Source organism: Podarcis erhardii (genome assembly GCF_964252035.2).
Source record: "Podarcis erhardii genome assembly, chromosome: 3".
NCBI lineage: Eukaryota > Metazoa > Chordata > Lepidosauria > Squamata > Lacertidae > Podarcis > Podarcis erhardii.
Genome location: NC_138507.1, coordinates 582569 through 705545, shown reverse-complemented (window position 1 = coordinate 705545; position 122977 = coordinate 582569). Strand labels below are relative to the sequence as shown.

At 43.8% G+C, this 122977-nt stretch overlaps 4 protein-coding genes, 1 long non-coding RNA gene and 1 pseudogene across 14 annotated transcripts in view; 4 read left to right on the top strand and 2 right to left on the bottom strand.

Moving 5' to 3' along the window:
* The first annotated feature begins 2776 nt into the window (after positions 1-2776).
* Positions 2777-48989, top strand: RCBTB1 (RCC1 and BTB domain containing protein 1). 3 transcript variants are annotated; one of them, XM_081855583.1, is made up of 12 exons: positions 2779-2962; positions 5653-5855; positions 6513-6663; positions 10137-10303; positions 10859-11017; positions 11981-12088; positions 12731-12873; positions 27094-27284; positions 32700-32826; positions 33320-33471; positions 34576-34706; positions 48142-48989. In XM_081855583.1, exons 2-12 carry the CDS (start codon positions 5730-5732, stop codon positions 48280-48282), a joined length of 1596 nt encoding a protein of 531 aa, XP_081711709.1. In that variant the 5' UTR covers positions 2779-2962; positions 5653-5729; the 3' UTR covers positions 48283-48989. The 3 variants fall into 3 exon arrangements, with proteins under 3 accessions (XP_081711711.1, XP_081711710.1, XP_081711709.1); XM_081855584.1 differs by lacking the exon at positions 34576-34706 and having other exon boundaries at positions 2778-2962; XM_081855585.1 differs by lacking the exons at positions 33320-33471; positions 34576-34706; positions 48142-48989 and having other exon boundaries at positions 2777-2962; positions 30810-32920.
* A 3619-nt stretch (positions 48990-52608) lies between these two features.
* Positions 52609-77281, bottom strand: PHF11 (PHD finger protein 11). 3 transcript variants are annotated; one of them, XM_081855705.1, is made up of 10 exons: positions 77163-77281; positions 73959-74092; positions 71234-71341; positions 69334-69467; positions 62462-62508; positions 61044-61108; positions 60529-60598; positions 55617-55739; positions 54227-54298; positions 52609-53588 (listed from the first exon to the last, which is right to left on the bottom strand). In XM_081855705.1, the coding sequence occupies exons 2-10, from the start codon at positions 74064-74066 to the stop codon at positions 53425-53427; spliced, it is 891 nt and encodes a 296-aa protein (XP_081711831.1). In that variant the 5' UTR covers positions 74067-74092; positions 77163-77281; the 3' UTR covers positions 52609-53424. The 3 variants fall into 3 exon arrangements, with proteins under 3 accessions (XP_081711831.1, XP_081711832.1, XP_081711830.1); XM_081855706.1 differs by lacking the exon at positions 77163-77281 and adding an exon at positions 76536-76668; XM_081855704.1 differs by lacking the exon at positions 77163-77281 and adding an exon at positions 74204-74334.
* On the top strand, positions 62515-73947 carry LOC309338497. Its single transcript, XR_014154939.1, has 3 exons — positions 62515-63644; positions 71572-71735; positions 72811-73947. It is a non-coding gene; the product is annotated as an uncharacterized lncRNA (long non-coding RNA).
* LOC309338438 (glutamine amidotransferase-like class 1 domain-containing protein 1 pseudogene) lies at positions 74629-76278 on the top strand (annotated as a pseudogene). The gene has a single exon. The product of its transcript is annotated as a glutamine amidotransferase-like class 1 domain-containing protein 1 pseudogene (transcript).
* Positions 77282-81553: 4272 nt separating the features above from the next.
* On the bottom strand, positions 81554-104021 carry SETDB2 (SET domain bifurcated histone lysine methyltransferase 2). Of its 5 annotated transcripts, none has more exons than XM_081855547.1 (13): positions 103931-104021; positions 101245-101367; positions 101006-101071; positions 98384-98486; positions 96874-97431; positions 95427-95546; positions 93657-93826; positions 89926-90136; positions 89011-89116; positions 88138-88234; positions 87162-87481; positions 86019-86107; positions 81554-82481 (listed from the first exon to the last, which is right to left on the bottom strand). In XM_081855547.1, the coding sequence occupies exons 1-13, from the start codon at positions 103941-103943 to the stop codon at positions 82364-82366; spliced, it is 2094 nt and encodes a 697-aa protein (XP_081711673.1). In that variant the 5' UTR covers positions 103944-104021; the 3' UTR covers positions 81554-82363. The 5 variants fall into 5 exon arrangements, with proteins under 5 accessions (XP_081711673.1, XP_081711674.1, XP_081711677.1 ...); XM_081855548.1 differs by having other exon boundaries at positions 96874-97428; XM_081855551.1 differs by lacking the exon at positions 95427-95546.
* An 18195-nt stretch (positions 104022-122216) lies between these two features.
* The window catches only part of RAB20 (RAB20, member RAS oncogene family), an 11894-nt gene continuing 11133 nt past the window's right edge, over positions 122217-122977 (top strand). The window contains exon 1 of the mRNA XM_081855728.1: positions 122217-122457. Coding sequence (XP_081711854.1) covers positions 122289-122457 — 169 coding nt within the window. The 5' untranslated portion in view covers positions 122217-122288. The remainder of the gene's footprint in view (positions 122458-122977) is intronic.

Genomic DNA, 122977 nt, shown 5'->3' with positions numbered 1-122977 from the left:
GTCATTGTCAAATTAATCAAGCCTCAGTTTGATTGTAAAATGACAATGGCAGTACAGTAATGCTTTTTTTAAAAAGATATAGTACAGTTCTGAGTGTTGTCCTATTCTGTATGTGATAGGAAACTAATCTCAGGGAATATACTTGCAGTGTTCCACATATGCAGTAATCCAACACTAGTGTAACAGCATGACATATACACCTGCAACAGGGGTAAAAGACTATCAGAAGCCACTGGGGGTGGAAATAAGGGGATATATATGTAGCCACCGTATCTGACTAGACTGAAACTGCTTCTCAACCAATCTGGTAAATTTCACAATTCTGGTGGCTGAAATGGAGCCCAGATAAGCTGTTGAAGTCAGATACGGGGTAGAGGTTTCCTGCACAGCAAGCCCCCCAACATTACGTTTGCAACAATTATTAAGCTAATAACATTACTTGTATTTTGTCATGACATTTTTGAAACGTAAGTCCCCCTGAATCCCAGCGTAGATTAAATAAGATACATTAAATAAAATACTGATAAAATGATCCCAATGCTCAATGATAGACCATCTCCAGTTAGGAGTCAGGTAAGAAGGTGACAGAGAGATGCTGATACTCTGGAGTGCTATTGCTAGTCAGATGATGCTTCCTCACTATTTTTGTATATTCATTAAAAGGTTTACATCCCACTTTTCACATAAGTATCAAAGCAATGTGCAATAATAAACAGGATGTTTAATGTGGAATTGTCTTGCTTTGTTCATTCACTTTTTATAGCGCATTGTCAAATTGTCCTGTGTTTTTGCTAGGCTTCTTCTGTCTTTCTTGGGGTGCTTCCAGACAAAGCTTTAAATGTACCATCATCTTGCCTCCTTCACACAATTGTACGGCAGTCCAACGAACATAGTAGGCAAATTGTGATCTCTTGTGTGTGTTCTTATCTTTTTATCTTGCCACAGAAAATCCATTAAGGAAAAAAGAACGGAATAGTTGCACAATCTCTTGGCAGCTGTGAATAGGAAAATGTGCAAGTGAGGCACAGCAGGAGAAGTTATTCCTAGGGATGGTGGATAACCACTCCTTTCTATTGACTCTCATTTATTTCTGGTTTCACAGCCATCTCATGCTTTGCATGTCCTTTCCCATGAACTATCATCACTTAGCCTTAATTGTTTCCTGGAATGAGGGTTACTCAGTGTACACACCATTTAACTAGTGGCTTTCAATGAAAACAGCAGTGGTTACTTCCAAATACAGATGTGTAGAATGAACACTGCAGTCGTTAAGCCCTGTGCTACAGACACTGTTTCGTAATCTGCATTTCCCTTCTGTTACAGTAGAATTGTGTAACTAACAAGTAGGGGAAACTAAGGCTGCAAGTTTCCTGTCTGGGTTGTGAAACTGATCAAATCAGGTGGTTCCACCAGAAGAAACCAGAAGCCTTTTTGTTAGGAATTACAGGAGGAGAAATTAATAGAAGTGATTATAAACTTTTTCAATATGCAGTGACTGCGGCAAGAATTTTCATGGCCCAAAAATGGAAACAAGAGGAACTACCGACACTGGAAGAATGGAGGCGGAAACTGATGGACTTTGCTGAACTAGATAAATTGACAGGGAAAATTAGGTATCAGAAAGATCACAAGTTCACTCAGGACTGGAGAAAGTTTACGATTTATCTGGAAAATATTTGTGATGAGCAGACAACGCTAGTTGGATTTAAAGAGGCTTTGTGAATGAGAAAGGGTATTGTAAAAGGGAAAAGAGCTGTAAAGATTTATAAACTGGCAATATAATTATAAAGGAAATGCGGAATAAATACAAAAGTATGAGGATTGCGGGGGGAGCGGGGGGAAGTCAAAAATTTGTAATATATGGAATATGATTGTGTTCAAATAATTTGTAAAAGAAAAACTTTCTTAAAAATTAATAATAATAAAAAAAGATCCACATGACAGATTCTCAGGTGAAATGAATAGTGCTTGTAGCTCAACTTGCAACCATGTTTACTTAGAAGTATATTTACCTGCAACACTTTAGGCCTCTGATGCAGAAACTTAAAAACAAGCAAACCCTGTAAACAAGTGTTTGGCAGTTGTGAAGGCAGAAGCACCTGCTTTAAAACATCAGCAGGGTATATAGAATCAGAATTCTAGAGTTGGAAGGGGTCTCAAGATGCGGCTCGCAGAAGGGGGGGGGCAAGGGTGCCCACGCAAGCAGCATTTCTGCCCTGGTGTGGGGTGCCAGAAACACAATGAACCGCGTGTGGCCCGTTGGTAATTGTGCTTGTTGCTTCCCTCAGGAGAGCAGTGCTTGGAGCTCCGCCTCCTCCGAGGGAAGGCAGGGCCGGGAGCGCGTCCCTCTTGCTTCCCCGCTTACTAGCTCTACGGCGATCCAAGGGGCGTCGGGAGGCCGCCTTTCCCGCGCCCTTGATTGGCTGTGGCCCCACGGAGCAGGCGCGGGACAGGGAGCGGACGGCGCTCTCTCGCGGAGCGGCGCCTGGCCGCGCGGGTCCTTGCGCCGGCCCGTCTCCTCCGCCCCCCGCGCAGCGCCGCCCGCCCGCCCGGCGCGCCTCTCCGGAGATCCCCAGGCCGGGCCTCGCCGTCGCCCCGCCGGACGAGACTGCCGAGCTGCCGGCGTCGCTCTGTGAGGGGGCCTCCCCTGGCCTGGCCAGCCCCTTCCGGAGTCCAGGCTTCCGCCCCAGGAGCGCTCTTCTCTCCAGAGCGGAGCCCGGCCCGGCTGCCTTCCTGGCAAGAAAGCCCCGTCCGGGGCTGCCGCAGAAAAGACTCGAAGCCGGAAGGGGCGGTTTGGATTTCAGCCAAGCTAACAGGCAGGAGCGTTTGGGGGGCTGGTGAGAGAAGTTACAGATGCCTACAAATTATAAACGCCGTGCTGGCCTAACTTGACAGTTTCACTATTCAAGCTCTTGCAGGATACGTCCATATGTTCAAGTGACATGGCAACCATTTCTCTCCCGTATGTCCATTTGTGAACCCCTTTTCTCTCCTAAAACAATCATTTAAACTTGTTAAAAGAACCAAAATATATTTTATTGATCCTTAAGCTATGTCTGAAAGAAATTAGAAATGTCACATTTTTAGATGGGCAGCTAAGACAGGAATGTACTCAAATCTGTTTTGCAGTGTGTAATTAGCACTCTATATCTTCCTTAATGGTTCAAACGATGTAACATATTCCGATTTAAAATGGAACCCCAAACCAGTAGTGTATGATGGGGACTGGGGCTGTGGTTGTGTTTAGCTTGGGGAGGAGAAGATTAAGGGGGACATGATGATAATGCTTTTTAAATATCTGAAAATCTGCTCTAGAAGGCAAATCCAGAGCCAGTAGGTGGGAACTACAGGGAAGCAGATTTTGGCTAGCAGAACAGACAGCAGTGGGAGACAGTGGGCTCTGCTTCCCTAGAGGTTTGCCTGTGTAGTGGCATCCTGCCCTGAGCAAAAGGGCTGTCAGACTATGGGACTTGGACTACCATACTTTCCAACACCATGGTTTGCATTCAGCAATGTCCTGTTCAGGGTAACCCCATGGAAATGAATGAACCTAAGTGGGTCATGTCCATGGTTCTACTCTGAGGAGGAATAGTGTTGAGCCCCATCCTTTGAGTCTAGTGAGATGCTTGAATCACTTCAAATTTGTGTAAACAAATGCTTTGATTTCCTGGGGAAATGTCGTGCTCTGAGTTTTTTTATGTCAAAACTTTTTTATGCCGGGAGTGGGGGGGGGGCAGAGGAAAAGTGGTCAGAACCACAAGTGTGACATTTTCCTTTGTACAGTAGGGTACTCAGATACCCCACACACTTGGACATCCCTCAGTGTAGGGCGGGCATGTCCAAAGCCTGTTTCCGGGGCCTAATCTGGCCCATCTGTTGATTTAATCTGGCCCCCGTGGCAGTATATGTCCTGGGGTAAAATCCTTAAAAAAACTTTGGGGTAAAATTGTAAAAAAATTCAACAACTGCAATCCTAAATATATAAAAAAATAAAAAACACTTCTTCAGATACACTGAAACAGAAGTCACCAGACCCTTATATATAGTGGGATGGTGGGGTGGGGTGGGGTTTTTCTCAGGCGGGTAGTAGGAGATGGGTGATAGACTCAATGGTTATGGTAAATCACTCATCTCTTTGTGTGCATGCACACAAAAGCTTATACAGTACCAAGAACAAACTTAGTTGGTCTCTAAGGTGCTACTAGACAGTTTTTAAATTTTTTTTAAATATATTTCGACTGTGTCAGACCAATACAGCTACCTACCTGAATTTTCAATCCTAAAAGCAGCTCAACAACTTTGGGGTCAACTTCAATCCTAAAAACAAAAAGCTCAACAATTTTGGTCGGCCCTCATGCGTGTTCACTTCATCAAATCTGGCCCTCTTTGAAAAAAGTTTGGACACCCCTGGTGCAGGGGAACAAAAAGCATGAGCAGAATTCAAGGCCTGGCAAAAACACAGACCCTACTTAGTACCCTCTTTGAGCAAAGAATGTGGCTGTGAATGGGGTGTGGTCTGGAGAGAATCCTAAGGGCCAAATAGAGAGGTCTGGAGTGCTGCATTTGGTCTCTGCGCTTGACATTCCTCATCCCTGAAATAAACCGAAGCCCATTTTGGGCCAGTGGATAGAGCCTGGGTTTGGGAGGCTGAGGATGCCTCTTTGCCACATGCAGGTGGTGACCCAGTTACCAGTCTTTTCCAGTTAGCCTCCTTTTTTGTTACAGCATCACTTGCCTTGGTCCACATGTTTCTAGCCTAGTGTCTGGAGCCACACAGATGTGTTGGCTACTTGTTTCCTGAATTTTAGTGTCTTTCATATGTTGCAATTCCCAGCAGCCCTTGCAGGGAATTACAGAGTGTACAGAACATGCTTCATGTAACATTATCTCAAAGGTTTGTGCTGCACACTGGTTTTATCAGCTCAGCTCCTTCTGTATGCAACAAGGTAAGATTTTTAAAAAACAATACTGAGATATGGAAACAACTTTTGTCACTCCTGGTATTACAGAGAGTTAAAGCTTTAGGTTTGAAACATCCTTGACAGCCTACCTTTTGTTTCATGTAAACATGGTTGTCTCTGTTTAACTTTCAATACCACTAAACTTGCAGGATTTCTTGTTTTGACCTGGTTTGTATGCTAGCATTGTTGGGTCATTTCAGAGATGTCATCTGAGCAATGGCAACAAAGCTCGCTTTTGATGTTTGTGCTGCTGCTTTGCAACAGTGGAATGCCATTTCTCAAGCCTTTTCATGTTCTGTTCAGCACCAGATTTAGTAAGTCTCTATAGCAATGTTGTGAAGGCTGCCCGCACAGGCTTAGCTGACGTTTTTGTTAAAAATGAAATGGCAGCCGCAACTCTGGCAACTCCTTGTAGATATGGGAAGGCGAAGAGTAGTGGACAGTCTGTATGGGATAGTAACTCCCTCTGCTTTGGGAATGGGCTGGTGGGTTAACAAGTGCAACAGGAGATGTGCGACTGCTACCTCTGATTATTTGCAGGGCTGCCTAGGAATACATCCCTGCAGCTGTACTACATGCATGTGTAAATCTGTGTAACCCAGAGTTAGGCATCTCTGTGTCTGCACCACAATATAGAAATAGGTTTTCCATATCTGAAAATCCAGTCTTTCTATCCTTTCTTCTCTTCCAGGTGACTCCATGATTTTGTTTTAATTGGAGGCAAAATGCCAGCATAATTATAAGTCTGGTATAAAGAACTGTGAAGTCATGATGGATGTTGGAAAGTGGCCAATATTTACTTTGCTTTCGCCACAAGAAATATCAACCATCCGAAAAGCATGTGTGTTTGGAACATCTGCCAATGAAGCGATATACATCACCCACAGTGATGAGGTAAATATTGGGTTGTCTAGGTTAAATGGCTTAACTTAAAAAAAAAGTTTGTATATCTGGTGCATAAGCCAAAAACAACACAAGTGATTTGCAAATGTTCATTCTTAGAACCTTACATTTGTCCCTATTGAAACTGACTTTGTTAGTTTTGTCCCAGTTCTCCAAAGGTTGGTAAAGATTCATGGCTTCCTATATCAATGTTATAAACATGTAAGAATAAGAAAAATAAAACATTTCTAAGTACAAACGCTGTATATGTGGAGTAATTTCAAAGAAAGAAAATTGAACATACAGGTGATAGTTAAGTAAATTATACAGTGGCTTTCATGGGTATAATTCCAACCAAAATGTGTTTTGACCTTGGATGTTTAAAATCAGAGTGTTCCTTTCATATTATAAAAGAAATCCAATTTCATAAAATAATCATAGCTCCAGCATTTCTTATCCATAGCATACTGTGTTGAGTTTGCCAGATTTTGGCCATTTAGAGTTCATTGCAAAACCATGCTATCGTTATAAAGACACTATAGCTGAAATGGATATAGTAAGAATCCTATTAAATATAAATTGTATATTTACCCTGATTCACTTTCATCTTGATGACTGTTGCTATAAATATAAGCATTAAAATATAGTGTTATTGGTCTCTCTTTCCAGGTATTTGTATTTGGATTAAACTGTAGTAATTGTTTGGGAACTGGAGATAACCAGAGTACCATTGTACCAAAGAAACTTGAAACTTTATGCGGAAAGAGGATTCGCAGCCTCAGTTATGGAAGTGGACCACATGTAATACTTAGTACAGAAGGTAGTTTTGCTCTTGAGCAATACTAATTGCATGCTCCCTAAATTTAAGCAAAGGTCGTTAGAAATGGATTCCAAGAAAATGTGGTTGTGGCCTTGCGGTGTTGGCAAGTCCATTCCAACAACAGGTTGTTCCAGCTTAACCTCCCTGTGTGGCTGCATCTTCCCCTCAACTCCTGCACACATATATTGATACTCTTTCCAATCTAGTCTCCCATGTCAAAGAATGGATATCTTCTCTTCTCATCTGATTTTAAGTAAACCGATTCATGGAATAGCTGTAATTGGATGAATGAGTGAAAGTGTATATTGTTCCTTCTCTTTGGCCATGACAGTTGATTACTTTGTTGGGCAAGACACTAAATTACTTTACTATGTTGCTTCCAATGGGATGTGGACATGGTTTTAAAAATATTTGCCCATCTTAAATATTTGTGGTAAGCTTGGGCTGCAGAATTTTATTAGGCACTTCCCTCTCGCCAAGGGTGCAAACTGGTGGCTCTCACAACGTTGTTGGATTGCAACCCCCATGGATCTTTTCCTGCCTTCACGCAATGTTGTCTCCAACGTCAACCCTAAGAATGAGAATAGTCTTTTGACATCTTCCTTTGATGCATGTGTGCAGCTTGTGCTAAAGGCGGAGCCTGTGGCTGCAATTGCCAGTGTTTTCCTTTGTGCAGCAGCATTCACCAGACCAGGGAGGAGTAAAGTTATGTAGATGCTGCAGCGCTTCCTAGGAAAAATAAAATCTAAAGAAGGCTTAAGTGTCTCACTCCATGTGTGTGCACACCCCATTCCCTCAAACCTTTCAGAACGATTGGGTTCTAATTCAGGTACTTATCTTAAGACTTAGGGATATTTTCCACACTGTACAAGCAGAATTCTGCTTGTGAAATAGGACATCCACTTCTTATGCTCTCCCCTACATGCCCCCAAATTCTGCTTTGGAGCAGATTTTGAGGCCACATTGTGGTCTGGAGGGGGCAGAAGAGGAAGTTGCATTGTGGGCGTGGAAGTCTGTTGCATGAGTGGAGCTGTGGCTCTGGATGCAGTCTCTTATATTTTTTCTGACCCGCTTTTGTCTGGTGCTGTTTTTTTTTTTTTTTAAGATATTTATTTTGATTTTATATAATAAAACAAATATCACAATCAAACAAAACAAAAAAGAAATACAATAAAAGACAACATGATCCAACAGAACTAAAAAACACAGTAAAGAACATATGACAAAAAAGATAAGAAAATACAGAAAATAAAGTAAATTAGTTTTTTGATTCTTATCTTTATAACCCTCTTTCCTGATTTCCTCACGTCTCCCTTTCCTGTGTTCCCCTTTACACAATCAGATTCAGCAGATCCTTACCCTCTTTCAAATCTTAATCAATATTATACATTTCAACCTATTATGTCTTCGATTTTCCCTTTCTTTTTAAATCCATTTTTATATGTTCTTTATAACTTAATCCCTTATATCATTTTGTTTAATTTCGACATAATATTACTATGGCCTTTACACCCTTTTCTTTTAAAACAATTTTGCAATTTTCTTTTTACCATGTCACTAATGCCATATTATCTTTATATCCAACATCATCTTAACATTCAAACATTTTACAATGTTTTTGTAGGTATTCTTTGAACTTCTTCCAGTCCTCTTCCACCGACTCTTCTCCCAGGTCTCGGATTCTGCCAGTCATTTCTGCCAATTCCATATAGTCTATCACTTGCATCTGTCATTCTTCCAGAGTGGGCAAATCTTGTATCTTCCAATACTTTGTGATGAGTATTCTTGCTGCGGTTGTTGCATACAAAAAGAATGTTCTATCTTTCTTTGGCACCAATTGGCCGACAATGCCCAGAAGGAAGGCCTCTGGTTTCTTCGGAACAGTATATTTAAATACCTTCTTTAGTTCGTTATAGATCATTTCCCAGAAGGCCTTAACCTTTGGGCATGTCCACCAAAGGTGAAAGAATGTTCCCTCAGTTTCTTTACATTTCCAGCATTTATTGTCAGGCAGGTGATAAATTTTTGCAAGCTTGACTGGGGTCATGTACCATCTATAGATCATTTTCATAATATTTTCTCTTAAGGCATTACATGCCGTAAACTTCATATCAGTGGTCCACAACTTTTCCCAGTCAGCAAACATAATGTTATGACCAATGTTCTGTGCCCATTTAATCATAGCTGATTTAACTGTTTCATCCTGAGTATTCCATTTTAGCAGCAAGTTGTACATTCTCGAAAGTATCTTAGTTTTAGGTTCTAACGATTATGTTTCTAATTTTGATTTTTCCACCTGGAAGCCTATTTTTTTATCCAAATTAAAGGCCTCTCTAATTTGATGGTAATGTGACCAATCTCGCACTTTATCTTTTAGTTTCTCAAAACTCTGCAATCTCAATGTGTCTTGATCTTGTTTTAGTATCTCCCAATATTTCGGCCACTTGGCCTCCATATTGAGTTTTTTCAAAGCCTTAGCCTCCATAGGTGATAGCCACCTTGGGGTCTTGTTTTCCAATAGGCCTTTATATCTTGTCTAGACATTAAACACAGCTTTCCTGACAATATGGTTTTTGAATGCTCTATTAGCTTTTACCTTGTCGTACCACAAATATGCATGCCACCCAAAAGCATTATTGAACCCTTCCAAGTCCAAAATGTCAGTGTTCTCAAGAAGTAGCCAATCTTTCAACCAGCAGAATGCTGCTGATTCATAGTACAACTTCATGTCTGGCAGGGCAAACCCCCCTCTTTCTTTAGCATCAGTCAATATTTTAAATATTATTCTGGGCTTTTTGCCCTGCCAGACAAGTTTAGAAATATCTCTTTGCCACCTCTTGAAACAATCCATCTTGTCCACAATCTGTAAAGTTTGAAACAAAAACAACATTTTTGGCAATACATTCATCTTTATAGCAGCAATCCGACCCAACAAGGAAAGCTTCAATTTTGACCAAATTTCTAGATCTTTCTTAACTTCTATCCAGCATTTCTCATAGTTATCTTTAAATAAATTCAAATTTTTAGCCGTCATGTTAATCCCTAGGTATTTCACTTTCTTAACCACAGTTAAGTCTGTCTCCTTCTGAAACCTTTCTTTTTCCATTATTGTCAAATTTTTCTCTAAACCCTTAGTTTTTTGTTTGTTCAATTTAAATCCTGCCACATGACCAAATTCTTGAATCAATTCTAACACCCTTTTTGTACTAGATTCTGGCTCCTGTAACGTCAACACCAAGTCATCTGCAAAGGCCTTAAGTTTATATTGTTTAGCTCCGACCTTAATTCCTTGGATCAGCTGGTCCCTTCTAATCATGTTCAAAAGCACCTCCAGGACCGAAATAAATAGCAATGGAGAGATAGGGCATCCCTGTCGTGTTCCTTTTTCTGTCTGGTGCTGTTTGGAATTGGGAATCATCTTCTAGGGTTAGATAAATAAATCATGGACATTTGTGCTTTTGTGCCTTTCATAGATGGTGAAGTTTATGCCTGGGGACATAATGGATACAGTCAACTTGGAAATGGGACCACCAATCAAGGTGTTACACCCATTCAAATCTGTACCAATTTGCTAATTAAGAAAGTAATTGAAGTAGCTTGTGGCTCCCATCATTCTATAGCACTATCATCTGATGGAGATGTAAGTCTTTTATATATGTATATTATTACTTGCTAAACTTTTGCTTTTGAGAACCCACTGTTATGCAAATGTGTTCCTGTATTTATTTATTTAAAAGCATTGATATCCCACTTAATATTTCAAAAATCTCTAAACTGTCTTAAATTTTGGGAAGCCCTCAGAGAAAAGTGAATCTGATGTTGCTATCAATCATTGTATTGTGTTTTCCTAGTGAAATATTTTGGACTGAAATCTTACCTTAACAGACAGATAAGATGTAACATGATGTTTCATGATGTAAAGTTACATGATGTAACTTCGCATCACGATGCATGTTTGCAGAAGGAACGGACTACCTGTGGACACAGGCCAGTGTCTGCTGTTTGGCAAGGCTTTTGATGTGTCACCTGCAGATCTGCAGCAGTGGAGTTAAAATTGGAAGAGTTCTAGGGTAAAAATTTTAAAAAAGGTAAAAGGAGAAAATCAACTCAAAGCTGTTCATGCATTATTTTTGTTCTGAAGGAAGTGTGGAGTGTGTGCCCATGATGTCTTTTCATCTTCTTTCCTTGTGGCAAGGTGTATGCCTGGGGCTATAACAACTGTGGACAAGTTGGGTCAGGCTCCACGGCAAACCAGCCCACTCCCCGCAAGGTTTCCAACTGTCTGCAGACGAAGGTGGTGGTTGGCGTTGCATGTGGCCAAACCTCTTCCATAGCTGTAGTGGACAATGGTGAGGTAAGCATTCCAAGGTCATTGCACACATGGCTCTGCTTCTGCGTAAGAAAATGCTAAAGTGCAGAACAAAGGGCTAATAGAAGATGCCCCAGAAACTTTTGTGAAGCTGATGAGCTGCAGTGGCTTTAAACTAGACACCTGCTGGCTGTTCATTGCCATTAGGACTTGTTCTGGCACCTGTATGTTCACTTCATCATCTAAAATTCATTTCTGAAGGTGATGCTGGATCACCTGAGGAAGCAAATCTTGTGGTTAAAGGGAAAAGTAGGATTTGTGACTCATTTGATAATTATTGAAACCTCAGATGCAGTTAGTAAACAATTATTCAAGGCTTAAGTCAAAGGAAGTTTATCCTCAGGAAACGGGGAAACTTGAGCTATAAATAGTGTTGACATTGCTGCTTCCTTGCTCTTAAACGCTGGGAAGTTAAACTTTTTTTTACTTACGCTATGAATCCAGTACATCCAGAACTGTCCTGTAACATTTAGGGGAAGGGCAGAGTAACCAAGTAACTCTGCAAGCAGATTAAACTAAAAGTCATAAAACCCTTCATTTTATAATTTAGGAGTCAATATGCAGTGTTCATATGCACAAAAGAAAAATGAGTCGGCAACAGATAGCTGAAGTGTATGTAGATTAGGATTAGGTGCATTTTAAATCTGCCTTTCTCAGCATCTTTCCCTGAACTAGAGCTATTTTAAATTCATTTTTATTGTTACATTTATATCCCACCTTCAAGGAGTTCCATCTTTCTCCCTCCTCGCCATTTTACCCTCACACCAACCCTAAGAGGTAGGCTAGAGGGAGAGACTGGCCCAGGGTTACCCACTGAGCTTTGCGACCGAGTAGGGCTTTGAACCCTGGTCTACCAGATCATAGTCTAATGCTCTCACCAGCACACTGCACTGGCCACCTCTTTCCCTGGAGTGCATCCAGATTAACTGTTCTTCCTCCTTCGTGAAGGTATATGGCTGGGGTTACAATGGCAATGGTCAACTAGGTCTGGGAAACAATGGCAACCAGCTAACCCCATGCCGAGTGGCTGCGCTACAAGGTCTCTGTGTAATGCAGGTGAGTACAAAATAGTGTAAGTTGTGTTGCTTAATTGTCCCCTGGTTTATTGTGAGCTTCTGTTTAGTGCTTATAACCAAAGCCTAGCCTGCAAACAGTTGGTGTTGAAGAGGCCTGGTAACTATGAGCCTGTAGATGGCTGCCATCTTCACTGCAGCTGGGGCAGCCTACAGTTGGCAGTTTTTGCCAAGGGCAGGAAAAGGGAATAACCAAGACGCAGTTGCCTCTTCCAGACCTGAGATTGTGTTTAGGAAGTGTCAACATTTTACTGGTGATCTTTTGGAGACAAGATGACTTGGGTTATTTCTCAGTTGTTCTGCAAGTATTTTACCAAACCATCAATAATCAGTGAAACCTTTTCATACCTGGGCCAGGGAACCTACAGTTCTCGTGATGTTTGTTGGGCTCTCTCCACCCCCAGCCTCAGTCAGTAGTCAGAAATAACAGGAGTTGCAGTCCAACAGTATCTGGAGAACTGTAGGACACCCCCCTCCACATTTCATAACCTGTGTGCAGACTCCCTTGGCGTTTAAAACTAACCCAGGTTGTGCAACTGATACTTAAGTGTCCAGCAGTGATTTCTCATTCTTCGTGGCCATCTTAGAGTGATGCTAGCATTGATTTCCATTTTCTTTCTTGCAGGTTGCCTGTGGCTATGCACACACAATGGTGTTAACGGATGAGGGCTTGCTCTACGCCTGGGGAGCAAACACTTATGGGCAGCTGGGAACTGGCAGTAAAAGCAACCAGCTAAGCCCAGTGCAGATCATGATGGAAAAGGAGAGGTAAATGTTGCTGCAACTAATCCTTGGAACTGGGAGGCAGGGCTGTTTGAGGTGTCTGTTCATGGCACCCTGAGAAAGAGGTGACTGAATGCCTTTGTCTGTCCGTCTTTGTGTAAAGGGCAACTTCTCGCAGGCTTTGTGGGCAGGGCTTCATCTGTCTTCCTTTCTTCTCTGATCCCTTCTCCGTTTCCACCCTCCCTTCAGACCATGAAGTCTGTGACCCAAGATTTGTTATTTTAAGGCGTCTAAGTTACGGCAAGTCCTGCCAGTACTTTCCACTCTGCAAAAAATGTGTGTCTTGTCTTGTCTCAAACGGAGCTTTGGAATACACTTCACTTTTAGATAAAGTTAGGCAACTAAAATGAATGAGAACCACCTTAAGTTCAGGATAATCTGTTTTTGTTTTCTACTCTAGTGATGTAGGGAGGAAAAGACTGGTATCACTTGCTATACCTGCCTAGGGACTGGATTCTTTTGACTGGGGTGCTTGATCCAATAGCCCTCAGCTGGTGTGATTCTGTGATGCACAGAATAAGCTTCTTTCAAGTCTCCATCCAGAATTTCGTGCTCCTTTCCTGCTTCAAGTGCCCCTAGTAAACTGTATGCCGTTTCATAGTCAAGGGACACAAAAGTTTAATTGTGTCATGTTTTGGAAGGGAAAAAAAAGATTTTATTAATTTTCCAAAAAGTTTTTTAAACAAACAAACAAACAAAGATAAATCTCGGGCGTATTTAAACCAATCTTAGTAACATTGTTAAGTGACTTCCTCGTATCCCCCTGGTTGAATTTCAAAACCAATATTCTTATAGGATTAACTTAATCACTTAACATCTTTCTTTCTTTCAAATTTGGCATTAAACATATTAATTCATCACATTACATATTTAAATCCTAACCCTATCTGATATTTGCAAGCTTTTCCAATTAAGTTAACTTAACATATTTAACTAAATAGTCTTTAAATTTCGTCGCCCATTCCTCCTGGTGGTCCTCCTCCTTCTGGTCATGGACTCTTCCAGTCAGGTCGGCTAGCTCCGAAAAATCCATCATCTTCATCTGCCAATCTTCCACTGTTGGTACTTCTTGTGTTTTATAGTTCTTTACTAACAAAATTCTTGCTGCAGTTGTGGCATACAAAAATAATTTAACATCTTTTTGGGGCAATTCCAAACCTGTTATTCCAAGAAGAAAGGCCTCTGGTTTCTTAATAAATGTATATTTTAACATTTTTTTCAATTTGTTATAAATCTTCTCCCAGAAGCCTTTCACCTTGGGGCAGGCCCACCACATATGATAGAAGGTACCCTCTTTTTCTTTACATTTACAACATAGATTATCACTGTTGTGGTATATCTTTGCTAACTTTACAGGAGTCAAATACCATCTATACATCATTTTCATTATATTTTCCTTTAACACTGTACATGCAGTGAATTTGACCCCTTTCCACAATCTTTCCCAGTCTTCAAACATTATATTATGTCCCACATCTCTTGCCCAGTCTATCATCACTGACTTAACTTGTTCATCCTTTGTATGCCATTCCAACAATAAGTTATACATTTTAGACAAATTTTTAACTTTAGAGTCTAACAACTCCGTTTCCAACTTAGATTTTTCTGAAGCAAAACCATTTTTCTTATCTAATTTGTACAATTCATTAATCTGGTGATAATGTAACCAATTTAACTTATCTTTAATCAAATGGTTTTAATTTATAACCTTCTTTGTCCTCCAATAACAAGTCTGAATATCTCAACCACTTGATATCCATATTTAACTTTTCCTGGGCCTTCACCTCCATTGGCGAAAGCCATCTGGGTGTCTTCCTTTCTAAGAGATCTTTATATTTTATCCATACATTGTACAGAGATTTCCTAATTACATGGTCTATAATTACATTACATTATCTATAATTGTGAGGGCTTGAAACAGAAATAACGTCTTTGGCAATACATTCATCTTAACCACTGAAATCCGGCCCATTAGTGACAATTTTAAATTTGATCATATCTCTAGATCTCTCTTAATTTCATTCCATAGTTTCTCATAGTTATCTTTGTATAAATTCAGATTTTTCCTGAACAAATTCACTCCCAGATACTTAACTTTTTTCACAAAATCTAGGCCCGTCTTTTCTTGTAATAACTTTCTTTCATCATTATCCAGATTTTTCTCTAATACTTTGGTTTTGCTCTTATTTAACTTAAATCCTGCTACCTGTCCGAATTCCTGTATCAGCTCCAGTGCTTTTACTGCACTGGTGTCTGGATCCTATAATGTCAGTACTAAATCATCAGCAAAGGCTTTTAATTTATATTGTTTGGATCCTACTGTAATACCTTTAATTTGATCATCTTTTCTTATCATACTTAGAAATGAACAACAGAGGGGAAAGTGGGCACCCTTGCCTGGTTCCCTTCTCGATTCTATTTTCCTCCAATACCACATTATTTACAGTAATTTTAGCTTTTTGTTCATGATACCATTTAAAAAATCTTGACCAACCCCCATACTTTCTAAATTGTGAACATAAAACTCCAAGATACATTGTCAAAGGCTTTCTCAGCATCAGTAAACATTAACATTGTTTTACAGTTCTTTCTTGCTTCCAGCTTTTCCAAAATATCTACAACATTCCTGATATTATCTTTCATGTGTCTTCCAGGCAGGAAACCTGCCTGATCTTTATGTTTATGTTCAGACAGAACCTTCTTTAGCCTGTTAGCCAGTATATTCGCAAAAAAATTATAATCCACATTAAGTAGGGAGATTGGTCTGTAATTCTTGACATTGGCTCTATCTTGATCTTGTTTAGGAATCAGAGTAATATAAGCTTCCTTCCAGGTTTCAGATGCTTTGCCCCCTCCTAGAATCAAATTGCATACTTCTACCAAAGGTTGGATAAGCCAATCTTTCTTTCTTTTTTAATACAATTTTTAATGAATGATTTTATGTTACAAAAAACAATACAGCCATACCACCACTAAATATAATTAAGAAATAAAAATTACATACATTGATTTTTGGTTTGTTATTTGTTATTTACTGTCTTATTTCCTCCCAAACATTGCATACAACAACACACATATGTGCAGACACCCACACACCCACACCTGCACACAAAATGATAATAATGAAAATAAATATTTTTTCCCCTTTTATCTTCCAAAATATTTTCTTCAACTTTGACTTCCTGTCAAGTCCCTTTGCATATATTTTATCTTACATTTGAATGTACACAAAACAATAAACCTTTCTATATAATTTTTCTAATACATTCTGAAAACATAATAAATCCTTAATTGTTGTCCACCTCCTTTTAGTTCCTTTATCACTCGAATGCTAGCACGGAGTCAAAACTATTATTGTATTTTTGAAAATATCTTCTATAACCATCCCATTTTTCCGCAAATTTTTGCTTAGAGTTTCCTCTGAGTTTACTAGTCAGTTGAGCTGTCTCCACCAATTCCTGTAATTTGATTTGCCAATCTGTTATTTTTGGAGCCTCGGGATCTTTCCATCCCTTGGCCACAAGTATATGAACCGCTGCGGTTGCTTACAAAAATACCTCTCTTAGATTTTTTGGGATCTCTTTATCTAAAATACTTTTTTAGTAAAAGTTATCCCCATCATCTTTTTTAATTCATCGTATATTTCCCCCCCAAAAATCTTAATCTTTTCACACGTCCACCACATGTGGATCATGTCCACCGTTATTTCCTCCACATCTCCAACAAGCATTCGCCAAATTTTTATACATTCTTGATAATCTGGAAAGAGTGAGGTACCACCTATGAGCCATTTTCATCATGTTCTCTCTTATATTATGTTGTTTAGTCGTTTAGTCGTGTCCGACTCTTCGTGATAGCTGGCTGTAAATTTCAAATTTACCTTCCATAAGTTTTCCCAATCTTTTAGCATAATTGGACGGCCCACTTCTTGGGCCCACTTTATCATTGAAGCCTTAACCTCCTCATCCGTTACTTCGTAGTCTAAAAGAAGTCTATACGGTTCTGCGATTATTTTAGTTCTCCTATTCAGTAATTCTCTTTCAAATTTTGAAGGCTCCTTTTCAAAACCTATCTGCTTATCCTGTCTGAACAATTCATTCACCTGGGAGTAATCTAGCCAACTAGAAAAGTGATCTTTTATTTTCTCATAACTTATCAATATTAGTTGACCCTCCTCCTCCCTTAATATTGTGTTATACGTTATCCAGTTCGCTTTGATGATGTTGTTTTTTTAACAGCGATTGCTTCTAATGGAGAGTTCCATCTTGGGGTTTTCTGTTCCAAATATATTTTGTATTTTTCCCACACCTTATATATAGCATTTCTTATTATATGATTTGAAAAACTCCAGTGCACCTTTATTTTTCCATAATTAAGATAGCCATGCCATCCAAAACGGGTGTCATGACCTTCTAGATCTAAAATATCCCAATTTTTTAATAAACACCAATCTTTCAACCAGAGAAGACATGAGACTTCGTAATATAGCTTCAAATCTGGTAACCCGAAGCCACCTCTTTCTACAGTATCTATTAATATCTTATGCTTTACTCTTGGTCTTTTACCCTTCCACAAAAATCTAGAAATTTCTTTTTGCCACTTGTCAATACTGCTGGTCTTTCCAATAATTGGAATCGTTTGGAATAAAAAAAGTAGCTTCGGTAAGACTATACTCTTTTTATTTGATAAGCCAATGTCTTATAGTATTTTGCTGATAGACCATCTGGTCTTGCCAAGTTGCATTGAGTTTATTGCATATTCCACTTCCTGTCTTGAAATCAGTCCCTTTAGTAGGATCTTTTTATCTTCTGGAATCTTCTGCAAACCATTGGCTTTAATAAATTGCTCAGTCTTGGCCTGGTCCTCTTTCTCCTTTTTATACAGTTGTTTGTAGTACTTGTGAAAACATTTTCTTATGTCCACAGGGTTCTCCACAGACTTTCCTTCTGTTACAATATTTGTGATAGTACTTTGCTTTTGCCTCTTTTTTAATTGCCAAGCTAAAAGTTTCCCACATTTATTTGCAGATTCAAAATTCCTTTGTTCCATCCTCCTTAGTTTCCATTCTATTTCTTGATTTATAATCTGTGAATATTGAATCTGTAGGGCTTTAATTTTCTTTTGTATCTGCAAATTCTTTGGGTTCCCTCTAAGACCCTTCTCTTTATTTTTTAGTTGTTCCAAAATTTTATCTTTTTTCTCATTCTGTATCTTTATCCTAATTGAATTTTGTTGAATGAGAAATCCTCTCATTACTGCTTTGCTGGCATAGAATCATAGAATCATAGAGTTGGAAGAGACCACAAGGGCCATTGAGTCCAACCCCCTGCCAAGCAGGAAACACCATCAGAGCACTCCTGACATATGGTTGTCAAGCCTCTGCTTAAAGACCTCCAAAGAAGGAGACTCCACCACACTCCTTAGCAGCAAATTCCACTGTCGAACAGCTCTTACTGTCAGGAAGTTCTTCCTAATGTTTAGGTGGAATCTTCTTTCTTGTAGTTTGGAACCATTGCTCCGTGTCCGCTTCTCTGGAGCAGCAGAAAACAACCTTTCTCCCTCCTCTATGTGACATCCTTTTATATATTTGAACATGGCTATCATATCACCCCTTAACCTCCTCTTCTCCAGGCTAAACATGCCCAGCTTCCTTAGCCGTTCCTCATAAGGCAGCGTTTCCAGGCCATTTTGGTTGCCCTCCTCTGGACACGTTCCAGTTTGTCAGTATCCTTCTTGAACTGTGGTGCCCAGAGCAGAATACAGTGGCACTATTACTTCCCTTGATCTAGATGCTATACTCCTATTGATGCAGCCCAGAATTGCATTGGCTTTTTTAGCTGCCGCGTCACACTGTTGGCTCATGTCAAGTTTGTGGTCAACCAAGACTCCTAGATCCTTTTCACATGTACTGCTCTCAAGCCAGGTGTCACCCATCTTGTATTTGTGCCTCTCGTTTTTTTTTGCCCAAGTGCAATACTTTACATTTCTCCCTGTTAAAATTCATCTTGTTTGTTTTGGCCCAGTTCTCTAATCGGTCAAGGTCATTTTGAAGTGTGATCCTGTCCTCTGGGGTGTTAGCCACCCCTTCCAGTTTGGTGTCATCTGCAAATTTGATCAGGATGCCCCTGAGTCCATCATCCAAGTCGTTGATAAAGATGTTGAATAAGACCGGGCCCAAGACAGAACCCTGTGGCACCCCACTAGTCACTCTTCTCCAGGATGAAGAGGAACCATTGATGAGCACCCTTTGTGTTCGGTCAGTCAGCCAGTTACAAATCCACTGAGTGGTAGCATAGTCAAGTCCGCATTTTATCAGCTTCTTTACAAGAATATCATGGGGCACCTTGTCAAATGCCTTGCTGAAATCTAGGTAGGCTACATCCACTGCGTTCCCTTCATCTACCAGGCTTGTAATTCTGTCAAAAAATGAGATCAGGTTAGTCTGACATGACTTATTTTTCAGAAATCCATGCTGACTATTGGTGATCACAGCATTCCTTTCTAGGTGCTCACAGACTGTTTGCTTAATGATCTGCTCCAGAATCTTCCCTGGTATTGATGTCAGACTGACTGGGCGGTAATTATTTGGGTCCTCTCTTTTCCCCTTTTTGAAAATAGGGACAACATTTGCCCTCCTCCAGTCTGCCGGGACTTCGCCTGTTCTCCAGGAATTCTCAAAGATGATCTGCCAGTTCTTTTAATACTCTTGGATGCAGTTCATCTGGCCCTGGAGACTTGAATACATCTAAACTAGCCAAGTATTCTTGTACTATCTCCTTAGTTATTCTGGGCTGTGTTTCCTCTGCTGAATCATTTGCTCCAAATTCTTCAGGTCGGGCATTGTTTTCTTTATCGGAGAAGACTGAGGCAAAGAAGGCATTGAGGAGTTCAGCCCTTTCTGTGTCCCCTGTTTGCATTTCACCATCTTCTCCTCTGAGTGACCCCACTGTTTCTTTGTTCTTCCTTTTGTTACGAACATACCCATAAAAGCCTTTTTTGTTGCTTTTAACCTCTCTAGCAAGCCTGAGTTCATTCTGTGCTTTAGCTTTTCTGACTTTGTGTCTACACGTGCTGGCTATTTGTTTGAATTCCTCTTTGGTGGTTTCCCCCCTTTTCCATTTTTTGTACACATCCTTTTTTAATCTTAACTCAGTTAAAAGTTCTTTAGATAGCCACCCTGGCTTCTTTAGGCAACTTCCATGTTTCCGTCTCATTGGTATTGCCTGAAGTTGTGCTTTTACTATCTCCCTCTTAACAAACTCCCAGCCATCATGAACTCCCCTTCCTTTTAGTATTACTGTCCATGGGATCTCACCCAGCACTTCCCTAAGTTTTATGAAGTTGGCTTTCTTAAAGTCAAGAAATTGAGTCCTAGTATGCTTGGCTGCTCCTTTCCGCTGCATAGTAAACTTCAGAAGAGCATGATCACTCGCGCCTAATGATCCTTCCACTTCTACCCCACTAACCAGGTCATCAACATTGGTTAGGACCATATCTAAAATGGCTGTTCCGCTTGTTGCTTCTCCCACTTTCTGGACAACGAAGTTGTCTGCAAGGCCAGTGAGGAATCTGTTTGACCTTATGCTCTTGGCTGAGTTTGACATCCAACAAATATCCGGGTAATTGAAGTCCCCCATTACTACTATCTCCCTTCCTTTTGCATGCTTGGCCATCTGTTCCAGGAAGGCATCATCTATGTCCTCCGTTTGGCTTGGGGATCTATAGTAAACTCCCACAATGAGGTCACTGTTATTCTTCTCTCCCTTAATTTTGACCCAGATTTTCTCACATGGCTTTGAGGTTCTAAATCTTGTTGTTTTTTTAAAAATGATATTTATTCAAAATTTCAAAAATACATAGACATATAAAAAAAGATGAAAAAAGAAAAAAAACAGGAAAATACAACAGCAAAAGAGAAAAAAGAAAAATAACATAAATAAAAAAGAAAAATACAAATCTAGATTACATCCTTTCATTTACTTGTTTCTTGGACTTCCTCACCCCTCCCTTTTTGTATTCAAACTTAATTCATTATTTCAGCAAATTCTTCCCATGTTTCTCAATTTTTATTTAAATAATTTATCTTAACAGTATTCTATTATTCGATTTACCGTTAATTCCTTTAACCTTATCTTACCTTAAAAACCATAAAATTTCAAAGTTTAAACCATATTTATACATAACTCCTTCAAACCTTTCTACTAATGCCAGTTAGTTCCTTTCCAGCATATTCCCTGGTGTTTCATTAGTATTACACTAATTCCAAAAATAGAAAGAAGTTCTCTTTTTTATAAACTTTTTTTCCTCTGATTTTATCCAACGTCCCTTCTTCCTGGTCTCGGGTTATGTCAGTCCTTTCTAACCATTACTTCCAGTCCATCAATCTGGTGTTCTAATGTCCGAGGCTCTTAGGTCTCTTCTATGCCCCCTCTGCGGATTTTCTTGTTCCTGTTTATACTTGCACCCTTCCCTGTCCCTTGCTGGTTTCTTTCGTAGTTTCTTCCCTTTCTCCTTGAGGAGTGGGTCTCCGGGGAATTCCAACCGGTAGTAATCTCCATTTTCTTTCATCAAGCTAGTCCATTCCCCCCAGTCCCACTCCCCTAGATTAATTTTGTAATCCAGAAAATAGTTATTCCAAAAATAATTGTCAGCCTGTTTCACAATCCCACCAGAGCTAAGAGCTTCCTTGACTCCAAACACTTCCAGACACACTCCAAGTTCAATCTTCCAATACTGCGGCTTTTGGTCATGCAGGACTTTGGATCTCTCCATTTGTATCGTTTGAGGTGCAATCGCAACCTGATCCATCTTCATCTGCCCTTGGACTTGCCCTGTCAAGCCAGTTTCCTGAGTTGGTTGCTGTAAGATTTCTTTATCTTTGTTTCCTGTTAGTTCATATTCACTGGCTACAGCAGTCATACAGTCCAACTTTTCATTCATCAAGTTCATTTTCTCGTGCAACTGCTTCAGCATAGCATTTGTTTTGCCACGGGCAGACACCAAAGCTTCCTCCCAGCGCATTTCTGTTCAAGGTTGAATAACTAGTCCCACGGTCTGATTCTCGCAGCTGTAAAGTCTCCCTGTAAACTGCAGCAACAAACTGACAAGCTAGGGGACACAATTTCTATTTACGTCCATCTTTAAAATGTATCCAACAAAGGGAAATTTACTTTCGATTTTCAAATACTTTGTTTCCTTAAAGTACAAAAATGCAGAAAGCAGCGTTGAAGTTAATTTATTTCTCTTTTCTTTTAACTATCTGTCAAAGTGTTCCGCTTTCAATCAATGGACATCTCCAACGATTTCTGTCCTGACACCCCGTCCCCAGGTTTGGGACGATGAAAACTTATATTCCTTTACTCTCTCTCTGCAGGCTTAGACGATCAAGATTCCCCCCCCCCTTTTCTCCTGCTGCCAAGGGGGTTTTATTGGTTATAAATGCAGGAAATTTCAATCTTTAAATCAATTTTCCAGGCTATTTAGCTTGCAAAATCTTTGCTTCAGTCTATTTACAAAAACCGGAAGGCGGACTTCCTGTTTAGACCTTTCCACTTCGTTGCCTAATTCATGAATTTCATAGATTTCTTGATCAAATCTTCCGTTTTTACTCACGGGTACTTGTTTAGAGTCCAATTGTCATCAGGAAAAAGTCAAGCGCTCTCCGGCGATGGCTGTGCGGCTTCCCTCCGTGAAAGTAGCAATCGGTTTGCAGCACCGCGCTGCTCACCCCACTCCGCTCCGGAGCCCCAAAGAGGGGTTTCCCCGCGAGTAGGGGAGACGCTCTTGGTGCTCTGCCGAACCCCACGTTCCCAGGCTTCTCCGCCTGGGATTTCTAGCGGGTCCCCGCCTTTGCCGCGGTGGGAAGACCCAATTTTCACGGAGCCCGTTCCTCCGGTTGGAGGAACTCCGCCATTCGCCGATGGCGCTGACCCGGAAGTCCTGAGGTTCTAAATCTTGGATCTTTTCACAGGTATACACATCCCTGACATATAACGCCACTCCTCCTCCTTTCTTGTCTGGTCTTTTTCTCTGAAATAGATTGTATCCCTCCATTATTACATTCCAATCGTGGGACTTATCCCACCAGGTTTCAGTGATGCCTATTATGTCATATTTAGTTTGCTGACCAAGAGCTCAAGCTCATCTTCTTTATTTCTCATGCTTTGCGCATTAGTGTACAGACATTGAAGTCCATTAACCATTCCCCCGTGTCTCTTATTTAAGGATTTTTTCCTAAGGATTTTTTCTGCCGCTTTATACTGAAATGCTACTGTTTGGGCTTCTGTAGGTGAGGGGGAAAAGAGATAACAGGTTTTAGATAAAACACCCATAAAAAAAGCAGAAGCTTGAGTTTTATGGACATCATACTTCATATTCAGATATGTAGCACTTTACAAAATTGTCAATTTCCAAATTATTATCTACAGTAAAGTGTCCAGTTCCAGGCTGCCATCTGTTCCATTGTGGAAGTGATGGGCACTTACAGCAACCACTGCATGGAAAGTCTGCCCCTGTGGTTTTGAATCATGCTGCATCAACAAAGGAAATGGGTTCTGTAGCTTCCAGCAATCACATCGTGTGGGCAAAGGAAGCATAAAGGGAAACACTTCCTTTGTCTGCTCTGTTTGAAATCTAGGCGGCTTGAAGGCCAAGACAAATCTGCTTCCTGTTTGCAGAGGCAACGGGGGGGGAGGGGAGGGGAGGAGGACTCGTCTCTTCCTGCCATTTGCAGATGTTGGTGTTTTTGGCAGGTTCGCAGCTGGATTATTTAATTGCTTAGATCTTGTGGAACAGGCACACTCTCCCCACCTGTGGCCTTGCAGGTGATAGTGGGCTGCAGGTTTCCTCACCCCTCACAGCTGGGGCCTCCTCTGTGGCTCCTGCAAGAGGCAATCTGAGGCAGCTGGCCTTCATTGCCCATTGCCAGTTATATATGGCAATTGTTCAGTGATGCACATCACCTCTTAGACTGGGAATGATGTAATAAATGTGTTAATTAATTTTATTAAAGGGTAAATATTCCTTCTTGTGCAATTGAGCATAAATACTGTGATAAATGCCCTGAGGTGCATGTACTTTTAGAAGAAGAGGGTGTGCCTCCTAAAGAGAGAGACATTCATGAATCTCCCTTTTTCAGCACTAAAGCTACTAATAATGGAGTCTTGTGATAAACAAATTCAATTATGTCTTGCATAGTCTGTTATGACACTTCCTGTAATCTCCATGTATACCTTCATGACATATTATGCAATTCTTTGTGTATTGTAAATGTCTGGTGTCAGCAGCTGACTAACCTGTAGCTTACAGATAGGTAGCCGTGTTGGTCTGCCATGGTCAAAACAAAATAAAAAAATTCCTTCCAGTAGCACCTTAAAGACCAACTGAGTTAGTTCTAGGTATGAGCTTTCGTGTGCATGCACACTTCTTCAGATACACTGAAACAGAAGTCACCGGACCTTTCTATATAGTGAGAAGGTGGGGAGGGGTATTACTCAGAAGGGTGGTGGGAATGGGTGATTGGCAGATAGCTGCGATGAGCCTGTTGACGACTCTTAACGACTGCAATAGGTCTAACAGGAAAAAGCAAGGGGTGAGAAGGTGAAAAATGGCTTTGTCATGTATAATGAGATAAGAATCCAATGTCTTTGTTCAAACCAGGTCTCTCCATAGTTTTAAGTTTGGTGATAAGTTGCAATTCAGCAGCTTCTCTTTCCAGTCTATTTCTGAAATTCCTTTGTAATAGAACAGTTACTTTGAGATCTTGTATAGAATGTCCTGGGAGATTGAAGTGTTCTCCTACTGGTTTTTCTGTCTTGTGGTTCCTGATGTCGGATTTATGTCCGTTTATTCTTTGGCGTAAGGTCTGGCCTGTTTGTCCAATATAGAGAGCTGAAGGACACTGTTGGCATTTTATGGCATACACAATGTTAGACGATGAGCAATTAAATAGTCCCGAGATGGTATGTGTGATGTTGTTGGGGCCAGTAATGGTGTTGTCCGGGTGTATGTGGCAGCAAAGTTGGCATCTGGGTTTATTGCAGGCTCTGGTGCCAGTGTCCGTGTTAGGTCTGGTTGTAGTATTATTGTGGGTTAGGAGTTGTTTAAGACTGGGTGGCTGTCTGTAGGCAATGAAAGGTCTTCCTCCCAGAGCTTGAGAAAGAGAACTGTCATTGTCCAGGAGAGGTTGTAGATCTCTGATGATGCGTTGTACTGTTTTAACTTGGGAGCTGTATGTGATGACTAGAGGTGTTCTGTTATTTTCTTTTTTGGGTCTGTCTTGCAGCAAGTTCTCTCTGGGTATCAGTCTGGCTCTGTTGATCTGTTGTCTAACTTCATCTGCTGGGTATTTTAGTTCTAAAAAGGTTTGCTGTAGATCTCTTAGGTGAGAGTCTCTGTCTGTAGAATTGGAGCAGATGCGGCTGTAACGTAGTGCCTGGCTATATACAATGGACTGTTTGGTATGTTTGGGATGGTAGCTAGAGGCATGTAGATATGTTTGTCGGTCAGTTGGTTTACGGTATAAGGTGGTGTCGGTCAGTTGGTTTACGGTATAAGGTGGTGTCTATGCGCCCATCCTGTATTTTTATAGTAGTGTCCAAAAAATGTATTTCTTGCATAGATTGATTCATTGTTAGGTTGATGGTGGGGTGAAAATCATTGAATTTCTGGTGGAAGGTGTCCAGGGTCTGTTGACCATGTGTCCAGATGATAAAAATATCATCAATGTATCGCAGGTACAGTTTCCTAAACTCCTACCCACTCAAACCTCTCTTGTACCTGCGATACATTGATGATATTTTTATCATCTGGACACATGGTCAACAGACCCTGGACACCTTCCACCAGAAATTCAATGATTTTCACCCCACCATCAACCTAACAATGAATCAATCTATGCAAGAAATACATTTTTTGGACACTACTATAAAAATACAGGATGGGCGCATAGACACCACCTTATACTGTAAACCAACTGACCGACAAACATATCTACATGCCTCTAGCTACCATCCCAAACATACCAAACAGTCCATTGTATATAGCCAGGCACTACGTTACAGCCGCATCTGCTCCAATTCTACAGACAGAGACTCTCACCTAAGAGATCTACAGCAAACCTTTTTAGAACTAAAATACCCAGCAGATGAAGTTAGACAACAGATCAACAGAGCCAGACTGATACCCAGAGAGAACTTGCTGCAAGACAGACCCAAAAAAGAAAATAACAGAACACCTCTAGTCATCACATACAGCTCCCAAGTTAAAACAGTACAACGCATCATCAGAGATCTACAACCTCTCCTGGACAATGACAGTTCTCTTTCTCAAGCTCTGGGAGGAAGACCTTTCATTGCCTACAGACAGCCACCCAGTCTTAAACAACTCCTAACCCACAATAATACTACAACCAGACCTAACACGGACACTGGCACCAGAGCCTGCAATAAACCCAGATGCCAACTTTGCTGCCACATACACCCGGACAACACCATTACTGGCCCCAACAACATCACACATACCATCTCGGGACTATTTAATTGCTCATCGTCTAACATTGTGTATGCCATAAAATGCCAACAGTGTCCTTCAGCTCTCTATATTGGACAAACAGGCCAGACCTTACGCCAAAGAATAAACGGACATAAATCCGACATCAGGAACCACAAGACAGAAAAACCAGTAGGAGAACACTTCAATCTCCCAGGACATTCTATACAAGATCTCAAAGTAACTGTTCTATTACAAAGGAATTTCAGAAATAGACTGGAAAGAGAAGCTGCTGAATTGCAACTTATCACCAAACTTAAAACTATGGAGAGACCTGGTTTGAACAAAGACATTGGATTCTTATCTCATTATACATGACAAAGCCATTTTTCACCTTCTCACCCCTTGCTTTTTCCTGTTAGACCTATTGCAGTCGTTAAGAGTCGTCAACAGGCTCATCGCAGCTATCTGCCAATCACCCATTCCCACCACCCTTCTGAGTAATACCCCTCCCCACCTTCTCACTATATAGAAAGGTCCGGTGACTTCTGTTTCAGTGTATCTGAAGAAGTGTGCATGCACACGAAAGCTCATACCTAGAACTAACTCAGTTGGTCTTTAAGGTGCTACTGGAAGGAATTTTTTTTATTTTGTTTTAACCTGTAGCTTTCTTTCTTTCTTTCTTTCTTTCTTTCTTTCTTTCTTTCTTTCTTTCAGAGTAGTAGAGATTGCAGCTTGCCATTCTGCTCACACTTCTGCTGCCAAGACACAGAGTGGCCTGGTATACATGTGGGGTCAGTGTCGGGGGCAATCGGTGGTTCTTCCCCATGTTACCCACTTTTCCTGCACTGATGATGTGTTTGCTTGCTTTTCCACTCCTGCTGTGATGTGGCGTCTACTCTCAGTAGGTGAGAACATGCTCAACTTTTTATTATTAAACACTGAAAACAAGCTTCTAGTTTCGCTGGCCTGGGGTGGGAGGAAGCACTGGGTAAAGTCTGCCAAAGGATGCAAATACCAAAAAGGATTTGAGTCAGGCTTCTAATGGTCAGAAGGCACAGCTTTGCTTGTTTTCATTGCTTGTCCTCCTCTATAGTATTACTATAGAGTGAACTTCATGGCAGGACCAGGGGTGGGCAGGCAGGGATTTGAACTTTGGTTGTTGTCCAGCATGCTAACCTCCAGGCTGCAGTGGCTCTAACACGGCTGCTGTTTATTTTTACAGAGCTTGGAGATGAGGTTTTCCAAACTCTGTCCAGGCTTGATAGTCAAACAATCGCTTCTGGTACCCTGTGAAAAATAGTAAAAATGCCTCACTGCATTCAGAACAAGTATAGCTGACTGCTCCCTGCACAAATAATGGTGAGGAGGTTATAGGACCAAAGGCATTATTCTCGTATCTCTCTCTCTCAAGTCTCAATCCCTTCATGTCCTTTTTAAGAATTTCAGCACTCTTCTCTCCACCCTGGGAGTGTACCATACATAAAGAACAGAGTCTCCTTCACCTCCAAAATCTAGTTCTGTTTCCCAAACTCTCAACCACTGGCACTTCACAAAATGCTTTCCTATCCTCCTATAGGCAGGCTCTTGGTTCTTTGCACCTGCCCTGGCACAACATCATCTGTACGAGAGCAGAGTCCAACACCTGAGCTAACAAGGCTAGGGAATATCATCTCCACAAAAAGTCCCCTCAGTGACTTTCTGTCAACTGCGCCACCACAGTTTCCCCCAGATGAATTTCTCTCAGTCTCTTGGTTAACATCTCTCTGTGTTGTCCACCTGAGACTTCCAATAGCAAGATTTAGCAGAGTCTCCAGCTTTAGGTCCCTTAAGGGTGAGCTGTCCATGGAAGGCAATCATGTAGTGTAGCTGTGATTGGACGGCAGTGGTCCTTAATTGAGCAAAAGGAAGGAGGAAAGATGAAAGTTCACGCTATTTAGCATGGAAAATGCAATTGTGGGTTTTTAAAAAATTCTTAAAAGTGCATCATGTCCATATGCAAAGTATACAAAGCCCACACAGTTTCAGCTGAAAGAAGACCTCAGAGGGACTGACCTCTTGCTGCAATGTGAGAGCTTTTGGCTAGATGTTCAAAACAGCCCCAGCCCCATCTCTGATTTGCAATATTAATACTACAGTACTGTGGTAAGCAGTTCTTAGCAATAACACACACTGCCACCTGCAGTATTGGCATTTGCAGTGCATTTTTAAAAAAATGCTTAAAACTTAAACTTGGATCATCCTTTATGTGGGAAAATACAACTTGGACTTCCGGGTTGGCGCCTCCGGCAATGGTGGAGCTCCTCCGATCGGGAGGAACTTGCTCCGTGGAAAGTAGGGTCTGAACCGCCACGGCGAAGGCGGAGACCCACTGAAATCACAGGCGGAAGAAGCCTGTGAACCTGGGATTCAGCTGGCACCTTTTGCGCCTCCCCTACTCACGGGGAAACCCTGTTTTGGGGATCCGGAGTGACATGGGGTGAGCGATGCGGTGCTTTGAATTGACCGCTTCTTTCACGGAGTGAAGCCGCATTGCTGTTGCCGGAGAGCGCTGACTTTTTCCTGTGGACAATTGGACTTTAAACAACAACCCGTGAGTAGAACGGAAAATTGGATCTTTAAATACCTTAATTTGACATCTAAACTGTTTTAAACAGGAAGTCCGCCTTCCTCTTTTGTAAATAGATTGGAGCAAAGACGTTACAAGCTATAGTCTCGGAAAGCCTTTGGCAAAGGATTAAATTTCCATCGGTTAAAATTATCAAACCCCCCTTGGAAGCAGGAGAAGAGGGGGGGGGGAATTTTGGACCTAGGAAGCCTGCAGGAGAGAGTGAAAAATCAAATTACCACTGCTCTGAACCTGGAAACGGGCTGCCCCCCCCAAAAAAAGGGACGTTTGGGGAGAGTTCATTGACTGTGAACAGAACGTATTTGACAGCTAGCTGAATAAGAAAAAGATACTGTTTCCATTGTCCCCTTCGTTTAAAAAGGAGGAAAGTAACTGAAAATTGAAACTAACTATTGCTTGAGTTGTGCTTGAAAGGTTTGATACAAGTGGAGACTGTTCCCCTCTAGAGGGAGCTTTTGAAACTGTTACAAGAGTGGAGCTGGGAAATCTCCAGCTGCTTGATAAGAACTGTGAGAACTAGAGATTGACCTTGGATATTCAATAATGTCGACAGGAGAAGCCTTATGGACTGCATTTTCTAAGATAAGCCACTTGTTGGAACAGCTTCATAAAAAGATGGATGCTATGACTACTAAAATTGACATTTTGGAACCAAAAGTGAGCACCAATACAGAAATTATTCAGGATTTGGCACAGGAATCTATTTCAACAGGACAAATTGTTGAAAAGGAGAAGGAGAAAGTTGCTGTTGTCGAACCTAAAGTAATAATACAAGGGGGAGCCTTAGCCTTACAGAGGCAAATTGAGGACTACAAGTTGAGGCCCTTTATGATTGAGACTAGAAAAAGTCAGATTTTGAAGATCGGAGCCTGGCCTGGACTAGAAAAGGAAAGTTGGAAAGATCCCTCTATGCAGGGATTAATGGACTTTTGGGATATGGACTTGGGTCAGGAGGAGATTGAAGTTCTGGGGGCCTTTGGATTTGGAGGAAGCTTGAAACATGTTTTAAAATGCTTTATGGATCTTAACTTTAATTATGGAAATTTGGATGACCTGTCGAGAAGGAACAAAAGCATTGTTAGGTTGGAGTCTCCCCGAGACCTGCTCTTTAGCATTAAAGAATATGAAGAAGACCTGCAGAAGGGACTTGGAAAAGAGTTAAGAGCCTCGGACATAAGATCTCCAGGTTGATGGACTATATGGAATTGACGGAAAGGACTGGCAGAATCCGAGACCAGGGAGAAGAGATGGTGGAAGAAGATTGGAAAATTTAAAGTTTATTTATAGAAACACTGTAAAATTAATGAGTGATATAAAAATGTTGGAATGAAATTTTATGGTCTTAGCAGAAATGTTATAAGGAGTTAAGCATATATAAGTATTCTAGTCTTAATGGAAAATAAGGTTAAAAATATGTTATAGTATGACAGAAAATAGAGAAATATGAAAAGGATTTGCTGAAATAATTAATAGAAGTGGAACACAAAAAGGGAGGTGAGAGGAGGTTGATGAAAAAAGGGAATGAAAAATAGAGTATGGGAAAGGTGTGATGTATGTTTTTAAACTTTTTTGTTTTTTTATTTTGTTTAGGGTTAGGGTTAGGGATAAGGTTTTGTTTAGTTTAATGTGTTTAGTTAGGTTGTGTATTGTATTGCTTTTTTCCCTTTTTTTTCTTCCTTGTGTTTTGTGTGTTTTTTTCTCTTTCTTTTTTTCCTATTTTGTAAGCTTTAAAAGTAATAAATATCTTTAAAATAAAAAAGAAAATACAACTTGAAGTATTAACTATTCTCTTTTTTTGTTCTAGGCAGGCCCACTGATGCTCAATTACAGCTATGCTAATGAACATCCTGGATTTCTTTCCATTTTCAATGGGCAGCTTTCACTTATTTCTGTGGGAGGGGAAAATAGCATCAAAGGAACCCAAAAGTTCAGCCTCCAGACCATTGGATTGTCACTCTTGGCTTTTCCTGTGGATAGTGCAAAATACCCATGTTGCCTTTCATGCGGTGGGGGGTGAGAGAGGTCAGCTGCAATGCCTTTTAGCAGAGGGCGCTTGCTGGGAGAAGTGATCAGGATTGGGGGAAAGGGATGGAGCAGGATTCTGTTCAAGGTCTGGTCACACCTGGCCCCATTCCAGCCACCACACATTTGGACTGTTGGCTTGTCAAGATTCTCTGTTTTTAATTTAAAAGAAAAAGCAAGTCTCCAGCTATTTTAGAATTGTAAATAAGAGGCAAAATATTTGCATTTGACCCAAATATTTTATAGGAAACAAGAACTTGCTCTTATCTTTCATTGCTCCTAACTAATGAAGGAAGTGAAATAAAACCTTTAGTGACATGCCCACTGTCTGGAGAAAGGACTTTTGGTTCATTTTAAAGCTCTTAGTTGCTCTTCCTGTGGTAGAAGCATCCATAGAGAACAATGGAAAGAGCTAGAATTTTAGTGTCGCTCTGATTGGGAGAAAGAGTGGCAAGAGAGAGCAGCCAAGGCAGGAGCTCCGGATCCCTCCCTCAAGTTTAACTTCAGACAAAAAATGTGGCTTCTCATTTGTAAAAGTACCCTGACAATGAAAATGTGAACGCAGGCCGTGATTATTATCTCCATATTGGGTTTTTTGGCAGGCGATGCTGGGAGGCTTCAGCTGAGAGACTTTAATGAGTTCTGCTCATTGCTGGAATGGGAAGCTGGGAGAATACTGTTGTGTTTTCATTCTCCTGGCCAGGCATAGGCAAACTGCGGCCCTCCAGATGTTTGGGACTACAATTCCCATCACCCCTAGCTAACAGGACCTGTGGTCAGGGATGATGGGAATTGTAGTCCCAAACATCTGGAGGGCCGGAGTTTGCCTATGCCTATGCCTGCTCCTGGCTTTGGATTTTATTTATTTTTTAAAAGAGGGGCATGTATTTGGGTGAGGTGCTGTGAAGTTAACTGCAACAGCAGCACTTGGGAGAATGGGATGACTCTTGCAAGTGGCTTTCAGCAGTTTTAAAAACCAACAGCCCAAAGGGAAAATGTTAAGCATGCTCCAACAAATTCATGTCCCCAGGAGTGCACTTTCCTTTTTCTTGAAAAGAAGAAGTAGATTGGGTCTCAGGGCTGTTATGCAGCAATATTTTAACACACTCTTTTAAGTTGTTACTAAGTTGCTATTGCAGCCGCCACCCTCACCCAATAAAGCAAGCAGCAGTGGAAATGAAAAGGCTAAGGAGAATTAATGCTATTTTAAAATGACAGAGTGGGAGACTAGTGACACAACAGCAGAGACTGGTAACTTCATTTACCTCCTGCTCATTTTGAACAAATGCTGGCCTGGTTTTTTTAAAAAAAGAGCACATGAACAACAGAACATATTTTTCCTTGATAGAGATTGCCCCCAATTATGACAGCCAGAATTTAAACAGTCAGCTAATCACAGTGACAATTCTGTGGATTCCTACTTAATGAACTTGTGGAAAACTATCCCCTCTCCTTTTAACATGTATTTGCATCTTTAATTAAGACAGAAGCTGGTTTGTGGGGGAAAGGCATCCCAAATGCAGTGCTTCATAAGAAACTGCAGGACAGATGCAGATTATGGTTAGCTCTGTGTCTGTGTTGCTTCTCAAACCAGCAGTGAAAGCACCATGGATGCAGACTGTGTACGGAGCCTTAATATTGCTTTCAGTATAATGATGTTTAATCTTTGCAGAGCATGAGGACTTCTTAACAGTGACAGAGTCCCTGAAGAGAGAATTTGATAGCCCTGAAACCTCGGATCTAAAATTTAGAGTAGATGGAAAATTCATTTATGTACATAAAGCTGTCTTGAAAATCAGGTAATACTTATGTCTAATGCCCTGTGGCCAAGTGCTAATGCTATGTCCAAAGTGTCTAATAAACTTGATTGTTCATCTTTGTTTCTTTAATCAACCAGATCTTTCCCTCTCCTTTTATTTTAATTTGTTTTATTCTCATGCCAGGTTCATCCAAACTTCACCAGTCTCCCACTTCCTATTGCAGATCTCGGTGCAGTATATGCTTTCAACAACATTAAATAACATTTCATGGAAATTAGATAAAAATACAATGCAATTGAGTAGGGTACAAAACAAAAATCCACTTTTGCAAATGTACATGCTTTTTTTGGGCACAATGGCACCATTGGCTACAACCCACTGTCATGATGAGTATGTCCCAATTCTAACTTAAACTATTGGGGGCAGGGGAGAGTACAGAATATTGTGATGAATTCTTAGGTGGTACTTTCCCATGTTCCTAATGTATTCTGCAGAATCTGGAATGTAGTTTCTTCCTCCCCCCCCCCAACAGATGTGAGCATTTTCGTACTATGTTCCAGTCCTATTGGAATGAAGACATGAAGGAGGTGATAGAAATTGACCAGTTTTCCTACCCGGTATACCGTGCTTTTCTGGAGTATCTCTACACAGACAGCGTTGATCTGCCACCTGAAGACGCGATAGGTAGCACTTGGGGGGGGGGCTAAATTGTGCAGAGAAATTGTGGAGAACTGACTTTGTTTCAAGAAAGGGAAGGGAAGAAGAAATAGACATGGAGGCACATCCCCAGTGGCAGTTAAACGAGACAATTCAGCCAGTGCACCTTTGCCTGCCCTGCTTGCATTTTCGCCAGGGATGGGGTTTGGAAATAAGGTGTCTGCAACAGCTCTTGAGGCCTCTGTTATCTTATGGACCCTGTCAGCCGACAGTGGTGGTCTGGGGTGAACTGAGCTGATGGAAGTAGAGCAGCTTGCTTCAAAAAAATGGATCTGGGCTCTGAGCACTATTGTTTCAAATTGGTGCTAAAAATGAAAATTCATTTGGAGAGTTTTTACTTCAAAAAGAGCAGCTTGCAGTTATGGTATCATTAATTTGCTGTGTTTATTTGCCAATACACGGGTGGTTCCTTCTAGGCCAATGGAAGCTAGTTTTAAGGGGTGGGGACCTTTAAAAAACTGGATTCTATCTTGAGAAAACAGAGCAGAGGGGAGGAAATCTAGGTGCTAGAAATGAGCAGTGTTTTCCCCCGGCCGTACTCAATGGTACACAGTGTGAGAGAAATCGGGGGGGGGGGGGGAATCATGCGGCACCTCCCCCCCCCCCAGAAAAAAGCACTGGAAATGAGATTTTTTTTTCCCTTGGCATGTTTCAAGAGAAGAAATCCTTTCTTGAGCTCATGTTTCCAGCAGCAATTCTCAAATTCAAAGGACAGTTGACACAAATGCAGTTTACTCAACAGGAGACGCTGTAATGTTGCTTGTATTCAATAATTGCTGTGGGAAATGTCCCTCTGAGGAAGGATCTCCCCCATCCTTGAGCAGGGAATAACTCTTGTATTTCATCTTTACTGCCTGCTGATTCCTGCCCCCTTTTTCCTGGCGTTCCAATGCTGCTATCCCAGTTTTGTGGTTGGTTTCCTATCCAGTGGGGTGAGGGTGATGTATTTACCTCTTACCATTATTTTATGATTCAGCTTCATATGTCCTATGCTGAGTGTACAGAGAAATGCTGCACTGGAGCTGTTAAGAACAGAAAAAATAACATTTTAATGTGGCATTTTGATTTTAGGGCTTCTGGATTTGGCTACATCATATTGCGAAAACAGACTGAAAAAACTCTGTCAGCATCTTATCAAAAGAGGGATCACAGTGGAGAACGCTTTCTCTTTGCTCTCTGCAGCTGTTCGCTACGATGCCGAGGTAAACGATTAGAGCCACCAGTGCGCAAAGTAACTCTTATTTTTTCCTTATGGACAAAATAAAACCAAAGCACTCTGTATTTCTACAATCAGAGAAATGTGATACTTAAGATGTACTTGGTGCAGAACTAAATTTTGGTGGAGAAATTAACATTTCTGTATGCAGAGATTTAATCTAGTTTATTGGCTGTGGCACAGTGTAGCAAGCATTCCTCCCAGCTCCTGTGAACCATTTTCTGGATATCTCACACAGAGCAACCATTGGGTGCTATCACCCTTCACTCTTGGGTGCTGCGGCAACTGTTTGTCAGCTGCTGAATTTCATGCAGCCAGTCAGTCAGGTGTTTTAATTAGTATTGCCCTATATGCCCATAGCTAGTTCAGGTGCAGAGTCTTGGTGATGCCTGTGCCGTGGAAGTGGGGCCTCAGAGGAATGAGTGTGGGCCTGCTCAGTCTGTGTGGCAGGTGCCAACTGTTGATGGGCATTTTCAGGGTCCCTCTTTTACATTTTTAGGATTCTCTGCCTTTAAACTAGGCAGCTCTTCCCATTGAGGACGGCAGCTGTACCAAGCCAGTCTGAGGGAAAAGTAGTTTCCCCAGCAGTGCCATGTAGATCACCCTCAGGGATATTCTCCTTCGCATCCTCGGCTTGGAGGCCTTTTTGGCTTTGGTGTGGGCATGTGTTTGCTGGACTATGATCTGGTGCAAACTAAACGGAGAGGGGGCAAGAACACAAGGCTTGCTGGAAGCAAGAGAGATAAGAATGGAAGAAAGGGGTCTATTTCAGTTGTTCAGAGCTGTTGGGTGGGAGTGAGGAAAAAGCAGGACCGAGCTTCAGATGAGGGTTCTCTAGCTGTCCATATTAGATGGTTAAGGGATGTGGAGCATTTCCTAAAAGAGGCATGCAGGGACTCTGCCTTCTGGAGAGCAGTGCCACTTCTCCTGTTGGCCTTTCTCCTTCGTTCCACTTGCTGGGTGCAAAAGCTCAGAGGCTCTTAGTATATTTCCGGTAGGTTGGCTAGAAGCCCAGCCACAACTTGCATAACTCCTGTTATATTTTTGTCAATCAGATCAAATTACTTTATTTTAAATTTTACTGCTTCCCTTCACCCAAAGATTTCAGGGCAGTCTACAGTATGAAAATGCAAGAAACACAATATACACAATAAAAACAGGAACAAAAGGAACAAACCAATAACCCCCTCCCCAAACACATTTAAAACAAAACAATCCCCCCCAACACACATTAAAAGGTGTCTAGAATGTTAATCAGCCCAAGACCTGGTTGAAGAGGAACATTTTCATGTGGCCCCAAAAGGTGCATAATGAAGGCACCAACTAAATCTCCCTGAGGGAAGTATTCCACAAACAGGGAGCACTGCCCAAAAGGCCTGTTCTTGTGTTGCCATATTCCAGACCTTTCGTGGAGGAGGCACATGAAGAAGGGCCTCCGAGGATGATCTCAGGGTCCAGGCCAATTCATAGGGGGAGAGGCAGGCCTTGAGGTATTGTGGTCCTGAGCTGTTTAAGGCTTTATAGATCAAAGGCAGCATTTTGAATTGGGCCCAGAAACTAATTGGTGGCCAGTGCAGTTGGACCAGGATCAGTGTCATATGCTCAAACTGTTTTGTCCTGGTGAGCAACCTGGCTGCCAAATTCTGTATTTTAAATTAATTTTAATTACAATAATTCAATAGTAGCCACATTAATACAGAAAAGGTCTGGCGTCCCGCCATTGCCCCGGGCAGGTCTCCAACTTATCTTATCCTCTAGCATTCCACTGCTAACAATCTGGCATCCCGCCAGAGCCATGGTAAATCTTCAAAGGCCACAGCCCTAATTGCGATTCAGTGGAAGATCAATGCTTTAAATCATATCAATACTCTCACGCAGTTCTATTTTTGTAGTAATCCATAAATATTATCTTATTCTTGTTAATTCATTTTGCTTTTTATCAATCCACTAGCACTCAAGGGGAGGTTTGCCAAATCAATAATGCAGCAAACATGATATATAAAGAAAGCGTAAAGGCTTGCTTCCCCTAACATACCAGTGTTCGCTACGTAGAAAATCATCTCTCCAGATCAAAATGTTGCCGCTCAGTGGCTGATTCATTTAGCAGATTATCTTGTCCAATTAGTCCAGTACATGCCTGTAAATTAGATCCAATTTCTTTCAAATAAACAGAAGAACCCCTCCCCATAATGGCTGTATCAGGGGGTTACCAATAAGCGAATTGCTTTGCACTCAGCGCCTCCTGCCTCCCGTCATCCATGGTGGACGAGAGCCAGGTATCAAACAATCTGCAAGTGGAGCTCGCCTCCCCTCTTGGGTGGTGTGTTTTTTGTTTTTTGTTTTTTGCAAGGACGATTGCCCTCATTTGTCCTTGTTTATGATCCGCTACCGATCTCAGCTAATGTGGGATCTCAGCTAATGTGCAGGCCTCCATTTGACCTGCCTGCCAAATTTTGCACCAGCTGAAGTTTCCAAACCATCTTCAGAGGCAGCCCTACATATAAAGCGTTGCAGTAATCGAACCTAGAGGTTAACAGAGCATGGACTACATAAGTGGGTCTCTCCCTGTCCAGATAGGGGCACTGCTAGGCCACCAGATGAAGCTGATGGAAGGCACTCTGAGGCCACGGAGGCCACCTGAGCCTCAAGGATTCAGGAGGACCCCCAAGCTATGAACCTGCTCCTTCAGACAAAGTGTAACCCCCATCAAGAGCAGACTACTTTCCATCCATCTGTTCTACGGACACCCCCTCCCTAACAGTGTCTCAAGTCTTATATGGCTGGAGCTAAGTTTGTTGGCTCTCCTCCAGCACTTCCACTGCTTCACCTGAAGATGTAAAAGAGAAACATATTGCTGACAATGATCTCCAAACCTCTGGATGACCCCACTCAGCTGTTTCATGTAGATGTTAAACATCATAGGGGATAAGCGCCTGATTAACCCTACATTGAAGGCTCCATGGGGTCAAAGATCCCTCCCCTAGCCTTGAGCTCACAGGGCTGTGGGGAGCCAGGATCTTATTGGCACATGAGGAGTTGTGTTGAAGTTCATAAATTTGGGAAACAAGTAATTACAGAAACCATTACAGTTAAAGGGGGAAATGTGATCCTAGACACTAAACTATGTATTTGGTCTGTTTTTGAGAAAGGTAATATGGATCTTCTATGTGAACAGTTAATTGTGTATCTTCCAGTAGGCACTTGATTTGTCCTTGCTCTGGGCTGAAAAAGCGCGCCATGATGCACCAATGCACCCTAGATCAGTGTTTCCCAACCTTGGGCCTCCAGATGTTTTTGGCCTGCAACTCCCATCATCCCTAGCTAGCAAGACCAGTGGTCAGGGATGATGGGAATTGTAGTTCAAAAACAGCTGGAGGCCCAAGGTTGGGAAACACTGCCCTAGATAACTGGTGCAAGAAAGTTATTCTTACTGCTGTCAAAGAGAAATTAACATGTAATGTTCAAGTCAGCAGAGGTCATTCTGATTCTTCTTATTTCATTTATTTCTTATTTGAGGGCTATTAATCAAATATATGGCACTGAGTTCACAAGGACAGCAAATCCCTTTGAAATACTTTATTTGGTGGTGCCTATAAGCAAGACCTTTTTATTGTTTCTATTTTTTTCATAGTACAAAAGTAAGGTAAAAAGGTAAAGGACCCCTGACAGTTAAGTCCAGTTGTGAACGACTCTGGGGTTGCGGCGCTCATCTCAATTTACTGGCTGAGGGAGCTGGCGTACAGCTTCCAGATCATGTGGCCAGCATGACTAAGTTGCTTCTGGTGAACCAGAGCAGCACATGGAAATGCTATTTACCTTCCTGCCGGAGCGGTACCTATTTATCTACTTGCACTTTGACGTGCTTTTGAACTGCTAGGTTGGCAGGAGCAGGGACCAAGCAACGGGAGCTCACCCCGTCACGGGGATTCGAACCACCGACTTATTGATCGGCAAGCCCTAGGCTCTGTGGTTTAACCCACAGCGCCCCCTGCGTCCCTAGTACAAAAGTACCCATTTGTAATTCTATAATTGCATCCCTTTTACTCCTGATTTTTTATTTTTCTTTTGATTTTATTATTAAAAGAAAAATTGTTAGGGATTGTTATGTAGACAAACTGGCACTGTCCATATACAGGAGTGAGGCACTCACAGGCTCCTTTGCAAAAGTTGTTTCCTTTAGGAAACAACTAGTTGTTGGTGGGGAGGGGAGGGTGGACTTCAAAAACAGCTGAAAACACTGACCAGGCTCAGTAACCCCAGACAGAGGTATTTAAACCCATTTGAAGAGCAGAAGTTAGGCCCAATTATTTCAGTGGGCCTAATCTGAGTAAAACCTAGTTGAAAACCATGGGCTGTTGGAAAAAGGGGGGGGGGCATGGAGAGAGAATGTAATGGCGTCTCTCATAAGAGGGCTATGCCGGCCACCTTGAGTAGAAACCACAATTCAACATTTTGTTGCAATCACTTGCATTCTCTGTATAACAGGGGATGTTAATGCAACCTACCATTCTTTGAGATGTTTCTATATACCTGGGCCAGTTTATGAGAGTTTAACTATCTATGAGAGATTTTCTATGTAGTAAATATTTCTGTGTGTTTAAATGGAACTACAAGTTTTAAAATTCTGTCAGTTTTGTAGACCAATCAGTCTTGCTTGAGGGAGCCAGTGTGGTGTAGTGGTTAAGAGCGATAAACTCCTAATCTGGTGAACCGGGTTCGCATCTCCGCTCCTCCACATGCAGCTGCTGGGTGACCTTGGGCCAGTCACACTTCTCTGAAGTCTCTCAGCCCCACTCACCTCACAGAGTGTTTGTTGTGGGGGAGGAAGGGAAAGGAGATTGTGAGCCGCTTTGAGACTCCTTCGGATAGTGATAAAGCGGGATGTCCCTGATGTTTGATATCAGGGATATCAAATCCAAATTCCTCCTCCTTCTCCTCCTCCTCTTAGAATCATAGAATCATAGAGTTGGAAGAGACCACAAGGGCCATTGAGTCCAACCCCCTGCCAAGCAGGAAACACCATCAGAGCACTCCTGACATATGGTTGTCAAGCCTCTGCTTAAAGACCTCCAAAGAAGGAGACTCCACCACACTCCTTAGCAGCAAATTCCACTGTCGAACAGCTCTTACTGTCAGGAAGTTCTTCCTAATGTTTAGGTGGAATCTTCTTTCTTGTAGTTTGGAACCATTGCTCCATGTCCGCTTCTCTGGAGCAGCAGAAAACAACCTTTCTCCCTCCTCTATGTGACATCCTTTTATATATTTGAACATGGCTATCATATCACCCCTTAACCTCCTCTTCTCCAGGCTAAACATGCCCAGCTTCCTTAGCCGTTCCTCATAAGGCAGCGTTTCCAGGCCATTTTGGTTGCCCTCCTCTGGACACGTTCCAGTTTGTCAGTGTCCTTCTTGAACTGTGGTGCCCAGAGCAGAATACAGTGGCACTATTACTTCCCTTGATCTAGATGCTATACTCCTATTGATGCAGCCCAGAATTGCATTGGCTTTTTTAGCTGCCGCGTCACACTGTTGGCTCATGTCAAGTTTGTGGTCAACCAAGACTCCTAGATCCTTTTCACATGTACTGCTCTCAAGCCAGGTGTCACCCATCTTGTATTTGTGCCTCTCGTTTTTTTTTGCCCAAGTGCAATACTTTACATTTCTCCCTGTTAAAATTCATCTTGTTTGTTTTGGCCCAGTTCTCTAATCGGTCAAGGTCGTTTTGAAGTGTGATCCTGTCCTCTGGGGTGTTAGCCACCCCTTCCAGTTTGGTGTCATCTGCAAATTTGATCAGGATGCCCCTGAGTCCATCATCCAAGTCGTTGATAAAGATGTTGAATAAGACCGGGCCCAAGACAGAACCCTGTGGCACCCCACTAGTCACTCTTCTCCAGGATGAAGAGGAACCATTGATGAGCACCCTTTGTGTTCGGTCAGTCAGCCAGTTACAAATCCACTGAGTGGTAGCATAGTCAAGTCCGCATTTTATCAGCTTCTTTACAAGAATATCATGGGGCACCTTGTCAAATGCCTTGCTGAAATCTAGGTAGGCTACATCCACTGCGTTCCCTTCATCTACCAGGCTTGTAATTCTGTCAAAAAATGAGATCAGGTTAGTCTGACATGACTTATTTTTCAGAAATCCATGCTGACTATTGGTGATCACAGCATTCCTTTCTAGGTGCTCACAGACTGTTTGCTTAATGATCTGCTCCAGAATCTTCCCTGGTATTGATGTCAGACTGACTGGGCGGTAATTATTTGGGTCCTCTCTTTTCCCCTTTTTGAAAATAGGGACAACATTTGCCCTCCTCCAGTCTGCCGGGACTTCGCCTGTTCTCCAGGAATTCTCAAAGATGATCTGCCAGTTCTTTTAATACTCTTGGATGCAGTTCATCTGGCCCTGGAGACTTGAATACATCTAAACTAGCCAAGTATTCTTGTACTATCTCCTTAGTTATTCTGGGCTGTGTTTCCTCTGCTGAATCATTTGCTCCAAATTCTTCAGGTCGGGCATTGTTTTCTTTATCGGAGAAGACTGAGGCAAAGAAGGCATTGAGGAGTTCAGCCCTTTCTGTGTCCCCTGTTTGCATTTCACCATCTTCTCCTCTGAGTGACCCCACTGTTTCTTTGTGGGGCAAGAGGGGCACAGAGCGGTTTTAAAATGTTTTTTAAAATTTTGTTTTGGATTTTTTGTATGTGGGGGGTGAGGGTGGGATGGATGTTTGGTTGGGTTTGGGGAATTTTTATTTTTTATTTTGATGTTCTTGTAATTTTTACATTTTTGTTGTTGTTTGACTGTTTGGCTCCGAAGCGCCCTCTCCGATTGCATGGAGCCCGGACAGCCCTGTGGTTTTCCACGGATCTGAGGGCAATGAAACAATCGTTGAGACGGCTAGAGCGCCGGTGGCGGATAACTCATTCCGAATCTGACCGGCCACAGGTTAGAGCTCAACGTCGAGCCTACCAAGTGGTGATAGCGATGGCGAAGAAGAATTTCTTCACCGCCTCTATTGCATCTGCAGAAAGCAGCAGGAGACTTTTTCAGGTGGTTCACAATTTAGCGGAACCACCTGCAACATCGGGGCCCAGTACGGGCCACATGTTCTCCTGCAATGATTTTGCAAAGTTTTTTGCAGATAAAATCGCTCAGATTCAGGAAGAAGTAGACTCCACCGTGGGAGCAGGACTGGGGCGGGAGAGTGCTAGAGTTCTGTCTGGTCAAGTTGAGTGGGATCAATTCCAATCTGTTACCTCCGAGGATGTGGACAGGCTGCTTGGACGAGTGAAACCAACCACCTGTCTCCTGGATCCTTGCCCATCCTGGCTTATAAAAGCTAGCCGGGAAGGACTGGGCGATGGGCTTCGTGGGGTGGTGAATGCTTCCCTCCGTGAGGGAGCCTTCCCAGACCCGCTGAAAGAGGCGGTTATTAAACCGCTTCTTAAAAAACCATCTTTAGATGCGGCCACGATGGCCAACTATCGCCCAGTCTCAAATCTTCCATTCTTGGGCAAAGTGATTGAGCGAGCGGTTGCCGAACAACTCCAGGCACGCCTGGAAGAAGCGGCCATTTGGATCCCTTCCAGTCGGGATTCAGGCCTCATCATGGGACTGAAACTGCCTTGGTCGCACTGGTTGATGATCTCCGGCGGGCTAGGGATAAAGGTGAGAGCTGTTTCCTAGTTCTGCTGGATCTCTCAGCGGCATTTGATACCATCGACCATAACATCCTTCTGGACCGTCTTGAGGGGCTGGGAGCTGGGGGCACTGTCATACAGTGGTTCCGCTCCTTCCTCCTGGGCCGTGTTCAGAAAGTGGTGGTGGGGGATGAGTGTTCAGACCCCTGGGCTCTCACTTGTGGGGTGCCTCAGGGTTCTGTCCTCTTCCCCATGCTTTTCAACATTTACATGCAGCCGCTGGGAGAGATCATCAGGAGGTTTGGGCTGGGTGTTCATCAGTATGCGGATGCTACCCAGCTCTACCTCTCTTTTAAATCAGAACCAGTGAGGGCGGTGAAGGTCCTGTGTGAGTGTCTGGAGGCGGTTGGAGGATGGATGGCGGCTAACAGATTGAGGTTGAATCCTGACAAGACAGAAGTACTGTTTTTGGGGGACAGGAGGCGGGCAGGTGTGGAGGATTCCCTGGTCCTGAATGGGGTAACTGTACCCCTGAAGGACCAGGTGCGCAGCCTGGGAGTCATTTTGGACTCACAGCTGTCCATGGAAGCACAGGTCAAATCTGTGTCCAGGGCAGCTGTTTACCAGCTCCATCTGGTACGTAGGCTGAGACCCTATCTGCCTGCGGACTGTCTCGCCAGAGTGGTGCATGCTCTGGTTATCTCCCGCTTGGACTACTGCAATGCACTCTACGTGGGGCTACCTTTGAAGGTGACTCGGAAACTACAACTAATCCAGAATGCGGCAGCTAGACTGGTGACTGGGAGCGGCCGCCGAGACCATATAACACCGGTCTTGAAAGACCTACATTGGCTCCCAGTATGTTTCCGAGCACAATTCAAAGTGTTGGTGCTGACCTTTAAAGCCCTAAACGGCCTCGGTCCAGTATACCTGAAGGAGCGTCTCCACCCCCATCATTCTGCCCGGACGCTGAGGTCCAGCGCCGAGGGCCTTCTGGCGGTTCCCTCATTGCGAGAAGCAAAGCTACAGGGAACCAGGCAGAGGGCCTTCTCGGTAGTGGCCCCCGCCCTGTGGAATGCCCTTCCAGCAGATGTCAAAGCGATAAACAACTACCTGACATTCAGAAGACATCTGAAGGCAGCCCTGTTCAGGGAAGTTTTTAACGTATGATATTTTACTGTATTCTTGGTTTTTATGGAAGCCGCCCAGAGTGGCTGGGGAGGCCCAGCCAGATGGGCGGGGTATAAATAAAAAATTATTATTATTATTATTATTTGTTCTTCCTTTTGCTACGAACATACCCATAAAAGCCTTTTTTGTTGCTTTTAACCTCTCTAGAAAGCCTTAACTCAGTTAAAAGTTCTTTAGATAGCCACCCTGGCATCTTTAGGCAACTTCCATGTTTCCGTCTCATTGGTATTGCCTGAAGTTGTGCTTTTACTATCTCCCTCTTAACAAACTCCCAGCCATCATGAACTCCCCTTCCTTTTAGTATTACTGTCCATGGGATCTCACCCAGCACTTCCCTAAGTTTTATGAAGTTGGCTTTCTTAAAGTCAAGAAATTGAGTCCTAGTATGCTTGGCTGCTCCTTTCCGCTGCATAGTAAACTTCAGAAGAGCATGATCACTCGCGCCTAATGATCCTTCCACTTCTACCCCACTAACCAGGACTATATCTAAAATGGCTGTTCCTCTTGTTGCTTCTCCCACTTTCTGGACAACGAAGTTGTCTGCAAGGCCAGTGAGGAATCTGTTTGACCTTATGCTCTTGGTTGAGTTTGACATCCAGCAAATATCCGGGTAATTGAAGTCCCCCATTACTACTATCTCCCTTCCTTTTGCATGCTTGGCCGTATGTTCCAGGAAGGCATCATCTATGTCCTCCGTTTGGCTTGGGGATCTATAGTAAACTCCCACAATGAGGTCCCTATTATTCTTCTCTCCCTTAATTTTGGCCCAAATGCTCTCACATGGCTTTGAGGTTCTAAATCTTGGATCTCTTCACAGGTATACACATCCCTGACATATAACGCCACTCCTCCTCCTTTCTTGTCTGGTCTGTTTCTCTGAAATAGATTGTATCCCTCCATTATTACATTCCAATAGTGGGACTTATCCCACCAGGTTTCAGTGATGCCTATTATGTCATATTTAGTTTGCTGACCAAGAGCTCAAGCTCATCTTCTTTATTTCTCATGCTTTGCGCATTAGTGTACAGACATCGAAGTCCATTAATCATTCCCCCGTGTCTCTTATTTAAGGATTTTTTCCTAAGGATTTTTTCTGCCACTTTATACTGAAATGCTACTGTTTGGGCTTCTGTTGGTGAGGGGGAAAAGAGATAACAGGTTTTAGATAAAACACCCATAAAAAAAGCAGAAGCTTGAGTTTTATGGACATCATACTTCATATTCAGGTATGTAGCACTTTACAAAATTGTGAATTTCCAAATTATTATCTACAGTAAAGTGTCCAGTTCCAGGCTGCCATCTGTTCCTTTGTGGAAGTGATGGGCACTTACAGCAACCACTGCATGGAAAGTCTGCCCCTGTGGTTTTGAATCATGCTGCATCAACAAAGGAAATGGGTTCTGTAGCTTCCAGCAATCACATCATGTGGGCAAAGGAAGCATAAAGGGAAACACTTCCTTTGTCTGCTCTGTTTGAAATCTAGGCGACTTGAAGGCCAAGACAAATCTGCTTCCTGTTTGCAGAGGCAACGGGGGGGGGGAGGGGAGGGGAGGAGGACTCGTCTCTTCCTGCCATTTGCAGATGTTGGTGTTTTTGGCAGGTTCGCAGCTGGATTATTTAATTGCTTAGATCTTGTGGAACAGGCACACTCTCCCCACCTGTGGCCTTGCAGGTGATAGTGGGCTGCAGGTTTCCTCACCCCTCACAGCTGGGGCCTCCTCTGTGGCTCCTGCAAGAGGCAATCTGAGGCAGCTGGCCTTCATTGCCCATTGCCAGTTATATATGGCAATTGTTCAGTGATGCACATCACCTCTTAGACTGGGAATGATGTAATAAATGTGTTAATTAATTTTATTAAAGGGTAAATATTCCTTCTTGTGCAATTGAGCATAAATACTGTGATAAATGCCCTGAGGTGCATGTACTTTTAGAAGAAGAGGGTGTGCCTCCTAAAGAGAGAGACATTCATGAATCTCCCTTTTTCAGCACTAAAGCTACTAATAATGGAGTCTTGTGATAAACAAATTCAATTATGTCTTGCATAGTCTGTTATGACACTTCCTGTAATCTCCATGTATACCTTCATGACATATTATGCAATTCTTTGTGTATTGTAAATGTCTGGTGTCAGCAGCTGACTAACCTGTAGCTGTACAGCTTCAATGTACAGCTTCAATGTACAGACATTGAAGTCCATTAATCATTCCCCCGTGTCTCTTATTTAAGGATTTTTTCCTCCCACCACTAGGTCTGCGTAGTGTTTGCTCCATTTGGTCTATGACATTTGGATGATCATCTTCATCAATTGATAGACTCCTACCTTCAGGAGCACTGTCTCCCTCCCCCACATTAGTCAGTTTAAAGCCCTCCTGATGAGGTTTCTGAGATTTTTGGCCAAAACATTCCTCCCAACCGTTGTGAGGTGCAGCCCATCACTTGCCAGAAGTCCATCTTCAAGAAACTGCAGTCCGTGATCTAAGAATCCAAACCGTTCCTGTTTACACCATTTGCGAAGCCAGCTGTTCACTTCCACTATTTTTCTCTCTCTCCCTGGGCCACGTCGTTCAACTGGGAGGACAGATGAGATGACAATTTGTGCATTTAATTGCTTCAATTTCCTGCCCAGAGCCTCGTAGTCTCTTTTGATCTTCTGGAGGCTATTGCTTGCAGTGTCATTGGTTCCCACATGAACCAAGAGGAAGGGGTATTTGTCAGTGGGTTTTATGATTCCTTGCAGTCGTTCAGTTACATCTTGGATCTTAGCCCCGGGGAGATAGCACACTTCCCGAGATATCTTGTCAGGCCCACAGATCACTGCTTCTGTTCCCCTCAGTAGGGAATCCCCTATCACCACTACACGCCTCCTCTTAGGTTTGGTCGGGGTTCTTCCGTGAGCTGTCCGTTCCAAGGTCACCTGCACATTCCCTGAGGACTGACTTTGCTGCTCGTCTTCATATACCTGATTGACTGTAATGAGGGAGAGATCCTCAAATGGAGTCTGCTCTTCGTCTTCCATGCTAGGGGAGAGGACCTCAAAGCGATTGTGTATTTCTAAACAATCAGAGCGAACCCTGGGCCTCCTACTTCTTTGAGTCACGTTTCTCCATGTATCTGGCTCCTGTGTTGGTGAACTAGCCTCCTTCTCAGGGGAGTCCCCTGTCGTCTCCTTGATGGAGACGGTGTGCTCTGTTGCTTCCAAGAAGACCTCCAGCTCTCTTAATTCTTTGGAGCGTAGCTACACGTTCCTCCAGTTGCTGGACTTTGTCTTCTAAGAGGGCAGCTTCTTCTTCTTCTTGGGTTGAATTGTGATATGTAGGATGTAGGATGTGGAGATCCAAGAACTATGGGATGTTGCTGGTTTCTCTTCCTGACTAGTAGAGATTGCTACCTTGGTTATGGAACCTGACTATGGAATCTGCTGCGGCTGCTGCTGTGAGTGTGGGGGAGGACCGCTACCTTCTACAGGCCAATTTCCATTGGGCCTAATAATAATTTTTTATTATTACTATATTTTTTGTGTTTTTCTCTACCATTGTTAGCACAATAAACTACAGTATTTAAATAAATATTTTGGGAGTATTTGCTTAGTTGTTGGATTCTAATAATATAATAATTTATTATTTATACCCCACCCATCTGGCTGCCACTCTAGGCGGCTCCCAGTAGAATATTAAAAACATGATAAAACATCAAAAACTTCCCTAAACAGGGCTGCCTTCTGATGTTTTCTAAAAGTCAGGTATTTGTTTATTTCCTTGACAGCTGATGGGAGGGCGTTCCACAGGGCCACCACCGAGACGGCCCTCTGACTGGTTCTGCATCTTAGGCCAGGGATGGGGAACTTCATGATCTCCAAATGTTACTGGATTTGCAGCTCCTAGCACAGCCACCAGTCAAGGATTATGCGATTAGTAGTCCAGCAACAATTGGAACCACCCCCATTTTAAGATGAAAAATAGCTACTACATACAAACTGAGGTATTAAACTTGCCTGTTTCTACCAAATGACGCAGGAGTTGCTATTTACTTAGTGGATAAACACAATGACTTGGATCCAGACTTAGAATAAGACCTGTTGAAATCAATTGGATACGTCATTAATGTGCTTGATCTGTAAAATGTGACTGTTTCCTTGCAGAATTCTGAAGACTGGTCTTGTATTTTTATCCTGGAATAAAAATATCTTTCAATACATGATTGTTCTATGTTGTTTTTGCTCTGTAATTTTCACTTTCTAATCTTATATCTGCATTATTTGCATGAGCTATGTAAATGTAACATGGTAGTTAGAAAAGAACCCTATGTAACAGACTAAACTTTAAAATCTGCCTTTGCATACAAATGCAGCTAACACCAACTCCCTGGCCCACTTGTGTGTAAAGGAAACTTTCATTACACGTTAGCAAGTGAGAGAAGCAGGGGTGTCGTTTCTTGTATCTTGTGGCTGGAACAAAGAATTGTCATATGGCATGGTTAAAACTATTAATCAATTCTAAATACATAACTTTTTAATGCTGTCTTTATTTGAACATGTATGAGAGAAAATTTAGAAACTTTGAAGCTAATAAAAAGGCTTTTTGTTTTGTATCTAGGATTTAGAAGAATTCTGCTTTAAGTTTTGTGTCAATCACTTGACTGAAGTCACCCAGACTGCAGCTTTTTGGCAAATGGATGGTTCTCTGCTAAAGGAATTCATTGCTAAAGCCAGTAAATATGGAGCCTTTAAGAACTGAATGGATGTTGCAGCCATAGCTGGTGTGATTTCATGGCCATGCTGTATAAAAAACACTTGTCCAGCAGTTGTTTTTAAAGGAGTTCCAAATCAAAGAATGGAAGATTTGATTTTAAGTTGCTCTAGATAGCTGGATGCGTCTACAAAGTTTTGAACTTTGGAAAGAATAAGATGGAAGGAACTGAAGGAGGGTGAAGAGAAGACTATGATCGATCTTTCAGAAGTTGGGCTTGCTCAGTTGTTAATCTATGTGGTGTAATTTAGTGATTTCAGGGTCTCTTACTGATTTTTGCTGGCACTAAAATGCTTCACCACCTGGAACTATGTAGCAGCAGTGTGAGAAGGAAGTATTTTTGCCTTTTTGTCTGTTCATTTGCATGCACATGAAGGAAGCTTGCAGAACCTGCCAGTAACGAAGGACTTGCTTGTCTGTGAAACAATTATGCATTGAATCTGTTGAACTATGTCTCTTAAAAAGAAGAATCAGTTATATGGTGTCTCAAAATCTATTTGGAATTAAATTTTTGCCTCCACAGCTTTTTGACATATAAGCTGTGACAGGCAGACTCGTTGTAGAGATTTAAAGTTGTTAAAAGCAGAATACTCTTGGAAAATATTTTGCATTTAAATTATGTATGAATTCTGTACATTTTCTGTGTGTAAAATGTGTGCTCTAAATGTATCCCATTAAAATAATGCATAAAATTATTTTTAGCAGAGGGTGGTGCTTCTGAGTTTGAAAGGACATTAGAACATCTGTTCCTGCATTGCAGGGGATTGAAGATGACCTTTGGGGTTCCATCCAACTCTACAATTCTATACAGTGGTGCCCCGCAAGACGAACGCCTCGCAAGACGGAAAACCCGCTAGACGAAAGGGTTTTCCGTTTTGGAGGCGCTTCGCAAAACGAATTTCCCTATGGGCTTCCTTCGCAAGACGAAAGCCCATAGGGAAATCTCCGGGACAGAGGGGAAGCGCAGCGCGTCTTCCCCACTGTCCTCGGACCTCCTCCGAAGGCTGGCGGTGGGGCGGAGAGACCTCCTCCCGCCGCCAGCCTTGGGGTGGCTGCTCCGAAGGCTGGCGGTGGGGCGGAGAGACCTGCTCCCCGCGCCAGCCTTCAGATGGCTGTCCTGAAGACTTGCGGTGGGAGGAGGGTTTTCCTTCCCACCGCCAACTTTCAGAATGCTGTTCTGAATGTTGGCATGGGGAGGAAAAACCCTCCTCCCACCACAAGCCCCAGGAACAGAGGAGAAGCGCTGCGCGCCTTCCCCTCTGTTCCCGTACCTGTCCTGAAGGCTTGCGGTGGGGAGAAAAGCCCTTCTCTGCACTGCCAGCCTGGCAAGCGGTCTCCATAGGAACGCATTAATTGATTTTCAATGCATGCCTATGGGAAACCGTGCTTCGCAAGACGAAAAACTCGCAAGAAGAAAAAACTTGCGGAACGAATTAATTTCGTCTTGCGAGGCACCACTGTACTGCTGTTGTTCTGGTAGTCTTCACCAGAAAGGGGCAGGCAGTGTGTAGTAAACATTAGTAACTTCTACAGTGTTGCTGAAAGGGAAAAAATGCATTAAATTGGATAAATCCTTGATAAATCAAAACTTTATAGGACTGTCTACCTTTCATTATTGAGGGTTATATACCCAAGGCTAATATCTACCGTATTTTTCCCTCTATAACACGCAGATTTTTTCTCCTAAAAAGGAAGGGGAAATGTCTGTGCGTGTTATAGAGCGAATGTGTGGTCCCTGGAGCCGAAAAAGCAGGCAAAAATCAAATCGCGGGTCTCCTAGAAGGGAAACTTGAAAAGAGGAAGCGGCTGCTTTCCTCCATTCTGCCTCAGGGTCTTACTCCCCACCCTCCTCTGTTTCCTTGCTGTGTTTGCTCAAACGGAACAAAGAGCAGGGAAAGCCCCTCCCCTCCAGGCAAGAAGAGGGGAAAGTGTCGTCTCTGTGCTCTGGTACTGCTGGGGGAGAGGGAGAGAGAGGGGGGAGGGAGAGAGAGAGAGAGAGAGAGAGAGGGAGGGAGAGAGAGAGAGGGGGGAGGGAGGGAGAGAGAGATGGCTGGCTTGGGTGGGGGAAAACTTTTGCCTTTCTTTCCTCCCTCCCGTTAAATCCCTCTCCTGCATTCCTCCCCTCCAGGCAAGAAGAGGGGAAAGTGTCGTCTCTGTGCTCTGGTACTGCTAGGGGAGAGGGAGAGAGAGGGGGGAGGGAGGGAGGGAGAGGGAGAGAGAGAGAGGGAGAGAGAGAGAGAGAGAGATGGCTGGCTGGCTTGGGTGGGGGGAAACTTTTGCCTTTCTTTCCTCCCTCCCGTTAAATCCCTCTCCTGCATTCCTCCCCTCCAGGCAAGAAGAGGGGAAAGTGTCGTCTCTGTGCTCCGGTACTGCTGGGGGAGAGGGAGAGAGGGGGGGGAGGGGGAGAGAGAGGGGGGGAGAGAGAGAGAGAGAGAGAGATGGCTGGCTTGGGTGGGGGGAAAGTTTTGCCTTTCTTTCCTCCCTCCGTTAAATCCCTCTCCTGCATTCTTAGCCAGCTGCTTCTCTGCACACCCCTCTCATGTCCCTTCTTTGTTTTTCCTTCGCTCCCCACTTAAAATGTGGTTACAAAGCATAGATCCACATGGATCCTCAGGATCTTTGCATTGGGTCACCCCAAATTCACCATCAGATCACATAGCATGTCCATGGCTACAGCCTGCCCCCCCAAAATCACGCACCCACTGTTGCCTGGGGCTGCAATGGTGCAAAAACGTGGTTAAAAAGCATGGATCCACATGGATCCTCAGGAACTTTGCATTGGGTCACCCCAGATTCACCATCAGATCACATAGCATGTCCATGGCTACAGCCTGCCCCCCCAAAATCATGCACCCACTGTTGTCTGGGGCTGCAGTGGTGCAAAAACGTGGTTTAAAAGCATGGATCCACATGGATCCTCAGGACCTTTGCATTGGGTCACCCCAAATTCACCATCAGATCGCATAGCATGTCCATGGCTACAGCCTGCCCCCCCAAATCACGCACCCACTGTTGCTTGGGGCTGCAATGGTGCAAAAACGTGGTTACAAAGCATGAATCCACAGGAATTCTCAGGATCTTTGCATTGGGTCACCCCAAATTCACCATCAAATCACATAGCATGTCCATGGCTACAGCCTGCACCAAAAAAATCACGCACCCACTGTTGCCTGGGGCTGCAATGGTGCAAAAACGTGGTTACAAAGCATGGATCCACAGGAATTCTCAGGATTTTTGCATTGGGTCACCCCAAATTCACCATCAGATCACATGCCTGTGGCCACAGCATGAAGCCCAAAAATGATACATCCACTGTTTCATTCAGAATGTTTTTCCCTTTGTTTTCCTCCTCTAAAAACGATGTGCGTGTTATGGTCAGGTGCGTGTTATAGAGCGAAAAATACGGTAGATATTCTTTCTTTCTTGATGTAGAATAGTGGTGATGCTCAAAAAAACTTGATTGATGACAATACTACAGGTAGAAAATGTGTTAGGACTGTTGTGTCGTATGAAAATGTTGTTGACTTTCTGGGGGGGGGGAAGGGCACTTTTCAAAGCATATTCTTGTAGAAACAGAAAGGGACCAGAAAACCCCCCACTAACTTCTGCAAAGGAAGTGTGCCAATACAGGCAAAGTTCTCATTGATTATTCCAGCATCCACAGTGAATGTGCAGCTGGCACAATGAAGATACAGCTTTTGGTGCATCTGCTAGGATTCAGGTACTGTCTAACAGAGCTCTCTCACACACAAAATGTACAGCAGCTTTAATGTCTGTATTAGCAGTGCAAATTCTGAAGTATAACTTCTAAAGACTAAATTATAAAAACCCACAACCCTACTGTTTGAAGCTGACCTATAAAAACGTATCTGGTATTTCTCCTCAGTGCTGCCCATCTCCAAGCTGCAGTTGATTCTTAGTGCCACCCCATCAACATATATTCACTAATGGGACAAAAACTGCAATGGAAAATCTGGTTAATCCCCCTCACAATTTGCATCAGAAACTTCAACCAACTACTTGAATCTTCAGTTTGTTAAAAGTTTCCACATTCACAATCTCAGTCCTGTGTATTTTGGCTGCTTGAATGTATACATCTGCCAGACAGATGGCTAGCGTCCTTATGTTTTGAAAGCACTTACATGGTGTGGTGGTGGGAGGGATGAGAGGACTGGATTTTGCCTTGTCCTATCTCCGCGCCCCCCCCCCAATCCCTTTTTGAAAGTCAGCAGACCAAGTTGCTGAAATGGGAAGCGTCCTGTAACTACCTTGACAGTAGTTGAAGGTAGAAAATACAAATTTAAATCGCTGTACTTTGTTTAAAAAACCCACTTTTATTAAATGATTATTTACAATTCTGTAATCAAACAATTGCAAATATTCTTTACACACACACACAACTACCTATGATTCTAAGAAACTGATTCTCTGAAACATTTTAACATTAAGCCCTCCTGAGGTGTCCGAAACATCTAATGTCCATTGGGCTCCTACTGCAAGGCCAGGGTCATTTTACAGACAGGATCTATTCTGTAAAACTATAAGTGCGAAGGTTCATGGTTTGACTTTCTCTTTGGAAAGTGAAACTATGGTGTTTAATTTCAGTACCAATTGTAGTCAAGTGTCTTGAAGGAGCAGATAGAAGACGTTTCCATTGATTTAAAAAGTATGTGTAGTGACAACTATTATAGCACCACAGTGCAATCCTTTAGGAAGGCTGACCTTGGGTTCTCCATCCCTTCACTGATGTCTCCTGGCCCTGCTGGCTGGAGCTGCCCTGGTTCTAGAGACTCAGTTGCAAAGAAGCTATGAAGAACACATGGTAAACACATCCGATTCTCCCTGTACTGGAATAGATCAGAAAGACAGCCGTGATCTTGGAGATGGCTATCAAGAGGACACAGACTTTCCCTTGCCTTTCCAAATAATCACATAAATGAATAGGCAATAGACAAAAAGAGAATTTGACCGTCAAAACCAAAAGAAAAAATGCCTTTGCTGGAACAAAAGTGTCTCACGGTCATGATTAGAGGAAAAAAACAGTTATAACAAATGTGCTATATATGGACACGCAGACTTATCTAACTGGAAAGTTGATTTTATGCGAGAACCAGATAGGAGAAATCATGATCAAATGTTACAGAAATATGCAGGTTGTTCAGAGATACTATTAGATACACTAGCTGTGTCTTCTGGGGCAGGTAGTACTACTTCCTTCAAATCTTTCAGAAGCTCAATCTGAGTATCCAGTCTTTCCCGTGTGTGCAGTAGCTGCTGAATTTTTTCTTCAGTTCCTGTAGAATTTACAATTGATGCTTAGTATTAATGTAAAATGCAAAAGTTTGTTGTTTTCAAATGACTCCTTTGTTTCTCTATCTTCTCCATTGTGACTGTACTTTCAATCAACTGATTTCATAAAGGCAATTTCAGTTACCTGAATACACAAGCATAATTCTACAAAAAGGGTCAAAATATTAACCCCCTCCAAAACATTTTTTACAGGGAAATGTATATAACTATTATTCATGCCTGAAAAGGCACAAAGGGGGACTACGGATTGGTAGAGCAATGCAGCAGTTATGCCAGGCAGCCCCTTCTTACAGCAGGAAATAGACGGTATAGTACTGATAACTCATTTCCTTCTCCTTCCCACTCCTTAAAAATGAACAATGGAATATAGTCTACTTATTGAGTTCAGTAAGACTTAGTCCCAGAAATGCAGCCTAATAAGCAGAATAGGCAAGTGGTTTTCTTCGTAAGATCAAAAGAATAATCAGGCCAAACAGTCTGAATTATTTCAGCACCAAGTAACTGATCTATTCTACTTTGGTGCTGAGACATTTGTGCTTGGGTTTTAATGCCAAACCAGATTGCCCAGGCTCAAAAAGTAGTCATTGAGAGAAGTTCCAAATTTTGCTTCATGCATACATACCAGAGTGAGCTGTTGCAAGTATATTTTCAAAAAGGCCACAGTCAAAAAGTGACATTACTGTTTCTTCATATTCTGAGGGTAGAGACAAAACCATGCTGATACCTCTGCATGATCACAGATTTTAATATACAGTACACCCAAGGATACAGGTGAAACTCGAAAAAATTAGAATATCGTGGAAAAGATAATTTATTTCAGTAATTCAACTTAAAAGGTAAAACTAATATATGAGATAGACTCCTGACACGCAAAGTGAGATATGTCAAGCCTTTATTTGTTATAATTGTTATAATTATGGCATACAGCTGATGAAAACCCCAAATCTCAGAAAATTAGATTAAATGAAATCAGCAAAACAAGGATTGCAAATAGAGCAATATTGGACCTCTGAGAAGTAGAAGCATGCATATGTACTCAGTACTTGCTTTGGGCCCATTTTGCATCAATTACTGCGGTGTGGCATGGATGCTATCAGCCTGTGGCACTGCTGAGGTGTTATGGAAGACTTTTTCAATAGCTTCAATAGCAGCCTTCAGCTCTTCTGCTTTCTCGGTCTCATGTCTCTCATCTTTCTCTTAGCAATGCCCCATAGATTCTCTATAGGATACAGGTCAGGCGAGTTTGCTGGCCAATCAAGCACAGTAATCCCATGGGCACTGAACCAGGTTTTGGTACTTTTGGCAGTGTGGGCAGGTGCCAAGTCCTGCTGGAAAATGAAGTTAGCATCCCCATAAAGCTCATCGGCAGAAGCAAGCATGAAGTGCTCCAAAATCTCCTGGTAGACAGCTGTGTTGACTTGATAGCTACTGCACCTTTTCACAATATTCTAATTTTCTGAGATTGTTAATTTGGAGTTTTCATCAGCTGTACGCCATAATCATCACAATTATAACAAATAAAGGCTTGGCATATCTCGCTTTGCGTGTCATGAGTTTATCTCATATATTAGTTTCACCTGTATACTCAGTAAAAATAGGTTATTGAGCTGTATGTAACCCACCATGCTTGGTGAAGGCTGGGCTATGAATGCATACAATAAATAAAGTCATGCCAGTGTATAAAATGGTCATGACCTCCCCCTGAACCCAGGGGTATCAGGGCTGTTGCACCTAACCTGTCTTCTCTTTCCGCTTCCACTAAAACCTGTTGCAAGGGAAGGTCACAGGGTGCCCCAAAGCCCAACTGTGCATTTGTGCTCTGTAGGGGAGAGTCAAAAACTCATCCTGCAACAGTAGGCTGGGGAAAAAGAACATGAGAAATAAACAGGGCCAAGCAGTCTTGTTCCTGAGAGGTAAGCCCTACGGAAGCATTCACAGGTCATGACTTGGACCAAAAAGCTCAAATTAGCAACTGTCCCAAATGGCTGTGACTTAAAAACACTTTCCAGTACCTGCTTCAGAAGTGTTGTCATCCATCAGCTTTTCTTGCGCAAGGTGAAGAGTGTCTAACATTTCCTCAAAGATTTCATCAAGAAGCCCAGCCTGCTTACACTTCCTTAAAAAGTCTATCCTTACTGTTAAGAGAGAAATACATCCTTTTTCAAACAGTTCCATATCTACTGGCATTGTGAAGCTCTTTCTAGCAAGAGCTAGAAATTTACTTTCAAGACATTTTGTTTTTTAGCTTGCAAGATACTCTCAAGTCATAGTTACACTAAAATCCTGGATGCTTTAAATATTTTTTGAAGCAGCAATCACTTCTCCACCAGGGAAAAGCAGCAGCAGCAAAGGCTCAAGAACAAGCCAAAAGCTTAGATAATGTGTGTTTATATGTGGCTTTCCCCTCTGCCACAGAAACCCATGGGTCCAGGTTATTGGCCTGTTAGTGGTCACAATGTGATTATGGAGGATGGATGGTGGCTAATGGATTGAGGTTGAATCCTGACAAGACAGAAGTACTGTTTTGGGGGGACAGGGAGCGGGCGGGTGTGGAGGATTCCCTGGTCCTGAATGGGGTAACTGTGTCCCTGAAGGACCAGGTGCGCAGCCTGGGAGTCATTTTGGACTCACAGCTGTCCATGGAGGCACAGGTCAATTCTGTATCCAGGGCAGCTGTCTACCAGCTCCACCTGGTACGCAGGCTGAGACTCTACCTGCCCGTGGACTGTCTTGCCAGAGTGGTGCATGCTCTAGTTATCTCCCACTTGCGCTCTACGTGGGGCTACCTTTGAAGGTGACCCGGAAACTACAACTAATCCAGAATGCGGCAGCTAGACTGGTGACTGGGAGCGGCCGCCGAGACCACATAACACCAGTCTTGAAAGACCTACTGTCAGGGGCTCAGGAGCAGAGGCACAGGGGAGAGAGGAAACGGAGAGCGAAGGGGAAGAATCTGAGGGCAGCGTAGGGGAGTATGACAGTGGCTCGAGAGATTCCATGAGCTTCTCCAGCGATTCAGAAGATTCCCAGAGGGGGGCGCCGATGGCCAGGGCAAGGGGGGTCCCAGGGGGGACGCACCAGAAGCAAGGGGCCAGCGGGGACTCCCAAAGCAGCAGCAGGAGATCAGGACCAGTTCCCCCACCAGAGCGTAGTGGGGGGGAAGAGTCCCATGTATCAGGGCCAGCGTCTCCTCCAGTAGGGAGAGAAGATGAGTCAGGGCTGACCACGCCTCTATCGGAGAGTGAGGGAACGGAGGGGAAGTCAGGTCCAGCTAGCCCCCCTGAAGGGGGAAGCAGTGACAGGAGCAGTGTAACGGTCAGGAGAAAGGTTGCCGGCTGGGCGCGCGCGCCAAGTTCAAATGTACAGGCGCACGGGACAGCAGAAAACCCGGATTGGGAACCAGGTCCTAAAGCCCGCCGGAGGCAGGGGGAAGACTCAGGAGACTCAGCGTCAGAAGAGTCTAGAAAGGGCAAGACCCCAGTGGACAGGCGGACCCAGAGGAGGAAAGAGCAAAGGAAGAGGTGGAGCAAGGCTAGAGTCTTAAACTGGTGTCTGGGGGGAGGAGATTCAGACGGAGCTTCAGCGGTCTAGAGTTTGAGACGTAGAGCTGCGCGCCGTGGCTTTGAAATCAAAACTGAACTTCAATAAAGACTTTTGTATATAACAAGGAACTGGCGTTGGTCCTTTGTGAGCTGGGACCTCGGGCAGCTCTGACACCTACATTTCCGGTACGTTTCCGAGCACAATTCAAAGTGTTGGTGTTGATCTTTAAAGCCCCAAATGGCCTCAGCCCAGTATACCTGAAGGAGCGTCTCCACCCCCATCGTTCTGCCCGGACGCTGAGGTCCAGCGCCGAGGGCCTTCTGGCGGTTCCCTCATTGCGAGAAGCAAAGCTACAGGGAACCAGGCAGAGGGCCTTCTTGGTAGTGGCGCCCGCCCTGTGGAACACCCTCCCATCAGATGTCAAAGAGATAAACAACTACCTGACATTCAGAAGACATCTTAAGGTTCAGGGAAGTTTTTAATGTGTGACATCTTAGTGTATTTTTGGTCTTTGTGGAAGCTGCCCAGAGTGGCTGGGGAAACCCAGCCAGATGGGCGGGGTACAAATTAATAATAATAATAATAATAATAATAATAATAATAATATTTTTTAAAGTAATATTTATTCAGAATTTTAAAGGTTACAAAAAAGTAAAAAAAAAAAAAGACAAGAGAAAAAATACAATCATTTTAAAAAAAAAGAAAAAAGAAAAAACAAATCAAACCTTTACATATTTTTCTTTCTTTAACTTATTTCCTTGACCTCCTCACACCTCCCGTTTTTGTATTCTAATTCAAATTGTTAATTCAGCAAATCCTTGCACATTCTCTCTTTCCTAACAAAATCCTTAAATTTACCATATTTTTTAAAAACCGCTTTTACTTTATCCAATCTTAACTCTCATCCAAGGCTTTATATCTATACTTATTCTTAATACGTTTCCCTAAGGTCGGAAAAGATTCCATTCCATGAATTTCCCAACTCTCATAAAAAAAAACAACAAAAAAACAAATTATATTATATGCATATTGAGTTCCCAATTTCCATTCCACCCACACCCCTTCCCGGTTTCAGTCCCCAGCATAAGTCCATCAATCTCCAAAAAGCCATCAACCCGGAGATCTTAAATCCGAGGCTCTTAAATCTCTTTCATGTCCCCTCTGCCAGTCTTTTTGATAGTCTTTAGTATTAAAAACCAAATCTCGGGGAAGCTCCAACCCAACAACATCCACATTCCTTCCAGCCAAATCTCCATAATTGAGAGTAGGGCCTATAAGATCTTCCAAATCTTGTTTCACTCTCCTTTCAAATCCAAAGGTCCCCAAAGCTCCAACTTCCACCTGAATCAGATTTGTAATCCAAAGGTCATCTGATCTCCACATAAAGAGATCTCTCCATCTTTCATTTTCCAATTCAGGCCAGGCTTCCATCTTCAAATATTTATTTCTCCTTGTTGCCATCATGTCAGGCCCCAAATTGTAGCTCACCTTTTGCATCTGTAGAGTTACGGCTCCCCCTTTCTTCGCTTCAGAGACAACATAATTCTCCTTCTCACATTTTCCTTTTTGTTCAGTTGAATAAAGTTCCTGTGCCGAGTTCTTATCAAATTCTTTGCTAGTACTCACTCTTGTGCCCAAAGTTGTAACATTTGTAGTCAAAACATTTATCTGACCTTGCAACTTTCCCAAGAGAAAGAATGTCCTATTCAATTCAAACTGAATTTCCTTCCTGACCGCCATTCTTAAACAGTCCAAGGTCAAAAAACAGTTTCTCAGCTGGTCCTTAATGCAATATCCCAAAGCTCCCTCTAGGGGGATTTAAGTTTCTTTTCACTGCTTTCAGCACAGACCCAAAGGTCCCATACGTTAAATTGTAACAGTCCTTCCTTCGTTTTAAACATAAGCTTGTAGCAAATATAGATAATAGAAACAAAGTCCTCTTTTTGTATCTTGACAGCTAGCTTGACAGCTGTCAAATTGTTCTATTCCTCATCAACGGGCTCTCACAGACCACTCCCGGGTCCAGGGGGGTGGCACATCAAATCCCAAATCTTGTTCTTCTCCTGCAGGCTCCCCTGCTTCCCAGAAAAATTTCTGATAGTCTCAATCAGTAGAATTAAAGTCCTTTACAAAAAAAACTCTCCACGACCTTAGTTGACAGGTTCTTTGCTTTAGTTTATTTACAGAAAGGGGAGGCGGACTTCCTGTTTGGACCTTCCCCGATCGGTGCCAAATTTAAAAATATTTTAAGAGTCCAATTTCCGTTCTACTCACGGGTTGTTGTTTGAAATCCAAATGTCCACAGGAAAAAGTCAGCGTTCTCCGGCAACGGCTGTGCGGCTTCACTCCGCGAAAATAGCAGTCGATTCGAAACACCGCGCCACTCCGGAACCCCCAAAAGGGGTTTCCCTGTGAGTAGAGGGGGCGCTCCTGGTGTCCGCCGAATCCCACGTTCCCAGGTTTCCTCCACCTGGGATTTTTAGAGGGTCTCCGCCTTCGCCGCGGCGGCACGAACCGATTTTTGCGGAGCGGGTTCCTCTGAGTCAGAGGAATTCCGCCATTGCCGATGGCACTAACCTGGAAGTCCCCAATAATAATAATAATAATAATAATAATGCTAGTTTTGTATTATAGAAAAAAGTGAAAGTTAAAAAGTACAAAGTGTGATGATGCCTGAAAAAAGAATATCATCATATAATGTGCAAGGCCTGGAAACTCCTATGAAACAGAATTGAAGGTAAATTTAAAACCAGTGTCAGGTGAAGATTACTCAAAAGCTGAAGACTAGACACTTATACCTATACCTAAGTATCTGAGCCATCCAGAAGCCAATTAGGAACAATTCTGAGAGAAGAGAAAAAATGTTGAAATCAATGAGTTTGGTGGGAATATTTGCAAAGAAAGATTTTTTGGCCCAAATGTCTAAGCAATTTGCTGAACTGTATATTTCTCAGAAGAAAGTATGTTTCTGTATCAAGTCACATTTATATATATACAATGGTACCTGTATCAAGTCACATTTATATATACAATGGTACCTCGGGTTACATACGCTTCAGGTTACAGACTCCGCTAACCCAGAAATAGTACCTCGGGTTAAGAACTTTGCTTCAGGATGAGAACAGAAATCGTGCTCTGGTGGCACGGCGGCAGCAGGAGGCCCTATTAGCTAAAGTGGTGCTTCAGGTTAAGAACAGTTTTAGGTTAAGAATGGACCTCCAGAACGAATTAAGTACTTAATCCAAGGTACCACTGTATAGGAAATGGTCTCTATAATAATCATGAGTGGCCATCTTTGTAATTTGAGTCACATTCATGGCAAAAACCTGCAGAACAGGCTACTAGAAATCCTAACAAGTGCCAAACACAGTGAAGTCCTACCTTTCTGCTGGTCGTTTTTTCTCTTAAGGACCTGTTGTAGGCTCTCTTCTGCAACTGTTTCATTATCATTCTGTCAAAAGTGTTTTTAAAAACAAGTTTGCATATTTATCAGTATTCTTCAGAACACTAATGACAATGTTCACGTTTTTCCAGTGTAACAATCCCCACCTTCATATGTTAACAAGATTAGAGCTGAATCCTATCCATGCTTTGCACTAAGCATATGCTGTTTCTTAAACTAAATTATCTCCCAAGTAATCCATGTATTAATTCATAGCACTTTTCCTCCAAGCAGCTCAAAGTGGCACACACAGTTCAACTATGTACATTTTATTTCCCAAGATTTAGCACCTAGCAGCAGTCAGAAACTAAAATGGGTCAAAAAAGAACAAACTGAATTAGAACTCAGACTTAAATCACATGTGAGACCAATGTAGCAAGGAAGCATGGCTCATTGGAGGAAACTTACTGCATGATGTAGACATTAAAAAGGCTTAAAAATATATATTAATTACCATTTTTTTTCCACTGCAGGAAGAGTTTATTAGGATTGGGGGCCGTCCCTTCTTGCTGTCTTCATCTAGAAATAAGATAGCTGCTGCTTATATTTTACCAGATAATTTATTATAGTACTTCAGTAAGTTATAGCAAGATACACTATAAAAACAGACAGAACACGTTAGAATTACTTCTTTTTAAATTCGTCTTAAGAGTTACAATGATAAGGACTTAAGAATCATCCAGTGAATTGGCATAATGGCAAAATGGAGATTTTGTTAACAAATACTACTTCTTGTATCTTGAAAGTCCAAGTAATACTAGCACAAGAGTGCAATAAATTCTTTTCCCCTCTTTGCACCTTGGGCCAAGTCAAAGAACTACCCTATACTGTCACACACCAGTCTTGAAAAACAATCACAGAATTGTGGGGCAGTATAGTTAAGTTTCATGCTATCATTTCACTTTTTAGCCACAGAACACACCGTGTCCACAGCCTGAGTCTCTCTCTCATTTCAGTCATGAGGCAAGTACTAAAAGCTCCTCCCAGCACAATTTTATCAAGAAACAAGAAAAAGGAAAACATGGGTCAAATCAGAATGAGTTGGTGGTGGAAGTATTCTCTGAAAAGTGTATTGGAATTGGCAGGAACAGAAACAAGAACGAACAAAAGTATTTTGGTGTGTAATACAATTTGGTGGATAGGAAAATACCACCATTTGAAAGAACCAACATTTACTTTAAACTGTAAACAACAATTTTAAGAAAGCTAGATAAGCAGCAACTCAACTGTCCCTCTGTCCTGCACAAAATGTGAAGTTCAGAGTCTCTGAGCAGCTGCATGTATGTTGCAGGTGCAATGAGCAGAGACAGTATCAGGCTGCCTTGTGGGCAATTTGTGTGGGTCTTATGAGAAAATTAGTAATTTTCTATTAATTGGAATCTGGCCATTTTCTGAATAATCAGGAATAATGTCAGCTGATGCGTGATGCCAACCTACGTGAGCAGGGAATTATCTACAAGGCGCTAGTTGCTGTGGAGGGCAGAAGGGAGGGTGGCTTTGGTTTTCTGAAGAGCTGCAGAGAGACAAAATCAGGAAAACAACATTTATTGGGTCCAGTGATGAGCAGCAACCACTGGAAAAACTCTTCCACATGGAACTTGAACTGGAGAAATCACTGCTGAACCAGACCGACCTCTGACAAAAAAAACCCCTACTATGGTAAATTGTATAGTGAGTATTTTGTAGTTCTCTTGTTCATATGGGTAGGAGAAAAAATACACTGGTTTTCAGTGTTTTATAAAAGCACTCTTGACACACTTTTTGTCAAGGGTTTCAATAGTGGGGAATGTATAAACAAATATTCCATTACTGCATCTGCTAAAAATGACTATTTGAAGCATGGAGAAGAGTCTGATGAGAAAAAAAACTAACCATAAAAGCTTGTCTTCTTGACTGGGTCATGGTTTGGACAGAACACTCTAATACATTGGAGAAATAACGAGAGAAAAGAAATTGAATTAATATATAAACAAATGCATTCATTTCTATTAAAATGTACATAAATGTAGTAAGACACAGTGAAGAGTTCAGTTCTGGAAGAATGGTACCACTGATACTTATCTGAAAGGAGCACTAAGACAACACCAAGTGCCTATTCAAGAAAGGGTTTGATGTGCTATTTTTGCAAGAAAGAATCATGAGTGTCAGGCAAGCTATGTAGAGTGGAGTGATCAGTGTTTACCAATGAAATAGTGACAAATTATTCTGCCATCTATTCATTTATTTTCAGAGAAAATAAAATTCCTTACTATTGAAGTATGTAAGTTCTCCATTCCAGGAACTTTCAGAAGTAGGCCCCTCTCCTTGGCGAGGAGGCAGGGTCCAAAAGCTTCTGAGTTGTATCCAAAGCAACACTAAGTCAAGGTCCTGTTAAGGCAAGGATTTTCACTTGTGCCCTTGCCTTCTCCTTCCCTTGCGCTGTTGCACACAGAAGGGTGAAGGCAGGCTACACAGAGCAACAATTCCCAAAGGCAGGAAGGGAAAAGGGGGAAATATCATAAGGGAAAATTTCAACATCTTCCCACCAATCACTATTGCTCTGATGATTAAAACCAGAGCCCCACACTGCTACTTTTAAGTTTAAAAACTATTTTAACATCTCATGGACCCTCTTCCTACCTCCATGTACTCAGTCTATCTCCTGAGCTTGCTGCATTTATCAGACTCAACTGGGTAATTTCTTTGCAACAGCAGCCTGGTTTGTTTTTGTTAAAACATTACTTCCTCAGTATTACATTTCAGGTAAAACTATGACTAAAGATATACATTACTATTTTATTTTAAGGTCATGACGCTCTGATGGCTGTGCATTTCAATTATCCTTGTTTTTTAAAGAAAAGAAGGAGAATGTGAAGCATTTGCAACTCTTGGTCCCATACACTGAAGTCCTTTTACTCGCTCAACGAAAGTTCACAAGCCTGTGCTGAGACAGCAGGAGAGCCCCCCTTCCCAAGCCCATCTCACTTTGTGTGTGCCTGTGTTAAGCCAAGCAGATAGGCAAAAGCCCCTCAAACTTCCTGATTGGCTGTGATGAACAAAGGATTCTTGGAAGCAGGTAGGAAGACCTTCAAGATGTTAAAGATAAAAAACAAAAGCAGAGAGGAGGACTGGAATGGGAGAAATAACAGTTGAAAAGAGGAGGGGGAGGAGGAAGGAAGGGGGAAGAAGCAGGACAGAGGAAGAGCAGCTTGGATGGGGGTGACTAACTGTGGTTAAAACATGAACAAAAGGGAGTGAATGCATCATTTCCTTTCCACTTTCTGTTCACTCCAGATGGCATAACTCGACTGGTAGGGGGCCCTGATCAGCCCTGCCCCATTCTAGGTTAACTAAGGTGCCCTGGCTGGCTATGTTAACTTTCAAGAAAAAAAGAAAGCAAAAGGAGGGGCTCCACTGAATGCTTTTCTATGGAACTTTAATCCCCCTCCCCATATATAGTGATGCTTGCTGGCTGTGTTGTTTACAGCAGTTTGGGCAGCACAGCAGGCAAGCAGAATGGACTCCAGGGACTTTCTTAGTGCAAATAAATTTAATAAATTGGTGATGGGGGTGCGAAGGAGAGACTAGGTTCTTCTGGCTCAGGGGATCTTGGTGTTCTCTCCCAGTTGTCTAAGCTGATGTCACACTAAGTTTTAGATGACTCTGAGGTGGGAAACAAATGCAGGTGTCTAATTAACCTGTCTCCAAGGCAATTTCAGGGGAAACTTCAATTTGCTGGCAGGTAATATCAAAATTAATTCTAAGAACTGAGCAAGTTTTTAAACTAGTTTTTCCTAGGCAATGAAAAAATAAATTATGAAAATTAAGTTGGCTGGTCAGGCTGTCAGTTCTGCTGAGAATCCAGCTCCATTAAGCGTCCCCCCGCCAACTGCATCTAGCAACAGTCACTGCATCAGGCTGCAGCAGAGGGAGAGATGGGGAGCAGGGCCACTCCATCTGCTCAGCTGAGGCCCAAGCAACCTCTGGCTCCTCCTCTTTGAGCCATTGCCATTCCGTCTGGACACAGGAAGAACTCTGTAATCAAGCACTAGTAGCTAGGTTCACTTTTTTCCTCCTCTCTCTCAATCCCTTCTCCTTTCTGTGTTGTGTCTTTTAGCTTGTACGCTTGTAAGCCATTCTGGGATGCTTTAAATAAAATAAAACAAAACAAACAAACTACTGTAGAAAGGAAAACTAGTCAGGTCTGTAAAATTCCATTCAAATTAGCTCTCTCTAGCTATAAATTTCAATTCTGCCAGACAAGAAGCTCTTCACAATTTAGAAGGTGAAAAGAGATAACTTGGTTACCACCTGAAAACAGCTGTTCCCTGATAGCTCAATTGCCTCTGGCCCCTCCATCATGCTAGTGTCCCAGTGACTCCAAAACAAGATAGGACATCCCAATATCGGAATTCTTATGACTATTCACAAGAGCCTCCACGTTCTCATGACAAAAGTTCCTGCACTTCAAATTACAAAGGCTCACATCTCTGTCTATCATGTCAGCTAATCAAAATTATTTAAAATGAATACCTTGGGTTTTTCCCTGGCACTCCCTGCTTAGAATTTATTCAGCATATTTCCCACGAAATCCAACACAAGACTTTTAATGCCTACTGAGACGTAAGCAGCCTTAGGATGGCAACCTAAATGAATCGCTTTTGTTGACTCTTCAATATCTCCGAGTTCATGTTGTTGTTGTTGTCGTTTAGTTGTGTCCGACTCTTTGTGACCCCATGGACCAGAGCACACCAGGCACTCCTGTCTTCCACTGCCTCCCCCAGTTTGGTCAAACTCATGATGGTAGCTTCGAGAACATTATCCAACCATCTTGTCTTCTGTCGTCCCCTTCTCCTTGTGCCCTCCATTTTTCAGGGTCTTTTCCAGGGAGTCTTCTCTTCTCATGAGGTGGCCAAAGTATTGGAGTCTCAGCTTCAGGATCTGTCCTTCCAGTGAGCACTCAGGGCTGATTTCCTTAAGAATGGATAGGTTTGATCTTCTTGCAGTCCATGGGACTCTCAAGAGTCTCCTCCAGCACCATAATTCAAAAGCATCCATTCTTTGGCGATCAGCCTTCTTTATGGTCCAGCTCTCACTTCCATACATCACTACTGGGAAAACCATAGCTTTAACTATACGGACCTTTGTTGGCAAGGTGATGTCTCTGCTTTTTAAGATGCTGTCTAGCTTTGTCATTGCTTTTCTCCCAAGAAGCAGGTGTCTTTTAATTTCGTGACTGTTGTCACCATCTGCAGTGATCATGGAGCCCAAGAAAGTAAAATCTCTCACTGCCTCCATTTCTTCCCTTTCTATTTGCCAGGAGGTGATGGGACCAGTGGCCATGATCTTCGGTTTTTTGATGTTGAGCTTCAAACCATATTTTGCGCTCTCCTCTTTCACCCTCATTAAAAGGTTCTTTAATTCCTCCTCACTTTCTGCCATCAAGGTTGTGTCATCCGCATATCTGAGGTTGTTGATCTTTCTTCCGGCAATCTTAATTCCGGCTAGGGATTCATCCAGCCCAGCCTTTCGCATGATAAATTCTGCATATAAGTTAAATAAGCAGGGAAACAATATACAGTCTTGTACTCCTTTCCCAATTTTGAACCAATCAGTTGTTCCATATACAGTTCTAACTGTAGCTTCTTGTCCCACATAGAGATTTCTCAGGAGACAGATGAGATGATCAGGCACTCCCATTTCTTTAAGAACTTGCCATAGTTTGCTGTGGTCGACACAGTCAAAGGCTTTTGCATAGTCAATGAAGCAGAAGTAGATGCCTTTCTGGAACTCTCTAGCTTTCTCCATAAACCAGCGCATATTTGCAATTTGGTCTCTGGTTCCTCTGCCCCTTCGAAATCCAGCTTGCACTTCTGGGAGTTCTCGGTCCACATACTGCTTAAACCTGCCTTGTAGAATTTTAAGCATAGCCTTGCTTGCATGTGAAATGAGTGCCATTGTGCGGTAGTTGGAGCATTCTTTGGCACTGCCCTTCTTTGGGATTGGGATGTAGATTGATCTTCTCCAATCCTCTGGCCACTGCTGCATTTTCCAAACTTGCTGGCATATTGAGTGTAGCACCTTAACAGCATCATCTTTTAAAATTTTAAAGAGTTCAGCTGGAATACCATCACTTTCACTGGCCTTGTTATTTGCAGTGCTTTCTAAGGCCCATTTGACTTCACTCTCAAGGTCAGCAACCACACTACCTGGGGTGTATGAGACACCCATATCTTTCTGGTATAATTCCTCTGTGTATTCTTGCCACCTCTTCTTCATGTCTTCTGCTTCTGTTAGGTCCTTACCACTTTTGTCCTTTATTACGGTAATCTTTGTACGAAATGTTCCTTTCATATCTCCAATTTTCTTGAACAGATCTCTGGTTCTTCCCATTCTGTTGTTTTCCTCTATTTCTTTGCATTACTCATTTAAGAAGGCCTTCTTGTCTCTCCTTGCTATTTTTTGGAAATGTGCATTCAATTTCCTCTATCTTTCACTATCTCCCTCGCATTTTGCTTGCCTTCTCTCCCCCGCTATTTGTAAGGCCTCGTTGGACAGCTACTTTGCTTTCTTGCATTTCCTTTTCATTGGGATGGTTTTCGTTGCTGCCTCCTGTATAATGTTGCAAGCCTCCATCCATAGTTCCTCAGGCACTCTGACCACCAAATCTAAATCCATAAACCTGTTCCTCACTTCCACTGTGTATTCATAAGGGATTTGATTTAGATGGTATCTTACTGGCCCAGTGGTTTTTCCTACTTTCTTCAGTTTAAGCTTGAATTTTGCTATAAGAAGCTGATGATCTGAGCCACAGTCAGCTCCAGGTCTTGTTTTTGCTGATTGTATAGAGCTTTTCCATCTTTGGCTGCAGAGAATATAATCAATTTGATTTCGATGCTGCCCATCTGGTGATGTCCATGTGTAGAGTCGTCTCTTGTGTTGTTGGAAGAGAGTGTTTGTGATGACCAGCTTGTTCTCTTGGCAGAACTCAATTAGCCTTTGCCCTGCTTCGTTTTGAACTCCAAGGCCAAACTTGCCAGTTGTTCCTTTTATCTCTTGACTCCCTACTTTAGCATTCCAATCCCCTATAATGAGAAGAACATCCTTCTCTGGTGTCATTTCTATAAGGTGTTGTAAGTCTTCATAGAATTGGTCAATTTCAGTTTCTTCAGCACCAGTGGTTGGTGCATAAACTTGGATTACTGTGATGTTAAAAGGTCTGCCTTGGATTCGTATCGAGATCATGATATCATTTTTGAGATTGCATCCCAGTACAGCTTTCGCCACTCTTTTGTTGACTATGAGGGCCACTCCATTTCTTTTACGGGATTCTTGCCCACAGTAGCAGATATGATGGTCATCCGAACTGAATTCGCACCTTCCCGTCCATTTTAGTTCAGTGATGCCCAGAATGTCAATATTTAGTCTTGCGATCTCATTTTTGACCACATCCAACTTACCCAGGTTCATGGTTCTCACATTCCAGGTTCCTATGCAATATTTTTCTTTACAGCATTGGACTTTCCTTTCGCTTACAGGCATATCCGCAACTGAGCGTCCTTTCAGCTTTGGCCCAGCCGCTTCATCAGCTCTGAATCTACTTGTACTTGTCCTCCACTCTTCCTCAGTAGCATGTTGGACGCCTTCCGAAATGAGGGGCTCATCTTCCAGCATCATAACTTTTATATGCCTGCTGTCTTTGTCCATGGAGTTTTCTTGGCAGGGATACTGGAGTGGCTTGCCGGTTCCTGCTCCAGGTGGATCACGTTTAGTTAAAACTCTCCACTATGACCTGTCCATCTTGGGTGCCCTGCATGGCATAGTTCATAGCTTCTCTGAGTTATTCAAGCCCCTTCGCCACGGCAAGGCAAGTGCTCAATTCTGCCACCTTGTAGGTGGATTTGACAGCCAAGGTGAGTAACTTATAAAAGCGGGCATATCATGAATATCCCCCACATCCAATTCTGGGGGATAAAAAAGTTTATTTTGCTGGTTCTCAGGATTGTTTAGATTCAGATATTGGGTGGTGTTTTTCACTCATGAAAGGCTTTTGGACTGCAGAGGAAGCTTCTGTGAAAAGAAAGAGGGCCAATTTTCCTACCTTCCCCTTATTTCTGCAACTCTGCTGGGTCTCCCCAAACCTGCTCGAGAGGATTAGGGGGTGCTTTGGAGCAGTGGATGGGAGTGCAGGACAAAAGGGGAATTTTGAAAAAGCTTTCACTAATGGAAGCCTTCAGTCAGCAGAGGGACTGACTGAATAGTCTATTACAGGGGTCGGCAACCTAAGGCCCATGGGCCAAAAGTGGCCCACGGGGGTCGTTTAACCAGCCCACAAGCCGTCTCTGAACTGAGCCGCCTGCTCAGTGAGTCCCCATGTGCTGCGCTAAACCGGCGCACAGGGACTCACTTCCGCTGTGCCAGAAATCGCATCTGTGCGGACACCAACGCTGGAAATCGTGTCTGCGCAGATGCCGGAAATCGGGTGTGAATGCGATCCGGCCCACGTAGGGATCTCCGCTGGAGTGAACCAGCCCAGGCGAGGTCTATTATCTGGCCATTAGGTGCCACAGCAGGTGCTGTGATCTTCCAGCAATTTGACTTCACCCGCAAAGGAACACCCCTGCATTGTCTCCAAAGACAGATGGGTGCCACCAACAGGCAAAGACAGTACCACCCAACCACCCCAATAATGGTGTCAAAATAAAAGATAAATGGAAGAAAATTCTCAAAATGCAACAAATTTTAGAAAAGAATTTGTTAAATACCGGTAAATGCCTTGAATTTCATCTGTTTCTATTGCAGCATCATCACACAAAGCACAGAAATAATGGTAACTTCTGCGACAGTTTTTTATCTCACAGCCCACAGTGGCTCCTTTCTTGCGACAGAAATTGCATATCTGCAAAAAATGGGTTTTTGAGTCTAAACAAACTGTACCATATCAGGTTGGTTCTGATGTTAGCAATCTTAGCTTTCAGTGAACCAAAATTTTTAAACCACAGTCTTTGGAATGGGTACTCATAAGTCCTACCTGAATTCAATGCGACTTACAGCCAGGAACAGGGGTTAAAATTGCAGTCTAACTTTCTCCAATCATTACTAACTCTCTGTTGCAATTTTAACTAGAGAAACATTTTTTAAATTATTTGGTTACGAGAAATGCTTTGCTTCTGTCAAGGTTTGGCTAGCCTGGGCCTCTACCCCACACTTCTTTGCATTTATATTCTTTAATTTAAAATTATGTGGTCGCAGCCTTCATGGTATCTCCATACAATTATTTCAATGAAATAATTATTAAATTGTCTATTGATAACATCCCATATATTCCATTTGCTATGAGTGGGGTAGTACCTCTGGTGGGAGACACGTCCCGCTCCTTCTGAGATAGTTTGTCCACCTCTGGTCCTCACCCTGCCCTTAGCTCTCACCTCTTAGAAGCGGTCAGCATGTGACAGAAGCCCCAGCCCAGGAAATGGCTTTGACTGGGTGGCTAAACCAGGTGTATGGAGCCAATGGGTCTCAGACCTTTAGTGGATTAAGGACTTTCCTTGCATGCAAAGAGAGGCTCCAACCGATTGAGCGGACAAGACCAAGAGTGGATCCAATGGTTAAAAAGGTGGTTTTCTGCATGTGCTGTTGAGGGAAGTGAGGGGCAGATGGGGCTCATCAACCTGGGAAGGGAGCCCATCAAGTAGAAGGAGCCTTCTGCTGCCCTTGTAGGATACCTTCGGGAGAAGAAAAATCTAAGGAATAGTAAACCCTACACAAATCTGGAGTGTAGTCCCTAAGACAGTTGGATGGTTTCCTTTGGACCCCATCAACGAGGTTGAGAGGCACAGGGGATTTGTTGTCTGAGCAGCCCAGGACCTTCAGATACACTGCCCAGGCATGTGCTCCGGGAAGGTCACTTCGAGACAGACAGGTGCCAGCAGCTATTACATTTCTAGTAGAAAAGCACTGGGTAATGTAATTTGCAATCAAGACTACAGTTACCTTATATACAATAGGATGTATATCTGATGATGGTAAGAATTCAGACTTCAAATTGGCGCTAACATTTTTTTATCCTTTTGATGGGATTTTATGTACAGTTCTTAAGAGTGCACAAGGGATGCTTTGAGGGGAAAAGCCAGACATTTAGCCAAGACTATTGCTTCTCCCTTCATTTTGGAGAAATCTGTTGAGGAAGAGTGATTGCCAAACAAAGCAAGTCTTTCATTGCTATTATAATGGCAGGGTTGGTTTTTTTGAGGAGCATTATGTTAAAGTATGGGTAGGCAAACTAAGGCCCGGGGGCTGGATCTGGCCCAATCGCATTCTAAATCCAGCCCGAGAACAATCTAGGAATCAGCATGTATTTACATGGGTAGAATGTGTCCTTTTATTTAAAATGCATCTCTGGGTTATTTGTGGGGCATAGGAGTTTGTTCATTTCCCCCCAAAAAATATAATCTGGCCGCCCACAAGGTCTGAGGGATAGTGGACTGGCCCTCTGCTGAAAAAGTTTGCTGACCCCTGTGTTAAAGTGTTCTTTTCTCAGAATACTTGCCAGTATATGCCTCTTAACTAAATAACTCTGACCTTAGCATCAAAAGAAATAATTCTGAACTAATTCTGCATAGTCTGCTTTTATACACATAAAAATGTAAAAGGTTGGTGTCTCACCAGCCTCTTTCCTCTTTTTATTTCACTCGTTACTGAAGCCACATCAAACCTTATATCGAGATTATCAGGGTTATGTTCTTCAGATTCCACAAATCCAGAGGAATATAGCTAAAAATAAAAACATAAATTAAAAGGAAGTAAAAATCAAACCAGGAGATACTACAATGAAGCAATAAGGAACAGCAGCAACAGTTGGGAAGAGATTTGATTTAAGTGTTCTCTCATAGATTTGCACAATGTTAGTTTCTTTTGCATAGTTATCTGCAACTTATCTGCAATTAAGAACCATTCAAAATAATGTATATACTTGAATTTTATTTTAACTACCACTTTTCCAGGTTGAGCATACCACCCCTTGCTGTTCCAGTCTCCTAGAAGACAGGGCGCTGTTCAAGAACCCTGTATCTAAACTGAATAAGGGATGCACTGAAATAGGATAAGATAGTCAACCCAGCTCACAAAGGAAGCTTTCTCTTCATCTCACCTCCCTCTACCATGCAATGTACCGTATTTTTCGCTCTATAACACGCACCAGACCATAACACGCACGTAGTTTTTAGAGGAGGAAAAGAAGAAAAAAAATATTCTAAACAAAATAGTGGATATATGATTTTTGTGGTTCATGCTGTGGCCACAGACATGTGATCTGACAGTGAGTTTGGAGTAGCCCAATGCAAAAATCCTGAGGATCCATGTGGATCCATACTTTGTAACCACGGAGGAGGGAAGGAAGGGGAACCATGGATCCTCTGCTCACGACTGCAGCAGATTCCCCACCACCACCACCACCCGCAGGCATTCGCTCCATAACACGCACAGACATTTCCCCTTACTTTCTAGGAGGAAAAAAGTGAGTGTTATGGTGCAAAAAATACGGTAAGTAGGAAAGAACCATAGTATATATAGTACGCTTGAAGACAGTCATTGCTACAATGAAGTAGCCAAATATTAGAAAGCAGTACCAAGTTGCAATTGCATTATTTGGTTCCCCATCTGCACACCTTATTTCCCAACACTTGCCAGTCTCCACTGGCAACATCTGGTGACCCCAAGGGCCCTCTTTGTGTTACTAGGTCATAAATAGAACAAAAGGTGAACTCTGCATGCACACACAAACAGGCACGCATGCCACAGAACAAGAGTGACATTTTTCAAGAGCCTCCTCAGTTCAAGAGCAATGGTGGAATCATAGAATTCCAAAGTTGGAAGGGACCCAAAGGTCAGCTAGTCCAATCACTGACAATGCAAGAACCGGTAGTAAGCAAAGGAGCAAAGACAGGGGAGGTGGTCATCCCCCATTATACTTGGCTTTTATAAGTGTTAGAAGCCGCCCAAAGTGACTAGGGGAAGCCCAGCCAGATGGGCAGGATATTATTAATAACAACAACAACAATAATAATAATAGGTGCAATTGTGACAGAAATTGTCACTAAATATCTACAGAATTTTAAAGCAGTTAAAATTACTATTGAAGTGTCAACAGAGCTGGTAATATAGTTATGCCATCTAGTTTAACTATGAGACCAATCTTTATATTACAACTAAGCTCCTCTGCTATTTTGTCATTTGTCCCACAGGTAGTATTCTATAGAAAGAGAACCATAGAAAGAGAATGCATTGGTATGCAACAGCCTTCCCCAGCCTTATGCCCTCAAAATGTTTTGGAGTACCAACTTCCATCAATTCCAGCCAACATGACCAGTGGCAGTGGTCAAGGAGTTGTAGTCCAACAACAGATCTGACTAGAGGCAGGCACTCTTGTATGAAACTGGTTTCCTGGATCCATTTCAGCTGGGATTCAGGATTGAATGTGGCATAGAAACTGCCTTACTAACACTATAAAAAGAGACGAGCCTTCCACATCCTATACCAGATGTATCCTAGACCCCGAGATCTATGGATGAAGAGTGGTATGCAAATTTAATAAATAATAATAATCAAGTCCAGCTGAGCAACAGCCTCACCCAGGCCATCCATGGCTTTAAGAACAGCAGCTGCAGCTGGGAAGGGAGACTTCCAGGGAGGGAACAAGGTGGACTCAATGTCTTCTGTTGGCAGGTTGCCAACAGAGATGGCTGCATGGTGATTGATAGCCAGACATACATTTTGGCTATTGAATTCACTCTGACAGGGAATTAACCTCTGATGCTCTGAAAAAGTTGTTTACTAAAAGTTAGGAGACCGAGAAGCTCCTTGGAACCTGAATGGGGGTGAGCACCTTAAGAGCAGAGGAATCAACATCTTGCCCCAAAGCCACATGAGAGCCCTAATGGGCATAGGGTCGGCAAAAGCCTCCTGTTCTCCAGTCTCTCTGAGACGGTTATAATTTATGTCTTAGAGAGGTTTCTCTGTCTGCCGATGAAAATTTACATCTGGTATGTGAGCTACTTTCTGGCTTTAAGAAGACATTTATTTAAAAATCAGGATGGAAAACCATGGCAAATACAACAGGAAATGGGATGGGAGGATATGGAACTGGGTGTGAATTTACAAATACATAATAAAAAAACCAGTATGAACTGTTATTTTAATATATGATCATAGGGGCAGACTCTTGTGTGGAAAAAGATGGAAATAATTATTGTTTAATAGGGAGGAATGGTTGTGGAACTTATTGTAGTTGATGTGTTTATTAGAGAAAAACTATTGCTGAAATTTATTAGTAACAATAATTAGAGAACCCTTTTTGGGTTTTGTGTAAAAAGAAAAATGAATTAATCCTCACCAAACAATCCTGATGAACTGCAAGGTTCTGTCCTTCAGCAACATACATAATGGCACATTCTTCATCATCTGGGCAAAATGCACACTGTCTTCTTACCATCTTTGCCATTATCCAAGTTAGCTTAGCAAAGTCACCTTAGAAAAGGATTTTAAAGATTAGCACAACACAGACACCATCCCTGAACTCTAGATGCATGTAACTGGAATATCCTCAATGTTATCAGTGAACTTCTTTAAAAGTCTTACTTTGCTCCCCAAATGTAATGAAACTAGAGGCCTTTAATCCAGTGGAGGGATCCACTGGCAAAAGGGAAGAGATTTCACTGATGTCTCCCAACTCTCCAGAGCTGATTCTGGGTACAAGACACTGCAGGGGGAAGGAAATCAGCAGTCGTCATCTCTCTCTCCCTTCTGCTGGTGAAATTATTCACTGAGCAGAAGTCTACTTATAGGTGCTACTATGGATTCTAGCCAATGAAGGAGACAGTCTACATGATGTATTTTACATTTTATTTAAAGGCATTTACTTAATATTTTAAAAAGCAATGCTAAAGTTTTTAGAAGAAAAAACAGAACTACAAATAAAAATCATAACTGCAACCACTGAGCATCTGAATACAGTTCAAAATAGTTATAAATACACTAATATATCTTAAATATATACATCTGACTTAGGGGGAAAGGTAGGCAAGAAAGGAACATTCCACAGATGAAGACCTTCAGGAATGTTGAAGGAAGACTCACTGTGTTTTGTTTGATTTTTCATTTATAAACAAGATACAAAATAAACTGCAACAAAAAAAAAATCAAAGCACTCAGATATTAATTCATATAATGAAGACATGCCAGGCGCTGCTAGGCTTTCCCCCTCCGCCGGCCCGGGAGCGCATGAGAAGGCGGCTGCCGCCTGCTTCCTCTTTCCCGCGGGGAGGCTCCGCGGACGACGCCGCCGCCACCATGTCAGAGAGGTTCAGCAAGCCGACGTGCCTCATAGCGGCCAGCACGGGTATCTGCTGATTCCTTCCTTCACTCTTTTAGCCTGGCAAGCTCTGCTTTTAATCTACAGGTTGCTACTCCAGGGGGAAAGTCAATTGATTTCACTGGTGTTAATGAGGCAAACATGCGTTGGATCCAGGACTTCCGAATGAAATCTTACGCAAATCCTGCCAAGCTGGAATCAACTGATGGTGCCAGATACCATGCTTTGTTGATTCCAGACTGTCCTGGTGCCATGGTGGATCTGGCAAACAGTGGTTACTTAGCTAGAATATTGCAGCATTTCAGCTCTGAAAACAAACCCATATGTGCTGTTGGACATGGAGCTGCCGCCTTATGCTATGCCACAAATGAGGACAAATCCTGGGTATTTCAGGAATACAGCTTAACAGGTCCCTGTGTGTATGAACTAATAAGACTGCCTAGTTTTGCCAGTTGGCCTATTATCTTTGAGGACTTTGCAAAAGATTCTGGAGCTATCTATAGCGCCAGCAAAGCAGATGCAGTGCATGTTGTATTGGACAGACACCTTGTCACCGGACAGAATGAAAATTCTACAGTTGCAGCTGTCCAGAACCTTGTTTTTCTTTGCAATGGAAGCAGAAAATGATGGTGCTCTTTGTAAATGGGAAGAATATAGAAGTCTTTGACTTTGAGAAAGGAGAACGCTGCACATTTGTAAGGATGGGGACTGTAAATCATGTGGTAAAAACATTAATTGAACTATGTTTTCCTGCTTTTTTGAAAAACATTGTTCCATCTTGTGTTAATACAGATTCTAAAAAGCCTGGTTAAAAATTAACATGAAAAACCATGGTTTGTAGCTCTGTCAACAGCTGAACACTTGAATTATATGTCTCCAAATTCTCATCCTTGTGCAGGACTATATGGTATTAGTTTACAGTTGTGGCAATTAATGATAACGTAACAATACAAAGTAAAATATTTGTTACACTTTCACATAGGAGTTTTGAGTTTGATTGCAGGTGATAAAAAGACTGCTGTATTGACATTAGCTGAAAGTTAAAATAAGCTTCAGTTCAGTAAGCTACAAAAATTATTCTAGATAATGTCAACTCAACTTTTTTTTGTAAGGCAAAGACCATGAAGATTCTATAAAGTGGAAATACAACAATTGAATGGAAAGGCATTTAGTCTTGGGGCTGTGGTATGTGTGCTGGTTGGTTCGCTTAATGCTTTTAAAGATAATTTTATTTAGTTTTTTTGTACCACCCATGATTGTACAAGTCCATTTTTTTATGACCACAGAAGAAAGTTAGAGAAGCTGTTGAAGTTGGACTCAATAAATATAATTTCACCCTCTTTATATATATATATAATGAAGACATAAGATACAAAGCATTCTAGGCTAGATGTTTGAGGGATAGTTGGCCATTTTTAAACTATCTTTCTACAAGCCCCCACAAGATGCTCCACAATTTCCAATGACTGCTCTTAACAGCTGCATATACTGTACATGTTTTAACAGCTTTGGGGACAATGTGGTGCTCTGCAAAACACCGTAACACATTTACTATGGGGTCAAGGAGCAACCCTTCAATGCCAATCTTGGGAACTCAACTGTGCAGGTAGAAATGGCGTCACTGGAATACCCTGCCTCCAATACAAATCCCACACAGCTGATCCAGCAAGATCACTGGTATCAAAAGTCACTGAGAGATCAAGAGAAAAAGGTTATTCTCTCTCTACCCCGCCCCCCCCCCGCCAAATCCATCAGAGTGACCAGGAATGATTCAGTTTCAAAACCAGGCCTGAATCCAGACTGAAAGGGAGCCAGATAAGCAGGTCACCCAGGAACACTTGAACTAGTTTTGCTACAACCCTCTCCCCCCCCCCCGCCCCTTGGTGCTTATTGGAAACCGATGGATCCCGTGTCGGCTTCCGAAGAAGCAGGCAGCCCATGGCCCCGTAAGGCAGGGAGCACCACCCCAATCCTCCGTGGGGCGGGCACAGCCTCTGGCTGGCCCAGAAGGCGCTCGTCGCCTCGAGGGCTCTTTCCCCTGGGCTCCCCGCTCCCCGCCTTTGTTCCTCAGCGGCGGGCGGCCCTCTCGGCCACGGCGGCCCGGCTCTCCCGGCCCCCGGGGGCCGCCCTCCTCCCTCGCGCACCCGCAGCGTCCCCGCCCGGGGAGGCGCGGCCTCGGGAGCCGAGGAGGGGAGCGCGCGGCCCCGTCCCGCCCTCGCCACTCACCCTTCTGCAGCGGCCCCGGCGGCGGCGGCGGCGACTCCCGCAGCGCCTTTTCCGCAAGGCCCGGGTGACGTCACCGGCGGAGGACGTTCCCGCTGCGCGCGCGCGGAGCCCAGAGCCCGCCTCGCTCTCCAGAGGCAAACACTCCGCCGCAACCTCGAGGCTTGGCTGGAGGGTCTTTCCGCCGCGCCCGCCAGAGGTCGCTGCGTCGCCGTTTCAGCCGCCCGCAGGCCGGCCCTCGAGCCGCGAGGACCGGCGGGCGCGCCTAGAAGAATGGCGGCAGCAGCAGCAGCAGCAGCAGCCGAGAAGGGCGACTCCCAAGTTAGTAGGAGCGTCAAGGAGTCAACATTGCAGGCGGCTACACTTAGGCAGAAGTTGGGAAGAATGGAGCTGGAAAACCCCCAGCACATGCGCTTTGCGTAAATTCCCAATTGGCTTAGATTTGCCGGTGGGTTGCAACTCCTAGAGAGTAACCATAGAACTGGCTAATAGCAGACACACATGGAGCACAGAAATGTGCAAGAGTACTGTTGACATCAGTTCTCTGCTGACTTTCCAGCATACACTAGTATTAAGGCCTGACTTCACTGCCTGCTTGGCATTCCTTGGAGGGCCCTGGCCAACAGACCCCTAACAAATTCCCTGTCACATATTCTCTTGGATTTGTTTGAACAAATAAGGGTTCCTATATATACACACTAGGTGGTCGATTTTGAGGAGGGACAGGAGCAAAGCCACCTTCATTTCTTTGGTTTCTTGGTGGCCATTCATTCTGCAAGCCCTGGAATTCTTCTGTCAGGTTCCAGAAGACAGGATTGTTGCCTCACCCCATAGAAGTTGTCTTTCAAAGTTCAATGTGTCTCTGAGGGTGTCTGGTATTGTGGACTGGAGTGCCATCCCCATGCTGATACCATTCAGCTCTAGCTTTTTCATCAGAGCTGGGTGAGCCAACCCATGTCTGGTTCCCAAGTAGGGAAAGTGAATGACAATGAACAAATGTCTAAGGACACATTATCTGCAAAAATGCCTATTTTCTTCTCTTGACAGGATCCTTTAAGGAGCAGGATTATGCTTTGGGGATACTTCTGGGTGCAGCCTTTGTTCCCAGGTGAGCAGCTATGAGTCCTTTTCTTCAACTCCAACTGAGACACTTCAAGATAGATAGATAGATAGATAGATAGATATATAGAGATATATATATATATATATATATGCCTTCTGCTATCTGGAGAGCAGAACAAACTTTCTCTGAACCAAACCTCAGTGTCATTTGACTCCTTCCTCCCTGTTCTGGGAGCAACACTCACCCTACCAATCGGTAAAGTCTAATAAGGCTACATTTCTTGGTGCGTTGGCCAGGAATCTTAATTAAGATTAATTAATCTAATTAAATAGATATGCAAAAAGTTGGTGTTAGAAGTTGAGTTGCACTCTGTCTCCTTCTGTATGCCATTCAGATGCAGAAATGAGTTTATACTTACTCAGCATGGTCATCAAGTCAGTGTCTACTGTGGGTTCTTAAACATTCTGAATACAGTGTGTGCTCTTTCTTTGCTGTTTCTTTGAGTTCTGATGTCACTTATCTGAAAGTCAGCATTAGTTGCTTATTCCTCCTGTTTAATAGGAATACCCTTTCAAACTGTTATCAGATGTTTTCTTATAAGAAAATTCAGCCATACAGCAGGTAGCACGTAACCTACTGTAGTGCCCTAATTTTAGCTGAACCACTGTCCTAGGTCAATTAAGTACGTGAATATGTATATCAAGATTAAAATTACTTGCAGATAAATAATAGGGGGAAACTGTCAGAAAAAAAGTCAATCAACTTTCAAGTGCAGCCCAACAAAACTCCATTTCGCAGTGAATATTCTGCAGAAAGAATTTAAAACATGCATATCTTAGAGGCAAAGGTAGGATAATCACAGTAGTATACTACCTTCCGAGAGGATCTCATTCTTTTGTGATTTAATCTCTGCTGCAATTTGTGTGTGTATATGCTATAATCTTTGACCAAACTGCGGGAGGCAGTGGAAGACAGAAGTGCCTGGCGTGCTTTTGTCCATGGGGTCACGAAGACTCGGACACGACTAAACAACAACAACAACATGCTATAATCACATTTAACCTTGAGCAAAGCCAGCATCTGGTACATGTTTTTTGTGCTTTTAAGCTTTCTGTTTGTGTGAATGATTTTAGATGCCAGAGTATCACCTGCAATCTTCTGCAATTATCACCTGTGTTACCTTGTTAACGTACTTCAAAGAGGAGAGAGAGGATGAGGATGAGGAGGAAAGCGAGGAGGAAAATGTTGCTGGGATTGAAGAATTTAGAAGGACTTAGAAAAGGAGGTGAAGTGGACGAAAAGGCAGTACAAAAGGGTATTTTTTTTCGGGGTAAAAAACCCAAAGGCCCCATACCCCTGCCTGGTCCAATCTGGTGACCCCGCTCCGCCGGGTGTATGACCCCTTGGAGCTGCTTAACGCCAAGGGCACTTTTACTATGCAACATGCGCCGTTTACAAGCGCAGATGTTTGCAATTGGAAAAACCAGAATCTTTCTTTTGAAGAGGATCCAGCTCTGGTTTAGTTTAGGTATAATTTTATTCCCCCCACCCCCATGGTTTTTTTGGTTATTGTATTGTTTATAAATTGTTCTTAAGGGGAGATGGTCAATGCTGCCTGGGAGTGGGCCCCAGCCAACAGAGGCAAATGCACTGGGACACCCAATCTCAGTGATCAGAGGCAGGAAGAGGAGTTACGCTAAGACCAGACCACGTCATTCCCGAGGAGGCAGGTTGAGTCGTTGTTTGAAGGCTATCTCTGCCTCCGGGTCTGATCCTGACTAGAAGGATACTGGAATCAACAAGGGAGACCCACACGACCTTAAGGAGCTGTTGTGCAATGCCAGGTCAATGACTCACATGACGGCTGTCATCCATGACTTGATCGTGGATGGAGGACTTGACCTGGCATGTGTAAGAGAGACTTGGCTGGATGAAGCAGATGGGCCGGTTCTTGCCGCTGCTTGTCCACCAGGTTTCTCTTACGCACAGCAACCTAGGTCTTATGGGTGGGGAGGGAAGTGTTGCAGTGGTTTTTAGGAAGTCATTAGTTTTCTGAGTGCGTGTTCTGGAAGTTGGACAATAGGGGTAGTACATGATTCCTCCCCACTGCACCAAGGATTCCCTGCCTGAGCTGCTTCAGGTCGTGGCGGATGTTCTCCTGGAGACACCTAGTTTGGTTGTCCTAGGGGATTTCAACATCCATGCTGACACAATCTTACAAGGGGCTGCTCAGGACTTCATGGAAAGCATATCCTCCATGGGGCTGTCCTTGAATAAGCCTGGCCCAACTCAGTTGCAGACATGCCTTAGACCTGGTGTTCACCTGTATGTATGTATGTATGTATGTATGTATGTATGTATGTATGTTGTTGTCTTTAGATGAAAACAAAACAGATACATCCTTAGAAGTCTTAAGTGTGGTAGTAAAATCTGATTCAAATGATACCTCCAGAGAGCAAATAGCAAAAATGAGTTTTTAACAGAATAGTGGCTTGATCATAGAAGCAGGTACAGTGCATAGGTATCTACCGTATTTTTCGCTCTATTGGACGCAGTTTTTCCCCTCCAAAAATTGAGGGGAAATGTGTGTGCGTCCTATGGAGCGAATGCAGGCTTCTGCCATAGCCGCGCGCAACCCCTCCGGCAGGGAGAGGCTGCATGGGGCTATGGCTTCTTTAGCCCTGCGCAGCGTCTCCCAGCAAGGAGAGGCTGCACGGGGCTAAAGGGGAAGGCAAAGCAGCGAGCGGGATCCATCCCGCTCGCTGCCTTGCCTTCTTCCATAGCTGCGCGCAACCCCTCCGGCAAGGAGAGGCTGCACGGGGCTAAAGGGGAAGGCAAAGCAGCGAGCAGGATCCATCCTGCTCGCTGCCTTGCCTTCGTCTATAGCTGCGCGCTATGGCGCTATGGCTTCTTTAGCCCTGTGCAGCATCTCCCGGCAAGGAGAGGCTGCACGGGGCTAAAGGGGAAACCAGAACAGCGAGCAGGATCCATCCCGCTCGCTGTCTTGCCTTCTTCCATAGCTGTGCGCAACCCCTCTGGCAGGGAGAGGTTGTGTGCAGCCTGTACGCTGCTCTTTGGGGCTGGGGGGGGGGAATATTTTTTTTCTTGATTTCCCCCCCTAAAAACTGGGTGCGCCCTATGGTGCGAAAAATACGGTTGATCCTGCCCACCTGTGAGGCCAAAGCTGATCTGATCCATTGAGCCGAAAAGAGTCCCAACCTTGTTATGAAATATCTCACAAATAACCAGGTACTTGAAGCTAAATTTGATAGTGAAGAGAAAGCTATTTATATACAACTATCTCATTCTATGAAAGTCCCATTAGACCAACTCCTTCAAAATCTGTTTTTATTAAGGCAGATTTCCTTTTCTGAGAGAGGTTTCGGGCCAGTTCCCATGAACCGTTGTGTCAGTGGTTGTCAAGCAGCATGCTTATTATGCCTCTATTTGTGCTAGCATGCTAAAGCTCCATAGAATCATACAAGTGCAGTTGGAAGGGCCCAACCCCGTGCAATGGAGGAATCTCAACTAAAGCATCCATGACAGCCACCCAACCTCTGCTTAAAAAGTGAAGGGGGAGTCCACCGTCCAAGAGCTTGTTCAACTGTCAAACAGCTATCAAGAGACAACTGCAATTATCACCTGATAAACATGTTCATGTGAACTGGCCTACAGTAACACAATACCTTCTGTACCTTAAATGCTAATTGTTATGCTAATGCATTAGTCTTCAACTAGTGGGTCGGGACCCTCTAGTGAGTCACAGCCTGATCCAAGGTGGATTGCAACAGAAGCACTACCACTGTGCAAATATATGGTAAAAGAAATTACAGTGGTACCTCGGGTTAAGTACTTAATTCGTTCTGGAGGTCCGTTCTTAACCTGAAACTGTTTTTAACCTGAAGCACCACTATAGCTAATGGGGCCTCCCGCTGCCACCGCGCCGCCAGAGCATGATTTCTGTTCTCATCCTGAAGCAAAGTTCTTAACCCGAGGTAATATTTCTGGGTTAGCAGAGTCTGTAACCTGAAGCGTATGTAACCCGAGGTACCACTGTATGTCCCAAAATATGTTTGGGTTCAAAGTGGGTATTGGGTCTGGAAAACGTTGAAAATACCTCAACTAACAAGACTAAAAAACTCTATAATATTTTTTTCCTGCACTTATGAGCACCACACTGACAAGTAGTCTCTGTTTCAGGCATGCTTCCAGCTTCATAGCCATAATCCCATGTGAGTTCTGTTCCAGCCTTTACATGCCTAGGATGAAAACATATCACACAGTGAATAGAACAGCAACCAAAGGCAGCTGGATTTTTTATGCTCAACAGCTAAAACAGGGTGTAAAACTACCCACAAGCACAACTTCACACTCACCTATTGCAATGGGATTATTTTGTGACGAGGGAAAGGCACTCTACATAAGATCAGTCACTTTTACCTCGTGAGCAAAATGCATGCCATTTGGGGAGGTAAGCTGATATCATACAGAGGTCTTTTGCCATGAGAGTCCCATACAAATGGGGACCTGGTGGCATGATGCCTCCTCTCCTTTCCTAAAACCAGCCCACTGTGACAACCTTTTCTATGCATAAAACAGCCTGACCAAAATGGGAGACGATTAAATCTATGTGCCCTCTTTCTCTGTTGCTGTGAGCCTGCCGTAAGTCGAGTGAGGTGATGGAGACGAGTTCTTTCCCCCCCCCCCCCCCGCTCTCCTCACAGCAACAGCAGGGGGAAAGAAAGGTCTGGATTACCAAACGGGGAATAGTGACACCTAAAGGAATTGGGGCCTTTTCTTTTGAAGTACCTTCCAACTGAGTCTTGGCTCAGCATGACCAAGAGATGGCAAACTTATCATGTGGGATCTTCCAGATTTGGGGGCTGAGCAAACCCTACCAAATTTCAAATTGGGAACTTTCAGCAACACGAAACAGAAGACAGTGAATAATAAACTAAAGAAGATGGTCACGAAACTGTCTAGTGAAGTGTCTTTCAACTAAAAAACAAAGTCAGTAAATTCTTGTGTCCTGAGCTGAAAGCCAAATCATGAATTGTACGGACATTATCTTTTAGCCTCAGTTTGCAGATCTGTCAAGTGAAAACTAGAATCATAGAATCATAGAGTTGGAAGAGACCACAAGGGCCATCGAGTCCAACCCCCTGCCAAGCAGGAAACACTATCAGAGCACTCCTGACATATGGTTGTCAAGCCTCAATTCATTTTGCAGGGTTGGGCAAATGGAGATTATAATTTCAACACTAGCTACGCAAAACAATTATAGTTATCAGCAAGCCAACATTCCCAACATGCAACTGAAGAGACAGCAGGTAATTGAGGAGGGAATTTTTTTTAGTTATGTACTTGCAGCCCCTTTAAGCAGGGAAACAAACCAAGAAGCTGCAATTAACCATAGCTTCCCATTACGATCGTTTGTTCATATCTGAATTCTGGCTTCTTTGTGAGCTAAACCATAGTTCCTGATTTGCATGCAGTGGAAAACTATAATTAATTGCAGTTTCTTGGTTTCTTTTTCCATTTCTACAGGTACACAAGGCTTGTGCAAATCCAATTACGGCTTACCGTATTTTTCCCTCTATAACACGCAGATTTTTTCTCCTAAAAAGGAAGGGGAAATGTCTGTGCGTGTTATAGAGCGAATGTGTGGTCCCTGGAGCCGAAAAATCAAGCAAAAATCAAATCGCGGCGCTTCACAGAGAAGGGAAAACTGAAAAGAGGAAGCGGCTGCTTTCCTGCATTCTGCCTCAGGGTCTTACTGCCCACCCTCCTCTGTTTCGTTGCTGTGTTTGCTGAAACGGAACAAAGAGCAGGGAAAGCCCCTCCCCTCCAGGCAAGCAGAGGGGAATTCCTCCAGGCAAACAGAGGGGAGAGAGAGGGGGGTAGGGAGAGAGGGGTGGGAGGGGGGAGAGAGAGGGGAGGGAGGGAGGGAGGGAGGGAGAGCGAGCGCGCGCTGGCTTGGGTGGGGGGAAACTTTTGCCTTTCTTTCCTCCCTCCCATTAAATCCCTCTCCTGCATTCTTAGCCAGCTGCTTCTCTGCACACCCTTCTCATGTCCCTTATTTGTTTTTCCTTCGCTCCCCACTTAAAATGTGGTTACAAAGCATAGATCCACATGGATCCTCAGGATCTTTGCATTGGGTCACCCCAAATTCACCATCAGATCACATAGCATGTCCATGGCTACAGCCTGCCCCCCCAAAATCACGCACCCACTGTTGCCTGGGGCTGCAATGGTGCCAAAACGTGGTTAAAAAGCATGGATCAACATGGATCCTCAGGATCTTTGCATTGGGTCACCCCAAATTCACCATCAGATCACATAGCATGTCCATGGCTACAGCCTGCACCAAAAAAATCACGCACCCACTGTTGCCTGGGGCTGCAATGGTGCAAAAATGTGGTTACAAAGCATGGATCCACAGGGATTCTCAGGATCTTTGCATTGGGTCACCCCAAATTCACCATCAGATCACATAGCATGTCCATGGCTACAGCCTGCACCAAAAAAATCACGCACCCACTGTTGCCTGGGACTGCAATGGTGCAAAAATGTGGTTACAAAGCATGGATCCACAGGGATTCTCAGGATCTTTGCATTGGGTCACCCCAAATTCACCATCAGATCACATAGCATGTCCATGGCTACAGCCTGCACCAAAAAAATCACGCACCCACTGTTGCCTGGGACTGCAATGGTGCAAAAATGTGGTTACAAAGCATGGATCCACAGGGATTCTCAGGATTTTTGCATTGGGTCACCCCAAATTCACCATCAGATCACATAGCATGTCCATGGCTACAGCCTGCACCAAAAAAATCACGCACCCACTGTTGCCTGGGGCTGCAATGGTGCAAAAATGTGGTTACAAAGCATGGATCCACAGGGATTCTCAGGATCTTTGCATTGGGTCACCCCAAATTCACCATCAGATCACATAGCATGTCCATGGCTACAGCCTGCACCAAAAAAATCACGCACCCACTGTTGCCTGGGACTGCAATGGTGCAAAAACGTGGTTACAAAGCATGGATCCACAGGGATTCTCAGGATCTTTGCATTGGGTCACCCCAAATTCACCATCAAATCACATAGCATGTCCATGGCTACAGCCTGCACCAAAAAAATCACGCACCCACTGTTGCCTGGGACTGCAATGGTGCAAAAACGTGGTTACAAAGCATGGATCCACAGGAATTCTCAGGATTTTTGCATTGGGTCACCCCAAATTCACCATCAGATCACATGCCTGTGGCCACAGCATGAGGCCCAAAAATGATACATCCACTGTTTCATTCAGAATGTTTTTTCCCTTGTTTTCCTCCTCTAAAAACGATGTGCGTGTTATGGTCAGGTGCGTGTTATAGAGCGAAAAATACGGTAATTATGGCTTGTTTCCTTAACCAGGATAAAGGAAACAAATCATTAATCAGTTTAGTGTACTGAGCTGTTCCTTGCCCCTTGAAGTCATGTAAGTTAAGCACCCACTTCTGTCATAGTGCTGCATGCAGAGATGTGCCATTATAGCTTAAGCAGCAACTGACAATCTCACACAGACACACATTTTGTCTTTATAAAAAGAACTCCTGCCACAGTATTTTTCTAGCAAAATAAAGTATTGGTTGGATGGCAGCAAAGTTTGTGCTGAAACCTAGGCTGTAAAGATCAACGTCAAAGCACAGGTTCTAGGTTTTGTACTCTCCCCCCCCCCCCCCAGTTGGAAACATTTTTTTGCTCTTTCAGCGGGATGAAGATGAAAGCAATAAAATACATCAAACCTGTTTGTGAAGAATGCCACCCACTGGAAATTTCTGTTGTGGGTCTCTACAAATACACTCTGTACAAAGAGATTAGGGGAGCAGCTGTGCTGTAAACGGAACAAACCAATGAAAATTAAAATGACAGGTTCTGCTATTAATATACTTTCTTGTGCAAATGTTAGTTTAGAAAAAAAAATCTCTAAAGTGCTCTTGTTTTACAGCAAGATCTTCCCTTTGATCCCAAAACAGATACTTAACATCAACAGTACAGGAGGCAGAGCAGGGATCTACTTTTAAACGAGTAAGATTTTGTGACAATAATGTTGAGATGACTATGCATTGCTTTATTGCCCGTGTTCCTGAAGAATCTTGATCTGATAGCCAAGGGCAATCCAGCAGTGTGTGTGCTTGAAAATAGGGGAGACACACTGGCACCCTTCTCAATGCCAAACTGCTAAAGCAAAAGGATCACTCTCTCTGGGATGCTAGGCAGTAAAAGGGAAGAACATTGCTCAGGGACCAAACCTCTGCCTCCATGGAGGGGGCTGCCAGCACAGGACAGGGTTGGAATAGCAGCTGCAGACATGCACAGCAAAGAATCCCAGTTGACTTGAATGCAGCAAGCCTCCTATGTCTGAGTGAAACAAGCATTTCATACTATCTTGCAAGCTAAGCCTTGAGGGTGAAACACCCAGCCACACACAGTATGAAGGAGGACCTCCGTGAACTGCAGGCAGAATGCCAGGCATGAGATTGGACATGTGCCTGTTGATGCACAGGCAAACTGGAAAGCTGACAATGGTGCTGACCGAGGATCTCAGCTGTTAATGTAGGGAAGGGTGGGGAACTTTTGTCCTTCCACATTTTGCTGGACTACAGTTCCCATCATCACTGACCACTGGTCTTGCTGGCGGGGGCTGATGAGAGCTGCAGTCCAACAACATCTGGAGGGCCACAAATTTCCCTCCCTTGTAGGGAAACAGTAAGCCAAGGCCATAAAAGATACTGGCATGGTGCAGCCAGTAATGCCAAAAGCAAAAATGGGGCCTGGGGACCAGATGTGCACTGTTTACAAGGGAGGGAGGTGGTTCATATTCAGAATAGATTTCTGCAACACAATAGCCGGCTTTGAAACCAGACACACATACCACTGTTACTTACATTAAGAAATCTGCCCACATTGCCTTCCTTGGTTGCATCCAGCAAACATGGGCTCTCCTTATTCTTTAGGAATGCTTTGCTATCTTCCGTTGCTTGCTTTTTATGAGCAGATTCTCTTCTCCCTCTCTTGAAACTTTTCTTGTGTATATCTTGAGTCCAGAATAGGTCCTTGTTTTTTTTTTTAATCTCTCTGTCATCTTGCACAGCTGGCTTACTGTTCAAAGTGGTGTTGAAAAGAGGATTCTCTTTAACGCAGTCTACACTACCTTCGGACTGTACGATGCTCACCATTTCACCAAGCTCTTCTTGTAGACTTGATTCTGTCAACACACATTTCAGGATAGCGTATAATTAGCGAACATCAAGTTAAACTTGTCCAACAGTTTCAATGTCAAACATTCATGCTGTTATTAAGAGTCTCCAGTGTACAATGACAAGTTGCTGTTTGGATGTTGACTGGCCTAACCCAATGATTCCTCACCATCCTGGGGAAAACCTGACAATTAGGGTACCTCAGGGTTCTGTCCTAGGCCTGGTGGTGTTCAACATCTTTTTAAATAACTTTTATGAAAGAATTGAGGGGATACTCATCAAATTTGCAGATGACACAAAATTAGGAGAGGTAGCAAATACCTCAGAAGATAGAATTAGGATTCAAAATTACCTCAACAGATTAGAGAACTAGGCCAAAATGAACAAAATGAATTTCAATAGGGACAAATGTAGAAGGCATAGGGACAAATATAAAGTTCTACACTTACGCAGGAATAACCAGCTGCACAAATATAGGAAATATGCGAAAAAATCTAGAGGTTTTAGTAGACCACATGCTTAACATGAGTCAACAGTATGATGCAGTAGCAATAAAAGCTAGTGTTATTCCAGGCTGCATCAACAGAAGTACAGGGTCCAGTTCAAGGGAAGTCAAAGTGCCACTGCATTCTGCCTTGGTCAGACCCCACCTAGAGTAACTTACTTTCATCTCCTTTCTTGGCTGCAGCAGTTAGTTTACTTCTTGATGATTTCTGGCACACAGAACTTCCATCATCATCTGAACTGGCATCAGCAATTCCCTCAGAAGAAAAGTTCATAATCAATCGTTTGCTCTTTGCTCAAAGCCTACACTTCTTTTTTTAACAGGTTACCTTGACATGGTGAGGAATAAAATGGCCACTTTCCAGAGCCCAACGCCTTGCACATTGTAGTGCAGGATTACCTGAAAATAGGGTCTGGAAATAAAAGGTATTTTATTTACGCTCCAATGTGCGGAAAGTATGTGACAGAAATCACTTTCCCCACTCCCCCTTGCAAGACGTAAACATTCTGTGAATATTCTTTTCCCACCGTGATGTAATCAACTAAGATTTGCTAAGACATCCTCAGAGTAGACTGTAAATTTCAAAGGGTCTGCTCTTTGACATAGCTGGATACAATTCACTGTCTACTGTAGCAACTTTCCCATGGTCCATAGAAATTTTAGAATAGTATTTTCTGCCTACTGCACTCCCCTTTTCAATGGGCAGACTGAACAAGAAAGCTTTTATCCACACTCTTTATCACTTCGCCTATGGTGACTTGAGGAGTAGAAGCAGCAGCTGTAGGACGACACAGACTTGGCTACCTACACCCTATAATAAGAGTGGACAGGTCATCCCCTCACTTCTCACAAAACAAGGGTACAATCTCACTGAGGTGTAGAAATACACATTTTACATGGTGGAAAAGAGAAGGAAGTAGCAAGCTAGTAACAGATTTTGTTGTACCACAAATCATTTTGATAGCTGAAAAAAGAATAGACAGAGAAAGCAGGTGGAACTCCTTGAAGACAAAAAAAAGGTAGAATTTTTACTAGTTGCCGCTGATGTTTCTGAAGAACAGATGTTCGAGTTTTCGGTCTTGTGACAGCTTCGTAAGTCTGAGTACTGTTACAGCTGTAGCTTTGACAACTCTGAATTCTAAAGAGAAATAGATAAAGGACTTTATGCAACTTGCACAATGAATTATAAAATATTCTTCCTATAAATTTTACAATTTCAAAAGGACAAAGCAAATTTCTTACCAAACATTATATGGAAGTTTTGCAAGGCAGAAACATTAGCATTTAGTAGCATATTAGAATATTTATACTCTGAAGACAATTTCCTATCACAGAGTTTTAAAGCAGGCTAAAGGTTAACCCACTTGTCAATATTAATGGTTTTTTGTTTTTTTTAAGTGTACATAAATTTAACTTCTTGAACCTCAGATAAATGAGGGAGTCAGGGAATTAGGACCAAGTGTTCAAAATCCTTCGTGGCTTTTAGTTCTGAAGATGCAATCATACTGGAAGAAATGCTGAACTAAAGTTGACAAGCTGTTCTCTACTATTTCATTAGATATGTGAAATGTTATTTCTAGCTTGAAAGGTTTCCAGAACTGGTCCAACAAAAGACATTACCATTCTGCCACTACGATTGTTATTAACATTTTTTGTGCCAGTGGTATTGGGAAGGAACAACACAAAATATAAATGGCTGACCACTGCACTAGCTGGACAAGGCCAGGGTCAATGTCAGCAACTGATAAGGCCAGTCCTTCTTTCCCAAGTGAGGGAGAAGGATGATCAGAAAAAAGGGAGGGAAGCCTGGGGGAAAGAATGCCTGAGATATTCACTTGCTCCAAACATAAAGAATAGCCTGTGCTGCTTTTCTTTGATGGAGTTTACTGGCCATGGACATCTTGGATAGCACTCACAGTGACTCCCAAAACTGTTACTTGAACTTACACACTTAGCTGATCTTCACCTTTTACGGGCAAAGATTTTTGCTTCCTAGTGGTTTGGGTAACTTCAGTCTCTGAATCAGAACAGAACATATCCAGTTTTATCCTTTTTTTAAATAAAGTGTCGCTTCTGTCACCATTCTCTGTATCTTCCTCTTTAACCTCACGACCTTTATCTTTAGGTTGCCTGGATTCATCTTTGCTCATCAGTTTGCCTAAAGAAAAAAAGGATATATTCTATATTCTAGTATTTGCAGTGAAACAGATGGGTGTTTGCAGAAGCAATGAATGCATTCAAAATTATCCAAATGTAAGTTTTAATCCTAACATTACTGACTCTAAAAGTGAACTCAGGCAATTAGTTCCAACATAACTGAGTCCAAATGGGGCCACTGAGAAACAAGAGAAAAGTATCAGTATGTTCAGGGGAACCTCAAGGTCAGCACAACACAGTGTTTAAGGCGAAACTCCAATGAAGACTGAGGATGCTCAGCAGTCACAGAATGTGAAAAATGGGCGGAGGAAACCAGGCTGCCGGTGGAGTAGAGTATTCTAGAGGTCAGCATGGCTGCCCTTGAGTACTTGAGTTCTCATGGGTTTGGAAGTGAAACTGGGCCATCCAAAAACAATACGGTGTTTTCTGCATAGCCTGGGAACTTGTTAGGCACATTGAACTTTGAATCATAAGCTTCCACAATGTACAAAACACTAGTGTCAGTTGATAAGTGAGGGTGGGGGGAATGGAGAGGAAATGGGGGTGGGGAGGGAGTGGCCTGCCAAAGTCCCTAACAGCTTATCCTAAGCACCCTGGGGGAAAATTAGGGCTGGAGGGGCCAAGACATCCCTCCCTGCGTTATCTAGCAATGCTTCAGGAAGAAGGAAAGAAAAACACTTCTCCCCTTTCTCTCCATAATTCTAATCCCATTCCTGTTATGTAAGTATAAAATGCTCAGGTTCCAGAATAGCAATAAGCCCCAAACAAGCTCTCTAAAAGCAGCTTTAAATAATTTCAGTGTGGGGGGTGAATATGACTTCTAAGAATGTTAATTTATTTAAAGACAATTATGAAAAATGTTGGTCAGAAGTGAAAAAAGATTTGGAAATTTGGACAAACTTGAAGCTCTCCTTGCTAGGCCGAATTGCTGTTATTAAGATGAATGTACTGCCGAGAATGCTGTTTTTGTTTCAATCGTTGCAAATTGATAAGATGGATTGTTTTAAGAGGTGGCAAAGAGATATCTCCAGATTTGTCTGGCAGGGCAAAAAGCCCAGAATAAAATTTAAGATACTTACGGATACGAAAGATAGAGGGGGATTCGCCCTGCCAGACTTGAAACTTTATTATGAATCAGCAGCCTTTTGCTGGTTGAAAGAATGGCTACTTCTTGAAAACACAGACATCTTAGATCTTGAAGGTTATGATAATGCATTTGGATGGCATGCATATTTGTGGTATGGCAAGGTCAAAGTACATAAGGCTTTTAAAAACCATATTGTCAGGAAAGCATTGTTCAATGTATGGTCGAGATATAAAGATCTTTTGGAAAGTAAAACCCCAAGGTGGCTCTCACCTATGGAAGCGAAAGCTTTGAAAAAACTTAACATGGAGACTAAATGGCCAAAGTATTGGGAAATTTTGGAAGAGGAAGGTGATAAATTGAAACTGCAGAGTTATGAGAAGCTTAAAGATAAGGTGAGAGACTGGCTACATTATTTTCAAATAAGAGAGGCTTATAACCAAGATAAAAAAGTGGGTTTCCAGGTGGAAAAATCAAAGTTAGAGACAGAATTGTTAGAACCCAATGCTAAGATATTGTCAAGAATGTATAATTTGCTGTTGAAATGGAATACTGAGGAAGAAACGGTAAAATCCGCAATGATAAAATGGGCCTAAGATATAGGATATAACATTATGTTTGCTGACTGGGAGAAGTTGTGGACCACCGGGATTAAATTTACGGCATGTAATGCCTTAAGAGAGAATATTATGAAAATGATGTATAGGTGGTACATGACCCCAGTCAAGCTTGCAAAAATCTATCATTTGCCCGACAATAAATGTTGGAAATGTAAAGAAACTGAAGGTACATTCTTTCACCTCTGGTGGACGTGCCCAAGGATTAAGGCTTTCTGGGAGATGATATATAATGAACTAAAAAAGGTACTTAAGTACACTTTCCCTAAGAAACCAGAGGCTTTCCTCCTGGGCATAGTCGGCCAATTGGTGCCAAAGAAGGATAGAACTTTCTTTATGTACGCAACAGCAGCAGCAAGAATTCTCATTGCAAAGCATTGGAAGACACAGGATGTACCCACCCTGGAAGACTGGCAGATGCAACTAATGGAGTACATGGAGATGGCAGAAATGACTGGCAGAATCCGAGACCTGGGAGAAGAGTTGGTGGAAGAAGATTGGAAGAAATTTAAAATTTATTTACATAAATACTGCAAAATCTTTGAATGTGAATGATGTTGGAATGAAACGAAGTGGTTCTAGCAATATGATTAAATTATAATATGTGAGGATAAATAATTAAGGGCAAAATAAGAGGGTATGAATTTGCTGAACAAATTTGTAAATGGAATACAAAAAAGGGAGATGTGAGGAAGTCACGAAAATAAGTTAATGAAAGGTATGACATTTGAAAGAGTGATTTTTAAACTTTTTTTAAAAAAAATGTTTTTGTTTTTTCTCTTTATCTGTTTGTATGTGCTTTGTTTTGTAAACTTCTTTTTGTAAAAACTTAATAAATATCATTTAAATAAATAAATAAATAAATAATTTCAGTGTGGTTTACATTCTATGGTAAGGATGATTGGGGTTATTTAAATGAATCAAATTGATTTCTCCATATATGGAGGGATCCATGCTGGCTGCAGGCAACACCAGGCTTACATGCTTCTTACAATGGGTATTTTGGATTTGGACTTCTTTTTTTAAAAAAACTAAGCAGGAGTTGGGGCATGATCTATTCAAGTGTGGGCAAGACACCCATCTGTCTTCTCTCTTCCTGTGAATGCCAGGGGTGCTGGGCCATTATGCAGACTGAGAAGACTTTGTGCATCTCCAGTCCTCTCTTTGGACCTGGTATTTGGAAGACGGCCAGCACATAGTTAAAACTATAGAGTTAGTTCCCACAAGAGGTAGGGATGCCCACCAGTTTGGATGGCTCCCCCAAGATGAGAGAGGGATGGGTTCTGCCATGTTTACTGTACATATGTATAAGCTCATAACACTTGGAACCTATTTTTACCATCCATTTCCTGTTTGAACACTCAATATTCCAGTTACTGCCTCACAAGTGTCTAATGTTAACCGTGAATTTTCTACCAAAATATTCAGGTTTTACTTTGGAACTATTTGAAGGATGGTTCCCCCCCCCCCAAGTTGACTTTTGGGTGGGATTTGTATTTTGGTGACTGTTTTAGTATGTTGAAAAGGAAAATGCAATTAATGTAAGTAAGAATATATTTTATATAACTAAAGGAAATGGAAGAAGATATTTGCATATGTATATGTATATGCCAAGGAGTGTGGTGGAGTCTCCTTCTTTGGAGGTCTTTAAGCAGAGGCTTGACAACCATATGTCAGGTGTTTCCTGCTTGGCAGCGGGTTGGACTCGATGGCCCTTGTGGTCTCTTCCAACTCTATGATTCTATGATCTATTTGTGAAAAAGCAATAAAAAAATAATAATAAATGAATTTCCATCCCTTCCTGGACTACATTAAATTACCTGAGTATGTACAAACGAAAGTTCCTTTGTCAATGTCATCAAGGCAACGGACTCCCCAGCCCTTCTTTTCAGTTTTGAAGACCTGCAGCCGAACCTGAAGACCATGCTGCACTAATCTGTTCTGGCACATAATCTTGTCACAGCTGCATAACACACTGCATTCATAAATTCTGCCACAAAAAGAAAACAGCAGCATTACAGGTTCAATATTTCAGAGGGTGGGGAGAGCAGCTGAGTGAACAACGTTCAGGACAAGAGGATCCTCTTGGAGCTCCAGCACTTTCTCAGGAGCTGCTGCATGTTTGGATGAGGAAACTGAAGCAGCAATATGCACCGCTAGCATAACTGCTAGCACCTACAATATTTGGAATACCTACAGAAGAAAATGCAAGCCTCACTGCAAGAGATCCACATTGCTATAGGAAACAGCAAATGTATGAATACTATGAGGCTGAATTAGACTTAATTAGCACAAGGAAATGAGAAAGCAAGAGGAGTAGCAATATACAATAAAAGGATCCTAACATGGAAGTACCAACAGTACAGTGTGATGATGCATTCTGAAAATGTATAGCCCACACATTCAGTATTTATAGTTAGGGGCTTGTATCAAACACTGCAGTTCCAACTTGCACAGCAAATGTCCACCTGCACGAAGGAATTTTTCCCTCCTTAACCCTGCAGCCTGCTGGGCACCCTCGAAATCTGCTCCAGAGTGTTGGGTCAGGTGGGAGGAACCATTTTTATCAGGGCATAACGCCCATATTTTTGGTTGTTAGAGTATGTTTCTATTTATTTAGCTCACCTTTTAGCATGTCATCCCATACAGCTCAACACAAACAAACTGTAAACTTCATAAAAAGGCTTGTGCAGAAAAGCTTGTGTTGACCAGATGTCAAAATGTCCATAATCATGTGGCCAGACACACCTTAGACAGGAGAGCACTCCACAACCTGAGGGCCATTAAAGAAAAGGCCATCTCATGCAACACTGTCTTATGAACCTTACAGGTAAGCAAATGTGCTAATAGGGACTCCTCTGGAGATCTCAAAACCTCGGCCACTTAACATTCTCTGAATTGTAGAGTTAGAAGGGACTACAAGGGTCATCCAGTCCAAACCCCTGCAAAGTAGAATCTTTCACCCAATGTGGAGATGAGATTAAGATTCTCATGCTCCACTGACTGTGCTATCACTCCATCATCATCATCATCATTATTATATGTATACACTAGTTATTATTAAAGCATACATAACACATTTCAAGTACTTCAAAAAGATAAGCAATATTATTAACTTAAAGTAATCATCTTGCAATAGCATAAAAACTTTTATCTCAGCTTACTAAAAACTGAACATCAATGTAGGTTAGAGTATCATACTATCTGACCCCAATTAAGAGTCAAATGCAGTAAAGTACTTGCTTGGCATCTAAATGTTGATACTGATGGTGCCAGGCCAATGTATCTTGCGATAAATTTATAATATAAATAAAGGAACTGCTAGTACATGAGAACCACAATTTCCATCATATTTGTTGCCCAATCTTGTCTACTAGGATCCAGGATACCTTTTTTTTAGTTTTTTTTTTCTGGGGCAAGTTCAATGCTACACTTTTCTTCTGTTAAGCTGAAAGCTGCCACTTAAAATAGAACAGCAAAGCAATGGGGTTCCCATTCTCTACATGACCAAAACAAGACAGCTTGAATTAAGGACACAATGGAACCACCATGTCTGGCCATCAGGTAAAAATAAAGTTGGGGTTGCATACCCGCTGGGCACAGGTCCATCGAGTCTTTTATAATTATATCCATTAGATGCTTCTTTTCCTGAAGACACAGAAGCTTCATGGCAGTTTCTTTCAGTTAGAAGCAGACATGCACATTTTTTCCTAGAAAGCACACAGTAGATCTAGTGCAAATAAGGATATGAAATAAAGCAATATAGCCCATTTACTCTCTGGACATGTGTTTAATCATTTAATTTTCAAAGGAGCTGATAGGTGGCACAGCAAGCCAATAGCTGTCTCAAGAAAGACAGCTTAGCCAGCAAGTTAAATACAGTGGTGCCCCGCAAGACGAACGCCTTGCAAGACGGAAAACCCGCTAGACGAAAGGGTTTTCCGTTTTGGAGGCGCTTCGCAAAACGAATTTCCCTATGGGCTTGCTTCGCAAGACGAAAACCTGTGGGGTTTTTTTCCTCCCCCCCCCCTTTTCTAAGCCGCTAAGCCGCTTATCAGCTGATCCGCTAAGCCGCTAAGCCGTCAATGGGCTTGCTTCGCAAGACGAAAAAACCGCTAGACGAAGAGAATCGCGGAACGGATTCTTTTCGTCTTGCGAGGCACCACTGTATTACGATCCTTTCCATTTAACAGAGCTGCTTATTTAAAGCTTTTTATGTTCTCTGCATGTTTAAAAAGACTTATTAGTAAACAGTTTTGAAAAGTACATTAGTACTTTCCACTAATGTACCCCACTGTCAGGCTTCAAGGTATCCAATTCCTCCCCCAGTGGCAACCAAAAAGCAGATAAACAAGAAGAGTTCTTACCACATAATTTATTCAGTATTCAGAGAGAGAGAGACACGAAGGAATGCAGTCTCTATTAAATAATGGCATCGCTCCAAGTAAAGTCCAATCCCCTCCGTCTCTTCTATTCTATGTCATCGCTGCACCGGCTGATCTGAGCTTTCTGCCTCTGAGGTTTCTGTTCTACTACTCTCAATGCCCGCCTGGTCCTGGGAGAGCGGGGATCAGGAATGCTTTCCAAGGACACTGAGTCTGTCAGCTGTCTCTCCCCCAGTGCTTCTTCCTGCTGTTCCTCTCCCAATATTCCCCAGATTTTCTCCTCTGCAGCCTTCTGCAAACCACTGTTCTAAATCTATACTGTCCTCCTGTTCTTGGGAAGGTTCAGGAGAAGGGGGGGGCTCCCACCATTCCTCCTCAGTCCAGCCCCCGACACCCACTCTTTAAATTAAACCCAGGACTGCACTGGTCTAGGCCCTTTTTATGAAAAGCGTAAGAATAGAATACAGTGTCCATGCTTGAACTCTGATTATTTGTAGAAATCAGGTAAGTCCTCACCTTTGGCAATGCAGTTTAAAGCTGCTAACTCTTTGCAAATCTGTAGATTAAATGCTGCGCACCACTCTGCCTCAATATACATGTAAATATGTCCAAGGGCATTTGCAGTGCTGAACAGTAAGTTTAGAATACATACCTGTCTGTGCAGCCATCTGTGCAACTGCATGAGTCAATAAACATGCTGGAGAAATTGTTCAAGAAGTATCCATGGGGCCAAGAGACCTTCCGATATTTAAAGTAAGGTAGTCGGTCGTGGTCTATGTCATTACAGAAAGAAACTGGTATTGTCTCTGCCCCGTTGCTGATATCAAAATCAAACACAAAGGGCTGGCAACTAGGATTGTTTCTAAACACCTGTACATAGGTATTGAAAGAAAAGTGATCTAAATATAAGTAAGTGCACTCTGTCTGAAACAAATAATTCTGAACATCTTGAAAATTTCTCAGACTCCTTCCACAGGGAGCTTTGTATATAACATTGTGTGACTTTGACACATAATCTGGTTTGGCATGCCATCTTTGGAAGCGACACAGCATTGGCAGATGAAGAGGGTTTTCATCCTTGTATGAATTCCATGGCCTTTTGGCAAGACATTCTTTAGAGCAGACATGATCCTCATAGGGGAATTTTGAAGACACTTCTGCAGGTTCGCCTTTACTCCTTGAATGTATTGCCTCCTTTATCTTCATTCTTCTGTTTACAAGCACACATGCAAGTGTTGGAAGAAAAATATGTCAGGCAATCAGTAAGTTAGTTAAGGTTTGTTCAGATACAATTGTTGATTGAATTCACTCGTTTCAAGTCACAAAAGTGAGCATTTTGATCACCTTTGCATTCTGCATCTATCTTAATAATAATGGTCAGAGGAGAACATGTGTGGCAAATTGCTGACATCAGTTATGAATGTTTTTCATTTGGTATCCAGAAACCTCTGTCTAAAGGGTGGAGGAAGAAGGGCATGCCCCAAGCACTGGATTCTGACTTTGTCCACCTGCGCCAAATTCACTTTCTGGTCAGGGGTGTGGGGAGGAGAGGAGAGGAGAAAGGGATCCCTAGAGGCCTACAGAATGAGGATTGGGTCCTTTCCTCCTGAGCAGAGCTGCTCAGATCCTGAAGGGAGGTTATACAGGAAGACTGGTTTAGAAAACGGGGCAGAATTAGGGAGAAAGCAGAGGAAGGAGCCCAGAAGGAGAAGGCCACCTGGGGAAATGAATGGGCAGAGCAGAAAGGGACAGGCACTGCGGTGGAGACGACGTAAGTCTATATGCAGGTCTTACATAACTAGTCACTCTTGGACTAGGGATGGGTGAATCACTACTTCACTACATTTCCCTATCAGTGATCCATTCCTTCCTCCCCGTTACCACAATCAAGGGCATTTTAAAAACAAGCATGTGACCTAAAATGGAAATTTTGGGCCATATTCCATGCACTTTGGTCTGTACTCTATGAAGTGCTGTTATCCTACTGACTGCACAGTGGTTCAGGTGGCTTCAACGGTTTTGTCCACCTCAAAACGTGGAATGAACAAAATCCTCAAGCATCCCTATCTGTAGGGTTCTAGATGGTTTTGTTGTTCCTAATTTTTAGAGTAACAGTACAAACTCCTAAGGAATCAAAAGTAACAAAAATATGGTTTACTCACAAAGAAAAATCATCTCCAGGATTCTCTATAATTTCACTTGAGGCAGAAGGATGTAAACCAGGCTCAAATTTCTGCGTATCTTCTTCAGTAACAGCATTATTTACTTTGAAAAGTAAAATATAAACTCTAGCAATATATATTTTAGATTGCAAATAAGAACAATCACAATTAAATGCAGTACTGACTTTTATTTAAACCAATAATGATTTGTAATTATGCATATATTAACAAAGGTCCTAAGACAGCATTTTAAGTGCATTGTTTTAACATTGAATTATTTCGCACATGACAAGAATCTTCTGCTGTCATCAGCCTGAGTGTCTTCAGTTGTATTATGCCAATTCCACCCTCATGCTTCAAATCACTGTGAAACTTTGGGGATCTGAGGACATATGGGGTATATTTTATCCTACCTCATCCCAGACTCCCAAGAAAGCTGGTGATTTTAAGGCAAAATAACTCTGTGACTATTGTCAAAACAGAAATCAAAACAGAAATCAACATAATGGATTAATTTCCCACTCCCAGGACTGCAACGTATTTGCACAGAATAGGGGGTGGTGGCTTTGTCCTTTGGAAAGATAGAATATGTCAAACACTGTGAGTGGCATTCAACCACATTTTGCTCAGAATAGAATCATTAAAATCAATGAACAGGACCAAGTTAATTAATTTCAGTGGTTGTGCTCTGAGTAAAACTTAGTTGAATACCACCCAAATGTTATAGATTTCTTCCAACACTTCAAGAGCTCAAGGTTAAGGCCAAACTAGAGGCAAGGTTGGTGACTGATGTGTTGGTGATTCTACACCAGGGTGGATTTGATTTACCGGTAAATCAAATCCATTTAAATCACGATTTAAATCACTAGTCAGTAAGACTTGATTTAAATCGTTTTTTTACAGAAAGACTCATTCTTGCTGGTATAATCTTAATATTTACAACCAGATGAAGGTTTCATTTTTGGAATAATAAATTTTCAGAGTATTTTTTACAGTTATATCAAAAATTACTGATTTGGTTATACTATTAGAAATACATAGACAGTTAATTATGAAATTATTGTGAGTTTTAATAAGTTAACTATATTTGAACAACTTTTCTGCTGTACTTTATTGGAAGGAGAAAAATAATCATTTCCTTAATAACAATTTAAACAATTTATTTAACTAAAACAGTAACATTATAGCATATGTATCCATGTTTGTTAACTGATGTGGTTAAACATTTTTTTTTTTAAAAAAAACAACTTAGACTGAGTTTTAGCACACATTAAAAACTTAAAACAAATCCTTATTTCCTTTGGACTACAATGTAACTTAAATAGAAAACTATCTTTAGAAATATTTTTCCTCCAAAAGCATTTTATTTTAAAAATCTGATTTAAATTTTTAAAAATCCGATTTAAATTTTAAAAAAATCCTTTTTTTAATGAAAATAATCATTGGTTTTTATCCACCCTGTTGTACACTATGCCCAAGTGAGGAACAATGAATAAATGCAGTGTTTAGTTATTGCACGAGGAGATTAAGCAGGATGGCTTGGAAACTCCTTCACCAGAAACTCTGGAAAACCACAAACTGCCTTCAGTTGGATGGAGTCTGAGTCTGACCCAGTAAAAGGGGAACAATTATGTCCCACCTAAACAGAATTCATGTGACCTTCAAAGCAGGGGTGGGAAACCTCAGGCCCAGGGGCCAAATGCGGCCCTCAAAACTCTCCCCAGGCAGCCCCCTCCCTGGCTCAGCTTCACATGCTGCACTTTGGCCTGACTGGAATGTGTCCTTGAGCTCTGATAATGCCTCTTGCTGTCTGGATGTGTAAACTAGTCTACTGCAAAAAGGTAAAATATAAATTATCATATTTTTCAGTGTATGACACCCCCTATTTGGGGGGACTCAAAATTAAGGAAATGGGGGGCAGATTGCCCCCGTGTATAAGACTACCCCCCTTCAACATTATTTTTTAGTAAAAAAAACCCTAGTCTTATACACGGAAAAGTATGGTAGTTGCTCTGGCCACCTTTTCACCTGACCCCCCCCCCACCAGTAGCATGTGGCCCTTGGAAGGCTACCTAGAAGAGAACATGGCCCTCAGACTGGATAGGTTCCCCATTCCTGCTTTAAACCTTTGGGATGCAAAGCCCAGAGGAAAGGCAGTGCCACCACCGATGCCTTGCAGCTGTAGATTGGCCGACATGGATGTCACAACTCTCAGCATTCCTAACCTTCTCACGAGAAACTCTAAAATTATTCTCCAAGTTATATACCGCAGACAAATTAAAAGATGTCTGTAACCGTGTTCAGTGGGGGATCAGGAACATATACACATGCCTGACTTCTGCACATTGGACATTACGCTTGAATGGAACAGAGCCCAAACATCCATAATCCTAATACTTGAAAGAGAATTGAACAAATCAGGCTACACAATTAGGCTCCCATAGCAATGTGAAGCTCCAACATGCAGGCCAAAAGATAGGCATGGACATAATCCTAATCCCAAACCCATGAAGTGCCATATTAGAATGGGTTTTCCATAGTTTTTGAAGAGATAGCTAATATTTCATGTTTTCTAGCTTAGTAAAAACCAACACACAGAAAATATGGAAACTTTTTTCATACCATTTGTCAGAGGTAGGAGGTTAGTCATATCCACTTGATTCACAAATGCCAAAGCTTGGCAGTACTCTGTTTAAATAAAAGTAATACCGACTTTTAAAAATCTGTATTAAAAATACAGTCTCTAAAAATGATAACCATATAAATAAATGCATGGTAAATCTTAGCTTGCACCGTTTATTCTGTACGCAATATTAATTAAGCCATTCAAGGTTTGATTATCATAACAAAGGATTCCAAACCTTGATCTGTTGCAGTTCTGTCCTTGATCTTCTGCTTCAGAGACCAAAGCACCTTCTGCACTTGCTCAAATATCAAGTCCACTCGGCTATCTTCAATCTGCCTCCAAAACTCTGTTGCATCATCTGTGGGGCAGGGGGGAGTTCTAAGTTTCAACAGTTTTTTCATTAGAAGAAACACCCAAATACCACCTCTCCAGAGTTTTATTTCATTGTAAACCTCGCCTTCAATCAACTGTGATTCCAGCGCAGTACCCATCCCATCTAAACTCAAATTAACAATTCTGGAAAAACCATAAAAATAAATTATAGGTTCTTCTCTTTCCTACTAAAGTCAGTGGACTAACAGCAGGTTCTGTAACTCCCCAATAGTTTGACTTTTCCCCAAGGAACACTATTCCATTATCTCCTGAGACAGGAGAATGCCAACAACAAAAATACAACAGTGCCTGCGTTGGCACCAGGTAGATTTCCAGAGACAGGGAATTTCAAAGTCCTTTTGTGAGTTTCAAGGTACATGCCTCACTCAGCAATGGACAAGAAAGCCATCCACAGCAGATCTTAACATGGGCACAATAACAGCAGGAAAGGCATTCCTTCAGGTAACTGCGTCCTAAGTCATTTGAGTCCTTCTAAATTAGTCCTAACCCTGAGGTGAATTCAGTAGCTTACAGGCAGACAGTGCAGCCTTTTCAGAACTGGTGCTCAGCTTGACAAGTCAGGCAACACGCCTGCTGCATTCTATACAGTGGTGCCCCGCAAGACGAACGCCTCGCAAAACGGAAAACCCGCTAGACGAAAGGGTTTTCCGTTTTGGAGGCGCTTCGCAAGACGAATTTCCCTATGGGCTTCCTTCGCAAGACGAAAGCCCATAGGGAAATCTCCGGGACAGCGCGGAAGCGCAGCGCGTCTTCCCCACTGTCCTCGGACCTCCTCTGAAGGCTGGCGGTGGGGCGGAGAGACCTCCTCCCGCCGCCAGCCTTCGGAAGCAGACCTCCTCCCACCGCCAGCCTTCGGAAGGCTGCTCCGAAGGCTGGCGGTGGGGCGGAGAGACCTGCTCCGGCCGCCAGCCTTCAGATGGCTGTCCTGAAGACTTGCGGTGGGAGGAGGGTTTTCCTTCCCACCGCCAACTTTCAGAATGCTGTTCTGAATGTTGGCATGGGGAGGAAAAACCCTCCTCCCACCGCAAGCCCCAGGAACAGAGGAGAAGCGCTGCGCGCCTTCCCCTCTGTTCCCGTACCTGTCCTGAAGGCTTGCGGTGGGGAGAAAAGCCCTTCTCCGCACCGCCAGCCTGGCAAGCGGTCTCCATAGGAACGCATTAATTGATTTTCAATGCATTCCTATGGGAAACCGTGCTTCGCAAGACGAAAAACTCGCAAGAAGAAAAAACTTGCGGAACGAATTAATTTCCTCTTGCGAGGCACCACTGTACTAGCTGCAGTCCATGTTACACTAATCTAATCTGGAGTTACCAGAGCATGAATCACTGTATCCAGGTTATCTCTGCCTCCAGTGTTAGAAATTAGTTATGCGCATTTTCCAACTGGCACAGGTCCAATTGCGAGCATGTGGAGATCTCTGGGTGCCTGGTGACAAACATCCCCATCCGGCTGGCTTTAAGAAAGTTAAGCAGGTAAGCAGAAGAGCGATTTTTTCTTGCATTACACCCCACCTTTTTCTCCAAGGACATGGCACACACACACACACACACACACACACTGCAGTTAATGACCCTGTGAGGCAGGTTAAGAGGCTGTGACCGGCCCCAGGTCACCCAGTGAGCTACATGATTGAGTGGGGATTTGAACCCAGATCTCCCAGGTCCTCGTCCGATGCTCCGGCCTCTGAATGCCAGTTATCGGGGTTCATAAGTGGATGAGCCGTGCTTGCTGGCTTCCAATAGGTATCTGGCTGGCCAGTGTGAGAAATGGATGCTGGACTGGATGGGCCAAAAGGGCTCTTCTGACATTGTTATAATATTAGTGCAGTGAACGGACACTCCCAGTTGCTTAACAAGGGACACAACTGTTTCCATAATGGAAAAGCACTGAGGCCTGAAAGAGCCATGACATTTCAATGCTGTTTTGGTAAGATTTTATTATTCTCACTAATTGTAGAGTTGGAAGGGACCCTGAGGGTCCTCTAGTCCAACCCCCTGCAATGCAGGAATCGCGACTAGATCAGCCAACCTCTGCTCAGAAACCTCCAAGAAAGGCGAGGCCACCACCTTCCCAGAGAGTCTCTTCTACTGTCAAACAGCTCTGGCTGTCAAGACTCTTATTTTTCTTTGTTTTAGACTGCCACCTGTGTTTTGCATTCCCTACAAAACCGAACAGACCCTTTTTTTAAAAACCCAGCTGCAACTAAAAAGGCCCCTTTTTCCTGTTCGCAAACGTGGCTGGGTTCGGGGAGGAGAAGCGGGACGGGGTGGCTGTGCGCCCGGTCCTAACGCTGGCGCCGGTCCCGCGGGTTGTGGGAAAGCGCTGCCTGGGAGCGCAAGTCCACACGAGCAGCGGCCGACGCGCGTCCTGGGAAGGGGCTTAGCAGGCGGCCTCGCGGGTCTTCCTCCTCCGGCCCAGGCAGCTGCCAAGGGGCGAGAGCGAAGGGCGCGGAAACGGAGGTGGCCAAGCGGGATTGACGCGCCCGCCCCTCCCCGCCCGCCCCTCCCTCTCCGCGCCCCGCACGGTACCTGCCAGCGCCATGGCCGCCCTCCCGCCCGCCCGCCTCCCTCTTCCCGGCGGCCCTCGCGGGATTCCGCCCTCGCTGGGCCCCGCCTCTCGCCGCTTTCTGCGCACGCGCACCGGAGCCCAAGCCCCACCCCCGCCGCGCTCTGTGACATGCGCAGTAAGCAAGTGAGCTCACCGGCAGAAAAAACGGGGGGAATCTGCGCTTGGCAAGAAAGACCCAGGAGCCGCGAGACTCGCCTGCCAAACAAGCGCCGACCTCGGGGGCGCCAGGAATCCCGGGGACTGGTCGCTTTTTCCCAGGGCAACCGAAAAGCCAGACCTTAAGGAAGGAACAAACACACACGCGTCCACACGCGCTTGGAGGCCAGCATTTTAAAAAATAAAAGAAACCGTTCTTTTTTGCAAAAAAAACCCAAAAACAAAACCCTAGATGAACACATGATCCCACCCCCTCGGAAAAGACCCCGGCCATTCAAGCCAAAGGACTGGTTTCCACCCCGGGGGGAGGAGGCTGCAGGGCCGCCTGCCTGTCAGTCTGTCTCTGCCACAACAACCCGGTGAGGCAACCTCCCTTTCCAGAAAAAGGTGCTGGAACCGGGGGTGTAACCAGGATTTTTGTTGGGGGTGGGGCAGAACCTGGGTCAGCTATGTATTTTTACTGATTTTTATTGATTTAGAGAACTGGCTGAGGTCGCCCACTGAAGTCAGGTGAAATAAAAAAATTAAGGTCATATATATATATATCACATATCACGTCCAGGGGCACAGCCTGCACCACAAAAAACTAGGATCCACGGCTTCCTGGTCATACCACAGCCCAAAAACGTGGTTTTGAAGCACGGATCCTCATGGATCCTCACGCTTTTTGCATTGGGCCACCCCAAACTCACCGTCAAATCACACATCATGTCCAGGGGCACAGCCTGCACCACAAAAAACTCAGATCCACGGCTTCCTGGCCACACCATGGACCAAAAATGTGGTTTCGAAGCACGGATCCTCACGGATCCTCACGCTTTTTTCATTGGGCCACCCCAAACTCACCGTCAAATCACACATCATATCCAGGGGCACAGCCTGCACCACAAAAAACTCGGATCCACAGCTTCCTGGCCATACCGTGACCCAAAAACGTGGTTTTGAAGCACGGATCCTCATGGATCCTCACGCTTTTTTCATTGGGCCACCCCAGACTCACCGTCAAATCACACATCATGTCCAGGGGCACAGCCTGCACCACAAAAAACTCGGATCCACGGCTTCCTGGCCATACCGTGACCCAAAAACGTGGTTTTGAAGCACGGATCCTCATGGATCCTCACGCTTTTTGCATTGGGCCAACCCAAACTCACTGTCAAATCACACATCATGTGCAGGGGCACAGCCTGCACCACAAAAAACTCAGATCCACGGCTTCCTGGCAACACCATGGCCCAAAAACGTGGTTTTGAAGGACGGATCCTCATGGATCCTCACGCTTTTTTCATTGGGCCAACCGTCACATCACATATCATAACCAGGGGCACAGCCTACACCACAAAAATCGGATCCACGATTATCTGGCAACGCCATGGCCCAAAAACGTGGTTCCGAAGCACAGATCCTCATGGATCCTCATTATTTTTGCACAAGATCAGCCCAAAGTCACCATCAGATCAAACATCATGTCCAGGGGCACAGCCTGCACCACAAAAAACTCGGATCCACGGCTTCCTAGCAAATCCATGGCCCAAAAACGTGGTTTTGAAGCACGGATCCTCATGGATCCTCACGCTTTTCGCATTGGGCCATCCCAAACTCACTGTCAAATCACATATCATGGCCAGGGGCACAGCATCCACCACAAAAATCACGGATCCACGGCTTCCTGGCCATACCGTGGCCCAAAAACGTGGTTTTGAAGGACGGATCCTCATGGATCCTCACGCTTTTTGCATTGGGCCAACCCAAACTCACTGTCAAATCACATATCATGTACAGGGGCACAGCCTGCACCACAAAAAACTAGGATCCACGGCTTCCTGGTCATACCATAGCCCAAAAACATGGTTTTGAAGCATGAATCCACATGGATCCACACGCTTTTCGCATTGGGCCACCCCAAACTCACCATCAAATCACACATCATGTCCAGGGGCACAGCCTGCACCACAAAAAACTCAGATCCACGGCTTCCTGGCAACACCGTGGACCAAAAACGTGGTCCAGGGGCGCAGCCTGCACCACAAAAGACTAGGACCCACGGTTATCTGGCAACGCCACGGCCCAAAAACGTGGTTTTGAAGGTCGGATCCTGACGGATCCTAACGCTTTTTTCATTGGGCCAACCAAAACTCACCGTCACATCACATATCATAACCAGGGGCACAGCCTACACCACAAAAATCACGGATCCACGATTATCTGGCAACGCCATGGCCCAAAAACGTGGTTCTGAAGCACGGATCCTCATGGATCCTCATGCTTTTTGCACTAGATCAGCCCAAACTCACCGTCAAATCACACATCATGTCCAGGGGCACAGCCTGCACCACAAAAAACTCGGATCCACGGCTTCCTAGCAAATCCATGGCCCAAAAACGTGGTTTTGAATCACGGATCCTCATGGATTCTCACGCTTTTCGCATTGGGCCAACCCAAACTCACCGTCAAATCACACATCATGTCCAGGGGCACAGCCTGCACCACAAAAATCACGGATCCACGGCTTCCTGGCCGCACCGTGACCCAAAAACGTGGTTTTGAAGCACGGATCCTCATGGATCCTCACGCTTTTTACATTGAGCCACCCCAAACTCACCATCAAATCACACATCATGTCCAGGGGCACAGCCTGCACCACAAAAATCACAGTTCCACGGCTTCCTGGCCATACCGTGGCCCAAAAACATGGTTTTGAAGCACGGATCCTCATGGATCCTCACACTTTTTGCATTGGGCCAACCCAAATTCACCGTCAAATCACATAATAGCCAGGGTCACAGCCCGCACCACAAAAAACTAGGATCCACGGCTTCCTGGTCATACCATGGCCCAGAAACGTGGTTTTGAAGCAAGGATCCTCAAGGATCCTCACTCTTTTCACATTGGGGCTCCCCAAACTCACCGTCAAATCACACATCATAGCCAGGGGCACAGCCTGCACCACAAAAATCATGAGTTGCACTACAAAAATCACAAAAATGCACTGTTAATGTCACCACTGCAATATTATTATTAGAGCCGATAGGGGAATATATGACTACCGTATTTTTCGCTCTATAGGACACACTTTTTACCCTCAAAAAATTAAGGGGAAATGTGTGTGTGTCCTATGGAGCGAATGCAGGCTCCTTGGCTTCAACGATAGCAACACGAAGCCTCCAAAGCGCAAAGGGAGCGCTCCCTCCGCGCTCCAGAGGCTACACGTTGCTTTCGCTGAAGCCTGGAGAGCGAGAGGGGTCGGTGCGCACCGATCCCTCTTGCTCTCCAGGCTTTGCTTCGCTGGAGAGGCGCTGCACAGTTTTTCCTCTCTGCGCAGCACCCCTTCACATTGAAGAACAGCACCTGGAAATTTTTGACGCTGCTAAACCTCAAGAATATCCAAGGCAGAGATTGTGATGATCTTACCTGTGAATGTAAATTATCAAACCAACTAGATGGAGACCACCAAAGTAACCATGAAAAACAATCACCTGTCTTGCGTCAATTCAGCTACAAATGGTTTTGGGACAAAAGTTGGTTGCTTTGCGGGGGTGGTAATTATAAATGGAGGTTTAACTGCAAGTTTTCTTGCCAACAGATTTTGTCAGTGCAAACTTTGAAATAGGGGGTTTCCAACGTGGTGCCCATGGGCATCATGGTGCCTGCTGACAGCTTTCCTGGAGTCCACCACGTGTTTTTAGAAAAAGAACAGGATTAGTGGTGAATTGTGCCCAGCATGACTTCAGATTGTTCATAGTACATTTGATTGACTGCAGGGGCATACGAAGGGGCAGCGGGGTGATGGTGCCCCAGGGTGCCATGCAGGGGGGAGAGTGACAGTACGGTTGCTGTACTAGCTGCCACTTGTGCGGCGTCTGTGTGAGCTGCTGCTCTTGCGGCAACTGTACAGGCAGCCCCTCTCGCAGCGACTGTATGGGCCATACGGGCAGCTGCTCTCGCGGCGACTGTACAGGCTGCTGCTCATGTAGCATCCGTACAGGCAGCCCCCATACAGGCTGTATGGGCAGCCGCTTTCCTGGCGACCATACGGGCTGCCGCACGCGTGGCGTCCATACGGGCTGCCATGCATGCACAGTCCGTACAGGACATTGTGTGCGCACCCATCATCCAGGACTTGTTACCATATTATAGCTGCCACAAAATCTATCGGCATGCCACTGTGGGAGTCATAAAGCCAAGGCAGAAGCTTGTAAATACCGCAGGGTGCCCCCTGACCTCGGCTGACCAGCACTCTGTGCCTTACAATGTATTAGGATGTATTGACCTTAAATGGAGTTGTGTTTCCTCTGGGCAGTGTTTCCTTATATGGTGATGGGTGTAATAAAAGCCTTGACCGGATGAGGTAACGTAAGACACTGGCAAACGGCCATGCGGCTGGGAGGACAAAGGAGAATAAAAAGTTACCGGAGGAGAGGGAAGCAAAAGGAGCTGCCCCTCCATTATGAAAATACTCGCTGCCTCTCTGTGTCTTCTTTCTATGCTATGCTAAGCACCATCTATGATGGCAGGACTCCGTCATGCCACCAGAACCAGGGAAGCCTTGCCAGTTGCAGCTCACACAGTTGAAGTGAAATAAAAGACAGAAGAGTAGATCGGGAAGAAAGTTCCCTAGACTGCAGGAAAAGATAACAGTAGCTCCAGCATCTGATTCAGTGCAGGTTGCTGAGGGGTTTGACTCCTTAAGATCACCAACTGACTATGAGACACCTGGAAAGCACTCAGCCTCGGATGACCTCCACTCCAAAAAGTGGGAAAGAGGATTTAACAGTGACCAATATTGATTCTTTTGATAGCAGCCCCATATTCTCAACACAAAGTGAGAAGTGTTTGGACAAATCACTGATTTGTACATCAGTTCCCCCATGGCACAACTGTACCTTCCCCACACTCAGTCTACAAACCATGGGACTTGTGGGTTCAGTTGGCAACATCTGTGTGTATGACTATGACATAAACACACTGAAAGGATCAAACTGGATAAATGATCGCATAATAGATGCCTTTCTTGCCTCCAGGGTGATCATGGCCAAAGAGCTAGGTCACAATGGAACCATTTTCCCACTTGCCACTTCATGCAGATATGTCAAAGATTGCCAGTGCAAGTTCTGAAGAACTGTTTGAGATTTGGACTGCTAAGGAAAGATGTTTTGATTATTCCAATAAATGACAAAGTCCACTGGATACTGATAGTAATCATTTTTAAAAAGAAGACCATGCTCTATCTAGATTCCAAACATGGATTGAACCACTCTGTGATTGATGCAATAACATGCTTCTTAGCATATCTGTATGAGATGGATTCAAAATATCCCTATAGTTTTGCGGCTGGTCATTTTTTGCACCAACTGATATACCCAGGCAAGGTAATTCCAGTGACTACGGTCCTTTCACATGTACCATTGCCCATCTGATTGCTTCTGCTGCCCAGTTACAGTTCATACAAAAGGATATGGCTGCCATTAGACCCTGGATTGCAAAAGAAATAATACAGTACTGTGGGAAAACCTATTTTGAAGGACAAGACAAATATTATCAAGTGGAAATTGACGATGTTCCTCCCAAGAAGAGACAAATCTTGAATGAGAGTTACATTACTGTGTCTCGATCATGCCCAGAGGGATGGAAGGATACACTAACCTATTGCTCAGATATTTTACCTTCCTTGTTTGAAGGCTGCTGGTCACTATGTTTCTTGAAGGAAGGGTGCAGGAGGCCCAGTGGTGACCTTACTATGGTTTACTGTGAAGGAAACTGCAAGGACTGGTACCACTGCTTTTGCATAGACATTGATTCAAAAGATCTTCCAGAGGTTTTCGTGTGTCCAGACTGTCAATCCACTGTGGCCAAATAGATTTTGAAACTGCAAACTGTCATATCCCACAGGTTGGTATAATACAGCAAAATCCAAACATATAGTTTTCATCATCATGGCAGGGATGGTCCTTTTCCATAGAATTCTTATTTATGGAGTTAGTTTTTATATCCTGCTTTTCTCTACTTGAAGGAGTCTCAAAGTGGCTAAAAATCTCCTTTCCCTTCCACCCCCACAGCAGACACCTTGTGAGGTAGGTGGGGCTGAGAGAGTTCAAAGAGAAGTGTGACTGGCCCAAGGTCACCCAGCTGCTGCATGCGGAGGAGCGGGGAAGTGAACCCAGCTCACCAGATTAGAGTCCACCGCTCTTAACCACTACACCACAGAAACGTATCTCTTAAAACTCTGGAGCAAGCTGTTCAGTTCAGCCTCATAGTGATACTGATCTGCGGAGGGAAGGTTGGTGATGAGCAAAATCTGTTCCCATTTCCCAACACAGAGACCATAGAGCAGTTTCTTTTGGGGGCTGAACCTGCAGAGTGTTTCTGTTCAGAATTTCTGTGGCAGAAATTGGCTAAGTGCCTTTATAAACATTCAGCTTCTCAAATCGAACCCCATCATGAAACTTTCAGGTGTAGCTGTTGGAGGTGGAGGGCAGAGCAGGTGCTAGTCCTTTCCTCCCTCCTCCCAGCCCCATGATCAGTTGCCCAATGGGCTGAATTTCAGGGCTTTTGCATGTAAAGGGCAAGCTTGTTCTTTACTTAGAATCATAGAATCATAGAGTTGGAAGAGACCACAAGGGCCATCGAGTCCAACCCCCTGCCAAGCAGGAAACACCATCAGAGCACTCCTGACATATGGTTGTCAAGCCTCTGCTTAAAGACCTCCAAAGAAGGAGACTCCACCATACTCCTTGGCAGCAAATTCCACTGTCAAACAGCTCTTACTGTCAGGAAGTTCTTCCTAATGTTTAGGTGGAATCTTCTTTCTTGTAGTTTGGAACCATTGCTCCATGTCCGCTTCTCTGGAGCAGCCGAAAACAACCTTTCTCCCTCCTCTATGTGACATCCTTTTATATATTTGAACATGGCTATCATATCACCCCTTAACCTCCTCTTCTCCAGGCTAAACATGCCCAGCTCCCTTAGCCGTTCCTCATAAGATCGTTTCCAGGCCTTTGACCATTTTGGTTTCCCTCCTCTGGACACGTTCCAGTTTGTCAGTGTCCTTCTTGAACTGTGGTGCCCAGAACTGGACAAGGTACTCCAGGTGAGGTCTGACCAGAGCAGAATACAGTGGCACTATTACTTCCCTTGATCTAGATGCTATACTCCTATTGATGCAGCCCAGAATTGCATTGGCTTTTTTAGCTGCCGCGTCACACTGTTGGCTCATGTCAAGTTTGTGGTCAACCAAGACTCCTAGATCCTTTTCACATGTACTGCTCTCAAGCCAGGTGTCACCCATCTTGTATTTGTGCCTCTCATTTTTTTTGCCCAAGTGCAATACTTTACATTTCTCCCTGTTAAAATTCCTCTTGGTTGTTTTGGCCCAGTTCTCTAATCTGTCAAGGTCGTTTTGAAGTGTGATCCTGTCCTCTGGGGTGTTAGCCACCCCTCCCAGTTTGGTGTCATCTGCAAATTTGATCAGGATGCCGTTGAGTCCATCATCCAAGTCGTTGATAAAGATGTTGAATAAGACCGGGCCCAAGACAGAACCCTGTGGCACCCCACTAGTCACTCTTCTCCAGGATGAAGAGGAACCATTGATGAGTACCCTTTGGGTTCAGTCAGTCAGCCAGTTACAAATCCACTGAGTGGTAGCATAGTCAAGACCGCATTTTACCAGCTTCTTTACAAGAATATAATGGGGCACCTTGTCAAATGCCTTGCTGAAATCAAGGTAGGCTACATCCACTGCATTCCCTTCATCTACCAGGCTTGTAATTCTGTCAAAAAACGAGATCAGGTTAGTCTGACATGACTTATTTTTCAGAAAACCATGCTGACTATTGGTGATCACAGTATTCCTTTCTAGGTGCTCACAGACTGTTTGCTTAATGATCTGCTCCAGAATCTTCCCTGGTATTGATGTCAGACTGACTGGGCGGTAATTATTTGGGTCCTCTCTTTTCCCCTTTTTGAAAATAGGGACAACATTTGCCCTCCTCCAGTCTGCCGGGACTTTGCCTGTCCTCCAGGAATTCTCAAAGATGACTGCCAGTGGTTCTGAGATCACATCTGCCAGTTCTTTTAATACTCTTGGATGCAGAGTTTAGACTCTTTAAACTTAGGAACAGATATTTGGCTCCATGACCAAAATGACCAAAAGGGTCAGCTTCTAGCGGACTGGAAAGATCATGATTGTACTTCCCCTACCCTCAGCCCTAACCCTGTTGAGTATTTTTTGTTATGAGACTGAGTGTTTGGGGCTGATGCTGCAGCATTCTTGTCTGGGGGCTTGATGGAAAAACAGAAAAGTGTCCCTCACCTCCAATGCCCTTCAACAAGAATGCTGTAGGAAATATTGCTAAGCCCAAAGGGAGGCAAGAATTTGCTTCAGCTCCACAACAGCAGCAAGAATACTTATCACAAAGTATTGGAAAACACAAGATGTACCCACCCGGGAAGAATGGCAGATGAAGGTGATGGACTATATGGAACTGGCTGAGATTACTGGCAGAATCCGAGACCAAGGAGAAGAGTCGGTGGAAGAAGATTGGAAAAAATTTAAAGTTTATCTTCAGAAATATTTTAAAATTAAGGAATGTTAGAAAGAGGCTGGAATAAAACTATGTGGTTTTAGCAGAAAAGATATTAAGGATTAAGCAAAAATGAATTGGTGAAAGAAGAGAATGTAAAATCACAGTATATTAAGATAAATTATTAAGATAAAAACAAAGCTGGAAAGGATTTGCTGAAATATCTAACTGAATTAGAATACAAAAATGGGAGGTGTGAGGAGGTCAAGGAAGTAAGCGAATGAAAGCAAGTGATGTAAAGGTTTGACTTGTTTCTGTTTATTTTATTTATTTATTTTGTTCTTGGATGATATTTGTTTTCTTATGTATTGTTCTTTCTTTTTCTTTTTTGATTGTTCTGTTTTGACTTATATTTTTTCTTTTTTTCTGTAACCTTAAAAAAAAATTCTAATAAAAATTTACTAAAAAAAGAAAAAGAAAAAAAAGAATTTGCTTCAGCTCACCTTGTTAATGGCAGAGCAAAAGCTATGCGTGAGTCATTCTCAATCTACTGATTTTAGAACCCCATCATGCAAACATGACTATCCACACAGGGACCATCTATTTTTAATTTTTTCTGATACTGGATTTTAAGTTACAGTTACATCTTTTAAAACAGCTGTCAGTATATCACACTGTATTCTACTTGCCTTCCAAAGGAACACGTGGCTCTCCCCACATAGCCGGTTAGGTTGAGACTGCTGATCCAAAGTGATCAGTAATTTTTACGGTAATTACAATCCTGCTTTCCCTTGTACCAGCTTACCTTGACTTCAGTAAGGCCTTTGAAAAGGTCCCCCATGATATTATTGCAAAAAAACTAGTAAAATGTGGGCTAGACAAAGCTACTGTTAGGTGGATTTGTAATTGGTTGACGGGCTGAACCCAAAGAGTGCTCATCAGTGGCTCACCTTCATCCTGGAAAAAAATGACTATTGGGGTTCCACAAGGTTCTGTCCTGGGCCTGGTGCTATTCAATATTTTTATAAATGATTTGGATGATGGAATAGAGGGCGTGCTAGTCAAATTTGCAAATGACTGCAAAGTGAGAGGGGTTGCTAATACACCAGCGGACAGGGTCAGAATTCAAAATGACCTGAATAGCCTAGAGAGCCGGGCCAAAACCAACAATATGGAGTTCCATAGGGAGAAATGTAAGGTACTACACCTGGATAGAAAAAAATGAAATGCACAGGTGGGGGACACTTGGCTTGACAACAGTACCAGTGAAAGGGATCTGGGAGTCTTAGTCGACCACAAGCTGAATATGAGTCAACAGTGTGATGTGGCAGCTAAGAACACCAATGCAATTTTGGGCTGCATCAATAGGAGTATAGTGTCTAGATCAAGTGGAGGAATGCCACCACACTATTCTGGTTGGTCAGACCACACCTGAAATACTGTGTCCAGTTGAAGAAGGATATTGTCAAGTTGGAGCATGTCCAGATGAGGGTGACCAAAATGTAAAAGGTCTGGAATCCAAGCCCTATGAGGAGAAACTTAGGGAGCTGGATTTGTTTAATCTAGAGAAGAGAAGATTAAGGAGTGACACAATAGCCATTTGAAGGGATGTAATGTTGAAGAGGGAGCAAGCTTGTTTTCTGCTGTTCTAGAGACTAGGATGCAGAATAATGGATTCAAACTATGGGAAAAGAGATTCCACCTGGGCGCGGTAATCCAGTCAGGGAAAAAGGGAGGCATACTATGTTTAGGGCACCGTTTCCAGCCCCTTCCCCTTTTTGGGGTGAGCATAGTGGATCCTAAAAAGGGCTGCTCAGTCATGGATACAGCTGCTGAGCTGCTCAACTGCCTCATTCCTTGAGTCAGAACAACTGACCGCCCATATGTCGGTTCATGACTAGGGGCTTCAACACCCTGCCCCCGTAGCCATTTAGTGATCGCCATGGGGGGAGGGTTTGGGGGGGTTGGGTTGGGTTTTTGGAAGATGCCTGTGCGTGAATTTGTTTTATGTGTGTAGATCAGTGCACGCTGACCAACGCACAGTCTTCGCAGTAGGGCTCTGTTTTGATGGCATGAGTAGTCACGACGAACTGGTGGATCCTATCTGCTGCAGCCTTCATCCGCCTTCAGAGCCGTTGTAACACACTGCTTGTTATCACCCACCTGTTCTGCCGTTGAGGACTTCTTGGATCATTCTTTGTCTAGCTCCTTCCCTGTTATGTACTAAGCTTGGATCCTAGAACAATAGGCAAGTAGGATCCTAGAATGCAAGAACTGATTGGCTTGCAGGAAAAGACCAACCAGGCTCTAGGAGGGAAGCAGAATCAGCCAGTCAGACGGGACTCATTGTGTAAATAATGTATATAAAAGCCTGAGGTTTTGGGGGAAATCCAGTCACTGTTTTACAAGCTGCAATAAAGAGCATGAAATCACTACAGGACTCTGAGCATATTTAATTTTCTTTGACCTTACCGCCTTGGGTGACCCTGCTGGGAGTACGAGATTCCCAACCGCTTCACTCACAAGGGTCATAGGAATGTGCAAGCCCATTCACCATGACAAGTGAGAGAACTGAGATAGATTGCACTGAGTCCTGGTCTCATTAGACAAAGCGTTCCACCAAAAAGGCTCTGGATGAGGACAGCTGGATATCTTTTGGGCCAGGGACCTCCAGTAGGTTGCTGTTAGATGAGCGTCACACTCATGGGGGGTGTATTGGAAGATAATTCCCACAGATAAGAAAGGTCACAGACTGTTTAGGGCTTTAAAGATTAGCACCAAAACATTGAACCTGATTCAATACTCCACCTGGAGCCAATCCAGCTGATGAACAACCAACTGAATGTGGGCTCTCCACAAAGTCCAAGTAAGAACTCATGCATCTGCATTTTAGACCATATGGAGTTTCTGGAGCAGTCTCAAGGGTAGCCCTGCATCTCTCTCTCTCTCACTCTCTATCACAATTATACCCTGCACTCCCCGGCTCGGGTGTACAGCAACTTAAAGTAGTCTAGTCTGCAGGTGACTACTGCATGGATCACCATGGCTAGGTTGGAAAGGGACAGGTACAGTACCGATTGCCTAACCTGACATAGATTCAAAAATTCCAGTTTGGCTACATTTGTGACCAATGCCTCCATAGAGACAGAAGCATCCAGGATCACAAAGGGACTCCTGATGGCAGCTACAGGTGACTATTGCGCACCATGAAGAGCTGGGAGCTGGCAAACCGAACTGAAATCATTCTGGCCCAGCCATTGGGTGCCCATCTTTAATGGATAGAGATTAAGCCGACTCCATTTCCTCCATCCCAGCACACCCACCTAAAAATTGGCCAATATATCCAGGGTAGCATCTGGCCAGGGCCATGAAGCAGTAGATCCATGATGTTTGTGGTCAGATCTGTGGTTATGTACAGGATATTTGAATAAAAGGTGAATTTGGGGTTCCCCAATGCAAAAAGTGTGATGATCCATGAGGATCCGTGCTTCAAAACCAAGTTTTTGGTCCATGGTGTTGCCAGGAAGCCGTGGATCTGAGTTTTTTGTGGTGCAGGCTGTGGCCCTGGCCATGATGTGTGATTTGACGGTGAGTTTGGGTTGTCCCAATGGAAAATGCGTGAGGATCCATGAGGATCCATGCTTTGAAACCACATTTTTGGGCCACAGTATGGCCAGGAACCCGTGGATCCGAGTTTTTTTGCGGCACAAGCTGTGCCCGATGGCATGAAATGTGATTTGACAGTGATTTAGGGGTGGCCCAGTGCAAAAGTGTGAGGATCCATGAGGATCCGTGCTTCAAAACCACGTTTTTGGGCCACGGTGTTGCCAGGAAGCCGTGGATCCGAGTTTTGTGGTGCAGGCTGTGCCCCTGGACATGATGTGTGATTTGACAGTGAGTTTGGGTTGGCCCAATGCAAAAAGCATGAGGATCCATGAGGATCTGTGCTTCAAAACCACGTTTTTGGGCCACGGTATGGCCAGGAAGCCGTGGATCCGAGTTTTTTGTGGTGCAGGCTGTGCCCCTGGACATGATGTGTGATTTGATGGTGATTTAGGGGTGGCCCAATGCGAAAAGTGTGAGGGTCCATGAGGATCCGTGCTTCAAAACCACATTTTTGGGTCACGGTATGGCCAGGAAGCCGTGGATCCGAGTTTTTTGTGGTGCAGGCTGTGCCTCTGGACATGATGTGTTATTTGACGGTGAGTTTGGGTTGGCCCAATGCAAAAAGCGTGAGGATCCATGAGGATCTGTGCTTCAAAATCACGTTTTTGGGTCACGGTATGGCCAGGAAGCCATGGATCCGAGTTTTTTGTGGTGCAGGCTGTGCCCCTGGATATGATGTGTGATTTGACGGTGAGTTTGGGGTGGCCCAATGAAAAAAGCGTGAGGATCCGTGCTTCGAAACCACGTTTTTGGTCTATGGTGTGGCCAGGAAGCCATGGATCCGAGTTTTTTGTGGTGCAGGCTGTGCCCCTGGACATGATGTGTGATTTGACGGTGAGTTTGGGTTGGCCCAATGAAAAAAGCGTGAGGATCCGTGAGGATCCGTGCTTCGAAACCACGTTTTTGGTCCATGGATTTGCCAGGAAGTCGTGGATCCGTAATTTTTGTGGTGCAGGTTGTGCCCCTGGCTATGACGTGTAATCTGACAGTGAGTTTGGGTTGGCCCAATGAGAAAAGCGTGAGGATCCATGAGGATCCGTGCTTCAAAACCACGTTTTTGGGCCATGGATTTGCCAGGAAGCCATGGATCCGAGTTTTTTGTGGTGCAGGCTGTGCCCCTGGCCGTGATGTTTGATCTGATGGTGAGTTTGGGCTGGTCTTGTGCAAAAATCATGAGGATCCATGAGGATCCATGCTTCGGAACCACGTTTTTGGGCCACGGCATGGCCAGGCAGGCGTGGATCCGTGTTTTATGTGGTGTAGGCTTTGCCCCTGGCTATGATATGTGATTTGACAGTGATTTAGGGGTGGCCCAATGCAAAAAGTGTGAGGGTCCATGAGGATCCGTGCTTCAAAACCATATTTTTGAGCCACGGTATGGCCAGGAAGCCGTGGATCCGTGATTTTTGTGGTGCAGGCTGTGCCCCTGGACATGATGTGTAATTTGATGGTGAGTTTGGGTTGGCCCAATGCAAAAAGCGTGAGGATCCATGAGGATCCGTCCTTCAAAACCACGTTTTTGGGCCACGGTATGGCCAGGAAGCCGTGGATCCGTGATGTTTGTGGTGCAGGTTGTGCCCCTGGCTATGACGTGTGATTTGACGGTGAGTTTGGGTTGGCCCAATGCGAAAAGCGTGAGGATCCATGAGGATCCGTGATTCAAAACCACGTTTTTGGGCCATGGCGTTGCCAGATAATCGTGGATCTGAGTTTTTTGTGGTGCAGGCTGTGCCCCTGGACATGATGTGTGATTTAACGGTGCGTTTGTGTTGGCCCAATGCAAAAAGCGTGAGGATCCATGAGGATCCGTGCTTCAAAACCACGTTTTTGGGCCACGGTATGGCCAGGAAGCCGTGGATCCGTGATTTTTGTGGTGCAGGCTGTGCCCCTGGACATGATGTGTGATTTGACAGTGAGTTTGGGCTGATCTAGTGCAAAAATCATGAGGATCCATGAGGATCCGTGCTTCAAAACCACGTTTTTGGCCCACGGCATGGCCAGGCTTGCGTGGATCTGAGTTTTTTGTAGTGCAGGCTGTGCCCCTGGTCATGATGTTTGATCTGATGGTGACTTTGGGCTGGTCTTGTGCAAAAATCATGAGGATCCATGAGGATCCATGCTTCGGAACCACGTTTTTGGGTCACGGCATGGCCAGGCAGGTGTGGATCCGAGTTTTTTGTGGTGTAGGCTGTGCCCCTGGACATGATGTCTGATTTGATGGTGAGTTTGGGTTGGCCCAATGCAAAAAGCGTGAGGATCCATGAGGATCCGTGCTTCAAAACCACGTTTTGGGGCCACGGTATGGCCAGGAAGCCGTGGATCTGTGATTTTTGTGGTGGATGCTGTGCCCCTGGCCATGATGTTTGAACTGATGGTGACTTTGGGCTGGTCTTGTGCAAAAATCATGAGGATCCATGAGGATCCGTGTTTTTAAACCATGTTTTTGCGCCCCTGCGGCCCCACGAAATAGTGGATGCGTGATTTTTTTGATGCTGTCTACAGAGTAAGACATAGTCTACAGTATCATGGTGGTTTTATTTAATTTGAATGAAAAAATCATATGAATTCACGAGGATCCGTCTAGATCCGCCTTTTACCTTTTTCCCATAAATGTATGGGCCACATGTCTGAAGCGGCACAGGAGGGCAGCCCTGGAACCATTTTGTCTCCCAAACTGACCAAATGTTTTCTCTGCAAGGTCAAAGGAAAATGGAAAAACCTCCCCATTGTCTTTTCATTCACAAAACCTGTCTTAAGGGTATATCTGTGTATGACCTGGCTCTGGAACTATTTGTCACTACAAAAGGCTGGCTAGGCGCCCCAGGGTATCCAGTCAAGTAAGCATGAACAGGTAACCTGCCAGACAGGAGGTAAACGACAGGAGATAAACAACGCACTCAGATTTCTGTTGTAGACCGCCCCTTCTGTCATGTAGGTATGATGTGTCTAGGGGATGGTCTTTGGCTACACCCCTTCTGTGATGTATGTATGATGTTTCTGGGGGTGGTCTTGGACTCCTGGGCGAGCATTTAAAGTGTCTATATAAGGGCCGGCACACCTGGGTTGTGGGTCCTCCTCCTGCATGTGAAGGGGGCACCCTGTTGAACATAGTTCAATAAAGATCAGGCTTACGAGCTGCTTTGCTTCTCAATATTCTCTGGTTGGCCTCTTGTTATTTTCTCCGACTGATGGAGAACCTACAAAGCACTCTATAAGTGCTCTTGTGTTCCCCATAAGGGAATAAGGGCAGATTTTGGTTTTTTACACAGGCCTCTCTCCTAAGCCAGGGCAGCCAGCCCACGAGGCAGACGGAGGCAGCCGCCAGAGAAGTGCAGGCCCTTCAAGGGCCCCTCTTTCCCAGGAATGGTCCCAGTTTCTGAATTGATCCCAGAATGTCCGGCTTTTCGTTATGGCATTCCTATTTTTATCGGAGAAATGTTGGAGGTCATGGCTATGCGACTGTGGAGTCAACTAGGCAACCTTTAGAAGACACCAGAAGGCAGCCCTGTATAGAAGTTTCTTTAATGCTTTATGTTTTTTATATACGTTGGAAGCTGCCCAGAGTGGCTGGGGCAACCAAGTCAGATGGGTGGGGTATAAATAAGAGACGTGAGAAGGGGCTGTGGCCTCTGGAGAGATCTTGCAGGCCCCTCAGGGGGAAATGGGGCAGGAAGGGGGCTTTTTGGAAGAAAGGGAACTGTAGGAAAAGCCTGTAGGAAAAGGCAGCGGCGTAGCGTGGGTTATCAGCACCCGGGGCAAGGCAAGTAATTTGCGCCCCCCAACCCGGGGCAAGGCAAATAATTTGCGCCCCCTAACCCGGGGCAAGGCAAGTACAGTAATTTACTCTCCCAAGCAGCAGCAGCAGCGAGGCTTCTCTCCTTAATTGATTCCCCCTCCACACCGCGTCGTTTCCTGGCTGCTCCCCCCCCCCTTCCCCTCTCTCTCCTCCTCGCTCTGCTTGCCTTGCCCTGCCCTGCCTGAGGGCACCCTGAGGAGACTCCGCTCTCCTTTTTGACCAGGCGAGGTGGGAAAAAGGGGGGAAAGTCTCTTCCCGCCCCCTCGCCAGACTCCCTGCTCCGCTCGGCTCACTACCCAGGCGGCCAGTGGAAAGAGAGACGCAATTACCTCTCCCTCCGCTTCGCCAAGCTGTCAAAGCCCGGCAGCAGCGGCAACGGCAGCAGCAGGCGCAGCCAGACCCCCGCGAGCCAGCCAGCCCGCCCGCCCGCCCGGCTTCCTCTCCTTTTTTTGCCAGCGGCAGAAGGCTTTGCTCTCCCCCTTCTGCGACCTCCTCGCCAAGCCGAGCGAGCGCGGGCTCCCTAACCAGTGGATTTTAGTAGGGGCAGAGAGCTGCTAGTGCGAGTGCGCCCCTGCCCAAGTTGCGCCCGGTGCGGCCGGCACCCCTGGCACCCCCCACGCTACGCCACTGGGAAAAGGAGTCATATAACAACTTTTCCTATATTAAGGGTGGGTGGGTGTAAAATGAAGAGAAGCCTCTCATCTGCACAGGGTGTTTCTTAGTTGGCCCTGAGAAAGTCTCACAAAGCAGAAGTAGCAGAAATTCAGAAGGAGTTGTTGTGAAGAAGCATCAGGACATTGCTTCTCCCATTTTATTGGGAGCTGACAAATGGCAGCAGCAAGGAGATCCTTCTAACCTGGTCTTACTTTGGGGGGATTTTTGTAGGTTTAGTTTTCAGCCTTTAAAATTGCCCTGCCCATGCAAGTATAGTGTTAGGAGTTTGTGGGTGCCAGATTCCCCTAAATTCCTGGTCCAGGAGGTACTAGAATTTAATTAAGACTTGGAATGTCAAAAGCTAACTAAACTAGGCTAATCTCCTGTGAGAGATGAGGTAGACCCTGTGACTAAATCCTCTGTAGTCCATATGTGTTCAAAAAGGGGGCATCCCTTTGGGGGCAGCACTTCTGGGAAGACATGGGTGTAGGGCAGCCCCCTTGTGATAAAATGATTGTTTTACTGGGGATGGGGCTTTAACTTGGATATTTTAAATGCATGGTGGGTGTGTTGTTTTATTTGGGGGTTAGGGGTTGTTTCATATTGTTCTTAAATTGTGAAACTGTTATATGTTAATTATAATCTGTATAAATTAAGTTGTGGAGGAAGACTATTCTGGATATCTAGTGACAATAACCACTGAAGAACCGTTTTTGGACTTGTTGTGTGGAAAGGAAAACGAATGAATTTGAAGCAACTGGGATTGAAAATTGAGAAAACAACGTTTAGCAGATTGAATTGGGCATTGCAGCTGGACATTATTTTAGAGTGAATGTTTGGAATACTTTGAATAATCAGAATATCCATAATAGGCAGATGGAGAAATGGAAGTGCTTTCTACTGCTTTGTCTCTCTTTCCCCATTTTCTTTTTTCTGGTTTATAAAATGCTATTCAGGCCCAGACTGAATGCAGCTCTTTGGGTTTCTCTGGCCCTTAGACGGCTCCCTTTTCCCTCCCCAGGTGTTTTGGCCCGGCTGGACTGTGTCCTGGGGACTCTGATGCCGCCTCTCTTTTGTCTGGGGAGCGAGTGGGTGTCTGCAGAAACTCGCCTAGGGCCAGGGTCTTTGCCCATCCCCTTTTGCGCCTGGCCTGTGGGGGTCCCGGGGTCTCTCCTCGACTCCAGGGAAGGCGCCCAGCGTCCAAACAAGACCAGGCTTATTCCTCGGACTGTTTCCTTGGCCGCAGCCTGGGAGATTTCCCTGCGGATCCCTCGCCCAGCAGCCGGGCCTTCCGAGCTGGGAGCCCCGAGAGCCTCCCTTCCGCGCCGAGAGGGACGGAGCTCTTCCCCTCCCGTCGGGGCTCCCGCCTGAGCGAGCGCAGCGCCGCCTGAAGCCCCGACTCCGCCGCCGCCGGAGCAGAGCCTGAAGCCGCGTCCGGCCCAGCCCAGGTCCCGGCCCGGCGCCGCCCTTCCTCTTCCGCGCCGCCCCGGCGAAGTTTCCCTGGGCGGCTCCGGGCGCGGAGCGAGCATGAAGCCCGACGGGAAGGTGGTGCTCCTGGGCGACGTGAACGTGGGCAAGACGTCGCTGCTGCAACGCTACACCGAGCGCCGCTTCCGCGACACCGCCAGCACCGTCGGCGGCGCCTTCTGCCTCCGCCAGTGGGGGCCGCACAGCATCTCCGTCTGGGACACGGCAGGTGAGCGGCGGCGGGACGCGACGCCCGGGCCGGGAGCGCCCTTGCCCGAAGAGGGGCCGCGGCCGCCGAGCGCCGGAGTCGGGGAAGAAGCGCTTCGACGGCGCCCGGGGTGGCCCCGCGGAGCGGCCAAGCGGCCTCCCGGGCAGCGAAGGCGGCAAGAGTCTCGTCACGTCTGAAAGACGGACGCCGCCGACCTCGCGGCCTCTTGTCCCAGTCCGTCGCGGGCACGAGGCTCTCCACAGGTTTTCCTGCCCCGGATAACGTGGCTACGCCTGTGGCGCTTAGAAGGAGCAGAGTCCGCTCTGACAGAAGCTTCCGTGGTGATCGCAAATATACACGGGGGCAGAAGAGGGGGGAATGTAGACGGAGAGACACAAGAGGCCCAAGTCCTTGCCAATGCCAGCTTGGGCATAGTGTGGATTCAGCCTACTTCCTCCGCCTCCAAAACTCATAACAATGTGTTGTTTTGATTGCAGCCTGCATGCTTTTTTTACCTAATAGCAGCATTAGGCATATATTT

Bases quoted from the DNA above. Each gene is read 5' to 3' on its own strand.
- RCBTB1 (XM_081855583.1), top strand. From the start codon at position 5,730: ATGATGGATGTTGGAAAGTGGCCAATATTTACTTTGCTTTCGCCACAA. The intron at 27,285-32,699 runs GTGAGAACATGC...TAATCTTTGCAG, and splicing joins GTGGCGTCTACTCTCAGTAG to AGCATGAGGACTTCTTAACA. The intron at 33,472-34,575 runs GTAGCACTTGGG...TTTTGATTTTAG, and splicing joins GCCACCTGAAGACGCGATAG to GGCTTCTGGATTTGGCTACA.
- PHF11 (XM_081855705.1), bottom strand. From the start codon at position 74,066: ATGGCAAAGATGGTAAGAAGACAGTGTGCATTTTGCCCAGATGATGAA. The intron at 55,740-60,528 runs GTAGGACTTCAC...CTCTCTTAACAG, and splicing joins AAAAAACGACCAGCAGAAAG to TAAGGATAGACTTTTTAAGG. The intron at 54,299-55,616 runs GTACTGGAAAGT...CTCTACCCTCAG, and splicing joins TGACAACACTTCTGAAGCAG to AATATGAAGAAACAGTAATG.
- SETDB2 (XM_081855547.1), bottom strand. The intron at 89,117-89,925 runs GTAAGTTCAAGT...ATTTCTCTTTAG, and splicing joins GGTGAAGATCAGCTAAGTGT to AATTCAGAGTTGTCAAAGCT. The intron at 82,482-86,018 runs GTTTGATGTATT...TTTTCATCCTAG, and splicing joins GTGGCATTCTTCACAAACAG to GCATGTAAAGGCTGGAACAG.